The following is a 142,769-nucleotide window of genomic DNA, read 5'->3' on the forward strand; positions in this document are numbered from 1 at the left end:
ATCCATCACACACTAAAAAAACAAACAAACACTGTAATCAGAATGCCATGGTCATTCATTAACCTTCATTTCTCCAGGAAAAAACAAAAACGAGCAAAAAGGTCACACTACTACGCCATCCAGCACTTTTGCTGTTTCATTTTCATTTTGCACCGCACTGCTTCTCTCCCGCATCGCTCTCTCTCTCCACTTCACTGCCTCCCAGCCCCGTCTGTCTTCCTCCAGAGCATTTCTCATCACACAAACGGAGCTCGTCTTGCTTTCCAAAGCAGCCACAGCGAGCAGCTATCAGCCTGTCACATCTTATCTGAGTTTTCGCCTTCTTTCCTGGGAGAAGAGACAGAGCTCCAGAGGAATCATTGGCCCTGTGGATTCTCAACCATGAAATAATAATAATAAACACGAGTCTGGCAAGTTCTCTTGCCGACCTGTTTACACCGTTTCTAAGTATTTGGGGAGTATTTTGGTCCCTGTTGGAGCCCACAAATTTGTCTCAGGGCCGTAGAGTATTTCTGGGTCACATAAGGAGAGAAAGTTGAATCTGGCTGAGTTCAGATACAGAAAACACATATTTCTTCACATGGCAGCCTTCATTCCGTCATCTCTTATTGAACTGCCAGTTGTAATTGTTTGTTTGACAAAAGCAGCAGCTGAAAACACTGACGGCGATCACAAAAATCCGCTTGAATTTATTTTTCCATGTTGCATATTTTGCTGGAGATTGTTTGTCAGACATTGGAGCATTCTCAGTTGGCATATTTAACACAAAATACATATTTTAAACTGGATGCTGGACAAAAAAACATCAGATTTTCTTATTTTTTTTAATGACTTTCTTCAGTGGTGCAGCATCTAGTAGCAGCAGCAGTGTCTTTTAATACATGACGTGAGGGTAGGGTCATACGTTTCTGTAAAACTACTAGAATCTGTTTGGAATCATGGACCGATAATGACATCAACACATTTCTTATTTTTTGATGCACTGGATGTTCTGCTTGTGCAAGGTTTTCTAAAACTTTATCTCAAGTGTTTGAGAATACACTGAAAGACAGATGTCTGTGGCAATCAATTCACACTGTTTTATCTCGTTAACCCTCAACATGTGATGTGATGGCTTTGCACCACGGTATAATTACTGAGCACATTCTGCTTTTAAAAGGAGGAGACACGTCAAGATTACAGCGCTACCTTGACATTCAGGAATGGGAACAGACATCCTTGCCAAATTCTGAAGCAAGGTGGATATTAAGAACAGAGAACGGGAGGGAATGGCTGTGTGAAGAGTGGCAGATAACCTTGAGCAAGTCATTTCATGTTTGTATTGCTTTGAGCTCTTGTGGAAGATGAAGTCCAAATTTACATCGAATCTTTTAGCATTCAGCTGATACACCTACAGCACTCTTGGTGACTTATTATGCGTTCAACAACAGAAAATAAGACATTTTCAAAGCCAATTTGTGCCAAGGCCACCCAGGAAAAAGAACAAATCAATATTCACTTATTATCCCTGAAATGTGTATGTAATGAATTCAATTATCCAAAACCTTGGTGCTAAAAAGGGGACTGAACTAACTTTTTTTCAAACCAAGAGAGAGCTTGAAAAAGTCTGCCCTTTGCTCTCCAGAAGGTTCATGGAAGAGCAACTTATTTAAAGTCTCCCATCAGATACTGTACATCTTTGATATCAGTGAGTGCTCATTTATTATTCATGTGTTATGTTGTTGTTTTATTTGGGGGGGGGGGGGGTCTTCTGTGTAATCACCGGCCTGACATGTTTTCGACTTTACGAGACCGTTTACTCAAATCCTCACAAGAACATCGCTTCTCTGTGAGCTCAAACCGTTGAGTCGGCGTCAGATGGAGAGAGGAAGAGACTGATTAAATGTTTACAGCCATCCTGCATTCAACTGGTCTCATCTATGGTAAGAGTGTGATTATCCATTAACGGGGGCCGGGGTGATTAAAAGGTGTCGCACTCGGGGGAGCATTTACCTGCAGATTTTACCTTTCTATTTTTTGTTTGCTGGATAATTTACTCTGCAATTTCGTGATTTATTTCTGAGCAGGTTTTTTTGAGGGAGCACTTTTCAATAAACAGTATCAAAAGGCACATTACTGTGTGAATATACTTTTTTTAATATCTGTCTGGTTATTGTGCTTCATGTTGAAGAATCAACACGTATTTCAAAGGGGAAACAAGAAAGAAAATGGGTCCATGGATACACAACACGTTGAAGTGATACATGATACTTTGTTTTTATCTTTCAGTCATCTTGTTCTGTGTTTTCTTTTTTTCCCTCCTTTTAAAACTACTCCCTTACGTCTCGTTTGAAAAGTGCGATATTAATGGAGTTCATTTCATGAGCTCTTCTGTGGAGGACAAAGCTCCCAGGATCGGGTTTGATCGAATTGGGTACAAAATATTTGAGTAACTTGCATTCAAGGGCATTATTAAGTTTTATGGGGATGGTTTCGAAATATATATATTTTTCAAGTATTTCTTGATCAGACGCGTGAAAATAAAACCCAAAGAAACCCCGATACAGATTTGTCTTCGTCAACCAAATCCCGTGGGTGGAGGTCATGGATATGTGTCTTTCTTCTCTTCAAAGTGAACTCCTGGTGACTGCTCTGTTAATATGTGCTCGGAGTCTCTCTTCTAACCCATGAATTAATCAAATCTTTAGGGAAGGGCAACACAGAGTATATCGGGGTGAAAGGAGGAGGGGCAGTGAACAGCAAATGGTGCCTAAAGAGAAAGAAACGATGTGTGTCTGTCTATAATAATATCAATTATTAATCAATCCACAGCTTTACGAAAATACTTTTTATTTATTTAATTTATGGCATATTTGACTCATATTTTAACTGAGTTAGTACTCCCAATAACATTAAAATAATATTTAATTTATTGATCTGTTGGGAAAATTGGGAAACGCAGTATAAGTAATTTGATTAAAGTGCATCATTTAACAAACAGATCAAAGATTATGTTTCCATATTAATGGAAGCGTTTTGGTACCGAGTGAAGTAATTTAAAGATTATACATTTCAACATTGTATAAAATATTACCACATTTTTCATAGAGACATTGCTATAGTGACCATTCTAGGAGGCAGTCACTCCGCAGTGGGATGCACCTGCTGTAGGAAACATTTTAGAGAAAATATACCTTTTATCATTATCTTTTCCTAAAACAACAATAATGAAAGGATCAACCACACTGGACATAAATGATGTGCAACAAATTGTGTCATATAGCTCAATACTCTCTCTGGCATGAGAATAATAATTAAAAAACATGAAGTCATTGAGTGTGTACAACAAACAAGTCAACGTGTTCTGCGCCAATGTAGTCAAGAGCACATTAAACCAAGACCAAGTCATGACCAAGACCAGAGAAGGGTGACTCGAAGCAATTTGTGTACTGTATGTGTAGGTGAATGACATGTAGTTTTAAAGCGCTTTAAATGGTCGGAATACTAGAAAAGCGCTGTACAAGTACAAGTCTGTGTACCAGAGTGTATTGAGACCCAGACAAGACCAAGTAAAAATGTCTTCGTTTCCGAGAGGAGACCAAGACATTCAAAGAGTGGTCTCGTGGCCAAGACCAATCTCGAGTACTACAACACACTCTGCGCTGCACGAGAGATTTAGCGTTCCCACGTTTCGTAAAAGGTATTCAAAGACTTTTTACTGTACTGTAATGTACTCTGAGCTGACGCAATATGTTTGTGCTTTACTATTTAAAGTCCATTGTTAACCGAACACTGCATTTTAGCATATAACACTTTCGTCGTGCAGACAATAACAGCAGGGCCAGGAACTTATTATACAACGATCCAGACTTTGATATTTACTGTGTATTTATGGAACAGTGTATTACCATATGAGGAGTTCACAAAAAGAATGAATATATTACACTCTAGGGGTGGTGGAGTAATGATTCATACACGCAAATAAAAATAAATGAAATCACTAATGAGTAGTTTATCTTCACTTTGTTGTGACTTTTTACATAATTACATAATAATGAGTGCCATATTCTTCACAGCTGTATGTTGTCACACATTCAAATCAAACCGCTGCTCTTCCAGCTAACTTCATGTGTTGTGCTCTACATTTGTTTCCCAGCTCTGGTTGAATTGTCAGCTTGTTCAGGTTGATTTCCTGCCTTTCGACAAAGATTCTACAATTGTGACTTGAATGAATGAAATAGAAGATAAACTGACAGAATATCCTAATATCTTCCACCATCACCAAATGCCTCTTCACTTCACTGTGATGTCCAATAAAAGACATGGCTCCTCAGAACAAGTCAGACTAAATTAAGAGTCACACACCAGGAGAGAGACCACAACAGCATTTCTTCATCTCGCTGCCTTTCTGTCTGTCATCTCTTTCTCATTCCCAGTTCAAATGTGAGGCCAATGTCACTGATTCAAAGAAGGAATACTTTCGTTTCTCTTCTCTCAACAGCAAGTTAGAGCCTTTTGTTCTATTGTGTATCTTTCGTTTCATTTCATTTCAACGTTGACTGAGTCTGAAGGGTGGTGTTACGTGCTTTGGCTTAACGTTTGCCATGCTGTCAGAGTGGGTAAGCAGCTTTCTAAATGTGAGAGAAACCCACGGGAGTATGGCCACACACAAAATGTCTCTACCATGCAGAATAATCCCGGTGCTGAACGGCTTAGTGAGTGTAGTTTAATTGAGGATAGCATCCTCCGCGAACAAGGACACGGAAGCTCTCTTCGAAAAAACAACAAAAAGTTGAAATGAGGACTCACAGTGCTGGTGCTGAACGGAGGAAACGAACCACAGACTGCCTGGTGTGTGTCAACGATGTGAAAACAATGCTCGAAACGTAGTAGACTCGCACAAACTACCCACACTCATGAAGCTGACGTGGTTTTCTGCCACTGAGAAGGAGTCAACATACGATTGTCACGGTGGTGAACTCAGCCTTTAGCTAGGGGTGGGAATGTTGTTGCGATTTGTTTCCGATTTCCTTTCAAAATGGATTCTTTATTCAGCAAATGGAAAAGGGGTTCCTCATTCCACTCTCTTACTCTAATGCACTGTGAGCCAGAACATTCTCTGGTTTTATTCACTGAATTGAGTTAAAAAACATAACTGACAGTTAAGATGACTGATCTTGATGAAGGTCAATACTGATCAAACAAAAAGAGAAAAGTCTGTGAGTTTGCAGCTTTTTGGTGATATAGGACATAATGACTAAAAGTCTTTTGTGGAAACACAAGTGTCTGAACACGTTAAAAAGTAGGGGGGGGGGAGCTGCTGTTACTAACGTTATGTCACACACTAGCACTGCGGTATGCAGGTCTTTTGATAGGAACAGGCTACGGAAAAAGGTAGTGCTGGAGTTTGGTGCTCCACCTCTCTGATGTTAGTGCTTTGGGTGTTATTTTGTTCTTTAGGGTGAGGGTTCATAGAAAGGGCGTTGTATTATTTGATTTTATTTATGGACTTGCAAGGTGTTTTGAGCAATAGGTAATTTTACATTGCAAATCCAGGTAAATATCGAGTTATATAATAAGAGACAACGTTGAAAAAGTCAACTATGTGAATCCATCGTCCTCTCTGAAGATGCATCAACAAGAAAAAATATTTGCGACTTGGAGGACACGATATGCCCTTTAGAGGGCACATTTATGCCTTCGTTACAATTCAATTCCCAAGGTGAAGCGCAAATCAGTAAAATATTACACCGGCTACAGGCTCGAGGCTGGTTTGTGCCTTTAAATTCTCTCGTTTTGATTTGTGGATCCTTAGAGAAGCCCAGAGGGGACTTGCATTCATTTACGCATGGTTCTGTTGTGATGTATTTTGTCTTTTATCCACGCATGAAACGTCCAATATGCTTGGTTCCCTGGGAAGAATGATGGATAGTGGTTGCCAGCCCGGGATGACGCATGGGGCCTGCGGTGAACGCTGTCACTAGCCTGTATCTTCCCGAGCTCTCCAAGGTGGCTGCCGCAGATCCACATCACTCACTAATGTTGAGTTAAAAATGACAGGACTGGCATTAAAACCCTCCCGGCTAAGTTCACTGGATATCGGCTGTCTGTACTCTAATAATCAACGATTTACTCGAGGCCTTAATACATGAAAGTTGGCTCTAACGTTCTCCCCGCAGTTCCTCACAGTAATCCAAACCCCTCGAGATGTTTCAGACCTGCTATTCCTCACCTGTCCACCTGCCGTCATAAGCGAGTTATTTTTCTGCTAGTTACCACTCCTAGTCACAGGAGATAACTTACAGTTGTTGCCTTAGTGCTACAGCCGTCATTGTGTCTGTTTTTATGACCATATTGCTTTTTGACGACTACTTCTTGCCTGCCTTTGCCCTCTAAAATTGCCTGATTCAAGGTCTTATTCTTAAAATTAGTTGGAAGTTAAATTGTTGTTGCGTTTGCAAAGAATTAAAGAAAGGACTTGAGCAGGAGACTTCTAGAACTGATGCAGGATCCATAGTGGGTTGTAAAAGTATTCAACCCAATTCACGTTTTTGTCGCATTACAACCTGGAAAAAAAAAATTGGGATTTGGATTTTATGTAGTGGACCAACACAAAATAGTCAAAATTGGTGAAGAGCAAAGAAAAAACTTATTTTCAAATAAAAAAATGAAATAGTGAAAACAATTAAAATGTGGTGTGTGCATAGTATTTCCCCCCTTTGTTATAAAACCCCAAAATAAGATCTGATGCGACCAATTACCTTCCGAAGTCACATAGTTAAATGAAGTCCACCTGTGTGCAGTTTCACATGATCCATCACATGATGTAACGGCGTACCATTAAATCCATTCTCACAAAATGGAAAGAATATGGCACCACAACAAACCTGCTAAAGAGGGGACCAATACTCACGGACCAGGCAACGAGGACATTAATCAGAGAGACAACAGAGAGACCAAAGACAACCATGAAGGAGCTGAAAGCTCCAGGGGAGATTGGAGTATCTGTCCATTGGACCGCTTTAAGACGTACACTCCACAGAGCTGGGCTTTCAACTCCTTCAGGGTTCTCTTCGGTTTCTTTGCTGCTCCTCTGATTGATGTCCTCCTTGCCTGGTTTGGCAGTTTTGGTGTTGGCAGGTTTGTGGTGGTGCCATATTCTTTCCATTTGACAATAATGGATGTAATGGTGCGCCGTTAGATCATGTGGCAAATGATGAGATAGGTTGTTAAACCTTTAAATGGTTCCATAACAACAGAGATAAATATATGAATGCACGCACCACTTTTCAAAAAAAATATATATTTTTTTTTTTATTTCACCTGACCTATTTTTCCTATTTTGTCGAGGTCCATTACATGAAATCGAAATAAAAACAATATTAATTTTAATTCCCATTCCTCTGTTGCACACTCCTGCACTTCTAATAGTCTTGCCACTGGGCTCCTCCACGTTCTGTGAGCTGCTGTTTTCATCACTGTCAGATTGTTACAACAAATATTTAGTTGCTTTAGCAAGCCAAGCACAGGCAGGCAAGATCCTGTTCAGATATGATTTACTTTTGGTCGCGGCATGCTCTCGTGACAGGGACTTGTCAATGCTCTGACCTCAGCGCTCCGAGACCAGTTTAACGACATTTTGCAAACGTGAAATGTTGCTGAAGATAAACATCTGTGTTTTATTATTTTACCTCCATGTTAAGAATCTAGTCTGGTTTAAGTAGGAGTGGTTCCCGCCCTGTCTGCTTTCAGATCGCAGGTTAAACTTCAGGCGTTTCAAAATGATGTTGAAAAATGTATGAAAAACACATCAACAGTCCCACGTTGGAGTCACAGCCTTGGCCTTTCATCGATGCATTCCCTCCTCATCAGACTATTAATGCTGTTCCAGTTTACCCTTTTGACTCGCTGCCCTCACAAACACCCCCGCCCCCTGCTGAAACTATAATGATCTTGCGTTAGTTGATGGGTTTGGATAATGCCATGGCATGAGGCCAGGCATGCACAACACAAATCACATCACTGATCAGACCACGGGTCTAAGCCTCAAGGCACATCGTAGACGAGTTTAACGTAGAAAAACAAATCCATCATCCATCATTCATTTATGAAAAGGGCACATCTCACAACACAATTATGTTGCTATTAGCGAGCGTGTCGTTCAGAAGAATCTATTTTGTACCATACTTGTTCAGAACTTTCACATTCTTGCCTCATTATACACACCTCCTCGTCGCTCTGTTTAGTTAAAATGTTTGGATTCTATGTAATATGTCTCCAATGAGCCATAAATACTGTCGGTGCTTTGTGTATTTAAAAGGTTATTAATGCAGACGCAATAACAATGCAATCTTATTTCATTTTGTTTCAGGATAAGCTGGTTGTGCAGTCTCCGATGTGCTTTTAAATGGAGCATATTAATGTTAATACGTTGTCAAGGATTATCCCCTTGATTTAAATTCACTGGCTTGTCTTTAAGGGAGTGATCTGTTTACCCATCTCGTGTGTTTTCAGCCTATCTTTAGAACTGTATTTTTATCTTGTTCTCGTTCTGCCTGTCTGTGAACTTGGCAGCTCGTCTGTTTGCCCGTCTCTCTGTCAGCCGCTCAGTGATAACCTACGCTAAACACTGCATGGAACAGACCTTTTCTTTATTGCTCATCTGTCGGGGATTTCATGAACTTTTATCAATTTCTCTTGGGGGACAGTTGAGGACAGATGATATTTGTGATGATATGAGCAGGCACCAGTCTCAAAATCACACAAAGGGTTGTGTGCTCAATGCCTCCATTGTTACATGTGTTACTCGGTATGTCACAAAATACACAAAGGAAACTACTGATGCTCAATGCATCATCATTTTCTACTCATTTTAATCTTTTTCCTCCTTAAAAGTTTGTATTTGGCTGTTATAGAGTAGATGACATTGAGAAGAATTATGTGTTCCACAACAGTTTGAACTGCTCCAAAATGAAACATCAATTGTAAAAATGGGAAAGATGGATTCTTCAAAACGTTTTTGCTGAAAAAGAAAACTGGTCTCTCCAGATCCAGGGTCTGCCCAGTCCAACCCGTGTTTACTGAATCAGATCAAAGGTGCCGCTCAGTCTTTGTGACTCAAAGAAGCTGGTGAGGTGAGACACGCAAGATGCATTCGATTTGCTGCAACAGTGCAAAGGATGAGTCATCGATCATGTCCTTGAGCCCACATCACATCTCCTCAGTTTGGTGTCCAGCAACATCAAAGCCTTTCTTCCTCTCGGGAATGCCACCGCTGTAAATTAATTTGGTGAGAAGGGGAAGAGGAAAGGCTCTCTCGCAATAAAATCCACTGAAGTGTAGAGTGAAAACAAGGTGCCACCGGAGACGGTGTCAAACTGTGCAGCAACTGAAAGGATGGATTTAATTGATTGTTGTGTTTCACTTGCAACCAAAGTGAACTGATAAGGTTTTCATTTGCTGGTTTTAAAAAGACTGATGTTGCCTTCAAACGGTGTCATGATTACAGTGTTAATGAGCCCTAAAATAATACTGAAATTGGGTATTTGTGAATTTGAAATGAGCCAAACCATACATTTTCTCAAAATGCGGAAAACCCCAATTCATTCCCTCGCTTTCAAAAGACAATAAAGGAAACTATTACAGTGTCCATTTTGGTATGTATAAACTGTGTTCTCACAAGTTTAGCCAACTGAAGGCCGAGCACATCACATACTCAGCTTCCCATGTGTAAAACAGGTCAACAGGTACTATTTAAAGCCAACGTGATATCAATGGTTCACAAGTGAGGCGGGGCCTTCATTATTTAGCAGCCAGGTGGCATATTGTGATGACGGCTGTTACAGGAGAGTAGTCAAACATCAGCCTAATTAAAATCAACCATCGGAGCAAATCACTGCAGGATGTTATTGGCTATAATAAGGTGTCACTGACCATAACCAACTGAAAATAGCTGATGATAAGACATATTGCGTACACAAAGAAGTACATGCAATATAAGGAAAAGACTGAAATCAATAAGGATTTAAACAAGCTTAGTAAAGTAGATTGTCTCCGCTTTGGTGTAATAAATCAATCTGTGCTTTACATGTCATTATTGGAAATCCAATTTGAGTAAAGCCTGCCGTTATGTGACATATTTAACAAGAACTTCCTCCATTTAAAGTCTGTCAGTCTGTTCGAGATTAGATTGGTCGCTTCTTTTGGTTTGACTTGGAGAATTCTTTAAAAATCTCACTGTAGAGGGGGAATTATGGACACACTGTTCATCAACACTGGAATAACAGCACCCTAATTATGACCCACGTTTCTTTAGCACGAGACGTTTCAACGCTGAATTTAAAGTCGGCTAAATCAACTTCTACTGTGGAACATTTCAGCCAACACTTTGGCTGAACTGCTAACAACTCATAGAAATATGAGAGACAAAGAGTCGCACATGCAGGGAAATGAGCCAGTGGGGAAAATCCCAGTTTAGGAAAATTAAGGAAACGTGAAAGCTAAAGAAACATAAATGCAAAGTTGCCTTTGGGCCAATATCATCTCACAGAGTCGAATTTCAAATAAAAATTGAAGCCAACTTTAATGCAGAAACTGTTTTGTGAATACTAGTTCTGTTGCAGACTTCTACAGAAAAACATGTAATAGGATATGCTTGAATTCATCAGGCATAGGTTATTAACAAAGAAAAGAACATTTCGGACAACATTTTCCAATCCGTCTGAACAGATTCAAAGGGCATGCATAAACTCTGAGCAACCCTAATAAAATATAATATATACTATATAAATGTAGCTAAAGTGTCATAGTTACAGAAAAAAGGTGTCAAAAAAGAACCAGACAATTTAAGGGCAAACAGGGGGTTTAAATCAGCCTTTTGTTGTATTTCCATGTCAGGAGTTGCACACAGTGGGTGAACCTGTTTGCAAGAAGTAATGCTTTTCATTACAATTTACTTGACAGCTTCATGATATATACGTATCACAAACATTTCTGTCATCATTTCTGTGTAATGTTGGGTGTCCACATACATACACCAAGTAGAATTTCAGTAAAACGTTCTCAAATGTGTCACTTCATCAAGACGTAAATCCACTCTTTAAACGGTGCATCTGTTCACGCGATACTCTTCTCTCACGACTGTGTGAGGCGTCGACACCTGACACAGGTGTATCTAATAACACTGATAATAGCTGCATTCCATTCACAGTCGGTGTTCCAGTGCTCTAAGTGTATGCCAGCCGATTGAGAAAATTTGCTGTGTATTTTCTGACACGCCAAGTCAAAATGTCTGACAAGAGAATCATCTATAAGCTCCTGATTTGACATCCACTTTGATTATGACTACACCTGACACACCTGACAGCCATTAGACAGGCCTTTGATTTTGTTTGTGTGTACACCAGCAACTAAATAATTCGAGTGAAAACTGGTATTTAGTCTGCATATGAGGTTTACACCGGGACACAACAAGGGCACGTCTCCATGGGCATTACAACTCTTTACTCCAACACTATAATTACTACAACACAGGAACATCAATGACTCATTTTCTAATGAACAAAACTATGTAATAATATTGTCGATGCGCAAACATCAGGTTCTATGTACACAATGGCCTTAGAACCAGATATACACACCTTAGTTACCATGCGTGCGTTGGTAAATCCAATCTGACGCCCAACACTAAAATTAGCGCAATGATGTTCAAAGAAACTGAGTGTTCGATTTCTATAGAAATAACCAAACGGGTACTAAAAACGTTCCGACTGTACGCTTTTTCTATCGTTAAAATAGATGGGAAAATAGAAAATATACAAAATAAGTCAGAAAACATTGGCTATTGCTAATGCAGTGAAAATGCAACATGAACCCAGTCAGTTTAGCTAAACGTTTTATTAAATACCCGATTACGCTCCGCCTCTCCGAGAGTGTAGTTCTCTGATTCACCGAACGGAAAATAAAACGTGCGTATAAGCATGTTCTTTCACTTTCAGTCTTTTGCAGTTGAAAGTCTTGTTCATTTCTCGTAACCTCTACAAACCAGAAATAACCTGAAAAACGAGCAGAGAGAGAGAGAGAGAGAGAGAGAGAGAGAGAGAGAGAGAGAGAGAGAGAGAGAGAGAGAGAGAGAGAGAGAGAGAGAGAGAGAGAGATACTCAAGGTGGAGAAGAAAGGAGGAGGTACAGGGAGGAAAAGGGAAGTCGAGTATCTGGAGATAGAATGCAAGTGGGCGGAACATACAGTAAGCTGAAAAACAGGAACAGGAGTGATAACATGTGCCAAAGTACACCTGCACACCTGAGTAAAGCCACTCCTTTCCCAGGACGCATTAGAGATGGTTGAGAGGCAGAGGCCAGAAAAACGCACTAAAACCCTATCCAGCTTTTGTATTTTACAGACCTTTTGACACTGACTCTGCTTTTGTTTTGAGGATTTTTGGCGATAAGAGGGTTTTTGTTTAGATTTAGTTCAGATCTTTTTTTGTGGCGTGTATTATGTGTTGCTTTTGTTTAGAAGCTACGACTTAGCGGCGGCAGCTTCAGGGTTTCAGACTTTGTTCTTCTGTTTTTGATCCACATACCGAATGAAGATGTGGTCTATGAAGGTCATCACCCTCCTCCTCTTCTGCTATGGTGAGTACAGAGGAGCTAATATGGATTTATGTTTAAAACTACAGATGTTGGTAACAGGCAGTCAAACATTTAATGGGCCATTTTTTTTTTTTGACAAAGCAGTCCTAATAGGAGAAATAAATAATAACGCCAACGTAATAAAGCCAAGCAATGTTTTTGACAGAGAGTGATTCCCTCTCATTTGAAATGAAGGCGAGTCCCAGAACACAATGAGGACTCGGGTCCTTTTAAATGATAGTGATCGATGGAAAATGCAATTTCATTTTAGAGTCTAGCAGATGTAATGCTGTCTATAACGTTGCACAGCCTATACGAATGCTAATTTTAGATGAACTACTCTGTGTGTAATTTTCACATCGTCAATACACAGCATGGGCAATAACATTAAAATTGTAATATGCAGTGATTTGGTAAATCACACAGCTATGATCTACATATGAATAACTCAAGCTATTAAATACAGGACGACGTTCTGCATCCCTTTTCCTCTATGCCAGCACGAGAAGGGGGGCAATTATTGTCTTGTATCAAAGAACAAAACGCATGTTCCATAATGTCTTTGTGGTTCCAGTGTATGTGTGCTGTGTCGCCCAGGCCCTTAGCAGCTAAACTAACACTTCATGTATTGGGGAGCTGCATTGCCTGAGGATGCCTTGGCATGAACATTGTTTTTACAGTATGCGCTGTAAAATTCCGGTTGCAACATACAGTCGATGAACGCGAGAGTGCAGAAGGCTGTTTACGGCTCTTGTTACAGTCGAGAATAGGATTCTTACTTACTTGTAATTTAGCACAAAGTACAAAAACTAAATCTGTACGATGTTATCGTTTTGGATTTATGAATTTTACAGATATTGTGAAAATGAAACCAGGCTCATGAGAACATGGACACCACATGAGCATTCGACATGAAATGATTTACAGACTTTGCTCTTCTGCCCATTTTTCCGACAGCTCGTCTTTCGACTGGCGATGACAAAGTGTATTTTGTCTCAAGGAACTTTTTCAATGTACTCGACTGGCACCTCGTGGAGCCGACCGTCCCTGGGGAAAAGGTCCTCTATAGCGTCCAGTACTGGAGGTAAGAGCTGAGATGACGGATGAGTGAATATAATTACAACTTTACTCCCATTACCCTCTTGCAGCTTGAGATATGGAGAGGTGGGTCAAAGCAGGACGAATGTGTTTGCAGGGTAAACACCCGGTTTGCTCATTGTGTCAGTGTCCATGTCAAAGCGCCAGAGTGTAAAACGAGCATTTTGTAGACTGGTAACAACACATTGTATCAAACTCGAATCACACATTGCATTTTACAATTTTTTTCATGATACGGTCGTAACATCTCAAGCTGATTAAGATTTTTATTTTAGTTAAAAGATGTCTGGTGCTATTCAAAGACAACAACGTTTGTTTGTTTGTTTAGATTGCCGTCGACACTAGGAACAATTAGATTTGGGGTTGAGAGCCACAGACAAATTGAAAATAACAACAATAGCCAGCCTTATCCTTTGAGATCTAGGATTTGTATCTTGTGGGGAGGTAACTCTACCAGGTGCATTTCTGGCTTTCATTCCCTCGCTCTCTTATAGAAATGGCTAGTGGCTGTATAAATGTTTTACTCAAAAACTATCACGCAGCTAAGCGTACCATGCTGCTGCTTGGATTCAACGAAACCACCAACTGCTTTGACGATAAAGAAGAGCGATAGGGTCCGTTCTCAGTCATAAGGCCTGCACTGATGCTCAAAGAGCGCTTTCATGGCTTCGGAATTATTATTTTTTTTTTTATATTTCTAATTAATCATGACACAGTCTCCAAGACAAATGTCAAGTGACACCCCTGTGCTATTGACTTTTCTCCCGTCCACTGTCACCTGGAAATGCTGGAGTGACTTCCAGCATCAAATCAGCTGCAGAGGAAGACTGGTTAAACTATACTCCCTAAATATTGGTTCCTGGTTACAACAAAGTACTGTCATTTGTCTCCGGCAAAAAGGAACTGTGTGTTCCAGTGATGAATGGCTGATTTGGCATGGTCAGGATGATCTTTGTGTGTTTGTTTCACTGTAGCCATGTACTGCACAGAAAATGTCCACAAAGTACAATAAAAAATACATAATAATATTTATCTTTTGGAAGTCTGTGACTTCCGTAAACTAGTGAATAAAAACTGTATCAAAAGGGTTAATTTAACTGCACACAGCACATGTTGGGTTTTTGTTTTGGTACCAGCCATGATCAAGTGGTTCCAGTATCACAGTTTGATCTCACTGTACTGCACTTCTTATAGTGACGCTACGGAGAAATACCAGATGAAAGAGGAGTGTCAGAACATTACTGCTCTGTCCTGTGACCTGACTGCAGAAACCCCATCAGTTCATGATGTTCATTACCGGGCTCAGGTGTACTGTAACGGTCTCTTATGTGGCAGCACCAACAGGTTAAAACCTATAGCAGACAGTAAGAATCTCCACGCTCATCCATGCAGTTCTTTACTTCATGCTCAGGCAGATGTATTATATTGCAAGATTGATTCATTCAACTTTCTTTGCCTCCATAGCTACTTTTGGTCCACCCGTTTTGTCTACATCCTCAACAGCGTCGTCCTTGCATGTTAATGTGACGCTGCCCTTGGGGCCATACGGAGTCTCCGTTGCTGACATCATCACCAGGAGCAAAAATGGGCCTCACAAAACTGTAACCATTAAATATACCTTAAAAATCACCCACCCAACGTGGGCTGCACAGGTGAGTCTCCATTTAAACAATAGAATGTACTGAACAAACATTATATCATCATACAAGCCATCCCATATCATATGATACACCAAAAACATTCATCTTTTCAGATGCTGTCGACTGTGTTTACATAGCAGTGAGAACAGGCCTATTTCTTTCAATTAACATGACAATTATGAGTTTTTAAAAACGAAATAATCGATGGAACTTAAGTTCAATAAGATAAAAGGATTTGGTCTTGAAACTGCGATGTTGTTGAGTTGCTCCCGTTATCATTCTGGCCTCAGGTTTGTCCGTCTCATGAAAGTGTTTTGTTTCTTCTTATTGCGATGATATGTTTCTGGATTTTCCAGAGTATTCTTGTTTATCTGAGCCATAAAACCAGCAATGGACTAAATCAGTTACCATCCAAATGTCGCTTTCTGTCTTCAGGTTAATGAAGCCACAACAGGCCAGTTCAACATCAGCGTTAACAACCACCAAACTGAGTACTGCGGCTACGTGTCGTACAAGCCCGCAGTTGAACACGGTCGCAATGAGAGTGAGCGTGCCTCCTTCTGTGTCACACTGCCAGGTGAGGACAATGCTGAATATAATCATCTTCTCACACACTCTTCTAAAAGTGCTCAATACACTTACCAGCACATTAATATTGGGCATTAATTGCTAAGATATGCATTTGGCAAATTATATTCGCAATATTTGACAGAAAGTTGAGGTGTGGGTGATTTAATTGTTAATAAATGTGTGTTGTCTTACATTTTATCCACAATAGTCTCTTTCTATATAATGTGAAAATCACTTGACGATTTTGACTGGATGAAGTCAATAATAGACTTTATTTACATTACTTAAACTTGACTGAAGGGAGCAGATTTACGCTCATCATATTTACTGAAGCTTAATTTGTACTTGAGGCAACAGTGTGGCACTCAGCATGTTACTGGGAAGCTTTCAAGGACCCACCTGCTGTGGAGAAAATGCAAAACGCAAGACTGATCCTTGAAAATGTTGCGTTTTCTATGTTTGACTCTATAGTTTGTGCTCATCTCCTCAAGTGATTGCAGCCACTTGGAAACTAGTGTTTGGAAATATGTCAAGACAGTTTCGTATAAATGAGTCTCAGTTTTAAAAGCCTGCATCTGCACAAATCCTCACTGTCACAGTATAAAAGGTAAATGTACTGGTCAAAACCAGGCAGACTGTTTTTTTGATTGTTGATATTGGCCACAATGGCGATGTCGAATGTACTGTGAATCCAAGCCTGTAGAAATGATCTTGTTTCCTCTTAAATGATAGTAAAAACGAATGGAGCGCTTTAAAAGCCATAGCTCTCATATTGCTGAAGAGGGGAAATCCACATCTATAGGTTGCTGTGTTTGCTTCTGTTTAGAAGTTCCTGTTACCCAATATTTGCGTATTTCTGGAAAGTACTTCCATATACCGGTAAATCAACAGCCCTACGTCACAAAGGCATGCCACAGTGACGCGCTGACAACATGCTGAAACTTGTGTGTCACAATGGGAATTTTTCTCGCCGTTTTAAGGTGCTTGAGGGCATCTGATGTTAGAGATTTGTTGTGTTTTCCCGAATTGGTATGTGACACCAACTCTTTTGTCCCTCAGGTGATCCTGTCAGGCTTTTGACATGGCTTCTTGTGAGTGCTGCTCTTCTGACGGCCATAATCATAGCATTAGTCGTGTGGATGTGCAACTACGTGAAGGGTGGAAAGGAAAAGAGCATTCCACAGCCATTGGTAAGACTATTCTTTCTGTGGTGTCCTTTGGTGTGTCTCCAAGGAAATGTTGACTGACTGGAAAATGAGGTTCTCTGGCACTTTAATAACTGTACACATGTACAAGGTACAGATGTGTCACAGCAACCTAAAAGTAATTATAACATTGCAATACTCTGGAAGTTGTTTCAGTGACTCATGTTTGCTTTCAGGGATGACAAATGCAATATGGTGCTGACGGCAACTTTTCCATGTATCTGACATGTGTATTATTGGTTTTGCCCTTTTTATCAAAACAAATGTAAAATGTGTGTAAATGTTTAACCCATCATCAAATGTTTTACCTGATGTAGATCAGCAGGACACTAAGCATATATATATATATATATATATATATATATATATATATATATATATATATATATATATATATATATATATATATATATATATATATATATATATATATATATATATATATAGCCAATATGTACTAATAAGTCTGTATTCCTTCTCTTCAAAACAGGTAATCACCTCCAGCACCCCAACCAACCTACTGCAGTCTCTAGACAGGAATCTCATGATTTCCAGAGTGGAGGTCTGCATTGAAAGTGACCAAACCGTTTATGCAACGATCCGGACAAAACCTAATATGCCCTCAGCTAGGCCTGGAGGTTATTCTCCCCAAGACATCCTCTGCCAAGGCGGCACTGGCTCCTCTGTTGGCACAGGTGAAAACAGCCTGACCCCAAATCCAGAGAACACAAGTGCCCAGTCCTCCGAAATCTACAGTGTGGTAGCTGTCCATGAACATAATGAAGGCATTCAGCAGGCTACCAATGACAACAGAGAAACCAATAACCTACCAATGTTTCCCAGTGGAGAAAGCTGGGATAATGGAGTACGACCGTTACCTCATCTGGACCCTTGTGTGAGCCATCCAGGCAGGTCACTGGTTTTGCAAACAGTGCGGGATGCCAATGGACAACTTGTGTTGCCTTCACTCATCTTTCAGTTACAGAACAGCACAGATGACACAGTGCCACCCTTTAACCCAGAGAGGAAACCCCTTTTATCTGACCTCATAGACTCCAAGACGGAGGGGCCATCATTGGCATCCTTGAAGAGCTTCGATGGCTCAGAGTTGTCAGACTCAGGGTGTGACGATAGCAGTGCAACCACACCAACCCAGGCCTACTGCAACACCCATTATTTTCCATCGCAACCAGTTGCTCCTTATTTCCCCCAGGGATGGAAGAACACACCATCTAGTGATGCCACACTTGCATCGGGTTACAAAGGAAACTGGTTGCCTGCGATCCTTCTTGAGACTGCATCCAAAGACAGTTGTGAATACAGAAAGACAGACTATCCACGGATCTGGACGGGTCCCAAAGAGGAGGAGGAAGGTGAGGAAGATGAAGACAGAGGAGAAGAGGAGACAAGGCAAATTCTTCTCGGAGGTGGTACGAATTCAAGAATAATTTGCAATGCAGGAAGTTAATGGGACCACTGACGGGTGCTTTAGTAACAATGCAGAACTGAATGGTTTTGCTGTCTGCTGTGTGATGCAGAGACAGATGTTTTAAACATAAATTTACTCTGAACTAAGACATTTAACAACCACACCTGGAACTTTAAATACAAATCGAAGTGATACATTATGGTTTGTTGTTAATCTGTTTTTTATTTATTCATTAATTCACATTTGAAAAATATTAGTGTGGATAGTCGTAAATTGTGTGTTTACATTTTAAGACATCAGTGAATATAATTTGTTCAGTCATTGTTTTTTGTTACAGGGCTGCAGCTAACAATCTTTTTCATCATTGAGTAATTTGCGGATTATTTTATTACGTTTTGATTCATCGTTTGGTCTATAAAATTGTCTGAGGAACTGGTTTTCTGACATTTTTGCAATATATGTACTTTAACTCCTAAAATAGTTGATTATTTTTCAATCGGCTAATTGTTGCTGCTCTATTTTATATTTTAAAAGATGTTGAATTGTTAAAAGAGGAACCCAAAGTTAACTTCATAACTGATAGAATCTACTCCTCTTGTCATGTGTTCATTGTGTATATGAGAAGGAAATATAACAACAATGTAAAGTATGAAGTGTCCCTTACTCTGAACCTTTCTGTATATATATATATATATATATATATATATATATATATATATATATATATATATATATATATATATATATATATATATATATATATATATATATATATATATATATATATATATCACATCAACATTTACATTATCATGGCAGTATAAAGCTGTGTTCAGACAGCTAATGTCTGTTTTGTTGCATAATGAAGGAAACCTTTTGTATTGTTAGATCACTTTCCTACAATTCAACTCAGTGTGACCATTCAAATCAGTTTTTTAAATGTTTTCTTTTTCAACAGAGCTGCAATCACACATAGTCAGCATGTGCATTTGTGTGCCATCACTATGGTGACACATTATTGCAACTTATTACACTCTAAATACACAAACCCAATCTGGTCACTTTCAAATTGCAATGTGAACAGTCAGCCTTAAAGATAAGATATGAAATCAAATCTGATTGCTTTGTGGCTGAACAAAGCATTAGACACAGTCTGACGTCTATACCGTCATCTTTTGAGCTTTTTAAAATGGGACTGAATGACTGAATCTCGACTGGAAACTGAAATATTCCTATTTTTAAACTCCGTGGTATCAGTGTTTGCATCTGTGGCCTACATAACAATATATATTTTGTATTTTTCTGACTCACAAAGTACATGAACTCATTTTGTAATCATTGTTTGCCGTGTAAGAACGCATTCGAAGGTGTGGTCACGGTGCTACGTAGGCCACTCTGATAACAGCTCGGTTTTTATTAGCCTAGCAGCCGAGTTAGCAATCATTTACACACAGTTGTACAGTAATGACAGATTGCATTGTCGACAAAAGTGTCCCGAATGAATGTAAATGAATGAATGTAATATACCGTTAAACTTTTTTTTTATTCTGTATTTACAGATGGTGAATTTCTACTCAATGTATGTTGGAAAGTCTCCTTTGTTTTATTGAAATTCTGAAAAATGTATATTAAAGAACCTTTTCTTCAAAACAGAAATTCTGTAACTATATGTGCTAGTTTGGTTTGGGGAAGTTTGTAAAAGTATTTTGAACTCGAGTATTTCATCATATTACTGACACTGGATCTCGCATGCACACATTAATAGTCTTCGTCACTACTTCAGTCTCTGTGAGGTGAATAAAATATGCCAGAAAAATAAACGTGTGTACCATATTAAAAATACAAAGTGATGTATTTAAAAAAGGCAAAGATCATTGCCAATACCCCCAAGAAAATTTGAAGGTTCTTGCTTTAAAAGTATTCAATCATACAAATTTTCTTCATTTGCATTTCTGCCTGGACGTCCACACTGTGAACTGAAACCAATAAGCTGTTCACGTGTTAAAAGCCACAATGCACAACTGGTCAAATAGGAAATAGTAATTTAACAGCACACTGTTTACCAAGTGTAACTGTCTTTCTCATGTGGAAAACTGGATAGATGGATTCATGGTTAGAAAGAACATTAAAAAACTGTTTTAGCATATCTCAAGGAAATAAATTGTATCTGGTTTCAAATGATCTGAAAAAAAGAGCAGCTTTTGTAACCTTGAGGGGGATTTACCTGCAATTTAAAATTGAGGTCCTTCTTTCTTTTCCGAACAGCGAGAAGAGGAAGTGATCCTCCCATTTAACTGTCCAACACAGAGAGAGAAACGGTGCATCTATCGGCACCTATGGGACTTGTTCCAAGGGATTACATCAGCCTTGGGTGGATCTCTGGTTTAACACCCATTGTGTGCTTGTGCAACTGCTACCAGATACCCAAATGGAATATTTTACAGAAAAAAGCCTGACCTACTGCACACACACACACACACACACACATACATGAAGAAGTAACAGATATATCTAACTATATATATATATATATATATATATATATATATATATATATATATATATATATATATATATATATATATATATATATATATATTACTATAAATGTCCCAAGATGATCCTAAGAATTGAACTTGGTATCGGTAGACACAGTACGAGGTAGTCTAAGACTCATCCTAAGGCTAAAAAAACCTAAAACGTTTATTTTATGTTTTCAAGGCCAAATGTATGTACCAATGTACCAAAACTCACCTGACTCCGTCAGAAGAACAAAAAAATGATTTGATGTGACAAAAGGAACAGTTTCATACATCACTGATTGCACAGACAGCACAGTTTGCAGGACATTAGCTAAATGCTAACAAACCCACACAATGAAAAATGATGGCAAAATTGAATCAATACATCCTGTGACACAGTTTACATTATGCACATTGTCCAGAGCTCAGATGTATGAGCAGGTTGCCTCATAGAAATCCATCGCATAATTGCATTAACACAGCATAACTTTGACTCCTGCATGAATGCAAAGAAGTAATATTGTCTGATGAGTCATTTATTTTCATTCCTCCATAGCTTAATGATTCGATGAAAAGAAATGCAACCATTTATCGATGCAATCTGCTGCCATGGCAAAGATAAAGCCCAGTCTCTACCAGGTTCAGAAAGCCAGTTTACGAGGCCTTCTGTGTTCCTGATCCTGTGTCTTTTACAGGATCAGGAACACAGCAGAGAAGGTTTTGCTTAATTGTGGGGAAATAGCTACAGTAGTGGATGCTGTTAGGGGCTGCTAATACATTTTGCTATCTTAGTATAAACCAGTGCTGTGCACATTATATTTCATAGCCCTTAGGCATGCTGTAACCCTCTCTCCATCAAAGCACACCAGTGAAGTTCAATGTTGCAACTGACACAAAAAAGCACGGTGATGAAATGAAGATGTGAAATGGCTACTGTGAGTGGGAGTAAGTGGGAGGTAGCTAGACAAAGAAATTGGGTTTGATCCAGTCAAGAACATGTTTGGGACAACTACCTCCAAGAGAATCAAACAGGATGCGAAAGGGCGAAAAGGAGTGAACCAGGGAAACACAGGAGGATTCCAACTGCTGACAACACACTGCAGAGAGAAAGACAGGGTGTTTTCATTGTGAGAGGGATTTTAGGTCTCTCGCGTGTTTGGAAAATATATGGCACAGCGCATGTTGTCCAGCTTTTCATCTTGTTCTTTTCTTCTGTCTTGGTCTTCTTCAATGTCAAAAAAAAAATTCCTTCTTTACTTGGCTGACAGCTCTGACAGGTTCTTCTCTCTCGTCTTTCAACTCTCCAAGCCCCAAGAAGATCGAATAGGAGATTTCAGGGCCCTCTTGAGTAGCACAGGCATGATGAAACTTTGAATGGGGAATAGTAGTTCAGATGAACCCAATGCTTCCGCACAAATAGAATTTCGATCACAGCCGAGGGTGTGTGTGCCTGGCCTGGATCAATTGATATCATGATGGCCTCTTCAGTCACTTCTCGTACGGAGAGCACGTAGGGAGGCAAGCAGGTTGTACCCCCTCAGAAAATGTTTGAAGATGCTCAGTGAATTCTAAGTAAGTCTTTATCATAAAACTATCATCCAAAACTCAATATCTTCGTGGTAGCCATTTTGTTTCTTAATATTTCTATCTTTTCCAGTGAAATGTGTTCATGCCTCACTGCTGATGACTTTGTACTCTGATCTCTATCCGTTTTCGCTGCTCTAAAACTCCGGCCTCGTGTGGACGCTCAGTGTAAACGTAGCAAAACATATACCTTTCAAAATGGAAACGCAGTAATGTGGACATGGCCTAAGTTTGATTTGGCACCATGAAGTTGCTTTATGACTGTTAATCATTTAATGGAAAGAAAAAAGTGTGACCATTGAAAGACTGCCAAAGAGTAGTCTGTTCCTGTGTTTCCACATGAGAGGGCTTTCATGATTTGCTAGTTAAGACTGTGTTGCAGACACATAAAGCAATGTCACTAGCAAGAGTGTGAACAATCACTTGGTTCACGGGGCTCAGTGTTTCCCCTATATTCAATCTGCAGCGGTGCACTGCCACTGTTGATATCCTCTCGACACAGAGCAGAGGAGAGACAACGTGAAGTGACCGGTTACACACAGGCTCGAAAGTGACCGAACCGCTGACATACTGTCAGATTCCGTGGTTTTGTGTTTTTAGCTGATCGGGACAAGAGAATATTCACTTAAAACCGCTCATTGTTGGCAAAAGGGCTTTACAATCTGTACAGCAGCTAATAGCACTTCAATCAGGAGAGACTTGTTTTATAATTTAACAATGATTTATTATACAAGCGTCAAATATGAAAAGTGCAAAGTCTTTGGCGATTGGACTCCATCCTGAAGTACTATCAGCGAGGGTAGGGATACAGAGGTCCAACAGGCCTAATCCCCCCTGGAGTCCAGACACTGGCGGTGGTCGCATCTGCTTAACGCTGAAATATAAGATAATATATATATATATATATATATATATATATATATATATATATATATATATATATATATATATATATATAAACCTCATTGTACTTTACCATTTTAATTTGACATCAGTGAATCACATCAAGCAGCCCTTTTCCTGCCATCCCCATTAAAAAGGCACCTACCTCTCTCCAGACCAAATCACTTCATGAATTGAAGTCTGCATATAATTGGATGCAATCACGTCATCCCCTCCGTCTACTCGCTTGCATTCTAATGAGCTCTTAATGGGTCATTGATTAGAAAAAGGCACGAAAACAGCTGTCAAGGCTGGCCAGGAAATGATGGATCATCCAGGAGACGTTGGTGTCCATTAAGGTCTATTCTGGGCACGATCGCGGTAAGGGGAGAAGATGAAAAGAAAGTTTTGTAATATCTAGTTTCCACCGCGACAATTCCCCATCGAACAATGGCCGTTTCAGATTTGAAATTGACAGATGGCTGTTGGAAACTGAGAAGTTGCAATACGTCACTTTTTCAACATACAAACTGCCAAAAGAAGTAAGAGCTGCTGAGAGTAACTCGCGGACGATGTGCTGAATAAAAATAGCAGATTAATTCTGTTAAAAAAATAGTGATATTATTATATTCCTGCTTGTCAAAACACGAAGAAGAAAAAAAACACCCCACATCAAAAACAGTCATGCCATGTCTTCTATATTCAATAGATGACATCCAAATTCAATGCTGCTACAGTTCTTGTGTGGTCGATTTTTTAAATAAAATCCATATATAAAATATTTTAGATGTGAGCTCTCCAACATGACATGTCAATGTGAAAGTGGACTCAAATGCAGTCGGCTTATCACAGGTCGGCTCCCTCCACAGTGACCCATACATTAACGGTGTCCTTGGCATCTGTGAGGTGCAAATAAAATGCAAGAACACACATCAGGGAATCACTGTTTGCCAGACAGTCACTCTGACTCTGGCTTTCATGCATAATTAATGCACGTAAAAGCACACAGCGCTCATGAATTGTGAATAAGAATTAATGATTGATAAAACACTGCAAGACGTTCTCAGTGTGCGGCAAATATTTATTCCCCGTTGGTTTGCTATACGTTTCACCTTGTTCATGTACAAATTCATGACATATTTTTGTGCTTCAGGTGCTGTGGGAAATTGCAACCAAATGTATTTGCCTAAGTGGTCGAAATAGATCAGCCACTAAACAGACAGAGGCTGCACTGGTTGAGTTTTTAAATCATGGCGGTTCTTCAGAAACATCTTAGTAAGTGTGAAAAAATCAGCACTTTCAATAAAACCCACCAGCGCCCCCACTTTCTACTATTCTATTTCCAGCACTGTAAGACATAGAAGATGGTACTGACATGAGATGTTCATGGATCAAAGTTATAAAATATATATATCTATATATCTACAATCAGGTTTTCAACCCAAGGCTGCAAAGATGAAACAACTAGGAAGAAACCGAACTGGTCCTGATCCTGTGACTATTACGGCTTTCTCTCCAGCAACGAACGCACCATGTGACTGGAGGCAGGAGGCAGAGTGTGAGAGTGGAAGTCACAACAGCCAATCAGGGACCTGTCCCTGACACTTCAAGAAGCAAATTAGAGATGGCAGGTCCAGAACTAACGTTAGCACCGCCGCTGTAGAATTATGAGCACCGCTGCTAAGATTTCACACATCATTAATGTCCTCTGCTCTGCATTTTCACCGAGTGTGGGTGGGGCTGCCACACACACACACACACACACACACACACACACAGATTAGAGTAAAAATATGACACGAGTGGTACATGCTAACGTGCTGACAGATGCTGGTGCTGTTTTGCCCTCGCTGTTCTCTGAGGTACAGAGTATGTTTTGTAATACTAGTATTTAAATCCCGGGATCGTGATAACCTGACCCTGTAGTTATTCTTAGTCTGACAGTCACTGCTGAGGTATGATGAGAAGAGAAGGCCTGGCTAACGCAGCTTGTATTGTGTGCTGATATTCCTGGGGCAGGTGTAGCCGCTACAGGCTTATAAATAACCTCCCATCCAATGCTGCATGCCTTGAGTGATGCCTTCTTTCCTCGAAGCCCTGTGTGCGCTTTTAGTCCCCGTCAGCTCCACTGGACACACAAGTACATACACACTAAACCGTACAACCATGACAACACAGATCATTGGAATGTCTGTCTTTAGAGTCAACGGATCTGAGTTTGCGCTAACCAGCTTTCAATACAACATAACATTTGTAATCCTTCCAGCACGCACAATGATATCACTAAACTGGAAGCAAGAAAAGGTTCCAGCCCACTCTGCCGTTATGAATAATCTCATACAGTACCTGCATTTGTAAATAATAGTAATTCTCAATGAGAGGGAGTGAGGACCAATTCCACCAGATCTAGCAACCCTTTCTATATCACTTCAATAACTTCTCAACTGCCCACAAACTAACCTGGATTAAACTTGATTCACATTTTTGTAATGGAATTTGTTTTAATACATTTTCCTGTCGTCTATATTTGAACTGAACTAAACAAATTTCTAATACTTTGCCTTATACATGTATGCTAATGGGATATACGTTATAACTGTTGTGTTGATTGTGGTTTTGTCTGTTTTTATCTGTTGATTTTGATTTTTTTTAACATCTTCTAACACCTGCACGTAAAATACTTCCGTACTGTTTCAATCTGAAAAGCCTGTAAAAAGAGGTAGAAGAAGAAAATGTCGGCTTCCTTCAAATTATTTGTAGAAAAAGAAAGAATAAAAATTAGCATTTCAGCACACACACACACACACACACACACACAAAATCATACAGCAAGAACAAAACAGATCATTTCAAGTAAAACAACTGGGCTTTCTTCAAGTTTTTGAAAACATTCCAGAGGCACTAGATATCATCCAAACACACGTAGCCATAATAAACCCAAATTATCTCTGCCAGACAGAGTACCCTGTTTAATGAGACAGAACCGTGGACAAGTTCCAGGAACTAATCAAAGACCACTGCAAAAGAAGACGAGAGGCAAGAACAAGGAGAACTAATGACACCAGTACTGGTCACTGAGAATCACCTTGCGTCAATGTACAGTAAAGCAGTAATGTATCGCACACTATAGATCATAATGGTGTACTTTATGCAGTATTTTAGCTTGAATGCTTGCATTTGTTACTCAGAACTACAAAGTAGAGATGAGGCTGATGTGAATGTCATCAGTTTGGTCAGGAAATATTGGACAAATTCAAATGTTGACCCAATGATGGGGAGCAATACAGGAAATACAGAAGTGACAGAGTGAAAGGAAGAGATAAGTGAATAAAAGAAATAGAAGTAGAATAAAAGATGGAGTACAACAGCAGAATCAGGTGGGACATCTCAGGTGTTTCCTCCATCATTGTTAACCTCTTGCTTCTTCAAGTTCAAGGGCAGATTGTTGGTGCTCGGAGTTCCCCTCTCTCAGACGCATCTCCTAATTATCAGCTGACCTGTTCTGTTTCCATTCAGACTCTCACTCTCTCTTTCCCTCGTTTGTCTTCCCCGTCTCTCCACAGCCCTCCGTCTCCTCTCTCGCCCCGCTTGGCATTTCCCAGCCTTTGATTTCGCATTCTTTATACCCAGGTGGGATGGTGCTGAGAGGGCTGAAATGAATATATATTTATTTTAGTGACATTTATGGAACAGGCATTCGTAGTTCCACCGCAGCCAGTTCCCCTGAGGCCGTTCCGGCTGTTCCTTTCAGCTGCTCAGGTCATTTGGTCCGGCCTCTCTAATTGCACAGGGAGCTATTGTGTCATCACTTAGCCGCTTGTCCTCAGAGCTGCCTGTAAATCGATCATACTGTGTGTGTGCGTGTGTGTGTGTGTGCGTGTGTGTGTGTGTGTGTGTGTGTAGGGGAGGCGTCACTGGTCTATATTTACCAACTTAAGAATGAGAGAGCATTGTGTTGTCCACATTCTTGGCACTGAAGGACACTTTGTGCTTCATCAGGAGAGCATAGAGACGGGAGACAGCGAGGTAGACGAGCACAGACAGACAGAGGGAATACTGAGTGGTGAGACAGCAGGACTAGACAACATCTTCAAGGAGAGAGACAGACAGGCAGACGGAAAAGGAAGCGGGATATAGCCGTCCTACAGATATTTGGCACTTCACCCGTTTCTTCAAAGAAAGCGTGAGTGGGATTTCCTTTACTCAGTCTTCATCTACATCTAGCAAAAATGGCATCCAGCTTTTTTTGCCTTTCATCAGTTAAGACGGGTTACTGGCGCATTAGAGTACATGATAACCCTCAAGGAATTATAAAACCACAACACTAATTCTGAGTAAAATGCCCACACCGAGCCTCTACAGTACATCTGTATGATGCTGTGAATTATTCCTCTTTCTTTGTATCGTCAGAAAGGATTCTATTCTCTGGCTGTTTCTCTTGAGTCTTTGCTTGCTTCTTCTCCAGCTAGTTTAACTTCTTATTGGTCTCGTCTTTTGATGGCCTCAGCGGATGTCACTTTTATTCTCTCTGGGGATGGCAAACAGCAAGCTCCTGTCGTGTTCAGACAACGCCATCCACCTTCAACGAGTAGAATAGTAAATCATTTGTCTTCTTGTTCAGCTGTTGATACAGCTTTGCTTTTTTTTCCCCTCTCTCATTATCAGAGACCTGGAAACCGAGCTTTCAATTCACTCCAGAGACCGAAAACTGCACTGAGTGTAGAAAAGAGCACTGCTTTGCGTTTGGCTTTTGCTCCCTCCAGGGGTCCAGGATTCAGGATTACCCATGGAGACGGATCAATTTTAATGTGCCAGAGTTCGACCTTCCATTAACACTGTTCAAACAAACAAACCTCCCTCCTTGCGCTACAGCGAACAACAAAAAAAAGCAACATGGGAATCAGCAGCCCCGTTCGTCTATTAGCCGGTTAGCTAGCTCGCTGCAGTTTTCCATGATGTAATTGAGGGAAATGAGAATAAATAACACATTACGCTTGTTTATGGCGCCAACACTGGGGGTTGCAATTGGGAGTGGGTGAATGAAGCTATCACTCAGGCACGACCTGATTCTGTTTGTTGGGTGCGTTCTGCATTCACTTCCCCAGAGCAGCCGCATGATTAATGATGGGAAGGGTGAGGGCAGCAGCATGGCGGACCTCAGCTGATGGATTATCAGTGGCTCAGCGGCCCACAAAGGGGTGATTCATGTAACGTGGGACTAAAAGACACCTTTTCTCCACACCTACCTAATACCACACTGGAGTCCAATGAAAAAACTAAATATGACATGCATATGTTTCATTTTAAAACAGCTACAACACAGGCCATTTTTAAATGTAAAAACTTCTGTGCATAAAATATGTCTGCTTGCATAAAAGCAAATCACATTATGTGCTCTTTTGAAAATGGAAGTCAGGAAGGGTGGCATGCGTTTGATGCATGATCCAGGTTGTAATTGCAGCAGATATTAATTCATACACGTAATGTTATTAGTAGCACTCCGTTCCGTCTGGTCTTTGCTGGTCCCAAGACACTTCAAGATATCAGAAGACTTGTGCCTCTTGATAGCGCGAACCCATTCAAGAGATAAATGGCGCAGTGAATATTTAGCATACACTTAGTCCACCCTTTGGGCTCAATTATAATTCTCATGAGGCGGTAGACCGAATCACAATCCTGCACCACCACGATGTGGAACAGTCATTAATCTACCACCTCAACTCAGCAAATTACTGGAAATGTATCATTTGCCAACTCATCTGCACCCATGAAACTTATAGCTTTGAGTTGGCTACAGCGCCTATAGTGTCTGACTGACTCCCATTGGCTCTTATCCCACTGCCTCCTCTGCATCCTCACTTCTAGCCCCCCCCCCACCTCTCTCCACAGGTGCCAGTTGGTTACCATGGAAACCAGGATGGTGATGCAGCGAGAGCAGGAGGAGCAGTCGTCCCAGATGTCTCACAGCATGCAGCTGTCGTCCCAGATGAAGAAGAGGACCTTCACTTCCAGGTGCAGACATGCTCTCCTGACTTCAGTAGCGGCAGAGGTTTTCAAATCATTTATTGAAGTGAAAGTAACTCAACAAAAACTACTCCATCACAAGTAAAAGTCTTGCATTAAAAGGAAAAGTACAGAAGTATTATCAGCAAATGTATTTAAAGAATAAAAGTAATAATAAATAGTAATAATAAGCCAACGGCTTGTAGCTAACGGTGCTAACAGTGCAAACTACGGCAAAAGTGCTGAAAAGTGCTCACTTTACATGTTAACAATAGAAATATACAATATTGCCTGCTTTATCTTTTAAGCAACACTCTGAATAACTTTAATAAAGTAATACAAAATCAAAACTCTGGGCTTTCAATTACAACCAAAGTTTAGTGGTTTTACTGGAGATGGATTTGCAGCGACCAAGTGCACATTGCACAAGAGGACATTGGCTTATCTCTTTTTACCATCGATATCATTGTTTGTTTAGGAATCTGAACTACGAGCCTACTGAACTCAAACACACTCCCCTCACATTTGGGACAGCACTGCTTCTGTATTCCCTGCCTAAAAAGAAACTGTATGATTAGTATTAGCTGTAAATAGCTTGAGAGGTTCCACCTGAAACATTACGAGACTGAAATGTCATCAAGTCTCATTTTCAGCCCGTAATTCTTAAAATGCTGCTAATGAGTGGAAATAATTCAGTTTTCCCGTTCAGCATCTCTTATTTCATGCATTTTTCAGAAATTAAACAACATAATGATAAATAAGTGGACTTATATCAGAAAAAAATGGCACCTAAGGCTACAGTATACTATTCATGAAAAAGGTATAACTTTTATTATTATTATTGTTATTATTGTTATTCCACCCTGCATAGACAGATGTATACATTTTTTTCAACAAACTATGATTTACAGATAAATGACTTGTTAAGACTGAGATTGTCTTACAATAAACCTACAAATAGCAAAGAACATATCAATTGTATTCTCCTGTGGGGTTTACCGTTTCTGCCTTACATGTATACTTTTATAAATGTTAAAGTCGGTACATTTGATTTGTATTATGTTGCTCAAAGTTCTCCCAATTGATCGCAGCAGATCTGTTTTTTTCAGTTGAAGGACGACAGAGTATTCATGACAAAGAAACATTCAGGAAAGCATACCCCGCTGGTGGTAGCTGCTAGAACAACACATCCACATACTGTGTTCATACCTCAAGCTCACACTTCTACACACGGTTTCCCAACATGTCAATCATGTTATATTTCAGTGTTTCTCTGCAGTTAATCTGACATGTTATTCTCCAGAGTATTCAACATGTTTACACGACTAAGTGGAGCTGGCCATTGAATAAATGAAGACAACTCTGTGTACAGTTGCAGTTCAGTGACTTTGTGGATAGTAGTGTTACTGTACCATGGATGTTAGCCGAGGTGTCTGTTCCAGTAAATGGGAGGTGTTTCAGTCAACCAGTGCGGCTTGCAAGACAAATATGAAAAGCAGCAACTGGGACTGCAACAGTGCAAACATTTAAGACACAACAACTCTTAAATAAAGGATGTAACAATGGCTTGACTGATTCAAATAAGAAACAGGCAGCAGCATTAGCTTACTTTTATGTGACATGAACTGGCTCCACTTTGTCCTGGAGTGATAGTGAGGTGTACCGGTGATAGGAACCACTTCTGAACCGGCCCAATAGACTCAAGTCAAATTTGCCTTCATTTTCAAAGGCCCCACTGCTGCAGTGAGTTATCAAATTTGGCTAATCTGTGGGTCTGCAATCTCCATTGCAGAATAAAAAGGAATTGGACCCATTTTAGGGGTGATGAACAAAAAGCAATTATTCCACGCAGGCTTAGATCAGCCGAACTTAAAGTTCATCTCTCTATTTAAACCAGAACATCCTCAGTGGGAGGACACTCAAATGTATCTTCATGTTGGACTGAACAAAGTGGCCTCTGGGTTAGTCTAACAAACAAAACGACCAAAGAAGACCACAGTTGTTCCCAAAGAGTGTAGTGATTGTTTGTACAATAGGTACAAGACCATTGTTAGTACAGGTTGTTGACGTGCATACAACAATGAGGGCAGATCATCCAGTGCCTCTCAGAGCTTTTCCTCTTTTTTTTTAAATTCCTAGTTACACTAAGTTAATATTTTGAGGAAGCCTGTTGTTTATATGAAACACATAAATGCACAACTTCCATTCTCCTGCACACAGCAACAGTATCAGCTCTACCATGAAGCGTGGGTGCACATGTGTGTGCATGTTCCTGTTTATATCCATGCCGTGGGTGTTTGTGTGCCTGTGTGTATATATCTGCGAGCTGTACATGAGCGATACTGCCCAGCCGTAGGCTTTGCACTACATTATTCAACAGCTCTTGCCGCTCAGAAACACTCAAAGGGAACCTAAACAAAAGGCAAAGAGAAAAATAAGACGGCAAAAGCAGAAGTTGTCCTCTGGGTGTCGTGAAATGGGGAAATTTCCCAGCTTGCAAAGAACAGAAAACGAGAAGTCACGTCAATTTGCATTGCCATTTGTAAGGTGGCTGGTTGAAAGTAATGCCTGAGGCTGGAGGTTAACAGCAACAGTAGTTGGGGTTTGTGTAATAGTACACACCTCGGTATATAAATACAGCTCTGGCACGCACTCTTTGAGATTTTTATTTTGGTATTTATCCTTTTCAATGGAGCTGTGTTGCACTGCAATGTACTTTGCCTCAACACTAGGCCGTTAAGCATGCTGTAAATATAGATCTACTAATAACACTTGAAAGGAAAGCATGCGAAGTTAAAATATCCTCTCACTGTGGTTGTAGTAACTCTTGTTGAAATAGCAACAGTCATCTGTGGATTAAGGGAGGGCAGAAATGAATGCCTCTCTTGTTACAAAAATGCCTTTCATTGCCTCAAGTGACCTTGTCGCAAATAACAAGTTCCCTTCTCCTGTTTATGGGGGTGCACAGAGATAAGGTCAGCTCAGTTTATTGTTGCTGCACTAAATGGAGAGCGCATGCTTTAGTCTCACGTGTGTCTGTGAGAGTGTGTGTGTCTGCATGACTATGATGAAGAGACTAATTTAAAGGTCCTACAGAACGAGGCAGCAGCTGTCAGCGCTTTAGATTCAGAACCCCTTTACTGTGTGTGTCCAGTGACTGCTCCGCGTGGTTTGGTTCATCATGTTCGGTTTGTGCTCCAGTTCATCAACTGGAATACACCCGGCTCTACCACCAGTTGACACGGACACATTGTGGGTTTAAAAACTGAACATTGCTGATAATTGCATGATGCCGCTGAACAGTTACAATTGCCATTGTGTACCGTGAGCGACCTATTGGCTCAGATCCAAACACCCTTTGGCTCATAAACACCACATTGTCATCGTTTGCCTGTGTGTGCACATCAGTGGCTCCTGTTCCTCCTCATTATATAAGCTCCCTGTAGACAATAGCGTGTGTGTTTGTCCACCAGTGAGTAAAAGAGGAACACAGAGCGTGGCAGAAGCAGCTGATGGCGGCCACAACGTTTCTCGCTTGAGAGAAAACAGGTCATACGCTGCTCTGCTTGGGTGGCTGGATTCGACTTCCCACCGCCACCCACGGGAAGCAACTAGTAGATCAATCAGATAAAATACTTTAAAAGCGTTGAAAACATTGCAGGACGCGCTCCCGATAGAAAATGAGCTGAAGAGACTACGCACAGTTAATGCCCAGCAGCTGTGCAAGCACGGCCATTGTAACTGATGTCTTCTTAGTGCTCTCGGTTGAAATTACAATACATTCACATCTGAATCTTCAAATTCCATTGTAATATTTTTGGAAACACTGTAGAGTCGTATACCGAGCAGTGACAACTCTGCTGTGCCACACAATGGTCCACAGTTGGTGGCTTACCCCCGAGTTGCACAGACTGACGAGGGTATTCGTGCGGAACACTATATTGACATTGTATTTAAAAAATGGGTGTCTTGATGTCTTTCATGGATTCCCGCTCCTTTACAGTTTAGTTTTGCTCTGTTTGAGTTCGGTTTGTCAACGTTTACCTTCTTCACAACAGAAAGAGAGCAGATTAAAAAAAAAACGATATGAGATAAGAGTTGCCAGTTTTAAACAGAATCCCTGGAGTGCTCGATTAAATGAAAGCTGATGTATATAATGTTTGCCTACATCAACCGGAGCGCTCTCTTGATGTTTGGCCACATCTGCTGTTCAGACAGAGAAAAGGAGAACCACTGCTGCTTTCTAGTGGCAGAGGAGAATAATGGTCTGATGAACTTGAGATTGGATAATGTGCCGTAAACCATGACAAAATGAATATGCATGCTAATGTGAACACTCAATCCTTCCGTCAACAGAATAAATAACTGTGAATGATGACAAGAGAAACTATCTTCTTTTTGTTACTTCTTCTTTCACCTGTGCCATTTGATGATGTGCAAGATATATCGTGTTAATCAGGCTCTGCTTTATTTTCCATTATCCAACCGTCTCTGAATGCGACAGTGATGAGGAACCCTCCTACTCTGATTTATATCCCATCATCCCCGCTGACCTGATGTCCGTCAAGGAGATCCTGGACATGGACAACTTTCCGCGCCACAGGACATGGTGAGATTTAAGATCCGGCTCAACATATGGCAGACGTTTTTTGTTGATTATCAACAAGACTTGAGGGGTAGTTGATGTGGATAAAAGCCTCCACTATAGAGCGTGTAATTACGCTGGAGCATCAATTAAGAAATTGTTCAAGTGTACAATAAACAGGCACGGGTGTCTGTTTCACATCACACTGATGCATAAATCATAAAAATGTTTATGTTGCCATAAAGCAGACCTGCTCACTGACTTGCAACATTGCCGACAGTGGAGCGATACACGATGAGAAGTTAAAGGGGTAGATGCCACAGTATAAGCAGTATGGAAAAATCGTGTTGACAAATGTACAGTATATAATGTCTCACGGTATCGGGCTCCCTTAAAAAGGTGGAAGATCCGAGATTGGGAACATTTTTAGATTGCCTCTCAGCGGTTTTCAACACGTCGACAGTGGCTTACAGCTAACGGTGCTCATTACGCTAACAGTACAAACACGGCAAAAGTGCTGACAGAGTTAACAGTGTTCACCTTTATTACATCTTTACATACAAACTGGTCGTTTAATATTGTATTAATGTGCAGAGTGTTAAACGCAGATCCTTTAACAAGACTAATATGATGGTAATCGGGCTGTCCCAACAAAGATTCTTTGGTTGCGTCCTTTAATGTAGGGTATCTGGCGATACTGGGCCTGATCCGATACTTATATTTACAATGCAGCAGATGTTTTTCAGTTAGCTGAGGCGGACAAAAACAAAAGAGCCATTTGTATCTAATAAATACAAATTATAATCTGTGCATCTCTGCTAGAACTGTATAATAATGCAATAACATTTTCTAAAAAAATCGTATATATCCAATGTTTACAACAAACATGATCGTTAGTTGCAGTCCTATTCTAATAGCCTTCATCTGCAGCTCTAAGCTTGGGCACATTATTTCCAATCCTCACAGGGATTGGAGTACAAAATGGGCAACAACTGTAATGAGTGTCTTCCTCTCATGCTGATCCAAAGAATTGTAAGCAAGCCTCCACGTTCCTCCAGCAGACTTCCTTCCTGAACGATGTGATGCGCTTGTCATAAAATCCTGCCTCTCCATCAGTAGTCACCACCACATCCTCTCTCTCTCCACTTTATTCGAGAAAATTGACTGCACATGAGCTCGTATTCCAACAGAGGGTCTCGATAAACATTGGATATCCGGGCTTTTTCTTCACTTGAATCCGTCAGTAAAAGGCCAGCTGTGGACTTCTCCAATCATTTGCTGTCTCACAGATCTCAATAAGCCTCGACAATTCAGTCACACAGTGGGAACCTTTGTTTTTTTGCATCGCCAGGGAAGAAGAAGGAGCTTCACATCCTATTGGAGGAAAGCCGATTAGCCTAATGGTTGAGCAGATAATCAATCTGCAACTATTTTGATAATCTACTAATTGTTAAGTCATTCTTTGAGCAAAAATGCCAAATATTTTCTGGTTCTAGTTTCTCAAACGTGTGAATTTGCTGCTCATCACAGGGAACTGAATATCAGTCGGTCAGATAAAAAACACGTCATTTGAAGACATCACTTTGGGCAGTAGTTTGGGCACATTTTTTTACTCTTTCATATTTCTGAAATTGTACAGACCAATTGCATAAATAGATAAATCCTAATAAATAAATAAATAAATAGCAGATTGATGGGTAATTAAATCATTATTAGTTGTAGCCCTTAAAGAAAATTGTAAAGATGATCAACTCACAAATCACAAACATCAAACTCTAAAAACAATTTGATAATCCAGGATATATAAATGATGTGAAATGTACCAGACAGAAGAAGTCAGCACGTGGCTGGAAGGTGGACCTAATTTCCTGCCAGTACAGAAAGTCATTAACTTATTCGTGAATCAGAATCTGAGAGGATTTTGTTGATGACGTGTATGAGCCATCTTTTACTTTTCAAGTGTGTTATGATCATGTTGCGAGGACAGGATTACTGCTCAGCTGCTATGAAGAGGATGTCATATATCTAAAAATAGGTCCCAGAATAAGGAGGTTTAGGTCACCGAGAACATGAAGCGAAGGGATGGTCGCCTCTTTACTCTTCTCTAATCCGTCCAGAAATTAAATTGGACTTGCTGTGTCAAAAACAATGTATGAAGACTTCTGTATCAATGCTAAACATACATAACTAATACAAATCCAGCCATGTAAGGACGCTTTGACTGGCAACAGTAATTAGATGGATGGACAAAGGTGCCAATGGAAAAAATGTGTGTGTGTGGGGGGGGGGGGGAGTCATTGAGGGTGCAATCTTATCACACCCTCTTGAAAGACAAAACACATCTGACAGTGATGAGCCTCAGCTGCAGCGATGTGGCCCTGCCAACTTGGCATCTCCTTAGGTGCCCTCTCCCATGCCACCACCACGACCCTCCATCTCATCATCAATCTTTTCCCCCCTCAGAAGCGCTAAGACTAATAAGGATGGATATTTTAGGATGGAGGCCGGAAATCTAGTAATGCCGGAGATGATTGACTCCTCCCAGGATGAGAGAGGAAGGATGGAAGGATGAAGTTGAAAGCTTTCGGGGATTGGCAGACAATTTCTGAAAGGGGCCTGAGTGTTTTTAAAGATGCTGGAGCATGACATTTGTTTTGATTTGTGTGGAAATGAATGCGCTAGATCGTTGTGTGTTGGCAAGTGTGGCTCCAATTGTACATTTCCATGTGACTCACATAATGGTTTCTCCACTATCATCTCCCCGTGGTAACGGGGTAACATGTAAATTATGCAGCTGACTCATACATGCCTGGTTTGTCTTGGCAGGAGGGGTTTGCTCTTGTTCGCACCAATAAGCAATATTGAAATTCCCCTTTTGAGCAATAATCAAGCCATAAAACCTCTCATACCCACTGACTTTGTGTGTTGCAGTGGTTCATTCCCTCAAGGCTTAAAATCTCTGAGCCCACAGAGATTATAAATACCGTCAAGCACACACTAAACGTCCAAAAGTCAAAACCATCTTTCTAAACGCCTTGGAGGATCGAACCGTTGACCTTCTGGTTTTGTTTGACAGGCTTTACAATGAGCTCAGAGTGCAGGTTCAACAGCCATGGTTCACTGTGCTGCATAACGACCCCAATATAATGAACACGTAAATCAAAAGCAAGACTTGAACCACAGTCCTGTTACCACAGTTGCCCTACTTACTATGCCACTTAGCTGCCCGTACAAAGAAAGATAAAGAAAAAAGAAAATGTGTTTCCTGAGTGAATAGATCACAACCACCCGCCATCTCCTGACAACCAACCTGATGAAAGGCACGTAAAGGATGCCACACAGGCGGCGACACAGCAACCATTTCAACTATGCCCAACTGAAGGAGTCCTGGAGAGGCACACGTACTCATGTGAGAGATTTTTAGAGTACCAGCAACGCATCTCTTCACAGTGATGTGAATCCGCAGTGGCAGCAGGGCTCATAAAAGACCAACTTCTAAAAAAAAAAAATAACTTTAAACATGTGCAAGAATGGTGCTCATGTGAAATGACACGTAGGTTTAAATGCAGCAGCAAACCACCGGCCTCATCCCTCAGCCGTTTAAGCGGCAAACTGCCAAATATCATAAAACTAGCATTTGTGTGCAAATGGACTGGGACAAAAAGAAACGTTTACGTGCCAAAAGAAATCAATGTGAAATAGCTGTTTTGTTTCTCTCAGCGGTCGATCCATGTCGTTTCAAACCGTGTTCAAGCCTTTGTCTGAATTGCTGTTTCTACTCTTGTCACCTCCTCTGATGGAGGTCTGAATTGCTTTGACAACCTACACTCAAAATATTCAGACGAGGCAAATTACTTCCCGTCTAGTCTCGGTTGAAAATATGTCGTGCAGCTGAAAATAAAACTTCAAATGTGCGTATTTACATACTTATTGCGATTGTTCACCAGTATTATGGATGAATTGGTCTTTTGAATATTGCTTTTCAACAAGTCTGCAGCAATCTATGTTTTTTTGCATCGGCTTTCTGTATTCACCACCCGTATTAGAAGAAGAAGAAACATTCCTTTATTCGTCCCACAGTGGGGAAATTATTCTCTGCATTTGACCCATCCCTGTGTATATAGGGAGCAGTTGGCTGCCAATGACAGGCGCCCGGAGAGCAGTTAGGGGTACAGTGTCTTGCTCAGGGACACTTCAACAAAGGACACGGTGCAGCCGAGGATCAAACCGGTGACCTTTCGGTTGGCGGACAACCCTCTCTACCCAGTCGTCCCTAATCAGTCCTGAATATATTTTAAAAACTGTGTTCCACTGTGCTGTGCTCCACCAGGGAAATCCTGACGGAAACTCTGGCTGAAGAGCATCACAGAGACAAGTGGACCATGTTTGGGAACGAGGCTGAGAAGGTGGAGCTAGACGTGATCAGGAACCAGCGTGTGCTACGCACACGCGTCGACACGATGGCCATTCGCAAGCAGGTGAAACTCCAGTTTTGGTCTACGGAATAACAAGGACTGCCTTGTACTTTGTCAACACAATACTATTCATATTATTCATCATGTTCTCAACCATGCAACATCAAAGTTTAATCGTTAGCTGTATTTTCTATTAGGTCTCAGTGATATGTAGTTGAGAACAATTGATTTAAAATGGAATATAACTTGCACTTTGCAGGATTGGTGCATTCACTTTCAGGATGGAAACTTAACCACAAAATCATCATTGTCATGATGTCTTTGCAATTTTATCAGCTTCTGTTCTGCCGGACTAATGGAGCGGCGAACGCTTGCAGTAAAAAAAAGTCTAGTTAAGGAATACATAATATAGTTATCAGTACATTACAGTGCTTTTCCTCCATCTGTGCTGCAGGCAGAAAAGAAGGCATCCGCCCACATGGAGTACCTGGAGCGTCTGAGTCAGAAGGCCCCGGACTTTCCAATCCCCTTAAGGGCTCACACTGTCTGGGAGGGTATGACGGTCACACTCTCCTGTACCGTCCAGGGCTGTCCACCCCCGAAGGTCACATGGTAAGAACTTCTGTCTTTGCTGCACTCCATTCTTTTGGCCTCCGGTAATTATTTTTCCAGCAGTTTCTGTTGAAGTCTATTGCTTGGGTCGTACTGCAAACCGGTGTCATTTCAATTTCGTTTCTCGCTTGGTTGGAAGGGCTGAGAGGAGAAAAGGTATCACGGCCCAAAGTTACAGTTTTCAGTGGACCACTACATAAAATGTATGATGCTGTGCAGTCCTGATACGTATATCTTCCTTTGACATTGTATTTGAGCTGACTAAATCAGTCGATTAATCGCTCGGTCAACCTGCAAAAATCTAACTGACAACTAATTTGATGAATGACCATTTAAGTCATTTTATAACTTCTTGATTGTGAAATGCTGCTGTTTTTATATAATTTAAATAATTTAAATATAATTCCTTTTTGAACTGGCAAGACAAATTTAAACAAACAACTGGAAGATGCCCCTTTTGATTGTAAGAAATTCAGATTTACACTCCAACACCATTTTCTGACCTTTTATAGACTTCATCGGAAAAATATAAATAAATAAAACGAAATAGTTTTTAGTTGCTGTCCTGCATCGTGTCATCAATTCATGGCTCATCCATGATATCACAGATAAATACTGGTGAGTGTGTCATGTGACCATGAGAGGAATAGTGTTAGATGTAAGGAGGTATAGGTTAGGTTATACGCCTGTACATGCAAATGATTGAATGGAAAATAAGACTCAGTCATGAAAACAAGTCCTAACACTACATACCTGATCCCTGACTTGAATATGGCCCTCTGTATAAATATGAAATGATCTGTGTTAATTCAGGCAACGTTCCTAACTGTCGACCTTGATACTTGAGCTGCTGTGAGACTAGCTGATGAATAGACTGCGTGTGCTCAGTATTCATGAACTGGCTGAGATCCAAGATGACTTGAAGCTTGTGGGTTACACCATCCCATATGGGACCCATCAGGCCCAATCAGCTGCCCGAAAAAACCCCGAAACTTTTAACACACTCACATCGATTTCTAACTTCCTGCCTCAGGTTTAAGGATGGTGTGCCACTGAGAATGTCTGACCAGCCATGGAATTACAGTCTTCAACAAAGATTTGGTCTCAACTCACTGGAGATCAGAAGGTAGGTCACTAGCTCAAATCCCTAATTAAGGAGGCAAAGCTCTACGCAGGAAGATAATGAGGCAGAGGCGAGTAAGATGGGGCATGTGTGGATAGCACAACCTTGCTTTTGATTTATTTAGAATATAATTGACAATTAAAAAAGGTGCAAGATCTGCAAGGCTCTTAACATGTCGACGGGTCATAGATAACGGTGCTAACAGCATCATACTCTGCTCAGGTAGACATTACTCCACCATGTCTGTTGGTTGCTGCTATATTATGTTCAGAGTGTTCAATGCAGCTCCTTTAAGAAACGCAGGTTAGGAAAGGTTGACGTCATGAGACATAATGTGACTGTCAAACTGAGAAATTAACGATGGGGCTAAATTGCGAGTCTGCTCCATTCACTAACTTCAAAGAACGAAGAGAGCCAATTAAGTTTAGTAAGGCACCACATGTGGTATTTGGGATTAATATAACGGCAATCAAAATACTGCTAAAAGATGTGCAACGAAAGCACAGAGCTGTAATCCGACAGACACATTTTCATCTCAGCTCTGGGTACATTGTATATCCTCAGGTGCTCTCCTGCTGATGCTGGCGAGTATAAAGTGATAGCCAAGAGTCCCCTGGGCGAAGCTATGACATTTGGAACACTTCTGGTGAACTGTGAGTAGTTTTCTGTCTCATATCAGCTCCACCCTGCTGTAAATCCATTATATATATATAATACAAAGATGGGTTACAATACGATGACTGAAACACAAGAGCTCTGTCGCAGGCTCTAACCCGGTTATGGGTCACTGATAGTGATATTAGTGATATTAAAGGCCCTATAACCAGTCCAAATAGCATGAGTGCAGGGATATGAAGGTTTTTCCAAAGTGGTGAACACACAACTTTAAAAACATACACTGGTCAGTAACTGCATTTGGCTCAACTTTCCATTAAAACTCCACACACAACTACTGAAAAACTATAAATATTGATGATACTGCCCCCTCGTGTCTTTGTTGACAAATCTTGACATATTTTCAAGTGTAAACAGAAAACAAAGCCTTTTTTTTTACATAAACAGTAATATGTTGCATTTGAGGCCATTATGAATATATCTTCCTATTCGTAAAATCATTACTAGATGATTAAATGGTCTGTTTGTGATTAATATATATATTTTATGAAAAACACCTGGATAACATTGATAGTGTGGGTACAATTATGTATTATTCCAGAATATCAACACGAGTTGATATTTGTAAATCTATGTAACAGAATCAAGAAATACTCAACAAAACATTTTTAACAAGGGTCGATTTGATGTCACTTACTTCATTTCATATAAAAATGTGATTTGCACACCTAAACATTGCATTATAGCCGTTTTGAACATCATTTTTCCAACTCGGTGCGAAGACAGTAAAATCTCTGTGAAACGATTAAGCTTCGCCAGACAAGCTTTACAGAAAAGCTTTACAGAAAAGCTTCAGAAAAGCTTTACAGACTGGGTTCACGAAGGAAGAACTGAACAGCAAGACGATCAAGAGCCCTCACTGAATAATATACAACAAGCCCAAAGGAGCAACACAGCACAGAGAGCAAAACAAAACACGCGTGTGTACTAGTACTCACCGGCATTCACAATTCAACAACAATGTTGACGAAAGTTCAACATTTGAGAGACGCAGCTGCGTGCAATCTTGTGAAAATCGAATGCCAGTATTAAAAAACATGAATTAATGAAGCTTACGCTCAAGTTGACGTCAGCCCGTGTTGGAGTTGAACCTTGCCAGGATATCCGCCCTTGCAGGTAATCAGGTCTCTCGTCGAGGCCCTTCGGTGAGAGGATGTAGAAACAATTGAAGAAATGAATATTTCTCGACAGTACATTCCCACCAGTCTTTGTCCCAGTGCCATCACACGTCAGCGCTTTTAACTTGTGAAGTAAGGATGTGAGAGACGATGTATCGAAACAATATGTCAAAGCCTCCGAGCGGCCTGTGGTTGACGGGAAACACCTGCCGAACGTCAGCCACAGGTAGCCGCTGATGAGTCAGTCAGCTCCGGTGGGCAGCAACTAACTCCACCTCTTTTTGCACACCGCTCGAGCCGAATTGTTCCCAAATTGTTGCTTCCACATCCGGTCTCCCAACTGCTAGTGAAGACCTTTAGCAATGACAAGAAGGTCAATTAAATTAGAAGTTAGTTAGTTGGCCAGATGCCTTATATTCAATGTGTGGCAATTGTTCAGGCTGTCAAAACAAACTGAATTAATTATGAGTGGTGTGTCACAATCTGCACGGTTTTGGTAAACAATTTCCAAATATTGTACTAGGGAATAAAATGTGAGTATTACTTTATTGTAACATCGATTATGTGTCAGCCTTCAACAAGGCCAATACGCATGACAGATCACAAATTGATTAATTGACCAAATATATTGATATTATATATGCTGGCCAATGAATAACCAGAAATTGCAGTAAAGGAATGTCAAAACTATCGGTGATTGAGGTAATTTAGAAATTGTTTGCCCACCAAATGGACAGTTTTTTCAATTTTAAAATGTCCTGCTTATGAGGCTACATATCTAAGTCGCAGTTGTAAAATCTCATAATCATATTTAAGTATCAGGAATGTTTGATGTAATGACTTTAAGTTTGAAACATAGTTATATGAATCGGTAGGCTGTTATCAGATTTTGAAACTTTCAAATATTAATATTTTAACAACCTCAGAAATCACCATCTTTGCCCATTTTGACCACATATCCCCATCTTCCTAATACCTCCAAACTTGTCCTTGCCCGAGTCAGATACATGTTCTTTCTTTCTAAGAACAGTGTCGTTTTATATCCCCGTTATTAGAGTTTCTATATACATTTGATATTTGAATGACAATCCGCACCAGAAAATGATGAGAAGAACAGATCTCATTGCAAAACTCATGCATTATGAATTATAAAGAGGACAGCGCGTGTGGTGACTGATGCCTTACAGCATCGTGGCAGAAAGATTTACATTGGTGATTTCTCTTTACGTCTTTTGAATGACCTGCTCGGTGCCTGGCAGTAAAGCGCCCTAATGTTGAAGATCGTTTATGGTCAGGGCTTTAACGATGCACTTCAAGGCCTCTATATTTCACCCGCTTTCTTCGGTTGTTAAAAATAGGTTAAAGGGAATATTAGATGTGACTTGCATAAATGTGGCGTTGCCAGGTTTGATAAATCTGCCGTGTCTCGTTTCACAACATCTGTCTCTGTTTCTGTCTCCATCTCTGACCCTCGCTGGCGCTCTCCAATCTGTCCCGCTCTGCCGCTCCGCTGCCGCCCTGTGCGATGCAGCATATCTTGGAGCATTGGCTGGTTCAGAGCGCTCGAAGACCTCCGGTAAGTTTCACGCCAGGGCCTAATGAAAAGTGTCCCCTTTCATTTTCTCCACCACCCTTTGAAGTTCTTCCGCCCTCCACCAGTGAACGGGGGGGAGGGAGGGCTGGGTGAGCTTTGAAGACTGTGACGCAACCCTCTGCTCCGCTGTGCATACTGCACCTCACGATAAAGATATGGACGCATTGAAAGGGAGCAGTGCGTTGACGCTGTTTGTTTGTCATGGGAGTTTATGTTTCTGTGTGGGTGTGCGGGCCATGTCAGACTACAGTTGCTGCAGGGATAGAAAGGCATGCTTCCAAATGAGCAAAAGCGACAGTACCGTATATTTAATTTCAGGGACAGCATGTGATTTATTCCGTTTTGCTCCAAGCTGCATCTTATATTGGCTTGTTGCACTCTTTGGCCTAGATTACTCTCCACCATGCTTGGGGGATCGTGACATTTTTAACCTGTACCTGCACATATGCTCAGTATCTGATCAGGGTAGCTGTTCATAAGAGCAAGATGATCCGATTTTCTGTGGAATTTAAGTTCGTATGTTTTTTGTTATTATCAATTCAGACAATTTTGTATCACGATACCTCGATATATGATTTCATCCCCGTATGATTCCACTCCATTGCCCAGCCCTGCACTTTTAAAATGAAGCTTGCTTAGCCATAATAGACCCTCTCATCCAAGAGTGCAAAGAGACAAAGGACAGTGAGGCGAGGCATCCATGGAGGAAAAAAAAAAGACGACGGCAGAAAAGGCTGAAGATGTGACGTTTTTGTTCAGTGAACAATTCCTGACACGTTATTCCTCCAGCTGCCATTCTCTCGCTTGTCAAAGCACTGAAGTACAATACAATCTGGAAGTGAGAGAGAGTGTCTGTGACATGTTTCTTATAACGATATAGTTCTGCTTAGTCGTCCAGAATGCAGGTATGTGCGTAGCTTCATCAGAAGAAAAACCACCGCTTGGATCTTTATATGGTTGACTTTACTTTGGCAGTTGTGCCTCCCTAATTTCAAAGTAATATGCCTCCCAAACTGTAGGTCATTCTCTTATCTCTTAAGAGCATAGACCGGATATAAAACCTTCACCCATTGGTTTGTGCGCAGCAGTTTTGAAGCCTCAAGTTTGACATTTTGGCCATCGCCATCTTGTTTTTTTTTTACAACCATTTAACGGAATTAACCATATTTGTGGAGTGTTGATGGCGTGGTAGAGATTCTGTATATGGCTCGAGCCTCGCCCTAAAGCACACCCTGCTTTATCGTCTATTTTCCTCTAAATAGGACCATCATTTACGAAATGAACATCGTGCTATTATAGAAGACTAAAAACTAGCGATTGAGACCATAAACGCATGTTCACAATGTTTACTGAGGTAATAAATCAATTGAGAACTTTCTCATAGACTTCCATACAATCTGACTTCTTTTTCCAGCCAAAGTTTGGCACTCTGATGATCATTAGAGAGAATGCAAGTTTAGGGCACTTTTCGCATGGGCCTCACTTTTCAGAAGCAGAGGTAGCCGCCTGCTTAAGACCCTCTTGGTTGCTTTGTTTGGTTTCATTCTCTGCCACTAGTGAGAGAAACTGAGGAAGATAGAGTGTGTTAATGTTAGCTTGCAGAGAACAATGAAAAACTGAGCACAAACCATGGTACAGAGACATTTTTTGACCCGGTTTGGTAAAAACAGTCGAGATGATGGAGTGTGCTTTTATTTGTTATCTTCAGGAATAAGCATCTGTATTCCTGCTCACAACTCCTGAACATCCTCGGCTCCCTGATCCCTCTCCTCCTTACCTGTCATGGTTCTTTCCTTTGTAGCGGTCCAAAGGAGGTCTTTGCACTTTTAATATATGTGGTGTTTTTTCAGCAATAAGTCTGTATCTGGAGTGGACCTACATTTCAATATTCATGTTATCTTTGCCCAAGTCCAGTGAGAAAGCAAATGCATATTGATGAAAAGTTCTTCCCTCTGCTTCCTTTTTCTTCCACAACCCTTCTCTTTACTTTTCTTCTTACTGACTCTTTCCCTTTATCTTTTACCGTGTCACCCCCCCCCCCCCCCCCCTTCCCCTAGCCTTCAAGCATGAGCAAGAAGCCCAGTTTGGCAACATCTTCCTCCCGACATGGGTGACAGAGGGTGACAGCCTCACCCTGCAATGTACCTTCACCTCTGATCTGCTGCCCTTCCAGCAGGACGTCACCTGGTTCAGAGATGGTATGAACCGTTAAAGACGTCAGATGTTTGACAACTTAGATGCGTGCTCGAGGTTTGTCAGTTATTTTTCAGATTCATTCTCTAGGCATCCAGCTGCATCCGTCGAGCAATGTGGACATCAAGACAGTGGAAGACAAGGCCTCCATCACTTTAAAGGCCGCACACAAGGAACATGAAGGTGTTTACACTGCCCGACTGAGGACCTGGGATGAAACGCAGGATCACAGTGCTTTCGTTTATGTCGAAGGTGAGGAACAAACAAGAAAGTGTAAATGCTGTTCCTGTTTCTTTGATCCTTTATCATGTCATTTGTTTTGAAATGAGTAATTATTATGTTGTTTGTCAAACATCAGGTTCTTTTTATTAATATCAAAATATGTTGGTATTCGTTGCGTTTCACAATGAAATGTTGAAGATGTTGAGGGTAAAGTTTGAATCTTTAACCGATATATAATAGTTTGGCAGAATAATCGTAACATAAGGTATGCTCACAAGCTTTGTCCATGCATGGCTATCATGAAGACAATGCGATGGTTGAAAGTCCTGGAGGAGGCTAGAAGTGGATCTTATTTTGCTGAGATTGTTTTGAGGAAATGTTCAAAAATAAGGTTTAAAAATGAATCAAAGCAGGAACTGTAGAACGAGCTGATCTACCAACAGATGCCTGTCTAATTTCAATACCTCTCATCATTTTTTTATTTTTTTTGGTGCGAAAAAAAGCTGTGTAGTGTAGTGTGATCACAGACATCCTGAAACAACTCCTTTAAAGATGTTCTGTATGAAGATTGCATCTGTCCCGGGCAGCCCTTTACATAGCTGTCACATCAGAAACCCCTCTAATAATGATGTCTCTAAACAGCCTGCCATCCTACGACTCAAATGAAATATATTTGCTGTTTGAGAAACCTGACAAATGCTTTCGGAGTGACCTCGAGACCCTTGCATACCAAAATGCCTGTGTGTTTTTTAGAGGGTGGAGTCATCATTTGTTGTCCCAAACTGGATAAATGGTGTTTTGATTGAAACCGTCACTCAAAAACACTATTTGCATTCACCAGATTTTGTGTCTACTTTCATTTCCTGTCAGCAAACTTCCCTGATTCATACAGGGGAATTGCACCATCAATCAAGCTGTTCTGCTGCAGAGGGCTTGTTAACTTTGTTCGGTGAAACTATATTTTCTTCACAGGCTGCTATTTTCTCTCGTACATTGTTTGCCGCATGGAAAAATCCCAGAGAAACACCCCCACTTGACTCATCAAACATTTGAAATGTATCCGGGCAGCTCTGCGAAGAGGCTTGGCATCTTTCGATATAATACAAGTGCTTACTCATGTATGCATTGCACCTTAACAGCCGCAATCACAGTAGAATGTGCACTGAATCATTCATGAACTTGGTGTGCGCGTACACACAAATCTTACTCGTCCAAACACACACATGTACGCCGACACTTTTATGTAAAAATGAATCTTCATGCAAAGCTCCCTTAGAATCTTGGCTCAGGTCTCTCTCTCTCTCTCTCTCTCGCTCTCTCTCTCTCTCTCCTCTCTCTCTCGCTCTCTCGTATTAAGGAGCTTCTTTAGAGCTGCAAGTACTAATTAGTGAATCAGCAAACTGTCCTGCTTGTGGCTTTTCTCCTTCATTCATCCATCATATCTGCATTACAAATAGGCAGCACAGGCGAGCAAAAACAAATGAGAGAGGAGGAAAAGGGAGGGTGAGGATGCTAATTAAAAACAGGAAAGAGGTGAGCTTGATGTTGGCTTGAGTCTTTTGTTGAAAAAGGCATCTATCCCAGCCTCAAGAAAAGGTTTGGGAACACATCGAGTCGCTTCAATCCGCTGAGCATAGTTTCCTCATTAAATGTTTCTGCCTTCTCTCGATGGCCTCACATCCACTGGTTGTAATTCTATAGAATATGTTGAGTAACATATGTTAACATGTTACTTCCTTCAAGCCTTAGCCATCACTTTTTAAATAATACATAGCCATAAGCTACAACTCCTTAACACCAAAATGGCATTTTCCTCTCTTGCATGTTTCACATCACTTTTCTCTCTGCCACTCGCTTCTTTTTGCCGATTTACAATTTCAGACTCGTATCCATCTCCTATTTGTGTAATTCCTCACTTTGCTTTTATTCCGTGCAACGTCATTTTTTCTTTTTGCTCCAGTCTCTCCATCTGCTTTCTTGGTTGTTTTCTGCTCTGACTGACTCTCTCTCCCCCTCATGCTGCAGATGCCTCAGCTGCAGTGCTGGGAGGCCCCGCTTCTCCTCTGGCTGTCCAGGTATCTGATGTCAACAAGGACTACGTCTTCCTCACCTGGCAGCCACCCAGTGCTGATGGAGCCTCACCTGTGGAGGGTTATCATGTGGAAAGGTGAGTGAGCCTGAATTTCTGAATTCTTTTCACCTCTTTTCTTCACTTCTCTGGCAACTACGTTTGATTGTCGAGCTAGTTTTGAAGCTTTCAAATAGTCGTGTGATTGCGAACTTTCGATAACACAAACCATCTATTAACCAGCGTCGGCTTCTAGAAAATGAATGACAATACTTCATAATCATAATGATCATCATTAGCAACGACTGAAGAGATTCATTGTCAAGTAATTCGACGAGTATTTTCTCCACTACCCAATTAAACATTTGGTGTATAAAATGAACAAACATTGTGCCCAATGAATGCCCAAGCTGACATAGAAAGAATATAAAATTCAGTTAGCCAAAGATGTTTACTTTGCTGTCACATTAGACAAAGAAAAGCTACAAACGGTCGCCTTGCTCTGCATGCTGCTGTGGAGGAAATTAGATGAGGGCAGATAAAGATGGCCAGTGTTGTATCCATTTGGCAGCGTTCACGTGAGATGGATGGTATACATGGTAATTATCAGCCCTCAACACCATGTTAACAGCAGAGTCAAAGACTCCCGCAGGAGAACAGGTGCTGCACCTATCACTAACACCAATCAATCAATCAGGATTGATCCTGTACGTGTGTGTACGTGTGTGTACGTGTGTGTGTGTGTGTGAAAATCTCTTCATTTGTGCATTTGTATGTGCGACTTTGCCAAATGAAAGTCAAGCTTGTATGTTTGCAGATGTGTTTTTGTGTTCCTGCATACCTTCTTTCTTCAGTGTAGAAGACTTCTGAATGTTTTGGGGGTTTTGGGCGAGGAGAGGATAGCGTAACATACCTAGTTCCCTAGCAACCTCCTTATGGTTAGAAAACTGAACTCTTTCCTGTCTTTGTTTTTTTTGCACGTTGCAACAGTTTGTTATGGATGTTATATAATCTGAGCTCGCATTCTGCTTCAAAAGGCAGTTTGTTTCTGTGTTTGGAGGCCCATTATTCTTCCAGTGTCGGTTTCTGGTCACAATTATGGGTCTAGGATATTTACTGACTTAGATGTGTGTTTAAATGCTTTAAAATAGTTTCCATAATGTTACACCCTGCATACTGAACGTAACATTATGTGTTTTGTTCTTTGTTTACCTCTTATTTAAATGTCTTTCTTACTCTCTCTTTCTCTCTCTCTCAGATATGACCTCCGTCAGGGTGAGTGGGTGCGCTGCAATGTGCATATTCAGAAAAGTTGCCACTACCCGATGTTTGGGCTGAAAGAAGGGACTCTGTACCAGTTCAGAGTTCGTGCTGTTAACCAGGCTGGAGTAGGACGCCCCTCCAAGGCTACCGAGCCCGTCCTCACTGCAGACCCCCTGGAACACACCAGGATCATGGGTACCACATTACACACTCTGACCGTCTGAATGTGGCATGTCACAACACCACAAGTAGATGAACACAAATTGGTGACAAATTTAAAGGAAAAAAGCATGAATTAATAGCATGAATCATTATTAAATCAATATGCTGGTCATGACATTTCCTCTCAAGAAGTTGAGAGTCATCATCTAGTAGCCACGTAGGCTTTTCAATCAGACAAGCTATTAAAAACAGAGGCGTGCTGAGCTTATGTCCCACACCGTGTACCAGATTCCTTATCAAATGTGAGTGAAATAAGTAGCGGTCACACAACTCCCCCCCCCCCCCCCCCCCCCTGTTATGTTACATTACAAGATGCAGTTTCTATTTTGAATGCTTGTACCCAATTATTTATTCATGAGCTCAATTGAGAGGATAAATAAACACATGGTGCAGTAAAAGTGCAGCATGGCCTGCTGGTAATCCCAAAATTCTGATTACGCGATCGCCTCAGCTGACGATGCCTATTGCAATCTTATTATCAGCGACGCCTTATTTATTCACGTTTTTCCCTTTAATTTGTCACCCATTTGCATCTGCTACCACAAAGAGCTTCAGCCATGTGTCAACCACTCGATCCAGCTGTTAAATCGCCTCATCTGCCTCAGTTGCTGTGTTTACGCCTGCAAACTATCAGCACCGCCAGAGAAAACAGATGTGTGCAGATGCGGATCTCATTTTATAAAGCTTCAAGGTTCTTGCAGATGTCACAGCGACAGCTTCTTCGCGTCCTTTTATCCTGAAAAAAAGCGAAATGTGTTTAAGGTTGTGTTAAATACTTCACACAGTGGAGGGGTGATGGAGAGAGATGTCTTGTGGATCACTGAGCGTGTGCGGCTGTGAGTGTGTGTCTGTTAGAGGCAGGACAGATGGGCTCTGGTCCGGCGCTGTGGATCGTTAACCACAGATGAAGGACAGGCAGAAGGTTGACTTGCCTCCAGCCTGCTGCCCATCCTTCCGTGTCCCCCTCCCTCTCATCTCTTTGTGTCCGTCTCTGGCTCTCTCACCGGTGGCTGCTCCTCTAACATTAGCACTAATAGTGTTATCACGGCCTCTCGTATAACTTCATTACACTGATACGAGGTCCCTCGTGATTCCCTCTGCCCTCAACCGATCTCCCTTTCTGTCTCCCCCCCGTTTCTCAGTGGTCAAAGTAGACAGAGGGAGGACGGTCACCATTACCAAAGATGAACTCGAAGGTGAGAATGCCGTATTTTTATTTCACCCCGTATAATTTACTCATAAAAAGAACATTTTCACTGAACATTTGCGCCTGTGATTTGAGATATCATCTATATTTTACTGGCACACAGGGTGCTGCCTCCTCGCCTTCAGGCTGCCTCGGGCTCATGGCTAAATGCATCTTCATATTATATTTAACAACGAGCTGCAGTAATTGTATGGCTGAGGCAATGAGCGTTCCCCCCCATTTGCAGAAGTGAAAAGAATGAACAATCCCTGGTGGTATGCACATGATGGCCCGAGGAAGTGTGAATGCCTGTGAAGAGGACTGCTAACCTTGGCAATATAACTCAAAGACAGAGATGAAGGGAGAGGAGGAGGAGGAATATGTTTTCGACGAGGCAACAAGAAAATAAATGTAGCAAAGACAGTGCATTCATGCTTTCTTTATCCTGTTCTTTAATGGAGCAGAAAGTATGTATGTGTGTGTGTGAAACAAAGAGAGAAAGCATGCATGCGTGTGTGTTTGTGTGCAGCTTTAAATCCAAGTTATCAGATGACAGAGAGAGAAATTTACATTCAAGCAAATACACATTTTAAATACTTTTTTAAAATCGACCAAATACCAGGGGTGTCGACTCGAGTCACGTGACTTGGACTCGAGGCAGGTACGAGTCACAAATGTTATGAATTTAGACTTGACTGAATGAAAAATGACTCAAAACTCGACTTGGATTCTAACGCCAATGACTCACGACTTCGCTTGAGCTTCAGCCTATTGACTTGCAAATACTTGATACCTTTCCCCAAAAGCCCAAATATTAAAAAGTGAACGCGATTTAATCCCATGGAAACAGTGAGGTTGACTCCGTCCAAAGCTGAAAATTGAGCCTATACCTGAAGCTAAAACGTTTATTCCTTGTTTATCTTGTTAAATCAGTACAGGAACCTAAGAATGACAAGATGTGGATTTATGGGGAGCTGTTTGCTGGACCTATTTATTCATGCAAAGCTACGCTAATCGTATCCTGGCTCCATCTTTATACTTAACATACAGACACAAGAGTGGTATCGATCTTTTCATCTGACACCCAACAAGAAATACCCAAACTTTCAAACTATTCCTAAATAATTAAATATTATGTAAAATACTAAATACAACTTTAACGTGTCAAAAAGAAAGATTATTTCAGAACAATTACTACTTGCATGTTTCAAAGACTTTGTTTGTGTTATTTCAGGCTTCATTCCAGTTACATTTTGGCCCTAAATATCTCTTTATATATATATTTCTTTAGCTACATGTTTAGAATCATTGTCCTGCTGTGTGTCCTAAAATAAAAATGTGCTATGAGTCGTACACTGTTCACCCAACTTGGATGTGAACATCCACCTCACCCTAAAAACATCAGCACTTTAACCTCATAGTCGTGGTTTCATTTCAAAGGTGCTTGAGTGCAGAGCTACTACACAGAACAATATTACTGCACACACACACACACACACACACACACACACACACACACAGGCTTGCTACTTCTACCCCTTCTGATACACAATCTATATTTCTACCAGATCAGCTTCTTTCATTTTACTGCACTCTCTTTGCTCTGGAGTTCCTCTCTGATCCAGCCTGCAGCTCTGTAACTCAGGGGATACAAACAAAGACTTACAAAAAGACAGATGGGCACAAAAACGCAAGACTTTTGATGAAATCTGAACGCCTCCATTTTCCCTGAATCACTTGGAGAGTCATTGAAAGTGTGCTGACTCAACCCATTTGACTGTATGTTATCCGATATATTTGGAATGGAGGGGAAATTTGGTGCAGGAAGATAAATCTCACCCATTGTGTGCCTGCCTGACTCAAATCCAAAAGAGAAAGCATTACATTTCCTGAATATTTTTGATTAAAAACAGTATAAAAAAAAAACAGCCAGCACTTTGTGGACTCTCACTGAATTTGTTCTAACTTTTTTTTCTTTGTCCACCTCCTCCTCCTCTTCCTGTCTTTGCTCTGCAGGTCAGGTCAAAGCTCCTTTCCCTCCCACCAATGTCCACGCCTGTGAGGTGAGCGACACCTACGTGGTGCTGAGCTGGACCGAGCCTGAACCCAGAGGCAGGGAGCCACTCACCTTCTTCGTGGAGCGGGTCAGTCTATACACACACACACACACACACACACACACACATGTTCATATTACAGTAACTCTGGAGATCTTGGTTGATGACAGTTGTCCCCTTACCCTTCACCTAAACATAACCCCTGTCCTCCGAATGCACAACTTGCTGAAACTGGCTTAAAATAGGTCATAGGTCATTTTTCTGACAGAAGTTGATCATAATATTGTTGTTTTATTGTACTTACGTTTGGGAGAGCAGTGAAGGTTTTGAAAGCTGGTGCATTCAAGGAAGCAAAGAAATCTGATATTTGGAAGTAATGTTTTATCTTTGAACTGTGTTGTAATGGAGAACTTTGGTGATTTGTCATTAAAAAAAAGGTTTCTTCCGAAGCTCAGATCCTGCTGCCTAATAGGGCAAAGTTGATTTTTATTTTTAAAGATTCACATAAAAGTTTAAGGCTCTCTTTGCCAAACTATGCAGCAATATGTCTGTGAAGGTTCAGTCATTGAGGTAATGCAATGTCTGGAGAAAGGGATGATGAAAATCACTGGTCTGGAGTGTTGATTGAAGACGTTTTATTATTCATCGAAAATGCTTCTTCAGTTTCTCTTCAGGTCTGAAAAAGCCATTAAAGGTCAAACTTCATAAAATCCACTGAAGTATTTTTTGACTGCAAAACATCACACCATTGACTATGGCGGTTTTCCCTCTCAAAATCGTTTTTGCGTCTCAGCAAGTTCATCTTCATACCATAATTAAATAAACAGAAACCAATGGCTGCCTTGAAGGTGGGAAATTATTCTAATAGAATGTATTATAACTGTGAAAATTGGGCAACAGTTGTGTAATATATACAGGATTTTTGAATTGAAAGCAGGTCAGATGGTTTTATGTGATGTTGGGTTGCTTGTAGTGACAAACCAACAGATTTTTCACCGAAATCTGTAGTTTCTCTCATCTTTAGGAGGTGTTTTAGTATCTTTCAACTCATTGTTTTGGCTTACGTCAAATTTTTAATGTCAGTCTCACCGTTCTCATTGTCACCTTTTCCAGCAGCAACAGCAGACAGCTGTTACCTGCCCAACAGGTGTTCACTCGTGAACATAATGAAGCATTTGACCTCTAAAAAGCCGTATATTTCCCTCAGGAGTTGGTGGAGAGTAAAACAGAGCTAAAAGGAGAGTGAATATTGGACATTTGTCAGGTTCCCAGACACACGACTTAAAATTAATGCTAGTATTGCTCCATATTTGCTGGACTGTTTGCTAGCAATTTGCCCCGAGTAGCCCCTTAAAGGTACAGTGTGTAGCATTTATGGGAATCTGTTGGCAGAAATGTAATATAATAATATTATGTCTGTTTTATTACCTGAAAATAAGAATCTTTGTGTTTTCCTTAGCTTAGAATGAGCCTATCTTCAAAACAACAAAACCCTGGCTCAAGGGCCTTTCTTGTTTTTATGTCAGCCCTCGAAGTTCAACCTCAGCGCTAGCTGCTGCCAGATACACTGGACCTTTAAAGAAGTGATGAGCAGGAAAATGGAGCTTGTTTGTCTTCATTAGTACAGAAAACAAGAAAGCACACACACAAAGAGTATGAATATATTCAAACTCTAACCACCTTTGTAATTAGTAATATACGTCCACTGAGCACAAGGACCAATTTTCTTGCATCATCAGTTCCTCCATTCACTTGCTGGGTTTTGGCCGTCTGTTGCTGGAGCGTGAGCCAAATTAACAGCAGGCTCCTGACCGCAGCACTAATTAAAGAGACACGAGGAGGAAACACGCACACTTCTTCCACTGTGTCAGTTTAAGTGGGAATTTGTGGACTCATTAAAAGTGAGCAGACCTTGATGTTGCTTGCCTTTTGTTTGGTTTCCTGGCTTTCATACTTTCTAACTCGTGATTTAAAACTATCTGGGATCTAAAGTTTTGGTTTCAAATAAGTCAAAAGTGAATTATATGTTTAATGTATGGAGCACTGTTTTACTCTTGATGATGCATGTCTATAAAAGAAACAGCTTAAATAAGATTTTTCTAAATTCTGTGTTTTAAAAAATGCTAAAATAACATTTTCATCCAACATATGAAAGTGTCGGGGCTGACCTGTTGATTACAACAATAAAGGGCTTCAGCTTTCCAATACCAACCCATACACCCAGCAGCTTCTACAGCTCAAATAATCAGAAAACTCCCACAGGAAATAGATTTTTATTGGACTTTTGCAAGTTGCAGTGGTAATAAAACTGTCAAATCTGTCAAAGACACCTGAAATTACTAAATTCTGCTGCTTCACTGCTTATATAATGAGGTTAACATTCAAATATCCCCTTCGCCGGCCCCTTGAGCAAACACTGTATAATCCCTGATCTCTTTAATGTACCCTTTTGTTCGGTTTTCTTCTTCAAACAGGGAGCTAGAGAAGGAAATAATGGTAACTCTGAGGAGGATAACAGAAACGTAAACGCAGACTAAGTAGAGAAGGTTAGTGTCAACTAGCATCATTAGCTGAAACGATTAATTGACAAAGAAGAAGAAAGATGTCAATATGAGCCAGTGGTCCACAATTTACCTATGTCCATCTGTCTTTTTGTCTACATCTTGGCATAATATCTCTTTTTTTTTCTCCATCTGGGGGATTTGTTAACATCTTGTAAGATCATCTGTTGTTTGCCTTTCTGAAACTGAAGATGCCTTTCTCTGCCAATTACACCAGACTGCTGATCTTTATTTCTCTTTGCTCTTGTCTGCAATATGAGTGATTTACTACAAAACGAAAATAATCGCCAGTTAAAGGCGGAGGCATTTCCGTTGCCTCTAAACGGCTCTCAAACATGGCGTCGGCTGAGCCGGCTAAAGGTGCTAACAGCGCTAACAGCGCTAAAAAGTGCTGACGGCGCTATAACAGTGTTTATCTGAAGGGGAACCGGAGGATGGGCGCTACACTACACTTCCGCTGCGACGTTATCAGTCTGTATGAGAGCAGTGCACAGCTGTGAGCTAAAGGTAGCTAGCCGGGCATGCTCACGTGCACGGACATGCACTAAAAGCATGTGTGGCCCGTCCCGCTATGTCAAAAAAAGCAATGAGAAGCTCATATATTTACAGAGCAAATAGTATTTTTTTGCTGCTATATTAATGCTTTGAATATAGATTTTTGCTGATGATGCAAAATCAGAATGAGTATTTGGCAGTCCTAGCAGGTCGAATCCTCCGACATCTCTGAAGGAGACTGAATAATGAACATGTCCTTGAGATAGATGTAGATAGTGCTTTGAAATTATCTTTGTGTCTTTTTTTGATCAGTCCCTGGCAGGGAAGAGCAGCTGGGAGCTGGCCAGTCTGGACATGGAGGTGAACTCTCCCAGGTTCTCAGTGTTTGACCTGTCCAAGGGCCAGCAGTACTGCTTCAGAGTGCGCTCCATCAACAAGTATGGAGTCAGCGACCCCTCTGAGCCGAGTGCACCGATCTCCTTGGGAAAGCCACAAGGTGAGAAATGTGCTATGTACGATATTGTAACCATCAATTACTCTGCCCGTGAAGGTCAATTGGATTTTGTAGTAGTGGGCTACTGTAGTTGTGCGAACATAGATCATCATAACAGATATAAAGTTCACCGATATTCTCTGGGGATTTGTGAACGTCCTGTAAGACCATCTGTCTGCTTGTGTAGCTGCACACTCAGGATCACAATTTGCACAGTTAAACATTGGGTGTATTTCTTAACATATAAGCAGTAATGTTGTTTCATTGGAGCTCATTTTAACTACTCTATATACTGATGGCAAGTTTTATTTTTAACAATGGCTCATATTGTGTTTGATGATCATAATCTATGTAATAATCAGAAAAGCAGCTGATAACTAGTTGTCAAATAGGGTGGTTAAAGAGCAATATTTATCTGTAAAATGACGAGGAATAGAAGTACCGGTATCATCAAATGGAAATACTTAAGTACAAGTACCTCAAAGTTGTAATTTCTGTGCATCTCTATGTAAGACTTAAAGTTATGTGGGAATTTTCCGAAATCAAAGGAAGAGTTGATTGAATTCTCTTTTATTGAACTTCCATTTGATGATTTAAGTTTCTGATATCCATCAGCGGTGCCAGCTCCACCTCACTCCGTCATGGCCATCAGAGACACGGACACCTCGGTGCTGCTCGTGTGGCAGGAGCCCAAAGAAAAGGACGACATCCTGGGCTACTACTTGTACTGCAGTGAAATTGGCGAACAAGACTGGAAGACTGTCAACAACAAGCCTGTTACCAAAACCAGGTAGTAGGGACAGATACGTTTAAACATTGTCTCATGTTTTATTGTCATGTCTCTGTCTAAACAGAAAAGATAAAGAATAGTTCCAGCAAAAAAAACAACAGTATAAATAAAGCTCGGTAATTACATGGAGCTAAAGGTGCAGTGGTTGATTCATCCTGCCTGAACTTCGTCCGTCTCATCTTCTCAGATTTACAGTTCATGGCCTCAAGAACCGAAAGGAATACGTGTTCAGGGTGAAGTCGGTGAGCGGAGCGGGAAACAGCAGCTATTCAGATGAGTCTCAGCCCATCCTCGTCAAAGCAGCCATTTGTAAGTGCACCCTCGAGGTCCCAAAATAGTGGACGTGAAATTTCTTTCAGGACACAACTAAAGGACATCCTCAAGTATTTTCTAACTTCTTAACTGATCAAGCAACACTTGCACAGGTTTATTTCACAGCAGGTAAGATTGAAATGTAGCATTTAAATGTATTTCTCTTCAAGGTTTTGTGCAGATTTGTTGTTCTTAGAGCTACACAACACTAACACGGCAGGTAGATACATGTTTTATTTCACATTAGAGACATTTCCTGTGTAATTGTGAGGTTCGATTTTACACCAAAACACATCTTTTCTTGGCATGTGGGATCACATTTTTTGACTTTTGCACACTGAATGCCTCAGCCTACTTCTGAGCTATCGGATTATTGACTCGATCTTAAAAATATATTCACAAGAGCTTTCCAAACAGACTTACTCATGCTTTGTAGTTCTCTTTCACAGCCTCAGGAGCCTTGCATGTATTTTCTCCAATACTGAAAAATGTGTACGCGTTACAGAATGATTTTTGCATTCACCTTTCACAATAGCTTTTTAGTTAAGACTTTAGTTAGTTTAGTTTTTCAAATCTTTTATTCAAGTTATACAGCTTATAATGTTGTCGAACAACACTGTTGAATGCTACTGTATCCCAGTTAACTTAGATTGTGCTCCTTCCACACGTCATGCTTGCTCTTATTGTGGTTGGTTTGTACTGTAGCTGTGTGGAGCCGTATCTGCTGAAGAGCTGCTGACCCTTCGTACTTCCTGTGTTGCAGTCTCAGATAATGTGCTCTCTGCAAGGGAAAGTGCAACGATGACTCATTCTGCTTGCCACTCACTCACCAGAATATCCTCACATCTACTCTGCCACTCAGCCATCACCTGAGGATAAATGGCCTCAGTCCAATTCTTGGAATTCATTTTTATCAAATAGAGTTTGAGATGAATATTTCTCTCCTTCTCATCGAGAAACTCTCAATATGGGCCTTTAGTTATGAATTTGCAACTCTAGGCTGGAGTAGTAGTCGGCCAGGGAGTTATTGGCATTTCTCGGTCCATTTAGCAAGAATACTGAATTCTGAGATTCTCTCTTCTATCACTTATGTTTCCATCTGTTGTAATCCCCTCTGCTCGATCCAGCCGTTCCCTCTGCTCCCTCTGCCATCGCCCTGCTGCTGTGCACTGGATCAGAGATGGTGTTGGGCTGGAGGGCCCCCGCCCGTAACGGGGGAGACCCTGTGCGTGGATACTACCTGGACCAGATGGAAGGGGGCATGAAAACGTGGAGAGAGGTCAACGTCAAGCCTGCCAAGGAGAGGCAGTTTAAGGTCAGTAATGCTCCAGCACGGTGCGAAGGTGTATTGTGATGTTTGCAGCATGTCGGTGAGTCGTTGCTCCAGACTGACTCTCAACAGCTGTTGGACAGATTGCCATGAAAGTTTGCACAAACATTCGTGGTGCCCAGAGGATCAATCCTACTGACGTTGATGATCCTCTCACTTTTCCTGTAGCGCCACCAACAGGTTGACATTTTTGGGCTTTTTAAAAAATATCTTGACAGCTATTTGATGTTTTTCCTCCTTATACATACATTTCTGTTTAAGGTCACAGACTGCCCCCTTATCTGTGTTCTTCGCTGACGTCAACAGTGATTAGTTGTCTGCATATTAGTGTTTTTATGTCGTGAAACATTTGCACTGCCATCTTGGCCAGGACCCCCTTGTAAAAGACATTCAAAATCTCAATGGGAGTATCCTTGCTAAATTAAATAAATTGAAATAGAAAAGCTAATGACATTCCCATCATCCTCAGCTGTACTTTGTTTGTTCTAATTAGCCATCCCAACACGCTAAACATAAGATTGTGAGCATGAAAAGGATTATACCTGCTAAACATCAGCATGACATTGTGAGCATGTAAGCATGCCGACTTCAGCATTTAGGTGACAGTGTGTAAAGTACAGTCTCACAGAGCTGCTACCGAGGCTGGACACTCTTGTTTCTAAGTGTATACTTCTTTCCTTTCACATCATATGCATGAAGCCATCTAGAAGGATGTTTTACATCATGCACATGTGAACTTGCAGTATCCATAATGCACAACAATGTCCTTTCTGTTCACTGAGAGTACGACAACAAATAATTCATTTTTCCACATTTAATGAAGGAGAAACAATCATTAAAAATCCCTCCAAGGAAGAAAGATATTTCTTGTCACTACTACCAATAAGGGCTTACTTTAATATAATTATACAAATACAAGTTGCCTCTGCATTTAGCAGTGGCCTCAAAGGGATGGAAATATTTGGCAAAGCTCCCACATCCACATTGGCTGTGTCACTAGGCAACAAGCAGTGTCCATGGAGACCTGGAGCAAAGTTAAATCTTTAACCTGTCGCAGGGAGATTACAGGTGCTCCGTAATTAGACATTGTTCAAATGTGTTGAATGTGAGTGGTTGGTTTTAGCTCCTGGGGAAAAACAAAGACAAAGCCAATTAGAAAGAAAATGGCTGTATCGGAAGATTAGCCCTGCGTGTTGTGGAGTGCAGGGCCTTGAGGATTGGAGATCGTTTTCCCATCAGGAACCCTCTGCTGAGAACACGCAGCTCCCCCTTTTGGGGTAAATTAGCAACTTCAACACCCTCGCGATGTGCAGTCTCCACTTCCCACTGTGCTATGTTGCTATTTTAATCAGGCTGCTGACCTTTTAGATGCAATTTAGATAATCATTTGAATGTTGATTCTTTTCCAGGTTGAAGGTGTGCATACAATTGAAATGACTTTGCCATGAACGATTCCATATCTGGATGTCAGGATGTCACTGATCCTGCTTCATTGGAACAAAAACAAGACTTTATTTGTTTTTTGAGGTATAAGGATTGCTGTATTGTGAGTGAGTTTGTCATGATGAAGCACATGCTCATGGTTTCAGTCTCCCAACACCCAAAACCTGCTGCAATGTTTCCATGAGGAGAGAAGATATATGTCAAATGAATCAAGTGGAGCCTGTTCGCCATCTAGTGGGTGAAGGCTCAACTCTCCCCCGCTTATTTTGTCAGACAACCTCTGTATTCCTCGGGGTGAACTGTAGATCGATCTGATAAGAAGGTTGCCGTTCTATCTAAATGTGGTCAGAGAAGGATCTATCGATAACGAAGGGACTGCTATAGGTGGTGGTGGTGGTGGGGGGGGGTTGTTTTTTAGATTGCCATTGCTATTACTGTGAAATAAGCTCCCCCTGGTTGTGTCAATTAGTTGCCGGGAGCAGCAGCAACTTCACAACCGTTCACTGAGGCGATAAGGGCCTTAAAGTCTAAGTGGCTGTGAATAGGAAGATCAATGAACGGATCAATAGGACTGAATCCCTTCTCTTCCCAAAGCCAAAGTGCCCCGGGGGCTCAGCAAAAAAATGCTGTGGCAGCAGCAGCAGCAGCAGAGCTAATACCTTGTAACATGCCTGCTTGATTCTGGAGGGGTGTGACTGTACAACCAGGGAACTTTGGTCCTGTGTGATGTGCAGGGGCGTTTCTAGGATTCAAAGAAAGGGGGGGCTTAGCCCCAAGGGGAGTGGCGTGTTTGCTCGTGGCAATTTGTTTTGGGGCGGATATCCATTGTTTCAGACAGTTCATAGATTGGTTCAATCAGAAAGAGTGTGATTTTGCTCTGTAGTTTTGCTTGCATTCAGTGTATGATAACACAAGAGACAGAATTTGAGGGTCATTGTGAAATTTGGCAACACAAATATGAACTTTTCTCAAATAAAGAGAGAGAAATAATTTTCCTACTCGTAAAGGAAAGACCGATAAACTAGCTTTCATATCCGCGTCACTCCCAAATCCTAATTCTTAAAAGGGACCACACACAATGGATGGAGAATGGACCTGACAGTGTCAACTTTATATCGTGATGTATGATGATCGGCTGTTGGAGTGTAATTTGAAGGGGGATAAAACATAACCAGAACGCACGCACATATGTAGCATGTTAGAGTTATAAATAACTTGTCCATGTGAGAAACAATAGTTCAATTTAATGACATCACCAATGACATTTTAAAGACAATAATGCCAAATTATTTGGGGGGGCTAAAGAACATTTTAAGGGGGCTTTTACATTTTACACTAAAATAGGCCTAACGACGTCCCTGGTGATGTGCCAATTGATCCGTGTTTTCCACGAAAAACAATGTTAGCTGATTTTTATTGATATGTAAGAATTAAGTTTTTATGCATATACATCTTTATACAATGCTACAAAAAAAACAATGTAACCAATTCAAGCAAGATGTCTATTATCTACAACAAAATCCATCCATCTCTGATAAAACAAGCTCTGTATTATACCGAAGAAAATCTGAATAGTTCGTTCATTTAGTTGTCTCTTCCAGGCTTTTGAGTTTAAAAACTTAAAAACATCCAAATGAAATGGCCATTCCTTGTGTGATCATAAGTGCAACAGAATGTTTCATTTTTTTTGTCAAATCATTGAATATAAATGTGACATTCTTCAACTGTACACAATCTGTTTTCCTCCTGAATACTTTTGAATCTTCTAACTTCAGAGGTCAGAGAAAGAAAACCAGCTCTCAACTAAATGAGATGAGAGATGTATCATATGTGGTTTAAACGTATTTTCAAACCATTTGCTTTGTTTCAATGTAATTAAAAGTAAGCTTGACTGATGGAGACTACCATCATTCAGAGTTGATCAGTTGTTCTGTGCCTGATGTAAATCTATAGGTTTGCAACCTGACAAGTGGACACTTCTACCAATTCCGTGTGTTTGCTGCCAACATGGCCGGCGTGGGGAAGCCATCTGAGGCCAGTGAAGCTTTCCTGTGTGAGAAGTGGACCATGCCAGAGCCAGGTGAGGAGAAAATGTCTTCAATGTCGCATCACTGCTGAGAAGATATCTCCGTGTCAATGTGTGACGGGTTGCATTGGGGTGCTTACATGTGAAAACCTTCCTACACGGTATCTTGGTGCTTCTAGGATTATTTAAATATCTCCATCAAACATGTTTTAAGACACATAAAATACTCTTCAATTCCCATGTTAGAAAACAACATGTATCCCTAGCTCATTAAGAAGTCTAGAATATCTGAACATGCAAATCTTTTTCGACTCAAGTTGTTCTCCTCTGACATTCTCAGTGTAGGTGCACTGAAGGTTTCAGTTTTCCACATCACACTTGTGTAGCTTGCATCTTTGAGCAGGATTAGCTTCCACACTTGCTTCTGCATGCACGCGTTGAACTGGGATTTGAAGATAGCAGTGAGAAACTTTTCTCCTTGTCGAATGTGAGATGCATACGTCTTTTAGTTGAAGGGGACTTGAACATGAAATGAATGGTTTTCCAAATCATCCAAGCATTGAGTATTTGAGCCTTTGCTATTAACATCCTGACCTGCAGTTTCTGCTAAAGGCTGTTCGTTCACGAGACTGAGCGTTTATTGACCCCGGCTTGGAAAGGGAGATTAGATAGATACAAAGGCCATCCATCAACTGGAGGACCCATTACCACTCTCTAACATTTTCTTTTTATTTAATTACACCATTAAAAGTACAAACAGTCTTCTCACAGCGAAATAGATTAAACAAACGTCTATTTGCATGCTATTAAAGTGCAAAATGCAATAACAAAAAGCCAAAGTGATAGCCAAGAGTTAGAGGCAGATATTGGAAGTTATTATGTGTTGCGTATGTAAGGCTTGTCCTTTAATATTGCAGATGTCTGAGACTGCGCTGCTTCAGGGCCTTTAAGCAAGACCCTGACTCCACCATCAGCTGCTCTGAAAAGTGGCGAATAAAAACAGATTCATATATTTTTTGTTACTTTTCATTAATAATATAAATGTACTTTTTAAGTTACAGTCACACTTAAATCAATCTAGCGCTTAAGAGACAACGATGAGTCATTTTTTTCTGAATAAATGGTAGCATAGCATTCTATATTAACCTCTGTATTGTTGATGCAGTAACAATACTCAAAATAGTTTCCTTGAAATGAAAGATTTATTTGCACCTTTGCAACAAGCAACTCTATCGCTTCCTGCCTCATCTTTGCTAGTTGTTGTATTCATGTATCTTTACAGAGAAGGTTCATTGTAATTAAAATATAGATTACATGAAAAAACATTTATATCAACGCCTTTCTTCTCTCCTTTGGACTGTGGACAGTAAGAAAACAATCTTTAGATTTGAACCTGAAACAATAATCGGTAGGTAGATAGGATTTTAAAAGGTGAAATCATGCCCATACACACACACACACACTCAAAGTCACTCCAGTATTGTTCAGCAGTTATGGCCATGCTGCAATCAGCTTTTTGTGACATTAATATTGAAAATGGAGAGAGGCTCTCTCACACATGCCACTTTTAAATTGCAGCTCATTAATCTTGGCAAATGGGCTTTCCCTTTGTGTCGTTAATAATTTAAAAGTGACTGAAAATCATTAAGCAAATTACAAGTGCCTGCATGCAGTCAGTGGGGGTAGAATAAGTAAAGTCACTGTACTTATTTTGACTTCAGTGTTTCTTTCTGATTTGTTTTGTTATGACTTTCCAAGAAGTCCTGTGTGGTTGCTTTTTATATGGTCACTGAGAGAATATATTTCCTTGTTTTTTTTACTTCAGTGTGGAAATGTTATCACAGTTTTTTGGCCGCACGCACTGCTTTCCTTTTGCACTTGAAGCTCCCATTCACCAAAGCATGGACCCTGATACACAGCATCTCTCCTCTCCTCTCAGGTTGTCCCTATGACGTGGAGTTCAGGGAGGTGAGAGACGGCTCCCTGGTGCTGCTGTGGGCGGCTCCATTGTACGAGGGACGGAGCCCCGTCACTGGCTATTTCCTGGAAATCAGCCAGGGTGACCAATCAGACAACTGGACTGCTTTGAATGAAAAGCCGATCTGTGACACACATTACAAGGTGAGTGAAGCTGTAAAAATGTTTACGACCTTCAGTTCACGATAACAGAAATGTATATTTGGGATCCATCCATTATCTGATCGGGCTAACTGTTGCCGTGTTGCATGAAGTATGATTGTATTTAATAACTGTAAGCGCCAGTAAATTATTAAACTGTTATTACTCCAAAAATCCAACCCCATATTTCATTCCTCCTGTGTTTCTGCGGGTCTAAATGTTTAAATAGTCATGATATATTATGAGAATCAGCTGTAAATAGTTGATGTGTTTCTTATGACATCCAGGTGTCTGGCCTTCAGGCGGGTCAGACCTACCGTCTCCGTGTGTCGGCTGTCAATGAGGCTGGAGTGGGCTGTGCCTCCCTGCCCACTGAGCCGGTCACAGCTGAGTCCCGACCAGGTCAGCCAGCTCTGCTCCAGAAATACAAATATTGCAATAAAAAAAGAAGAATCACCTCCAAGGCTTGTTGGAGGCTTCTCGACCTAAGATATATGATAATAGGGAAAGCCTCACACTCCAGACTGTGGAATCGTTATTTGTTGAGTCAAGCTTTCAGGGACCTTCAAGGGTATAAGAATAAAACATGACAAATGCCTTTCAAAGGATTAGTTAACACTTATTAACTTATTTATAAGTATCAAGCTTGAGCCAGTTAATTAGCTTAGCATAAAGACTGGAAATGGGGGGAAACAGCTAGCCTGGCTTTGTCCAAGGGCGTCTGGCTCCAACGTCATATTCATCAGACAGACATCAGAGCGATATCAATCTTTTCATCTTTTCATCTTGAACCATTCCTTTAAAATGCATCTTTTCATGCCCAAACAGACATTGACAACATCGGTTCTCTTTAGTGGCGATATCGCAAAAATACATTGACGTCATACAGGGTTTAAACCAATTTATTATGTGACTTTCAAGCATTTGCAGGGAAAGAAATGAAGTGGGGAAAAATGCTACAACATCTATTAGAAATAAAAATAAGCACATACTTTTCTTGCAGCATTTTTTTACACTGTGTGTTATCTATCTCCTTTATAATGCTATGAATTGTCGGAGAGGGTCTGCAGCACGTTGCAGCCGCACTAACCGACTCTTTCACCTTCAGGTGCCAAAGACATTGAGATCGGAGTGGACAACGATGGGTTCATATTTATGGGCTACGAGGCCGACGAGACGGACGACGACAGCAAGTTTCTGTGGAATAAGAACTACACGGAGCCCATCGATGCCGGGAGGGCGCGGGCAGAAAGCAACAAGGACGGGTACGGCTTGTTTATGTGCAACAGCCTCTGCACATCTGCACTTCTTCAGAAACACAAAGTCTGTGTCAGTCTGCTGGAACGAGATGTGATATTTAGACAGGCTTATTCAATTTGTGAGAAATGCTGTTTACCCGGCAACTTTAGGGAGACAATATAATATAACAATGACAGAATTTAAATACAGAGAGATAGATTACATTAACATTAGGTTTGGTCCAGGCCAATTCAATTTGCTGTGTGAAGCAAATTGTTTTAAAGCTTTTCTCACTGGGATTCCCACTGAAGGCCAGTTATCTCTTCTTTAATTGTCTCTTCTCTTAGCTTACGGGAAGCCTGTCTGCCTTCTGTTCTGCTCATTGATATCATGTCAAACAATAGCTGAAAGACATTGGGATTACACCATAAGCACTGTGAAGTCTGACGGCTGACAGCACAAAACACAGCACCATCATCGCCCGTGGGCGCGGCAGGGTGGACGGATAAACAAGATGGTGCCGGTCTGTCTGTTATTTTTCAATTTCAGGTCGGTCCTCACCTTCACAGACCCCTGTGAGGAGGATCTGGGTCTCTACACAGTTGAGATGAGCGACAACCCAGACCAGTCGTCCAGCTACGACTTCACTGCTGAAGGTAACCTGAGAGCGAGTAGACGGTTAAGAAACTGTCTTGTTCAATTCACAACTTCGCCTCAGGCGCAGCCACACCGTTAATTCAACATCAGCTGTCTCCTGTGTTTATTGAGCTGACGGCGGCATGAATAGCAGGATTTTCAATTTGAATAAGGGTTGTCAAGCTTTTCTCTCAAGCGAATGATTATGCGCCTCACAACCGGTTCCACGAGGGCACCCGTCCATCCAAGCACATGTTCTCAATCAGCTTTCAGCTTGAAAATAGAGCCGTGTGACCCTTTGTTTGGCAATAAGTAGGAGCTAAGAAATGCTAGTCCTGTTCAAATTTGAATTAACCTCCAGCTTTTGTGTTGCTTTTTTTGCAGACCTTGAAAGACTCAAAGAACTCAGCTGGCAAGTCAGAAATCCACGTATGTACCAAAGACATTGCACCGTTTGGCTGACATATAATAGAAATCATACTTAAAAAAAAAAGTTATTCTCGTCATTAAATGTGCTAAACTTTGGTATTGGTGCACTGCTATTTTGACTTGAAAATACAATACACTCAAGCACATGGTGAAAAGACAAAACAAAACGCACACATTTCAAGTATTCTACGTTGATTAAATGATCATCTAAACTCAGCCGGCGTGTCCTGACTGCTCTGTGTTTGTTTCTCTTTGTTTCTGCAGTGATCGCTCTGAAGTCGGGCTGGCAGGTGGAGGTTTCTGAGCAAGGTGACGTACGTCTTTGGCTTCAGACCGAGAGTCTGAGCGACGCCGCCGAGCTCCGTCTCATCTTCAATGAGCGGGAAATCACCAGCACGCCGGTAAGAAGCGCTGTGATACTGCAGCTGAGGAGAAGATTTGATATCCGTCCATCCGTTATCTGTCACCGCGTATCCGGGGAATCCGCGTATTCAGGGTCGCAGAGATTTGATATCCACCGTTCCTAAAAGGTTTTGGATAAAATGATTTACCCGGCATGTGTTCGGCTTTTATATTCTGGAAGGAGACGAATTGATACTTTTTTGAGCGCATGGCAGAGCACTTTAGTTGTCAGCCTGCTGCTCATGAAGTTGACAAATTCATGGTTGCCAGGTTTGTATTTCATGGATATTTAAAAAGATTGTTCAAGGAGAAATCTGGGGCCCATTTAGACTCACCAAACCGTAATTTCTGCAAATCATTTCACCAGTGCATGAGGGTGAAGTGTGAGCAAAATCTATAATCTATACTACAATTGTAACAATCACTAATCACACTATGTTGTATTTGGTCAGTGATTTTAGTGTTAGGTTCAGTTCATCTAAAGGGAGTTTGGTGAGACTAACCATATCAACTGTGACTCATAACTCTCTTAGCCTCGTCCCAGTCCTCTGAATCGGATTTGTTCAGCAATTCTGAAATGTTGAGCGTATTTTCTCGGTGAAAGAAACAGTTCATCAATGTCACATTGCAGATGTCTAGGAGTTTGTAGCAGTTCCACCAAAAGAGACAATCCCTGTAAACTTCTCAGATGGTTTCATTTACTGTAAATAATAAATATGTAAAAAGTAAAATAAAAAATAAAAAATGTAGACACAGATTTGTCTCACAGATTACACATGATTAACCTCTAGTCTACATGATCATCTCACAACCCTCAGGTTTACCTTGTGACCCTCTTGAGTGCCCCTGACCCCCAGGTTGGGAACCATTCCTGGACTAAACTACCTAACCGTGTATAAAGTACTTCATTCATGAGTCAGTGCTTCTTCTGAAAAGAAAAGAAAATTCAGTCTGATTCAGTCTGAAGAGAGCTGCAGGAGGAGGGTTGTGATTTCAAACTTGTTTTGTCTTTTCCATAAAACTGCCGATACCCTGGCAGTATACCCTGGGGTACTACTTGAATTACAATATGCTAAAAGGATATTATGGATTTGTTTTGCCAAATGATGCCACAACAATATACTGCCTACTCCATCTTTAATATGTGTTTCACACATATCTCAGAAATGTCCTCCAGATTGATTTACTGTTATAAAACGGCTCAGTGAAAGCCAAAGCTATTTGCAACAAAAAACATCAACATTCTCAACTTGTTATTGACAAGATCATGTAACGCTAGAGCAAGCACGAATGTGGAAAACAGCGACTGAGTGATTTCACTTTAAAGTACAATTGGAGTGCGATCATATGACCTAAAATGAAAACAGTATAATCATCAAGGAGCAATAACTGAATGTGAACAAACCTCCTCAGCACTCACATGTGTTGTGACACCAAGTTAAAAATAATCAGCGCTGCCGTCGTCCGGGTTATTGAACCTTCCACTGATGTGTCCACGGAGCGAAAAGCAAATACAACACAGCGTATTTATCGTGCTTTCACAACTCTGTCAGATACATTTTGTGTGACTGTGTTCGTGCGAGTCGGGGCGACTGCTTCGTATTCAGCAGCATGCATTCATCGCTTCGCTTGCATTTTCATTTCTACCATTATTTCTCAATATCAGAGCTCCATCTGAAGAGTACTGGTCACACGTTGTTTCGAAATGATCACAGCCGAGGTTTGCGAATTCAAAAGCCATTTGGCTGATTCGGGCCCTCAGGCTTGCCGTACATCACAAATCACATCCACCACCGAGGCCTATCAACGTGCAAGGCATACACTTATCTCGATCAACATAAAAGCCATGAAAACGAGGCTGCCTCCTGTTTGTTTGTCTTTGTGTGTGCGTGTGTGTGTGTGTGTGTGTGTGCGTGCATTCGAATAAATATTTCATCTACGCTGCCCATTTTGTCGTTTCAGTCCCTTTTCAGGCACCGATTCACACTATATTGTCTCTGCATGACTAACCATCTACAATAGATTGCAAGAGGCGTGTCTAGCTGCCATCGCGGATCATCTGTCCGCACATGAGCTGACGTGTACTGCGTGTGTGGCAACGCTTGTTTGCTCTTTTGCAGCACCGTAAGATCAAGTTCGACAAGGCCAAAGGTCTGGTGGAGATCCTGTTTGACCAGCTCTCTCAGGAGGACGAGGGCTCGTACACGGCTCAGCTGAAGGACGGCCGCGCCAAGAACCAATCCACTTTGGTCTTTGTGGATCAGAGTGAGTCTTTTACTCATGGTGCCACTGAGCTGTCATTGAGGGGTTTTTTTTAACATACCCTGATAAAGAGACAAGGACAATTAGGGACAATAGAACAGAACAGGCTTTCATGTAAATGAGACATCACATGAGCTAGATTTTACACAATGATGAAATGTTTCTTCCTGAAAGTGACATAGACTATAGAGACCAAACCCGTTTTTTGTACCAGGCTGTTAATTTGGGCATTTTAACATTGTGATCTGTGGGGATTGCTTGCGTTTGGAGCCCTCCTCAAGTGGTCATTTGAGGAATTGCAGCCTTTGGCACTTCCGCGTTGGCCTCCCCCTAAGACACATCTTAGTTTTGCTCAATTCAATGGGATCATAATTATCTTATTGAATCCCACATACGCTCAATAATTGAGTCAAGATAATCTTATATTGCTGTTTTACATAACTTCATACTACACCAAATACTAAGGCATTTATTTATTAAGAACAGTAAAGATTCCCCAAAACCACTTTATCTTTAAACTATCTCGTCAACCAAATCTCACATCACACATTTAGTCTTTTTTATGTGATCTTCTTTGACTGTAATATTTTCCACTTCTATTCACTGAGCCTCCCTTGAAACAGTTTGGAGCCCCGCTGAGGCCCTCTGAACCCCTCTGCTTTAGGACAGCAATAAATAATTCAGAATTTCCCCAGCACATATTTATTCCTGGCAGACAAGAGAAGTGTTTTGAATGTTTAGGTCCGAAATAAATATCACATTCAAAAACAATTGAAGGAAGGATGAAAAACCACAATATTCAAGACTTTGTTGTGTCTACTTTTAAAAGTCCAAGTTCCAAGCCCCAGGAGAGACATGTAGGGCTCAATTGTTTTCGTAGAATGTGGAAAAGACATTGTTTATCAGCATTTATTTCTGATTGGAAAATATCTTTTTAATTACCTGCTTCTTTCAACAACAATTACAGGACCTGATTTGTGTCCCAATGTCTTCAGGGAAGAATGGATGAATAAATGATCCTATACTTACCTTCCCTTGTGTTGCTTTGTACGTGTTGTTGAACGACCTGATTCATAAGATTATTTTGTGTCTGTTTTTATTCTGATTTATTTCCACCATCCATTTTTGGGAACTTTCACTCAAAAGTCCACTGCCTCGCCCCACACATAAACCCCTTCTACGATTGTCCGAATCAAAATGAAGTTGAGATTATTTTGGAAGTAAAACAACCTTTTGGCGCAACAGATCGTCATCACTTCTCCCCATGTGACCTCCATGATTCTACTGTTTTGTACTCTGATATTGTTTGTGTCTCTGTCAGAGTTTCGTCAGACGCTGGCCCTGGCTCATAAAAACCGGCGTGACCATCAGAGGAAATCTGGTGAGAAGTCTCCAAACATCACCAACATATTTTATAATAAATATAATTAGATCTAACAGTTGCAATAGCTTTTTGATGGTGTTTTTGTGTCCTGACACGGCTGCTTCATCTTGTCCAAACCTCTTGAGACGAAAGGAAAGAAAGGAAGCCTCCTTTGCTACTGAACTCTGTGTTTTTATCAGCTGGGCTCTCAGATGTGATAAGGAGAAGCTATACAACTCTTTTGTGTCTGGAGGCCAATGCCCCCAATGCCCGCTTGTGCAAACAGACTGCCTTACAAACTGTCTGCTGTTCAAAGTACTCGTGACACTCAGAGTCCACACAGCACATTTAGTCTATTGCGTTCAGAATAGCATGATGCAAGCAGATATTAAAGTGGGACGTGTTTATTGCTGCATGCTGTTCTGAATTATCCCACCACTCTTATTTCAGGCAGCTGTCACTGTCAGAAATTGCCATAGATTGCCATATAACGATGCATTTGTGTTTGAGTGGTTGCTCGGGATAAATGATTGTCTGGTGGTCCCTGCTTCCAGCGGGATAATCGTGTGTTCTGTTCTCTCTGTTCCCAAGGACCGTATTTCCAGGAAGACTTGTCGTGGCGTGTAAATGAGGATTGTGAACTGATGATAAAGTGCAAGGTACATTTTTCACATCATGGATTTGATAATGGCAATAAGAGAATTAGCCTAACTTTATATTGAGAGTCCAGAAATCTTTCATCTTTCACTATACTTATAAAATCATTTATATTGGATATTTTGCTGAGTTTGTTGCTAAGTTCCCACATCATTCAGAGCAAAGACAATGTTCTACTTTCATTATTACTTATCAAAGTAATATTTTGACATTTTGGGTCATATTTTGACTTCCTGGTGCTTTTTGCACTTTTCCGGTGCGGGAGAATCATGTCAATCTTCTCGTTTACTTTCCCCAAAATGACAAACCTTAAGTTTACAGGGTTGCATTTATTACAAAGATTTCACTGTTTCATTCGTAAAACAATCAATTTTTGAGGACTTTTATTTCTCCATACTTAGGTGACAAACACAAACAAGGACACGTCACTCAAGTGGTTTAAAGAAGGTGCGGCGGTGACCCGAGTTGTGTATGACCAGTCATCAGGGGTCAGCACACTCACCATCCCGCAGGTATTTCAAACAATTCTGCTCTATTTTCAGACTACTAGAGGTGGGGAGGAGAGTTAAAGAGCTCAGGCAAGTGTGAACCAGCATTTATAAATGGTAGCTGTGTAGTGAGACAAAACAAGACAAGCAGTCAGTTAATGTTTATATGATTTCTCTTATTCTGTATTATTGTGAAATAATACCCCACGGTTCACCTTGGGGTGTATTTTAAGTTTAAATAAAAGATGAATGAAAGTGTTTGGTTGGTCTCCAGAGTCATCAATATTTCATCAGAGAACCTATGAATAAGGATTGGATGCTTTTTCCCCCCTCAGGTTACCAAGAAAGAAGCGGGTTCGTTCAGAGCTGTGGTGTCAGACGGGAGAGGAGAGGACGTCAGCGCTTTAGAGTTACTGGATGACGGTGAGACGGTGTGACGTCATTATGCATCCTCGGTATTCAGCTACCTACCACTCATCTTGCGTTTAGTGTTTATTGAGCTTCGTTGTTCTTTTTATTGACAGAGTACGACAAGCTTCTCCAGCAGCTGAGTAAACAGTGCGGTGAGTTATTCACAGCTGGAAGCTCTACGTTTGTGAAATGTGCCAATGAATTCACAGCAGATTTGCTGTGTTTGGGATGAGGATGATACAACTGAAAGCCATGTTCATTATTTCTTGGGTGTTGTTTTGGAATATGAATGCGTTTAATATGAAACTGTGGCATTAAATAACCAGGAGCTCTGCCGTGTCTCTCTCTCTCCGTCTCTGCAGCATTGTCTGCCAGCCCACTGAAGGTTCAGAGCACCGCTGTGGGTTTCGTGCTCTACTGCTCACTCAAATACTATATAACCTACCTGAAGACCAGCTGGCTCTTCAAGTGAGTCCACATGCAGAGCTCCTCTCTGACCGAAGACCCTAAGTGCATCTTCTTCCAAAAGCAAATGAAAAGGAGCTTAAAGTTCATTTTGTGTTCAGAACATCTAGCAGTGTGGTCACATTGTTTAACGCAAGCCACAGAAGTGGACTATTGCTGGAGGTAATCATCACAGCCACAGTAGCAGACTATAGAGCATAAAAAGAAGACACACATACTGACTTGACTGCTTCACATGCACACACACACACACACACAAACCCATTAAAGTTCAGAACTATTTTAATGTACTGTGACATTTCTCTTCAACGTCTAGGGCTCCTTTACTGAAGATCAGCCTCTAAAATGAGCATCAAAGTTCAACTACTGACAGCTTAAAGAGTTCAGGATTTAGAGGTGAAAGTAGAGCTGGCTCTTGATGTCTTGTCTTCATGCAAACGTTCTCATGTGGCAGCTTTATGCACATCTGGACACCGAAACACCTGGTTTATCCTACTTATCATTTTTGAAAACCCCAGAACTTCTAGAGGAGGCATAAAGTTTTTAAACATGCCAACTATATCAGTTTGAGTTTTGCATAGATGAATAAAATGATGAACAGTCCATGAAATAAGAAATATGAAAGAGAGAAAGCTGTTCCACTGGATTGATTCAGCTGGTCTGTCGTGCATGTGCATTTTATCTAATTGAAAGACTCTGTGACATTAGATTTAATACATTTTAAATTATTTAAAGGGAGAACTGAAAGATGATTATGACATGATTGAGGGTGAAATCGGTTTCCATAGTAAGGCTACTAGCACCACCTGCTGGGGGCTCTGAGGATAGCCTTTACAAAAGAGAACAAACAGCTGAAGGAAATCTGACTCGTGTGATCCAGACTGACAAGTGTTTTTTAGTCCTGAATAAAATGAGTTTTGTGTGATTCCAGTCTGAATTGTAACATGTCACTACAGCTGAATTTTCAGAGTTTATATTACTTTCCTCTGACTCATAAAGATGTGATAAGAAAGAAAAGGATGCACTTCGTTTTTTAGATCCAAGACCAGTGCTTTGGTCCAGGGGGAAAGCAGGATCGTGTCCATGCCATGTTTTGTGAGTCTCGGTGTCAAGCTGACGTACAAAGGAATGTGTTTGCTTCCTTCCGTGCAGGGAGAAGAGGATTGACCAGGAGACCAGGACAAAGCCTGGCAGCAATACGGAGAGAGTCTGGATTGAGATCTGTAACCCAACAGAGAAGGATAAAGGCAAATACACATTGGAGATGTTTGACGGCAAAGAGACACACAAACGGTATCTCGACCTGTCTGGACAAGGTGGGTGGAAGGTTTGCTCTAAAGGATCTAAAAGACAATTTCAGATTAAGAAAAGAATTCCATAGCAGATAAATAATAATCTTGATTGTTTTCCTTTTCGACAGTGTTTGATGATGCCTTGCTGGAGCACCAGAGGTTGAAGTAAGTGCTGCGCTACATGCAGTAGATGATGCGTCTAGCATGGCTTGCAGTGGCACTAACAGAAAACACTGAGCAGTCAGAGGTCACAAACTATGAGCTGAAAACATCTCAGGACAGACTGTTGTCGCCTGACGCCGTGCGATGTCATATTGATTTGCCCCTTTGTGTTCGGCCCTCAGGCAAGGGGCCATTGCTGAGAAAAGTGAGTCACGGCTTGTGTGTGAATCCTGAGATATTTCTGCCCACAACAAAGGTTAAAAGAGTCCACAGTGCGTGTCAGCAGGGAGTTATTGTCGCTTGTTTTGTTTCAGATCGGGCCAAAGTGACAAAGGGTCTTCCTGATGTGGTAGCCATCATGGAAGGCAAGGTACGACATTGTCAGGGAAGCAGTACTACTTCGAGACACATTCATACTCAATTATTCATACTTTCCTGACTGCTCCTCGTCCTCTCGTCAGTCTCTGTGTCTGACGTGCTTCATCGACGGCGAACCAGCCCCGGAGGTCACCTGGCTTCGTAACGACAAGGAGATCGCGAACCAGACCCAGTTTACCTTCACGAGGGAGCCCAAGTGCAGCACCATCACCATCAACGACGTCAACATGGCGGATTCTGGAAAATACAGCATCTTCGTGCGCAACCAGTACGGCTCCGAGAAGGTTGACGTGACCGTGAGCGTTTACAAGCACGGGGATAAGCTGCCAGCGCACGCTGTGGAGATGGGTTTTGACGCTTGAGATGGAGATTGTTCTGTCTGAATCAGGAGAGAAAGAAGAAATTGAAGGTGGATGGATTGATAGATGATGAGATGGAACGAGGCTGGGTTGTTCATGTGTTCGGAAACTTTATTGGGATTTGAAAAATGTCCATTACGGTTTGATCAATTATGTAATTGCCTGTATTGCAAACTGTCTATGTCATTTACATTCTGAACAGTGTATGCCATAGAAAATGTCAGGCTTTTCCTGCAATGGATGCAAAGTTTTGTTTATCAAAATGATTGAGCAGATTATTTTGAAAGAGGATATTGCACCAATTCCCCCAAATAACAAGTTGAATTCATAAGCAGTAAAATGCACCATTAATCAATTCAAATATATTCAATAAAAAATACACTCGGATGATTCGTTGCTATACAGACTTACTTGGTCTGCTATGTCCGCTAATTCATATTATAAGCACCTGGATGTCAGCTCACAGTAGCATAAATTAGCTAACATTAGCTTGCTGATTGAGAGAACCAGTTTGCTGACTTTTGACTCTTCTCTTCTTGTGCTACTGTCTCATTACATTTTATTGTTGAACCTTTATGATATAAGTGTCTTGTTTTAAGTGTTCACTAAGAATCTATCATAAGGAAAAGTGCAAAACCCTACCGGTCTGTAGAGCGGTTGGTAAACCAGGTTATTTGTTTCTGTGTGTTGTGAATAAAGCAACTTTAATCTTTTATTTTATTGTATTCATTCATTTTCAACAGCACTCACATATACTATATTACATCTTCAGATTCCTAATTAGTAAACTACCTCATTTGGTTAAGTATGAAATAAAATGTGGTCTGCAGCTTTCTTGCTGTATGATTTTGCAGGCAGAGATCATGTCTTGTCAAAAGCAAACAGTCCGTAGTGTCATTAACCTCCTGGGCCTCAGTCAGGAGACTCACGTTAGAGGTTAAACGACACACCGAGGAAAGGTTTCAGCCATGCATGTGGTTCATCTAATCTTCAATGAATGAGTCCTGAAATAAAATGCATGTAAATATGTCTGATAGTGCATTAAATAAATCATTTTCTCTTTTTTGATCCAGCGGGTTAAAATCCTCAAACTCCACTCGGGGCTCTGTGAACTTCCCAGTAAATGAAGATCATGTAAATAAATGTAATTTTAATTCTGAAATACAAAACAAAAAGTCCGTACATATTTCTTATCAGTTAAACTTTTGATCACACGTGACAGGAATGGCCATCTAAATTCCTCTTTGGTGGAAGCCAAGGTTTTGTCCCAACAGGAGTACGTGAACTCCAGGTTGTTCAAACAGCAGTGATTACTCCAGAGGGGGGTTGTTACTCATTAGACACTTGCTTTCCTGTATAAGAAGGTGCAGCACAACAGTCACGTCCTCCACATTGTGTTGAGCTTCAGCTGTCTCAGCCTCCAGCCCACCTTGGTGAAAGACAACCCAGATCTTCTCGAGAACATGGACTTCAATGGAACATGGCAGGTCTACTCCCAGGAGAACTACGAGGCGTTCCTCAAGGCCATGGGTGAGAAAACAAACTGGTGACTCTGGTTGGCATTTCAGAATGTAAATACATTTATATATCTTTGGAAGCTAAAGACAAAGTGGCTATTTTTATGCGGCGACATCCTATACTGTTAAATGTAACCACACAGGCGAGACTTGTAAGTGCAGGAATTAATAAAAACACATGTGCTTTGCTTACCAGAACTCTCAGAGGAGGTCATCAAGATGGCCAAGGACATCAAGCCCATTACTGAGATCAAGCAGAAAGGTAATGACTTTGTTATCACCTCCAAGACACCTGGAAAGACTGTGACCAACAACTTTACCATCGGAAAGGAGGCTGACATCACCACCATGGACGGCAAGAAGCTCAAGGTTTGTACTTGTAGTTTACCGTCGATTTTTATGTCCCATCACTGTTTTTTTCTATATGATTTCTTATCTGATTCATAGTATAATCTGTGTGTAACCTCCCCCCCCCCCCCCCCTCGAAAAATGTTATAGAGTACTGCCTACGAGTGAACCGTGTCTCATGAAGTCCTGCCTGTTCAGGTTTTTGTGATATAAATTGTCTCCTCCTCTGACCTGCAGTGCATTGTCAATCTGGAGGGTGGCAAACTGGTCTGCAACACCGGCAAAACCTGCCACATCCAAGAGATCAAGGGAGGAGAGATGGTTGAGGTGCGGTAGATACAAGAACTCACTCGTTCTGTTTCACCTTGATGTATAATGTAATGTCTCCTGGCCACAAATGAAATGTGTTTTATTTTCCTGTGGCCCCTTTCAGACCTTGACCATGGGCTCAACAACTCTCATCAGGAGGAGCAAAAAGATGTAAACTTGGCAGTGAAGAAACCAATTTCTATTTAAATAAAAATGTTACTTAATAATTGTGTTGTCTTTTTTGAGCAAATGGCACTCTTTTCCTGTACTTCCAACATCATTATTGGCTTACGTCTGACACACAACTAGTGAACATAGATGCCTGCTATGCAAAAAAGCAATGGAATCATGTAAAATGAAATAATAGAATCATTGGATCGATTAAGTTGTGTGTGTGTGTGCGCGCGCGCCCATTTACCTTCGTGACTGTACATATGTGCGCATGCGCACTGCGAAGGGACCACTTGGACCACGCAGTCCCTGTCTTGTTACCGTAACGTTAAAGCCGTTAGGGTTTGTGGAAAAGAAAATTGCTGTCGTAAACAAATTCACGGCCACATAATTACAACAACGGGCCGTTAAAAACATGGCGAGGTACCTGAGGCCGCCTAATACATCTCTCTTCGTCAGAAACATCGCAGACGACTCCAGGTATGTTGTCGTTTTAACGCTTCTGGCGTGTGCTAAGCTAACAGAATGCTAGGTAGTTAGCAAACATCACCAAAATGGCTAACTGAACGGAAGCGTTACGAGTGAATCCCAAATTAGGGATGGACGCAAAAAAAGGTGTTTGTTACGTTTTACCGAATATTGTTCCATATAAGTGCTTACGTCACATAACGTTAGTTTTAACACGTGTCCCTGCATACGGATTGCTAATACCTAAGCTAGCAAACACGAAGCTGGGAGAAGCTAACGTCACTCACTGCCTCTATATTATAAATGAGTAATGTAGCGTGACTACAATACTAGTCGGTGGTGTTTGTGTGGATCACGTTGCGTAACGTGAACATTAACGAGCGTGTCTATTTTTCAGTAGTCTATTTTTAGTTTTGCCACCAGCGTCTTCCTCTCTTCAGACGGAAAGACATTATCGTAACGTTAGCCGAACACGGACACAACACTAATGGCATGTCAAGCTAATGTTACGGTCCATTTAAATGTGGAAAACGAAATAAAGAGAAGGCAAAATGCTTCATTCAACTTTTGATATTTATTGTTATCCGATCTCAGAACGTATTAATTAAAAAACGACCAAATGATTGTCCATTAACACAGTTAAATAATAAACGTGTAATCAGACAGACTTAAAAACCTAACCTAAATATGTTCCTTGAAGGTAACCTGCAATTTGTGACTACAATTACATTATTTACTTATTAATGACTTGTTGTTGTTTAAATTTCAAACAATAACAAGTCTCTCAAAAGATACATGTTTTGTTTGCCGTTATTAATGAAACGAAAATTATACAATGTTAGTAAAGTTCACCCAGATCACATAATATATATATATATATATATATATATATATATATTTATATTATATTTATATATTTATATTATATTTATATATTTATTTATTTAAAAAACATGCAGATAGTTTGATCATTTATGGTCCAGTTGGTTTTCATGTGTGCTCGTGGAAAGAACACACGTGGAATAATCAGAAGCTACATTGCAAACCATGCTTTGCTCAAATTCGTTTGGAATCCATATACAAAATACTTGAATTGCTGATGATGAGATATAGTAGGCAGGAAACACTGTCACTCTTCAATACGTATTTCTGTTACATTATCAGTGATTTTGAGATGTTTCTGTAATAAAATCTGACACGTTGTGGTCATGTTCTAACTCCTGTGACTTTGCCACATTGTTAATAGATAATTCATGCAATTTCGATCTTTTATGTCTGCTGTGGATGTGTGAATTTGACTTTTTTTTGTACTATTACACATTTTAAACGAGAAACCGTCCTTGTGAAGTGGGAGAGTAATTTAGATTTGTCTGCCAATGCGTTTTGTCGTATGCTATGCTGGCACCGGCTCTTGTGTACATCTTACTCACTGAGCTCCGGCTAACTTCATATGACAGCCAGTGGAATAAATGTGCTTATTTCATGACACTTTAGGCCAGAGGATATACGGCGTGAGTTTGGTCGTTATGGGCCTGTAGTAGACGTCTACATTCCACTTGACTTCTATACGCGGCGGGGAAGAGGATTTGCTTACATTCAATATCCTTTATTCTTTTCATTTGGAAATGCTGTTTTAACAGAGCGATTGTGAAGCATTACATCTGACTTTTTGGTTGCTGTTGTGATTCAGCGACACTTGATAATGACACTGTGTGTGTGTTTTTTTTTTTTATGTTTTAATAATTTTATTTTCTGAGAAGTATTTGTTTCTAATAATTCATGTATTCAGATTTTAACTTATTCCTAACCAATATTTCTTCTGTTGTTGCCTTAGAATGGTAAAGATACAGTTCTGGAGGTCCCACACCAAAGAAAGTTGAAAGGCGGTTATAGAGTAGATTCAAGCACAAGACACACCCAGGCGACAAGCAATAGTGGAATTAAAGAGTGGAAAATAAAGAGAGCAAAAGCATGAAGATACAAAGAGGAGAGGCTTCCATTTGTCTACCAAAGGGAGGAAAAGCAAAGTGTTTATTGGGCAAAGACAAGCAGGAAACCTCAAGTTCTTCTGCCAAGACAATAAAGATCAAGCTGAAGGTTAAAGGTAACAAGCCAAACGTTTTGTATCCTACCGAATCTGATCATCAATATTTGTCTTGTCTTCACAATTTGAGATCACAAATGGGGCCAATGATTCAGTTTTAATGTTTTAATGATCAGGAGCTGTGTTTCATAGACTGGAGCTGTCAACCTGTGTTGCAGCCTCTTTATTTATTTTTTAAAATTGTTGTGCATGTGTGCAGCCTTCTCTGTCCCTACTTTCCAAATCTCAAAATAAAAAGCCTTAACAACACAGCACGTTTGAAGATGTCCGGGATGCAGAGGACGCTCTTCACAACCTGGACCATAAATGGGTCTGTGGGCGTCAGATCGAGATCCAGTTCGCCCAGGGGGACAGAAAGAGTATGGAAAAAGAAAAACAATCATCACTACATTTAACTTCTGTAAAGCCTCATTTGGCATTGTATGGAAACTATTGAGCTTATAAACAATTGTTCTGGTGTGTATTTTTCCATCCAGCTCCTAACCAGATGAAGACCAAGGAGCGTCACTCCCCTCGCAGTTCCTCCCGAAACGACGACGATCGGGACGGCCGCCGAAGACGATCCAGGAGCCGCAGCTACGAGCGGCGCAGGTCCCGGAGCCCCTCGTATGAGCGCCGGCCACGGAGGTCGGAAAGCCCCAGAGAGTGAGTCCTGGCAGCGTTTGCTTTATTGTACTTGGAGTAACTTTAATCGTTCAAATGTTTACTCACTTTATCTACAAATTCGTCGCAGAGTGACAGTCCTGTCCTACAATGTGTGTGGTAATTAGAGCTGGCTCAAAAATTTACTTTGCTACAACTGTGGCATCAAAATATACAGATCTAAATCAGGAAACTTTCCCAACGTTATACTATATTTAATGATTTAAAAGTTTGATATTTATCTGGATTAATTTAGCCTCTCTGGAGATGGTGTAAACCAGTTGGGTCAGTAAAAGCAGGAAGCCACACTAATTGCCTAGTTATTATAACTCATTTTTCTCTTGCACAGAATCCAAGTTACGCCCTGATGAACTGGTTTATGTTTTGTTCTCTCTACAGGTCTCAGTCCTTCAGTCGACGCAGACGGAGCAGAAGCTATGAAAATGACAAGTAGTCTAATTTCTCATCTTGTAGTATGTAAAATAAACGAGGGCCATTGTACTGCAACTTTCCAACCCACAGTTATCATTAAGTGATGTTCATCCCACCAGGTCCAGAGGGCCTCCTCGTGACCACCACAGGACACACCGTGAACACTCTGCATCCCGCTCCCCTTCAGCCTCCAGACCCGTGCCCAAAGGTAAAAAGAGCCAGTCCCGGTCCCACACCCCGGGTGAAGACTACCACCCCACCTCCAGTTCCCAGAAACCACCTGTGGGACGATCTCCATCCCGCTCCTACTCTAGATCCGTGTCCCGCTCACGGTCTCGCTCCAGGTCCTGGGCTGGACGCAAGTCTGGAGGCCACTGACTGTCTCCCCCCCCAGGCCCCGTTAATCTGTCTCAGAGGATGTTTCCGTTCAGTTATAACTAGAGTATTAGGCTCAGTTTGCTTTTCTTTATCATCACATAATGGAGTCTGTTGCCAAAAGGGGGGATGAGAGCAGCAGAGCTGATGCATTTCTTTTAGTGATTCATAAAAGCACGGCTGATAGCAGATACGTTGTTTTTGGACTTGTGTAACATCGGTTGCTGCAGGAGGAAAAATGTTAGTTTAGTTTTGGTGTTGCCAATATTTTTTGTACTTTTGATTTAGTCACATTTATGTTTATTGATGCCTCAGTTTGGTTCTATTTGTGTGTAATCTAAAAATGAATAAAAGTTATTTTACTTCAGGCCCGGACGTCAGTATTTACTAACTATGCTGTCTCAGCTATTATCCAGCAGGCAAACTGTAAACTGCAGTGATAGTATTGCAAATGGCTGTTGTATTGGATGCAGTTAGTTGCTACCTAATATGTTGTCCAGTATGCTATGTGACAATATGTTTAAGATGAACTGCATTAATGTATCATGTACTTTGTTCAGTGAGTAATGCAGTTGAATATTTCAAGTGTACCTTAGTACGGTTGTCCTAGTTTTACTTGGTATGCTTTGAAAATAAACTTTCTAAACAAATATTCTGTGACTAAGCTTGCAAGGAATGCTGTAATAGAATAATAAACAAGTGTTTGCACCAGACAAAGACTCAAGCAGACAGAAGAATAGGGGGGAGGGAAAGGGATTTATTTCTTTTTTTTGGTAAAATTTTGTAATTGTTTCACAGAGTGCTTTCTTTAACAATTGCTTCTTTTTAACTAATTGATACTAATTGTAAACGGGGCATTTTCTTTCCATTGTCAGTGACATTTCAGAGGGGACAAATTAACAGCCAATTCACTTTACACTGTTTCAAATTTAGAGTAAGGAGACTGCCATGCACAACTCGATCAGGACAAGAAAGAAAAAATGTTTACATGAACAACCAATAGTAAGTAGAATTTAAAACATTAGGCCAAGTTCAGTCGTCAGCTGGCGGAAGAACAGCTGACGACTGAAGATGGGTCTGATGAAAAAAAAAAAAAAAAGTCAACGTGTGGCATTGCCATCAAAGGAAAAATAGTTTCAGCATGGATTTCAACTTAGGCACAAACAGGTCGACTCGAGATTAAAAACTTCCATAACATAAGCACATTCAGAACTCAAATTGATACATAGGCATGTCTCCTCTAGGATCCAATCGATGTTTTGCAGTTTCACTTAATTTGCACTAAGCATGTCACCCTACACTGCAGAATACAAAACAATAAAAAACATGTGCAAGACCTCTGGAAAGATAACAGTGCAGGGGTACTGAGAAATGCTATCTGCAGCTTTGTTTTTTAACAAAAATATTCTTCAGTATTGAAGTCAAGACATTGAAGTAAAGACACATCCTTAGCATGTCTCATACATTCAGTGTTATTACTAAAAATACTTTTGTCAGACAGGCCTCAAACTCTGCCTGCAAATGTACATATGCTACAAGTACTTTATACATTTCATTATTTACATGGCTCTTGAACACTGAACAAGCTCTCATACTTTGTTTTGTCATCTTTAGGCTGGCAATAAAACGGCTCCAATTCTGCAAGGGGAAAGCAAAAAGAGCCTCAATAGAGAATTCAGTGAAAAGAAAAAATAAGAGTATCTAGAGGGAGATAGTCAAATAAACCTCCATTTCAATAGCATCATGGCCTGTAACTTATTAAAAACTAGTCTGATTGCAGTGCAAGAGGGTAAACAAGAGGCAAATGTGTGTTGATTATGGGATGGTCAACTACTGAAACCTATTTTGTAAACAAACAACCTCATGTTGAGGCCACTTCAGAAACCCTCCTCCGCTCTGCTTTACGAATGCATGCAGCCAACAGGACCATGTCACATGACTCAAGAGAGTGAAACTCAAACTTAAGCCTGGCCCTCTTCCGCATGTTGGAGCTGCAGCACCGTCTTGGAAAAAAAAAGGCAGAGACCGAGGAGCAATGACAGTGCTGATTGAAACCAGGTGAACGGTTAGAAGAGACTCTTTCACCACACGGGCTCGTAAGGTTTAAGCGGCAACAATGCCAACCGCATTGAAGATGTCCAAAAGAAGAAAATTAAAAAAGAGAAACTAAATACAGCAAAAACATTGCTTTGGTTACACAGCACTTTCTTATATCTTTCAACCACAACAATCAAGGGCTTGTACAAAATAATGCTATGATAGAGTGTTATGGGCCTCGGACAAGCTCAACTCCTATAGTGCACGTGCGCACAGCGCAATAAAAAAAAAAAAAAAAGTACAGGAATAGACAGTCCGAGGCCTGTGTGCCATGGTCTCTTATTACCCTTCAGTTCGAGGTTATACTTTTGACCTGGACAGCTCCAGTAAGAAAGCTTTTTTCCCTGCAGAATTGCAGTTTGAGTGTCCTTTCCATCCCAAACAAGGGTTGTTACACATTAAAGAAAAGAGGGTGGGCCCTAGTCAAAAAAACCAAAAACGCTACAAATGTGAGTTTGCTTTAGCACCTGAAGCTTTACAATTGACCAAAAAGGCTAATCATAAAACGTATGTAAATGAAAATGCATTATCTGTCCACAGAAATAGACCGTAAAAGTGATGGGAGTTTACCTGACCTATACTATAACCGTTGTTTGGGGGGGAAAACAGCACACTCAAAATCTGCTTTTGATAGCCAACATTAAAAAGAACAAAACAAAGAGAAGTAGAAGGGATATCCAGTTTGTCATTAGTCACAGAAAACTGACTCCACTAACAGGCATTACCGACCAGCAAGGCTCCAAGGCTGTAATATCTAGAAACATTAGCTTAAAAATTTTGTGTTGAATGACCATTTCACAGCAAACGTTGCCGCAAATGCCACCGAACACAGAGGTCAATCTAAAAAACCGCTAAAAGTATTACAGCACTGAGGTGTTCCTGGTGGGTAGGTTGTCCTCAAGAGAGTCCCAGTTCATTTGTGGGCTTTTTCAATCAAGTGTGGGTATCCCTCTCAGGCCTGCACTTTGAGCAGGCTCTTGAGCTGGAAGGCCATCATCTCCCGGTGGTCACAGGAGCCCATTGGGAAGGACACCCAGTGGCTGGGGGGCTTAGGCAACACGCTCGGCAAGGGCGGCTCGCTGAACTTGGGCCCGGCATAGCTCGGACTTCCCGGTGTGGCCAGGAGCGTGTTGAGGTGAGACACCGCACCCTCCCAGTTCTGACCATAGCTGGTGGAAAAGCGGACAGAAGCACTCTTCTCTGCAGACGCGGCCTGCCGCGCCTCAGGCGACCTGTGGTAGGCTGCGACTTTGTCGCTCCGGCGGTGGCCGTGGTGGTGAAGGCCACCAGCCCCTCCTGCAGACACTGCTGCTCCTACGTTCGGGTCACGGCTCCTCTGCTTAGCCCGGCCCACTTGGTGGTTCTTCTTGGGCAAAGGGCGCTCGGGGTGGGAAACTGGAATGTTGTATCTCTCTCCACCTCCCATACTGCTTCTGCACTATGTGTCACCTGCGTTGATATGAAATATACATTGTTACTGAAAGTGCTCGGAAACATTAAATCGTGATCAGAGCTCGGTATCATTGTTATTGACAAGGGTAAAACCCGGTAATGCGTAATCAGTCAATGAAAACAAGTACAGAGGGTTACGTGCGGAGACACCAGGCAGCTTGAGTCACTCCTCCTCCTCCCTCCCCCACACACACACAACCCGAGATCAAAACAGCCCCAGCTCACCTCTTTGTTGTCAGAAAGTCGATGCACCAGAGATCTCTCTTCAATCGTTCACCTCCAATCGGGCCCCAGGTCCTCGAAGTAGTTATCTGTCTACTTCTCGCTGTACTTCTTCTGTGTCCAGCGAGGTCTAAAGTTCTCATGTGCCAAAGAGCGTTGTTTTCCCGTAGAGCCGAGCTGAACATCAATTCACACTCGGCACACGATGCTCCAAGAAGGCCTTTTTTTGGGGGGGGGAAGAAAATGTCAGTTAGAGATGCTAAATTGACTTTCCCGGTTCTCTTCCATCGTTTAGTGCACGGAGGACGTGTATTTCAGAGTGCGTATTTCAGAGTGCGTCATTGCGGCGAATACTGCTAAAAAAGAAAGCAGGTAGCCATCCGTTCTTAAAACATTACAAGTGTACAAAACTGTTAATGTCGGCCATTATCACAACAAAGTATTTTCTTAAGCAAACTGCGAAATGTTATTCTACTTCTCAAGCTTTGTTCCTGCCAAGTCGCTTTATGGAAAGATAATTTCCGGGTTTAAAAAACAAACAATAAAATACCATGATAATCCCGACGGACGTGTTTTTAATTAATAACCTAAACTATAGGTTTATTAAATTACATGTTTACAGTCTCAGTTACACTAGTTTTGGAAGCGAACCATAACAAAGGAACTGTGAGCTCAATATGGCGACGAGGCACAAAAACACCTTCTCTTACCGACTTCCTCGAGCTTGGTTGTCGAAGAGCCCTTCGTCCAAGAAAATATGCGATAAGCCTTTATATGTGATCCCTCGGCGGACTATGTGAGGAAGCACAGCAAAGCTATATTTCCTACAAAAATCCCCGTCACCCTCGAAAGCTTAATGTGGTGTTTTAACAGTAGCCGCGCGCGACGCCGTTGACACTCTCCCCCGACTCCGTCTGAATTGCAACAAAATGGAAGCCACAGCGGAGATATGTAGCTCGCTCAAGCCCGGATCCGACCAATCACGTTCCAAGTTCGAAACCGCGCAGCCAATCAGCGAAGAGACAGCCAGACCGCATTCACGCCTGTTGCCAGACCGGTGACGTCAATCGCTGACACTCTTCTCCATTCCTTTGTTGGACCTCGGGTATTTCCTGAGAGAAGTGAGGAAAACAACGACGAGAAAAACACTTTAACCATAACTGTTCCGCTTTCACGCTATCTTACGTAACAAAAACTTCACGGTTACATGCAACGTAATGATGAGGTTTGGGGGAACAATATGTACATATATATTTGTATTATGTATTGTCAATCCCTCGTTCAAATAAGGTAAACACGTCGAGAGTTTAGATTTATTGATGAAGCCTACTTCATAGCTTTTCTGTTGTATGAAAACGGAGTTGTTCCACAGTTCCTGTTTGTGTGGGTTAACTGGTGTGCTGCGAAACAGCTGCAACAGGCTGTAATGAGAGCCTACGCAACAGCTCTTCTGTGAGCTGCTGCCCATCCCCCACGTCTCAGACCTCTGGTTCAGACAAAATCCTTGACCATTTTATTGAAACAAATTCATGAACCCTCATATCAATGTCCACCTGCTGCGAGAGTATATGACAACGGGAAAGAACAAGTGAGATTTTCCTGTTTTGATCCCTGTCTATGTTAAGATATTAGGCTTTTAATTGAATAGATAAGGTGCATTGTGTTGTTACAACTTTTGTGCCACAATCCAGTGTCTAACTCAAGAGTTATTAAACTACTACGATGCAAAATGAGTATCATGTAAACGTCACGCTGTCATAAATCTGTAGTGACATGTGAGCCACAACACCTCAAATGGTGAATGGACTCCAGATGTGTGTGGGGGTTGCTAAAAAAAGACTAGCGTTTAGCCGAACTAACTGACTGAGAACACACAAAGCGATACCCGTTTACCCCCTGAATCATTTTTGTGTTATTGGTTTCATTGTTAAAGCCTATTATATGGCCTGGAGTTTTCTGGTATTACTTGTATTGCTATTCAGCTTTAAGGCTTCATATATATATCACTTTTATATATTCTTATAACACTAAATTAATGTTGAAAAATGCAGTCCTTACACTGGAAGATGCTGGTTTTATGGGAGTCTACAGGTCCAAGTCGGAAGAATACAAAACAACTAGCGTGATAGATGAACTCGTAAATCCACGGTTAAAGTGACTTTCCCCTCTACCTTGTGTAAAGCGTCATCAAAGTTGCACAACACATTTGGTTTCAGCCAGTGTTTACAGCTGCAGGCCATGGAAGGACACTCCCCAAAGCAAAGCAACCTTTGTAAGGGGGCAGTTCCCATCAAGAGTCAACTATGTATGGAAAGTAGGTCATGGAGAGGCTTCTGCGGGTGGTACAGATTATGTAAGGTGGACGTATCTCCACATTTAACCGGTTGTAAAGGCTTCTTTACAAACGCCCCTGGTCGCGTGATCTCGTCATATATAGTGACTGTACGGTAGGCCATCCTCGGAAGTGGAATGGAAGATATATTCAAAACAACAGTGGTGTACAAAGGCTGTTGTTTCCTTCTCACACACCATAGATAGGCTGCATATACAGACGTATCACTGTCTCATAGGCCATTTATAGTTATTTGGTGTCACGGGCTCACATGAATCTGAAGAGTGTGAGAAGAGTTGTGAAACCCACCCACACACAGTGACGTGCAAGAACAGAAGCAGAACCAGTTTCACACCCGTCAGCAGTACGTTTGTACCATATCCAAGATCGTATGTACGGTAACACCAGAAGCAAATATGTTCAAACGAAATCTCTTTTCTTGGTTGCCAATTTTTTTTCAATGTATTTTTCCAGTCTAGTTCAGCGAACGGATAGAGACACAAAGGAGCCTGAATGCACTCCTTTAAAGAACCTACACCAATTATTGAATATCTGCGGTCTAGTCAAAGACACTCACAACTTGTATTTACATCTCTGTCGTCTACAGCAGCGGTTCCCAAACTTTTTAGGCCGCGCACCCCCTTCTACATCCCGACCGGGTTCGCGCACCCCCCCCCCCCCTTAAAAAAAAAAAAAAAAAAAAGCAACAGAGCCTTTTAAGCCTTCATAGCCGCATAAGAATCGGACCAATGAGAGAACAGTTTGCTCGCGCGTGGCATTTGTTTACAAGATTTAGTCCGCTGTTAAATGTTGCAGTGTGAACACAAACCGAACAAAGGAGCAACTGCAACAAAGCAAACAAACTGAAGGTGTGAAAACGCCCTGAAACACTGCAACAAAGTTTCAATAACTTTCAGTGACACAAGGCGTCACTTTTAAAGAGCAATACGGATGCGAGCACACACGCACAGGCTCAGAGGCAGATTATCACATTTAATTTACAATTAATGAGCGACTAATGTAGCCAGGATGTCTTCGGACAAAGCATCGATGCGGCGCGACACATTGTTGTTGGACACCGGGATCATGTCCAACTTTTTTGCTTCTTTCCCCCCAATCATACATTCCACCATCTCTCTGGCAGCTGGCGAGCTCACGTCTTCGGCGATTGTGTGCGGTAGCCCCTTTCTCGCTATTCTGTAACCAGATATGAAGCCCGTAGTGCGTCATTTATAGACCAACACATGAATGAGACTCCAGTTGTTTTTGGCTGTTTTGTAACTCCTCCAATTTCGATATAAACAATGTAAGGGGCTTTTGACTTGCACTGGCATGCTTGGTGTTCAGGTGGCGACGTAAATAAGAGCTTCAGACTGTTAGCCAGAACCTCACTGCACACCACGCACTGTGGCTTTGGGGAATCTGCGTTGCCAATCCAAGTGAAGCCCAGACACACATACTTTTCATCATATTTCCTCTTTTTTCCCAGTCTGATGCTCACTCTCGTTTCCTCTTTTTTCACCTTGACTCCGCGATGGGCCGATGTGCTCCCGACTTGTCTGTGCTATCCCTTCCTCCTTTTCGGTCTCCTCTGTCTCATCTTCCTCTGACTCTGGCTCGATTTCTTCTCCCAACGCACCTCTCCGTTCCCCTCGCCTCCGATTCCTCTCTCTCTCTCTGTCCCTCTCCTCTTTTACGACTGATAGCTTCAGATGTCCCACCTGACAGTTTTTAAATTAAAATTACATTTTTTTTTATATTTAATATTATTACACCATCAGACCGCCATTACACTTTTCCTCTCGCGCACCCCCTAGAGGCAGCTCGCGCACCCCCAGGGGTGCACGCACCCCACTTTGGGAATCCCTGGTCTACAGCATAGAAATAAAAAAGAACACTTTAGATTAGATAAGCAACACAAATACCAGTGCCAATACCTAAACCGTATCCCCTACTGATATGACCCCATGGCTGTTGAAAAAACAAATAATTAAATGAAAAAAATACATATAAACAATACAATTGAGAGCATTGGGGGGTTATTATCATGTGTCTGTTTTCCGTTACACCCTCCTTCAAGCAGGCCATCCAGCTATGGAGAATCAAGTGTTTGGCCCACATCACATTGATGGAAGTTTGTTGGATGCTCTCGCTCAACATTTAGTTTTTTAGGTGCTGAGATGTCCTTCAGATGCATTTCAAATCTTAAATGTCTTCTGCCATTGCCATTGTTCACTGCCATGTTTAAACAACCCAACACACTTCTTTTTCTAACTGCTCTGTGAAGGAAGAGGGTAAAACACAGCCCCAGGAGAACAAAGTGCTTTCTAAAAATGAGATTGTGTCACCGGATGATGTAATCCAATAATTAAACATTTCAGGCTTTCTTCTGTCCTGTGGTCTGTGCTCGTGAGCTGCACCTGGCCGGACAGTGACTGAGAAGAAATCTCATTGAAGCTGTGCTGTCTGCTCCTAATCACATTTCCTGCCTTCTGGCCTGCTGAATGCATCAGCAGAGGACACAGTGCACCAGATATCGCCGCCTGATTATTAGATAGAATATAAACATGACATCAAAAACATATCTCTTTCTGACCTATTCCCTGGTCTTTTGTGAGTTCCAGTTTCTATTTCATTTAGCATACTTTTCTCTAAAATAGGATGCTAACTCATTTCAGAATGCCTCAGGTTTGTGATCTGATTGAATTGTTATTGAGCTACAAATGCACTTAACTTTCACCACTGGGCTTTAAGCCAAATTAAACAGCCTTCATTTGTGAAGGAAGTGCTTGTTGAGTTCAGATTTTGTATCGATGCAGAATGATAAAGATTCAAAACTGAGCAACCTTTCATTATGTCCACCAGTTCATGGCTGCTTAGCATTGACCCCTGTTGTACTGCAAGCAGTATTACACCCTGACCCACACTGACGTCACTGAGCATTAGTCAGTAATGAAATGTAAAAGAACAATTTAAATCCTCGCGAATTTGCAGCGAAGGCTGGTTTTCACACCTCAGCACTCACTGCAGGCAGATTGGATGTAAACAACAATCAAACAACTGAAGCAGTCAAATGTTTGTTATCTTGTATGTGCTTTCTGTCCACATGACGACAAGCAACATATAAAATGTAAAAATATCATAAACCATCATGTGATGAAGTGTGTGACTGCATTTGTGATGCTAGATGCTGTCTGTCAAATGCAGATGAGTGGAAAGTATTCGAAAGAGGTGGAAGGAAAAACAGTTTCTGCATGAATGGAAATGATTCAACAGTCTTTTATAGCCATCTTGGTTATGAATTTGAGTAGTTTGCGACAATAATCTTAACTCATGGTCCACTTATCAGGTTATTAATGACTCCCAGGTCAGGAGTAAATATTTTTGAGGTCACTTCATTCATGTTTTTTTTAATAAAGGGTGATGTGTTTTCTTCTTTCTTTCACACCTGCTTAAGTGCTCTCCTCCCCTGTGTCCATCATGACCCTAAATGTATTCATGTTTTATCTTCTCCATTTCACCTCTATTACCTATAATCAGACATATAAAATTGGACTTTACTGCCATTCTCAGTTTCATCACAGACTCCAGCTGTCCTTCTAATACATTTGGGCTCTTTCATCTCTTTCCATCTGGTTCTATCTCTCTCTCTCTCTCTCTCGCTCACTCTCCCTCCCTCTCTCCCTCATGTCATCACAGCCTCCCTCCTTATCGTCTCCCCTCAGTCATGCACTTTGCCATCAGTCAGGTTTGTAGGTCTGTGCGATCATGCTGGGGTTGTTGTGCTGCTGAGGGACCTAATTCAAATCCCCTAAATTAAGAAGAAAAGCATAAAACTCCACACAAGGTAAGCTCTTCAAAGGTTATTACAGGTTTAAAATCCAGTGACATTGAGTAATAATTTCCTAATTTGCTGTTAAATTGTCATTGTGATATCTCTGTGAAATGAAATTTATGTTCAAAAATATGTTTTTATTGTCCGTCATTCATTAAGTGTATTTGTGCAGCAAATCTGCTACTTTAGTCCAGTTTTATAATGCTTCTTTTTTTGCTGCTCCTACAAACACCAGACATTTCTTTTTTGTTCTTCTCGTGCCAGAAGGGCTTGCTATATTTTGAAACAATGTGGCACGCCGAAACAGTGACTCAAGGGGTTATTGCCACATTATTGCAGTTTGAATGTTGCCAGTGAAGCGACTAAAATGGACGCCTGCATGTTTTTCTTATTATAAATGAAGTTTTATGTACACGGCTGTTGGTGCTTTTTTTGAAGAGGCAATCAGCTTTATAAGAATGATGGTTCTTAACAGTCAAAACACAGCACTCTGTCAATGAAAATTCACCACAAGGGAGGAAAGAGCCTGACGTGGTGAAATATCCACAAGTGCTTGCACCCATATGGCCCAGTGGAATTGTGAAATACTGTCCCTCATGTCAATAACATGAGGGCCTTTCTGGAAAGTAATTTACTTCCACCACTTCTGCTCATATATGCTTTTAAAATGAAGTTTCAAATGTGTGATGAAAAACAGAAATAATGGTCACTGGAAACAGAATAAAGGGGAAACATTGGATTGAAGGCCACGGTGACCTGATTGGCTCTTTCGACATGAACTGCGCCTCGCCTGGAGAGTGGACGAGAGCTGGAGGAAGCTTTGGCAAAAAACTGCGTTCAATTCAGACTGTCCTCAGCTGCCTTTAAAATAAACAGGAAGCCATAGAAATAATTGTATCCGATTAGATCCGATCTGTACTTGTACTTGCTGCTTGTAGTTAACAGACCTCAAGCGGATGTATTCATGTGTATCTGCACGGTATGCCATCCTTTGCTATTGTTATGTCTATCTGTGAAACACTTTGATGCTTGTTTTGTGTTGTATAAAACAGCTTTATTATTATTATCAATCAGACAGCATGAGTTTTTAGATTAAACCTTCATTGCACACCATGAGACTAATAGCAAACAATCGAGCGTTAAATATTATAATTACACAGAAAAAATAGGGGTTTTGGGGTCTTTGGGATGCTTTGGGTCATGCAACTGGCTCTCGTGAGGTCATCGTTGACAACGTGTGGATGACGCCAGAGCAAGTCAGGCTCATGTCGGACACAAATCTAACCAGCATGCATTGTGCGCCGATCGTCGGTGATCGAGTCTGCGCAGTAGCCTACTGACTCATCTGGAACGAGCCTATTGTGTTCCCTTTAGTTTGTAATCACTTATGCATCATATACAACTACTCTCCTTGATCACCTTTAATGATTCTTTTTGTGTTATTTTCTCACTGTTTCCCAGCTTTTTTTCTTTCAAACTTAGTCATTTCCATTCATGTGATTGTATCATGTTTTTGCTTATAATATATAATCTCTATAATTTAAGCCTCACTGGGTAAGCAGTTATAGGTGGCCGGCCACTCTCTGTTTATCACAGCATTATTTATTTTGATCAAATCCTTTCACATCGGCTTCCCACACTTAGTTTCATCTGTTGATTGCACAAAGGTGATGCACTTCACAGGAGATTGTTCATCTCTGCGGTGACTTCAGCCACCGATGTACATTTGTTCGTTCCAATATAATCCCCTCTCATACCAAAAGGGGGCAGTCTTCATCCTGTTGGTTATGATAATAGGCCAACAACATGAGTTTGCTATTATGTTCATCTCTGCAGACAACTGAACGCACTCAGTAAAATCCCTGCAAAAGTGATTGTGGAAATATGGATTCATTATTAATTCTCTGGTCCAGCTCAGTTCATAAAAAATCACTGAAAGGGATAGTTCAAATCAAAAAAAATAATCACAAAATACATATCTTCCTCTTGCTTGAAGTGCTGTTGATCAATCTGGATTGTTTTGGTGTGAGCTGCCTGGTTTTGGAGATAACATCCGTAGAGATGTCTGTTTTTTTTCTCAACTATTATGACAGTATGTGAGCCAAAAATAATTAATTTGAAAAACTCAACAGCATTGTTTGTCAGAGTTTCATTGGACACACTTGGTCAAATGAAGGTGCAGGCTATCACTCGACCATTTGTGAGCTGCGTGCATAAAAGCTCTTAAAACAAGTTGCCATGCTTTAGGTGCAGCTAAAGCTACTGAGTGATACCATCCCACTCAACGCACCATGAGCACGCTGGTTGTATTAAATGTCTCTACATATTATGGATAAAGGTGCAACCATTTTGCTTTTTGGGATTTTCAAACAAAATCCGTTCATTATTCCTTCAGCAAGAAGTGGTTTATGGCGTGGTATTTAAACCGTGGCTCCTTGCAACTATCTCTTCAACATCAGCACCAGCGGGTACAGTAATGGTCATTCTCTGTTTACCCTAACCTCTAAGTGACTGTCTGTTCTGACTCAGATGTTCATGTTCCCTTTAACCACCAAGTTCAATATTGACAAGGAGAGAAAAATACATCACATTTTCCACTTTATTTGTTTCTCCACAGGAAGTTGCCTGCTTCAATCACTTCATCTAAAAAAGGTTTGTTATCAATAAAATAATATATATATTTTATAATTTTTGCTGTAGATGGTGTGGATATTGCTATGTGTGTTTGGTCTTGTCTTACACATTTATTATTTAAGTTCAATGATCAATACAGTTGTTTTTATGTTCTTTAGAAATTAACATAATACTGGAAAAAGTGTAAGAAATGCAGTGCCTTTTACTTCTTAAAGGATCTCCTGCTAGTTGTTCTTACATACCTACAGATATGTTAATTATGTGTATTAATCCATAAAGAATAACACATTTAAATTACTTACTTTATTTTCTAAATACAGTCTAGTACTGGCCCTCCGGGAACAGTTGAAATGGAGCAATGCGACACCCCCTCACAGATAGGTATGTGGCCTCAATAAAGAAACAATGCATTGCTTCATTAGAATCTAAAATGGTTCAAGATAATGTTTTTTTAGCAAATGTAATTTAAGGGTGCATTTATAATGACAGCTAGTTTCAGTACACTTGCCCGATAAAATCTGTCCTGCTATAAACCTGTGATCTTCTCACAGGTAACAGGTCTTGTGAGAATCTGGAATGCTACATGGTTCTCTCCGCGGCCGAGAAGACAGCCATCAGCTCGATCTGTTTCCTGGCAGGTCCTCTCACTCTGCTGGAAAACGCTCTCGTGTTGGGAGTGATCGCTGCAACAGCCTCCCTCCGGCAGCGGCCTTCATATCTGTTCATTGCCAGCCTTGCGTTAGCGGATGTCTTCGCCAGCTGCTTTTTCACCACCAGCTTCCTGTTCTTTCACCTCTTTTGCGGCAGAGACGGCCCCACTGCCTACCTCTTCAAGTTAGGTGGTGTCACCATGTCCTTCACCAGCTCGGTGGGGAGTTTGCTGCTGACCGCTCTGGACCGCTACCTTTGCATCCAGCAGGCCTCCAGCTACAAGGTGCTGCTGACCCGCCGGCGAGCCGTGCTGAGCCTGCTGATCCTCTGGAGCGCCACCATTTTCATCTCCTTCTTGCCGCTGATGGGTTGGAGGTGTCCCACAGGGCTTACTCCGCCCTGCTCACGCCTGTTTCCCTACATCAACCAGGTCTATCTGGCTTGCTGGACCAGCTTCACACTGGTGCTTCTGGCTCTCATTCTGTGTGCTTATGCTCTCATCCTGTGGAAGGCCCACCGCCATGAGTCCTCTATGACCAGCCTCCAGGGAGCAGCGGGGACAGGACAGGCCCGCATGAGGATGGATATCCGGCTGGCGCGTACCTTTGGCCTGATCCTACTGATACTGGTGAGCTGCTGGCTGCCCACACTCTCCTTCATGTTAGCTGATGTCTCCGTGGTCCTGACTCGTCCCCTACAGAGAGCGTTCGCCTTTTGCAGCACCCTCTGCCTGGTCAACTCTGCAGTCAACCCACTGCTATATGCACTGCGCTGTCGAGAGCTAAGAGTCGCTCTGCTGCAGTTGCTACGAAGGCTGTGTGAGATTGGAAGGTGTAGAAAATGTACAGAGGCTTTAACCCCAGGATTACCCTACATAGAAGACAAGAACTGTACTGCCATCACTGAGGATGAGATGCCCAGGGACAGAACCACACGGCTTAACTCAATCTCAGAGATGGTGAACAATCAGCAGTCGAACATCAGACAATGATTGAAATTAAAGAGTAGTTGTACAGATAGATATGTGTTTGACATCGAATGAAGAATCAAATATGAGCAGGATTCATTCCCATCAAATTATTAGTGCTGGTATGTACTTCAAGGCTATTGTGTTCAAGGCTATTCAACAATAACTCTTGAATATTGTTAGTAGCCCCATAAGTGATCCGACAGATCAGAAAGCCTATCAAATGTCGGAAACATGTTACATAATGTGTTTTACTTGTAGTTATGAGATACAATATGAAGACAGCTTGTAAAGAGAAACCATTAACCTTTAAAAATAAACAATTAGAACCATTCTAGTATCAGATTCCAGTGGAAATAAAGCTTATCATCTCTGGGCATTGGTTCAGGTCAGACAAAAGGTTTATTGTTATGTTGGACTGGGAGCGAGATGATGTCATGTGGCCAGCTAACCTTTAACCTTTGACTTACCCATCTCCAATGTCAGTGCTTTAACGCTCTCACCCCTGTGACATACTGTGAACTCAAGTGCTGACTTAACTTTTGGGTTCACCACGTGGTGGAAAGGTGCATTTCTTGTGCACCTTTCCAATCTGATCTGCACATGAATGCCAGGACTCCACAAAAGCCCCATGCACGGGAGGATTTCACACAATGTCCGCACACGTGAATCCAAGCAGTGTGCCGAGGTAAATGGAGCACAAGCACCAGAACACTCTTTGCAATTGTGACAACTGGCAGCTGCAGCAGAGCGCACACTATGACATTTCGCTTAAACTCACAGGTGCACATACTAGACCGAACACGTGTTTCAACCATCAACTGATTAAAGATGATACTTGACCATACTCTATTTTGAAACCTTATATGTCTTACTTAATCATTGTCAAGTGGCAAAAAGTCAGCAGTCTTGTGTTTGCAATGATTTATAAATGTCCCTGTCGCTGTATCAATCTCCTGGGTCTTTGCTGCCAGAGGTGACATGCTGAATACTGTGAGTCTGCCATGCCAGAAAATCCATTTGGGGGGGGGGGGGGAGAATGAGTACAAAGCATACATGCTGTTCCCAAAAACCAACAGTGGGGATGATCACAGGTCATATACATTTCATTACAATCATTTAGCAGATGCTTCTATCCAAAGCAATTTACAATTCAGATTGTATTCATCCACCGTAGGCACAGGGGAGCAATTTTTTGGGGGGGTTAAGTGTCTTGCTCAAGGACACATCATCATGCGACTAGCGGAGTCGGACCCGGGGATCGAACCTCCAATCCTCTGATTGAAGGACGGCCCTGCTCTCCACTTAGTCACAGTTTATAGTTTGTCATTGGGTCTACAAACACAGCCCTGTAATAAATTCTACCTTCATAAAAGTAATACTGTCTTTTAAAAAAAACATTTTTAGAGATGCGTGAAAGGATATGTTGTAGGCTACTTTGAGGTGGCATTTGTATTATTTTGAATAAGCTTCCCCATGTATACGAATGAAGTTATAGACCAAATATTAGAAACCCCTCTAAGTATAAAATTCAAGAGCATTTTTTAAACTACAGCCTCTAAAATTATCATGAATTTGGCAATGGGCGGATGTTATTATTTTAAACCCCACACATAATAACAAGACATAACTAAAGAACACAGTATATACATTTGTCCTCTGTCATATTTGATGGAACAACCAATAATATGATTGCTCATTGTCTTTACGAGGAGATGCTAAAATGCTACTTTAAATGATATTGCTGAATACTTCCTAGCAGTTCTGTTTGAGATACTCAAGATGCAAGCTGAAATAAATACTGCATAAGATTGGCTGATGTTTCGTTCTTTGCACAGGTTATGTGATAACAATAAGGACTGCATAAGACTTTGTTTTGTTTGTATTAACCTACATGTTTTATGCATTTAAAAAGTCAGGATGCTCCTGTAAAAGGGATGTTTAATCCCAGTGAGACCGTTATCGTCACATGGGAAATGTATTGCACATAAAACAAACTGTCACATCAAGATGCACACCCAGTGGTGGAGACTGCAGCAAATATAAATTGATGGGTGATTCAGTTCTGGACATTGCTTGTTTCAATGAGTTACTCAAAACAAGAGACTGTGGTGAATGTGTGACTGGTTGTTGATGCATGTGATACAACAGGTGTGAAATGGAGCAATGGAGCTGATAAAACAAAGCAAGACAAGAACAGAAAATAATCTCTAGCGTACATACTATAACAAATGCTTTGTACATACAAGTACAGTTCCTGTTGTCAGTCACATTGTATAGTGTGGTCGAGAACTTTGCTGCTCAGGAACTCTATTCTAAGTCATTATTACCATGCAGCCATTGTGTTAAGTTTGCAAACACAATGGGAAATATACAATGGGAAGCCGGTTACTAGTTGACAGACAGTGAATATATAAAATCTCCCGCTTTCTGAAGGAGATTAAAGAGTAAAATCACCCTGGAGTTAATTTTTAATCGACTTGATTTACCTGACCTCCACCACCAGACGTCTCGTGAACCTTAAATTTGAGTTCAACGGAAACCAAAGCCCTCAACAACAACAATAGGGTTGGGTGGCAAGAAATTGTAGCGTAAAGACTGTTAAAGAGAAAGAAAATTGCCAATTGAGTCAATAATATATTACTAGCAACGTTAAGAAATACGTTTGGGTAAGAATGACAATTCAAATTGGTGAAGTATACAACAAAATATGTTGTAAATATTAACGCTCCCCCTCTTTTCCTCAATGGTACGGTCTGCCATTGTGACGTTTTAAAAATTCAGCAGGCACGGTCGGCAGTTGGTTTACTACTCAGAGAAGAAAATCCGTTGTTGTGGAGAGGAAGAAAGGCTCAAGAAAAATCGAGCAACGTTTAACGTACAAAACCACGAGCGACAAAAAAAACTCAGTTTTACGGGTCGTTTTTCCTCCAACTTACTTTTCCAATTTTCTTTAGCTAACAACATGGCTTGTGGGGCAACATTAAAGCGGTCGATGGAGTTTGAGGCCCTCCTCAGTCCCCAGTCTCCCAAGCGGAGAAGGTGCAACCCTCTACCGGGGACTCCTGGCACTCCGTCGCCGCAAAGATGCAACCTCCGTCCTCCAGTCGACAGCGCAACGCACTCAATGTCTCCTCCGGCCATAGGAGGAGGCGAACACAGGCTCACTCCAGGTATGACATTTAAACCGATTTTGACGTTTTTTTCCTGGGTGGGTGTCATGGGGGAGGGGGTTTGGGTGGAGTGGACTGGAAGGGATAGCTAGCTAACGTCAATTGAGAGACTCTGAATGGGGGTTGGAGGCTAAACGTTAGCTTCGCTAAGCTAAGCTAACGCCAGGAAGGGGAAACGTCGGCGCCAAGTTACCGACACAGATCATTTTTGCAAATCATAATAAATCAGTAGATTCACAAAAATAGAGGTGGCTCTATAGGTATTTGTCGGTGGCACCTTGTCAGCTCTTTGTATTGTTGTATAGTTGAGTGAATTAGCTTAAAGCTAATGCTGAATGCTGGCCATGAAATTATTAGCTTCAAAGTTGTCTGCATAGCTAACGTTGAATCAAATAACGTTACTATTTCTAGCATGGGACAAATTGAATATAGTTAGTTTGTATGACTGACTCAGATTTGCCTGTACAATCTGCAGCTATAGTATAGACTATCGTGGCCATTAAATCAGTTCATATATTCATTTAAACCATGTATTTGAAAACTGGAAGGACTTTAAACAAAAGACCCTGCTCGTACTTTACACATGGGTGACAATCTAGCCTGTTGGGCTCGCCTAAGAAGACAAATGGCATCACAGCAGCGGGCACATCATGGCAGGCTGTTAAGTAGGAGCTGCCTGGCTAATGTGCCTTGGCTTTAGTGCCACAATTGTCTTGCATTGTGGTGGGGGTTTATACCATTATGCACCACAGCCATTTCGGGGCCTGCAGGACATTGTTCATTTCCTTTTTATGTCTGTCATCTACACTCCCTTTTGACTTGAAAAGCTCCGCTGTGAGCATTGGACGGGTGTGGGGCACACTAGTAGACACAAGATAATTACCTAGATGTCTGCACTGCGATCCAGTGAGGCTTATTGCATGTGCCAGGCACTCAGATATGGGCAGCGTGATACCAGTGAGGCCTAATCCTTACGCTTTTTGAATGTTAATTAAAAAAAGAAAAGCTTGATGTCATTGAATTTATTTTTATCACATCACTGCTGGGAAATGAGAGAGTATTACAAGATGGAGACCGCTGTACTACCTGTGCTAAGCCGTGCTGTTAACGCGTAGATTGTCATCATGTGCTCTCCAGTGGTTATAAATCCATTTCCTATAGTTCAGCCTATTATAAAGCACAGGGTTACTTATGGTGCTATTCAGCCCTCCTGTTGCGATGAAGTGTACTGCCTTCCATCTTGCCACGAAGTATTGAAAGTGAAGAAATCTGAGCATTCCTCATAACCAGTTTTTATTGGCACTGCTTGGAGAAGAAGCTTTTTGATAGAGAGTGATCCAGGGGTTTATGTTTCCTTAGTGGCTGTCGCTGGGGGTTAAATGTCCTTATTTCTTTCACATAACATAATTATCTAAGGCTCGGCAAATGATATGTTATTCCTCTATAGTTCTGTGCATCTTGACTTCGGTCTCAGGTGACGTTATTCATGGGCCATTTACCTGTGGGGGAGGTGATTATTAACTTGCTACCTGAGAAATGAAAGTGAAATGAGAGGCTTTATTAGCCCTCTATGCGTTTGTATACAAATAAACAAGGACATTAAAGACAACAAATTAGAACATAGAAACTAAGCATTGACAATGAACTACTATGTACAATATAAATATATACATATATCGAATAATATATATGAACATCAACAATGACAATGGATTTGGGATATTAGTGAAATGTGAGCTGTTAGTGATGATTTCTTTTTTTTAAATTGAAACAATTTTGCACAATGTGCCAGCTGCGTCACTTATTAAGACAAAGGCCAAATTGTCTCACTCTCTGTTGTTCCTGTTTTTTTTGCACTATAAGAAAAAACGTGCTTCGTGGTGCATATCATTGTAAGATGATGCTGGTGTGCGGTTTGCTGAGGGCATTGACTCACAGATGTATGTGATGATGGAGACTGCTTCACAGCTGGCTTCCTGTGAAATGCAAGCATTTTGGCTTCTGGTGAATTGTGTAATTGTCATGCTGGGAAGCAACAGATTTATAGTGATGAAGAGGTGTTTTGTTTCTGAGAAGAGAGGGCTGTTCCTTCCAGTTGCAGATACCTGGAGGTGAAGACGCATTTTCATGCCCCTGTTATTGCTCACATCATTTACACAGCCTGGCTTGCTTATTATGGTTGCCTCACAGAGTAGTATTCATAGTGGCGCTATGTTTATGTTAATCCAAAAAAAATGAATCATATCAGTATTTTCCAGGTTGTCTGTTCTGACGTTGCTTATTTAGCCTGAACCTTATGTTAAGAATCCGACAGGCCTCTTGGGTGTTCCAGTTCTTTCCGAGTTTGTCTGCTTAGCATGAGCTCCAGATAGCAGGTATTCTACTCACCTTCACCCAGAAGAAGGCCCCCTTATGGGACTGGTGTCGCAAGCTTGCCTCTCTGCTGCTGCGTTTTGCCAAGTGAAAGCAGTTTTGTATTTGGCTAAAGGTCAGCTGTCATCCCTCCCACCCGCCTCTACCCACACATGCTTTCCAGCTATTCGGGTTTGCTTGTGGTGTGCAAGGCTGTGTGTGTGTGTGTGTGTGTGTGTGTGCGCAGGGATCCAACCCTGTCACGGTATCTTTGGGTAATAATGTCACAATGTAGATAGGATCACTCACTCCGTTCCCCTGTCTCATTCTTGTGCTGCTAGTCTAGTCTGGTGCTTTGCTAAAATCCTCCCCAGATGACAGATGAGGCTGGACTGGTACTACCCAACTGCATTTTGGGTAGAAAAGCAGGCAGGTCATAGTTCAGGCCTGACACCTTGGTCAGACTACAAGACTGCTCGTATATTCAGGGCTAAAGATGGCCTGCTGTCTGCTCAGGAAGCTCTTAGTTCAGAAGATTTCATTTTTTAAACGGTTAGGTGCAAATGCATTGAGGAGTTGTGACCTCGCTGATCTGTCCAGACTTTGGAAACGATCTACTGCACATCGGGCTTGCTATCATTTTATGAATGTCAGATTTCTTCCTTGAAAAACAATTCAGTGATTTGCGGTTTCTCATGTCTGCTTATTTTCCCAAAAGATTAGTTGTCACTTTAGTGGTTCTTTGCTGCAGGAGGGCAACTTCTACTGACCCGCAATACATCACAAGCTACTACCCCCCCCCCCCCCCCACACACACACACACACACACACACACACACACAATTCGTTAGCAGTGGAGGGTGAAAGGAAATGAGTCAGCTTTGTTTTCTCTCCACCACCATGGCCAATTTATCTGTCCGATCTCATGTGGTATTCACTGTTTGGTCTGTGCCTAAGCCTTTTTGCCGAGGCTTTCTCCTCTGTGTTCCTCCGTCTCTCCCGGAAGTCTCTGTGATTGATTGCTTGGCCTGGTTGTGGCAGGGTCATTGTTGCCAAGCAACGCCCACATTTGAGCTACTAGTAGTTGGCAGAGCTAGAAGTGAGGAGAGGGTTTCTCACTCGTGAGGCCGCTGTACCGAGGAAGAGTGTTATCTAACATTGAACCCATGCATTTTTTTATCGGTTTATTATTTTTTCAAGTCATTGGTTGGTCTCTATGATGTCAGAATCAAAATTCATGTCTTCACACGTTTGCTTCTCCAGACCTACATTTAGAAACCCAATGTCATGTACGATGATATACAATGGAGTGAATCCTCACTTGTGAAACTGGGTTCTGTGAATATTTGGCACTTGTCCTCAAGAAATGACATACATTTTAAATTGATTATCTTAATGACCTAAATCAGTTTTCTGTCTACTAATTGTTTAAGTCATTGTTACAGCCCCGTGGGTTAACAACATGTCTTTATTACAAGTGAAAGGCCCCGTGGTGTTTCAATAAGCAGCCTGTCAGATTAGGGTCCAGTATTGTTGATTCTGGAAGGTTTCAGAGGCCACGTACAGCCAGAGGAGGGGTTCAAAAGTGACCACATATTTTATTTTTAATTTATTGGGTTATTTGATAAGTGAGAGTGCACATTAATAACATTTCTGTAAATGCGCCAGAGTTAGCCAAAAGGCTATTTTTCATCTGTAGTCCCAAGAGACAGATGTTACAAAATAAACTTAAAAACAGAATTCAAGATTGAATTGAAAAGGTTATACAATATTGACGCTTTACAATGCGTGCACAAACAATGGAAAAAGAGCGAATATTAATATACGTAGTATCATCATCAGGATACTCTTATACATTGTCAAGTACTAATAAGACATTCAACACAGAGGCTCTCACAGTCAACACACACAAATAAAATAAAATATGACGTGGCTTTCCTCACCATCCATCCAAGCTCACTGATGAGCAGGCTGAAGTGGCAGCATGGCTTCTAGCCCCCTCCACCCAAGATAAATGAGGCACGGTGCTCCAGATAGAGGCGCAGCATGTATAACGACTTCACCTCCTGTGTGGACTGAGTGAGATAAAGTCCCCCCTAAACATTTGCTTATCAGCACTATTTGAGGCCATGGTGTTTGTCTCATTTTTTCCACATGCCTTTTTTGAACTTTAACCTCTATAATTAGATACGTGTGTGTGTGTGCTGGCTGTGACCCATGTTAAGCTGTTACAGCAGCTGCAGCGTGGGCTTTATCCGAAGGAGGACATATTTGAGATGATAAAGAGACAGCCACTTTCTCGACACGTCAATGTATACCTACAGTACCTGTATTACCTTTACTTTATTTAAGTCTGTACCTGTGATACATGTTGTACTATAAAGTATAAATTCTAAGGCTAATGATCGTTTTGGCTTTTTCATGACACGCATACTGTCTGCTTGATGTTGATCTGGTTTGATTCTGTCAACACAACATAAACTGTGAACTGCAGGCCCTAGTCAACACGCACATCTTTGATGTTTTGAGCTTCCTTGAAAGCACCAGCAGCACACTTGAAGTGAAATTGAGATTAGTGTCATCACAGGCAATATGGCAGCTTAACTAATAAAACAAGCGGTTGTTGCAGTGTGCAAACCCAATTCTCAGAGAGCCTCTACGCTGCCCTCGCCATACTGCGACCTGATATTGGTTAATAACTGTGTCATGTTGTTGCTGTTGTGCTTTTTAGATGTGGGCTCAGGTGCCATTTTCCAGTTGGCTTACTGTCCGTAGATTAAATGATTGAGACAACGCAGGCACTTTGGAAAGACAACCATCCTACACGATCATTGGAAAACTCCAGTTTCAGTCAGAAACATAAAAAAATAAAGGATATGGTATTTTAAGTTTTCTCTGCATACTACTTGTAATGCAGATCATCTTGAGTACTGATTTAATCTGTAATTAATTAGCATGATTTATCAGGGCTCGTGCTTAAACAGTGCGTAGCTGGCCAGTAAGGCTAGAAGCTCTGGTTGATCTTATAGTGAGACACGTAATGATTGACATTGTTTGCATTGCAGTCTTTTATCACACAGATCAGTTTATTTTCTTCCATCCACCAAAACCTCAAGCATCCACACAACCACTGAACCAGCCTCAGAAGAACAAGAGGCTTCTACTTTGTTACAGCTCAGTGAAGAATGCTGATTTGTGTTGAAGCCTTAATGCGAGCCTTCTCACCAGCTGTGGTGATGCCGACGTCATAAATAACTTTTGGAAGAGAAGTGAAAGTAATAAAGTCACAAGACAAAAAAAGTTTGTCTTTAAGAAAGCGGTCTGTTTGTTACAGCTGTAGTAGGTATGTCACTCATGTCAGTCTGTCACGCCTTTACTTCCTGTTGATGATTGTATTTTGGAACCCGTGTTGGGTGAGAAACGACAGAGGAAGTGAGCATAGCTTTAGTTTATCTTCAGTGTGGATGATTACGCCTTCCTGTAATAGTCCCAATTAATGCTGGATAATGCATTCAGCATTGTTTTGAATGTGGTTGTGGTGGGCGCAGTATCGAAAAGAACATGCATTAAAGACCAAACTAATGAAAATACTGATAAATTCCTGTAATGAATCACTGTTGAGCAATCGGGACAATTACTGCGACTGGATAGATTCATAATTCCTTTTCACGTTCAAAATAGAGACTTAAACGGCACATTGTACATTTAAAAACCTGTACATTTGTAGTTTGTGGCCATTTCATCACAAAAAGCTAAAGTTTCAGTTAGGGCTGGGCGATATGGCCTAAAAAAAAAATCTCCGATTTTTTTACAAAAAATCCGATTCACGATTTAAATCGATTTTTTTCCCCCAAAATTTTTTGCAGATGACAGAAGCTGTTGAAAACAATTTTTTCTTTTATTTTGTGATGATTTTCCCAAGTAGGTTGATAAAAATAAAGTGCAAACAAAACCTGAACATTGTAGAAAGGTGCCTGTAGTATACAAAAAGTATTTGGTCACTCTTTTGTTTGCCTGAATCATTTAAATATAAAATTAAATTAAACATAACATTAAATGGCATTAAATAGTAGCCTTCCATTGTAAACAACTGTGCAAATGTAACTTTTTACAGTAAGCTTTTCTAACTGAATACACTGATACAAACACAGCATGAAATAAAATGTATATGACCCTTTAACATTCACATTTTCAAAAGTGCAACATCTGATCTAACATCAACATAACATATTTTGCACAGTAAATAAGTGCATGTAAACAAAATCAAGTGCATTCACAACATAACCAACAGTATTAAACAGTAGTGCATGTTTTTTCTAAATATTTTTTGCCAGGAAGACAAGCCTGTCTACTACCTCTGGCTTCAGGCATGCACGGTGGCATGTAACAATGCCCCCCCCCACACACTGAAAAGCCTCTCAGAGGGGGCACTTGTAGCTGGCACAGAGAGGTATTTCTTTGCTAAAGTACTTAGCCTTGGAAAGTTAAGTTGGTGACGCTTCCACCAGTCAAGTGGATCGGTGTCTGGGTCAACCTGCTGGACCACAGGTCAGTTGTTGCGGAGTAGAATGACATCCCCTCCAGCTCCGCAGAGATCCTTTGGCGTGTACTATTGTACAGCCGAGGCAAGGCAACGTCAGAAAAATGTTTACGGCTTGGTAGCACGTACCTGGGGTCCAAAGCTTTGAGACGGTGAATAAACCCCGGCTTTTCCACGGTGTATATGGGCACCATATCTTTTGCGATATACATCGCGACTGCATCCGTGATGGCTTTCCACCGGGCACTCTTCTTCTCATGCGGAGTACAGTTGGTGAATGTCTCCAAAATGCTGGGTTGTTGTTGTGAGGTGGCGGCGGCGGCGGCCAGCAGTGAAGCTGCTGGCCGCCATTGTTTTAGTTTGTAAACAATGCGCGCGCACTCTACTACGGGAAAAAGGGGTGGGGGCGATTTTCTCGATTTTCAATAAAACACATCGCCTTAAAGCACACATTCGAATTAATCGATTAAATCGATTTATCGCCCAGCCCTAGTTTCAGTAATAACACTGGTGCTGACATCTAAGCAACAAAGTGAGAAAGTCTGGATTGCCTTTGCTTTGGAAGCCCATTGGGAGCACCGCCTCACAACCGCCAAAAGGGTTGATGAAATGTGTGCTGCCTTCATTTCTTTTGGGGCGTCCTCTGTCCTGTTTTAAACAGTTTGTGTCCTTGTTTCCGTTTTGCTCCCTACAGAGCAGATCTTCCAGAACCTCCGTCAGGAGTACAGCCGGATCCAGAGGCGGCGGCAGCTGGAAGGGGCCTTCAACCAGACCGAGGCCTGTAGCTCCAGTTCCTCCCTCAACGCTCCCAGCTCCCCACCAGGTAAGAGCATTTAGGGTTGACCGTGCACACACACACGAGCTTTATGGTTTTACTCCAAAGGCCATGGTCATGTACATGGGTACAGCATGGCACTATTAGTGCCAGTTTATGGATGTTCTCCAGACTAACATGCGTGTGTTTTTGTGATGGCAGTTATCTAGGTCTGACTGCCCAATTATATTACATTTTCATCAATGTTTAGATTATTTTAGATTTGTTCACAGCTGTAGGAGGGTATTGTACTTTTGCTACACGGGTGATTTAAATAACATGTCTGCTTTGTTTTGTTCTGGTTAGCAAGTCCTTGAAGTGACAGCAGAAAACCATCCAAAAAAAACCCTTTTTAAGCCTAATGTTTGTAACGGTTAGGAATGATAAGGTCATTCGTTCTGCAAGGCCTGCCAAAAGACCCTTGGCTGGACCTGCATGACCAACTCGAGTCTAAAGAGGCAGGCTACTGCTGCTCATCAAAAGCAATCACAAGGGCAGAGGAATTGTGATTCCAGATGTGAGTTTATGAAGGATTTATCGTTGTTTGTGCCAAATCCAGCCCACTCCTGAAATGGAGATGTCTCTCTCCTCCGAGTTCAGTCATATCCTGTTGAGATTCCTGAAAAGTCGGCTTTCGTTCCCTCAGAATAGTTATGTTTTCAGATGGAACTACGAAGACATTGTACTTTCATATCTACAAAGATGTGATACAATTTTTTCTTTGTGAACACATTAATAAATCCAGATGTCTTTTAAGTAAACGTCCAAAATCACCTATTTTCTTCAAAACGTCCGTCCATATAGGCATAACTTTATGATCTACTCAAGTTATTTACTGAAAAAAACATTTATTTTTGCTACCCTGGCACCGGAAATGCGTGTCGATTGTGATGGATTCAGTTTGTTTCAGCCCATCATAGAATAAAAAAATTAACATAATTGATCATTTATATTGCCAAACATGGTGCTTTTGCTTTTTGCTCCTCTTCGGGAACAAACTTGTGCTGCAGCAGTGGTGTTGCAGTTTGGGTGTGGGATGTAATCCCCGCCCCGGGCCTTCAGGCTCCAGCGGTTTCTTCCTAATCACTCTGCAGGATGGTCTCGTAGATCACACCGACTGCACCGTTACCAACACGGCCTCTTTCTGCCTCTGAGACACGGCCATTAAACCTTCATCCGTGCTCTGCCATCCTCTCCTGTGATTTACAAACGTTTTAGTCTAAACGGCTTACAGCAGAACCTCAAAGACCGCTGGGTAAAGGATCGCCTCGCTAAAGCTGGCTCCAGTTGCACTGTGACAGAGTCATTGTGGGAGGGGAGAGAGAGGGCTCACATTAGTGCTGCATGACCCTGTGGGCTGACGGAGGTGAGGGACGACAAAGAGCAAAGCTGTAAATTTGCACCTGGCCGAGCACCTATTTCTGGAGAGAGGACATTTCTGTCTGCGTGACTCATCGCTGTGCCACAGATGTGACTGAATCAGCCTTTCTTTGTGTTTCTCAGGTGCCTCAAGGAAGGACCAGCCCTCGTTTACACTGAAGCAGGTGAGCTACCTGTGTGAGCGGCTGCTTAAAGACCACGAGGAGAAGATCCGGGAGGAGTACGAACAGATTCTTAACACAAAACTCGCAGGTAATAAACAAAAATATATATAAAACCGCAGCACTCACTGTTCATCGGGACAGCCCGTTTTACAGTCTATCAGTGAAGTACAGTAAAAGTGTCACTGTAATGAGAAGCATCCTGCCCCCTCCCTTATGCGTATGTTTTCTTTTCATAACTGATAACATCTGCAGCGCTGGCATCCAAACAAAGTTTAGTTATACTTCTAGATGCCACGGTCTGTAAACAGGGAAACAAGTGGAATAAAGATGGTAGAAGTTTGGCAGCTGGAGCCAAACTGTATTGACCCAGATTACATCCACAATAAGTCTTTGACACACGCGAGAATCGGCAGTCTTACTATGCGTCTGTGCGATGCACAGCTGTGTAGTTTGCTCCCTGAAAAGAGGACAAAGAAGAAGCGATTTAGCAGTTTTTCCTGTTCTGTGTCGGCAGAGATGTTCACAAAAAGACTTTGAATCTACAGCACGCTTCCTCACCGTTTTAAAATCTTCTCTTTCCAGAACAATATGAATCTTTTGTGAAATTCACACAAGACCAGATCATGCGAAGATACGGAGCCCGGCCTGCTAGTTGTAAGTATCCTAAACCACCGTTTCCAGTTCTTTCTTTGATCTGTGTGTGTTGTGAGTGAAAAGGGTTGAACTGACTATCGTCTGTGTTTCAGATGTCTCTTGAACTCACCGTGATGAGATCCAACCTCCCTCTCACTAGACGGCTGCTCTTCTACTGCTCCTCCCCCCCCCCCCCCCTCCAGTTGATTTTCATTTTATTTCCCTATCCCAACCCCCCATTTTAAACTGTTTGGGTGCCATGGTTTATCCATCTTACTTCCAAATTATTGCTGCTGGCCAAAAGTTAGAAGAATCTGAAAGAAACTATGTATGAAGCAAACACCCCCCACCCCTTTTTTTTTTTTTTGTTCTTGTTCATATGCGCTTTCTCAAAATCCTGACTAAAGCAGATCTGTGTCAAATCTCTTGCCGGCGCTGTAGAAAAATGCTTTTTGGCTCATGTGATCATTCTGTATAATCTTCCAGCAGCTGTATTTAATGGCTCCTGCTTCTCACATTGCCCCCCCCCCCCTCCTCACAACTCTTTACCTGAGAATGTGGATTTTTCTCCCTTTTGAAAAAAATAAAAGTTCTGTGATTCAAATCTGTTGTCTGAGATGTGTTTTTAGTGATACGTTCTGTAGTCCTCTCACATGGTTGTCTCAGCAGGTAAAGATGGCCAGCTTGAGTTGTGGATGTTTACATTTCCATTTTTCCCTGAGTACCTAAACGACGTCTCATCCGTGTCACCGTAAAAATTTTATTGAATCCACACAATCTCAGCTGGAGCTGAAGCCGGTGCTTTTGTGAGACACTTTTCTAGAAAAAATGCCAAACTTTATTAATTTTCTTCCTGTTTAAATCATTCCACGAAGTAGCTATTCGTGACTGTTAATGATCATAAGCAACTTATTTTAATGAAAAGTGTTGTTCTCTCAAAGGGATTATATAATATAATTAATTTGATTCAAATATTAGTAAAGTTGTGTATTGAAGAAATGACAATACCATGATTAATTAGCACTCTCAGGGTGATTAATAAATGCTGTTAAATCACCTGCTGATGACATCGGAGAGAGAAAACATTTTATTCATGAATAAATGGGAGGCTGCATTTTAAAAGTGCAGCATTTAACTCTAGCAACCTCCAATGTAAACATTGAACACCGTTCCTTTGTTCTTGATTGTGGACTCTACCGCCACCGTGTGGTTCATGTAAGTCAATGCAACATTGATATCAAACGTTCACCTCCATGCACTTTACTGAATTAGGCGCTGTATACTATTTGAATATAACACAACACCGTGGATCAAAGACGGTTTCATTTATTTTTTTTGCGGGCTGTGTGAGTGGAGAGGTGGTGGGGGGGAGGAGGAGAGTTGATCTCGAGATAATGGGTCGGTGACGTCACCGATCCCCAGGTGTGGCACGGGGAAGCAGGTAGACTGTTTGTTGTCGCGCGCGCAGTTTGCAGCCAACAGGATTCGCGGTGTTTTCTGTGAAACTCACCTGTAAGTTGAGCTGAAGAGGGAATCACGAGTGGGCCGTCTGGATGGAGGAAGGAAGCTTGTTGCAGGAAAAAGCAATGAAAGGTCTATAATTATCTCCAAGTGGCTTTTTCTTCTTATTGTTCTTCTTCTACGGATCCCTCTGCGACGGTCGGCCTGAAGGAGAAGCGACTCCGCGGCTTGTCTAAGAACATGGCGAAATGGTGTTGAACACGTTATCGTTGCGTATTTTGAACTCTAGCACTGTATATGAATTTATGCTCGCTTCAGCTCACAAATTGAGCTGTTTGAGTTAGATTAGTGGAATCGATACTTGCGTGGAGCCATCTGCACTCTTCCTGTGGAATATTTAGGTGAGTAAAGGCCAACGTTAAGGCTAATTCATTCAAAACTAATAATAGGAAACGTAACAATGTGGGATCCCTAACTACTATTTACATTAAGTTGTCAGGAATAGTTTTTTGTAACCCACAAAATCTGAATATTTTCATGAGCAACGCCCAGTAAACAGGAAACGCTAATTATCATGCTGCTGTAACTGAATGCAGCTTACTATAAAAGGCTTTTTATACAGTACAGTTACTGCATTATCGACCAGCAATCGCATTTCTGTGAATGTTATTTAAAAATATATATAATCTCAGCCCATGTGTTAAAAGAAGAAGTAATACTTCTTCAGGTTTAGTGTAGTGTTGCAAAACATCTGCTTCTGTCAGTTGTATTTGAGCAAGGTCTTACTAAAGGAGTGTATTTAATTACACGAGTAATGCATCTATTTGATAGTGAGCTTTCAGAGATCATGTAAACCTTGTACTACACTGTTTATATTGTAGTACTCTTTAACTCTGGGCCAGTGTAGAGAATTGTACATGTTTTTAAAATACATGTGTGGATGCAATTTAGTTTATAATCAGTAGAGCTGCAATAATCGTCAAGTAGTAGTATTTTCATAATAGAATAATAATATTAGGATGCCAAATATTTGCCGTTCACTTTTTTAAAACTGAATATGTTTTTGGTTTTGGACAAAATAAGACTCCTGAAGACAACACTGGGATTTATAAATGGTATTTTTCATTATTTTTTTATTCATACACAGAATGATTCATCCTCCTGAAAATAAGCTGTTAGTTGCAGCTCTAGTTATCTAGTTATGTCTATTTCTAGGACAGAAATACTCGAGAGATTAGCCTGTGATAGATTTTAATTTATTTATGGTGATTGACTTCTAGGCACTTTAAATGATGAGAGAAGTCATCGGTGTGTTTGAATATCAAAGATCAAAAATCATCCATCACAGTAAATGCCATTTTATATCTCAATAGTTGCCAGTTTATTAGGTACACCAAGCTAAAACTGATGCACTTGAACACAACTGGCCTTGCGATAAATCCTTCCTTCATGAAGGCCATAATGAGTTTTTATTGAAGCTGTATGAGAGAGGTGTTGATTCATCTTTGTGGTTAAAGTGCAACCCAGCCATTGCTGTTTAATCTTCTGTGTAAGCTCTGGAGCAGTGATGGAGGACATCGACCTCGAGCAGCAGGAGCCGTTCCCGGTGGACCGAGACGGGCGACCGTTCGCGAGTGCAGCCGACCAGCCCGACGGTGCCAGACGGATGGGATGCTGCGAGAAGTTCCAGCGGTCTGTATCCAAATGGATGCTTCCAGAAGACTCCCGCAGCAAGTACCTGGAACGGGCCAACTGCTGCCCGCCCCCCATCTTCATCATCCTCATCAGTATGGCAGAGGTAGCTGTTTGCCCTGAATGTACACGACACACATATTGCAGGAGCACTGGGACGATCAGTATGGATTCTGTGATCTAGTTATACATGCGGCCTACATTTGTGTTATATGCTGCCAGGGTGCTAATTACTGTATAGATTTGCTGCGATTGTATGTAGTGGAGCAGATATTGAGGTGAAGTCGTAGAAGCTTAGGTGGGATACATATTTACACAATGAGATTTTTGACAAATGATAATCAGTAATGTGGATCTAATGACTACGTGGATAAAAGCTAATAATAAAACTGTAATGCAACTCTTAAAACCAGCGAAAGACGACACCTATGCCATATTACGATATCCTAAATAGGAGACAATATCTCTTCTCATATCACAATATCCATACAATACCTAAATACTGCCCATAAAGTGCGGGGGCTCACTAGCAGGCTGTGGACATGGTGTCAATGAAAAGAGCAGTTTTGATGAGTCGTCGCTTTAGGTAAGACCCGGTGCAGTTGATCCTCACTGGTGGGATTCAGAGACGCTGTCCCTGAATGTGCGAACAGAAAGCCGCTGTGTCTTTGTGACCTTTTAGATTCAGGTAAATAAAGTGTGGAATGTGGAGGATCAGTGGGTGATTTGTTGAAATAGCATGAGGGGGGGGGGGGGGGGGGGGCTGTGACCATCTTTATTTCCTCAGCTGTTTGGGATTTAGATTTGACCCACATCCTGCTGCTGCCAACTTTAAAGTTAGACTTTTTTATTTTTTGAATCTCGTTCTTCAAGACTAACCTGTGTGTACATCCTCTGCTCTTCGTCAGCTGGCAGTGTTCATCTACTACGCCGTGTGGAAGCCTCAGAAGCAGTGGGTGACCCTGGATGAAGGCATCTGGAAAAGCCCCCTGACATACAAGCCTGAGGAGCGGCAGGAAGCGTGGCGCTTTATCTCCTACATGTTTGTCCACGCCGGGTAAGCACGGCCGGCCCCTTTTTTTTTTTTTTTTAGATACCTTAATTACACCACGAAAGCTTGAGTCACATTGAGGTGTGGACGAAAACCCACAGTATCATGGCCATGAAGCTCATAATCTCTGCTGGGTTCTTTTTCTACGCTGTCAGCCGTTACGCCTCTTCATTTCTCACGGCATTGCTGTGTTTTTGTATATATGTCGTCATGATTTTGACACTGTTTCTGCATTACCTCATAGTCACAGTTACAACGGCGAGAAGCTGAGTGCTCGTAGCTTTTTATAGAGGTGCATGGAGGTCAGGCGATCGTTGCCCCCCCCACCACCCCCAGTTTTGCCGGCACATCTGTCAAAACACAGCCAAAGTTACGTGACGTGGCAAGCATACAGTCTGAAAATAAGATCATGTGTACATAAGCCACAGCAAAAACTCATGACTACACAGAAGCACACAGGAAAGCTAGATGTGCAAAGCGGAACAGCGGTCACAGTCACTCACCCAACAGGATATTTGCTTTGAGGATACGAACGGTGATATTCTGTATTTTCCCCCCAACAAATCCCATAAAAAGACCAAAATCAACAATAATTGGAGATTCACGTGTGCTGTGGATTCTCTCTGTTGTCCAAAAACGATTAAAAACACGACAATGAGCCGCACTGTTGCACAAGATGACATGTTCCTTTATTACAATGAACACTGTCAGTCAGAATGTGTTTTTGGGACCTGTGGGATTTGTTTACAATATCCAAACTACAGAAAAACAGTCTTACCCGTTTAAAAGCCCTACATTGTATTGAAAGTTATCAGCTTTACTTCTGGGCTACGGTGTTTGTGATATCCTGTCCGTCCCCTGTGGGACATTTCTCCTCCGCCGTGAAGTAAATCCTTCTCTTCTCCGCCTGTCTCTAGAATCGAGCACATCGTGGGAAACCTGGTGATGCAGCTGCTGCTGGGCATCCCGCTGGAACTGGTCCACAAAGGATTTGAAGTGGGGATGGTTTACATGGCAGGCGTCCTTGCAGGTCACCTCTTCTTTTCTTATTTTGTTTCTTTCTTTAAATGTGGCCTCTGTTGGTTACACAAGCAGCTCAAGTTAGCAGGTCTTCATCTGTGTCTGTGCATGCCGTCTTAACACCAACTCGTCTTGAAGTGGGGTTTTTCCTGTTTGTGTCGGAGTACTTGCCGTCAGAGCTGCCACTGATTTTTATCACTGATACTTCCTGTTTCCCCTCAGGCTCGTTGGCCAGCTCCATCTTTGATCCCCTCAGTGCTTTGGTGGGAGCTTCTGGGGGTGTTTATGCCCTCATAGGAGGCTACTTTATGAACGCAGTGGTGGTGAGTTCAGAGTTGAACTTCAGCATTTCAGTCTCAAGTGTTTACTTTTATTGTTTATGTGTGAGCAGAGTGTTTTAGATCGTATACAATTTGACATATTAAGAGAATTGGATCATTTTAATGTTTATTTTGAACCTAAACTTTTGCAAAGAAAAGACAAGACTTTGTCTGATGTACAGAATTAAAAACATTGAACACTATTATTTCCTGTGCTGGTCCAGTTCACTGTCTGAAGGTTAGCTGACAGCACAACGTGTGAACCAGCTCACGAACATTTTTTGAAATACACGTCGTATTCATTTCACAGAATTTCCGAGAGATGATTCCTGTTCTTGGAATATTTCGTATCCTCGCCATAGTGATATTTGGTATGTTGTTATTTTTTCTCGAATTGCTGAGATCGCACTTTTTAACAATCTTACATTTAATTTAAACTGGTTTCTTTCTCCAGTCGGCACAGATTTTGGATTTGCCTTCTACAGAAGATTCGCCACAGACGGGGCTGATATGAAGGTATGCTCTCCCTTCCCCTGTGAGGACTTGAGCAGAATAAAAAAAAAACTTGCTCGACCTTTTCAGATCAGCTAACCTCCCCCAAGGTGACAGTGTGTGGTGATGGATGTAGTGTGCTTGTGGCTACAGGCAACATTAGCAGCTCTTGCTGGGACTTGATTATCCTTCCAGATAAAGCCGTCTCTGTGTGGGCACGAACTAATGAACAAAGACTGAATACCAACACACATTTCACACAAACCAGTTCTTTTTTTAAATCGGTAATCCACATTGAGAAATAGTGAGCCTTGTCCTTTGACTCCATAGTTTCAGTTTTGAGTATCTTCTTCCTGTTTGATGAGCCTGATTCCTTCTTCCCTCCTGGATGTTGTTATCTCCTCTCCCCTCCCCGACTCTTTGTTTTGGCTGTTAAACTGGTTCTGCAAGTATTTTGGATATGAGGTCGGATGACGGCAGTCTGTGGTCCATTTAATTTGGGTAATTCGTTCCTTCAGGCTAACTCTGGAAGCTCATTCATCTTCTCCCCTCCCAGGTGTCTTTTGTGGCCCATTTTGGAGGAATCGCGGCCGGGATGACCATCGGCTACGTCTTCTTCAGCGCCTACAATAAGAAGCTAATCAAAGACCCCCGGTTCTGGCTGTGTATAGTTGGATATGTATTGTTCTTGGTCTTTGCTGTGTGCTTTAACATCTTCCTGAGCCCAGCAGCGTAGGACCACAACGCTGCACTCACCTTTTGTTTTGAAAAGGTAACACTAAACACCTTCATGTCACTCTCTCAGGAAGCTGTATTTTACTGATGTGCTGAAGTGAAAAGTTGCTTTTCAGTGACAGGGTATTTTTTTTACTGTCTGATTGTCTTCTTTTTAGAGCTGAATTAGTGAGTTTGAGGGGGAAGAGTGCCTCCTGCTGTTCATGTGTAACATTGCAGAAGGCATATTTTACATCTTCAGATGACGAGGCGCAAAACGTGCATTAAATGAGCGATTTAATTTAGAAGGGAATTAAATGTTATCTGTGCATTTGAATGAGTTTTTAGACCTCTTTGGCCTTTTTGGTTATCAGGAAATAAATGAACACACTGGTCCCATTTCATGTCATTTTAGAAATAAATGTTCAAACTGTTCAATTTAATTCATTTTATGCATATTTTCTGTTGAATCATCAAGGATTGTTGTGGAAATATTCATGAAATGTGAAACAGAAGACAGAGTTTATAAGGAAGTCTCAGGCTATGGCGTAATGCCATGTTATTGTTTCAGCCACATCCTGTTGACAAGACGGGACTAATTACATGTCATTTTGTAAAACTGTTGATTCATTTTCCCGTCATGCTGATTGTTTTTCAACCTTGGAAGTACTTAACTTTGGCTTTTGTTTTACTGCAGTCTACTGTATGCTTTCTGTTTCTTAAGTCTATGAATGAAAACTTTAATATTACTGGTCTGAGGAGGGCATCGTGTGCAGTTTGTAATTCAGAAATGGAGCTCATGTTAGAAAATGTACTTCATTGATTTAAAGCCACAGGTGAACTATGACCAGCGACCAATCAGAAACCTCCTACACTTGGTTATGCATTTCCACAGCTCAATGTCCTTTGAAATAAAATGTTTTTCAAATAAATTTTCAAATTGAATCTGAACTTTGGCAGAAACTGATGATTGCGTTTTTCTGATTCGTATATACATAATGAACTGAAGACCACATTTCCAGTGGTCGTCCAATTCACACGTGTGTGTGCAGCGGCCTGCTGTTTGATGCTGCAGGGACTCCCTTACATGTTGTAATTGTACCTGAATGTTGCCGCGTGCTTTCTACAGTATGTGGAAAGTTCTATCGTTTCCAAACATAGCCCATCAATATGACTTCGTGCATCAATGTTCAATTGTCGTGTGCATGTTTGCCGTGACCCCGAAACAGTGTGAAAGTGTATGTTGTCCTATGTCGTCCAGCAATCGACAGATCTGTTGTCACTGGACAACACTGCTGAAACAGCAGGATTTCAGCTCTTCTCTGAGACGTAATATTTGCTGGTAAGCTACCATTGCTGTAGTGTTTTTGTATTTCTTATTGAAAATGTGTAGCTTCATATTAAAGAGTTAATAAGCATCTTTCTTTAAAGTCCTGAAAGTAACTCTGTTTCTTAATTTGGTTTGGTAAGCCCAACGGTCCTTCAACTTGTGAACGTCTCGTCACGAAGTGACAATCTTATAAAATGCATTGTTGTATGATAATTATTTAAAACTGAAATACTGGACTTTTGCTAAATTGTAACGTGATGTTTTAAGACAAAAACAGTAATTTGTCTGATATGGTTTCTCGACAACTATCGTTCAATAAACTACTTTACAATTCATAAAACCACACTTGCTCCTTCTCCATCATGGAATATGTGGAATCTATGAATATATATACTATAATGAATATATATATATATACACATAGGGTCAAACGTTTAACATATATATATATATATATCATTCATATATATCAGTGTGTTTACAGCCTGGGGTTGAAGTACAAGAAAGAAAATAGATTTTCCTGATTGAAAAAGGGAAAATAACATTGTGATTCTCCCAACATGTCCTCCCAGTATGACCTCCTGCACCCTTAATGTGTTTGTACCAGACGGGTTTGAATCAATCCTGATGTGGTGGACAGAGAGAGAGAGAGAGGTTTGAGGTCAGACGTGAAAAGTTCAGCTTCCTGAATCGTGTCAATCAAATATTCCCACTCTGTAAATCTACAGAACAATGAACAAACATTTCACATCGCGGGTTGCGAAGCTGCAATATCACGACTGGCCTCAGACAACAAGCATATTCGTCACACACAGAGGCATTTAAAGGTATTTAGAATTTGGACGGTGTGTGCAGTTGGCAAGTACTCTAATCCATTGTGATAGATTTCTTGTAAATGGGATAAAATAATGTGTCAAGTGCATGAGAACGTAATTACATCCAGAGAGGAGCAGCAAAAATCAAACACGATGTCGAATTGATTACTTTATAGAAAACTGTTGATCGTACAAGGCCTGGTTGGATAACTGACTGGTATATTGATAATGTGGGGATCCCAACCATGGGGACTGTTCCTTTTTCTTTGTTTGCACACATGTAGCAATCAGACTCCAACAAATCCCAAGCATGTAGTCTGGACTTGCAAAGCATCTATTTGGCAACAGCTTAGTTATCTACACACCGGCATGAACCACAATAACATATGTTCAGTGAGTTATGTCTGCTGTTGAATGCACGAACAAAAAGACAAAAACAACATCCCTGACCTGCAAATATTGAGGTCATATCAGTGTTTCAACCGGTTACAGCCCGTCATTGTGAGGCCATGATCGAAATGCATCCGCGAAGCTGTTGGTATTGACTTTCTCTGGTCAGAGTCGTGTTGGCAACCTTCCCTCAACAGCTCAGTTGTTCCCTCTTTTTTTTTTTTTCCGGTAACACTGAGGGAGAGGCGGGTCACTTGGGTTTGGGTGATGCACAGGCACTCATGTGGAGGGTGGTAACAATTTAAAGAAACTTTTTGGTGACCGTGCCAGGGCTGCATGACCCCGAGGAGATTTGAGTCACCACCGGCAGTCTGTCCACGCCGCTGCAAGCTAAACGGCAAGTGCACAGAACTCTGCCCTGGTTTATATGATGCCACAGCTGGAATGGTTTGATTGAGACACAACTGGATATAGCTGACCAGCCAAGGGAACATATCACTGGATGAAGAACTCTACTTTAAATATATATGTTTACATATCTTTGCAAATATGTGACATTGTGCACGTTTGCTTCACAAGCTTCCTCCCAGCTGATGTTTCCCTTTTCCAATTGAGAGGTCATTTGTTGATACTTCCTTTGTTTGGGAATTCATATTTTCATTCGTTTTTCTGTTTTTGTTGTTGTTTTACTGCAAATGTTCTTTCATATTGTGTCATATTATATCTGAAAAGTTTGCTTAAATTGTCACCATGCCTTATTTGCTGTCTGTCTTAAAATCGAATTGATCTATACTGTAGGCTACAAATCGCAGATCTGCAAATCGAAACTTTCACGGCTTCCTTACAGCAACCCATGTCACAGGTGTGTTGACTGGACCGTCATATCTACGTTACGGATTTCACACTAAGCTGCCTCCAATCTGGTGAGTTTGCTCACATTCTGTCAGTGTAAATAACGTGAAAAGCCTAAACACCCCATTGTAGTTCAACTAATGGAACTGACATTTAGAATTGCTTTTGGTTACATCCTACAATAGCAAACATAATACTTTGTATGGTGTTTTATATTGTTATATATTATATATATAAAACTGTTTTTGGAATAAACCTGTATTTTATTGCGACTGACTCCATGTACTGCTACTCAATTAGCATGAAAACTAGATTCAACCAAACAAGACCAGGAAGAAGTGCACGGGGTCAAATATAGATGAGGGATCAGAAGTGGTGTTTTTCATTGTAGTGTGACAAATAAACATTGAATATCATTTCACGATAAGAGTGCATTTTGGCTACAGCACATTCTGTTTTCTCCATTCATATTTAATTCTGTTATTTTGACAAGTCACATGGTTAATACTTTTTAAAATGTTGAACGGCCGACTTGTGACGGGCAAACTGTCTGGCCCGTAGCAATGTGTACATTTGAACCATGAAGTCAAACTAAACAAAAACATCCAGATATTTTTGGAGAAAATAATATTTAGTCTGAAGTAAAATTTCATCTTTGCATGTTTTGGGGGAGATTTAGTCTTCACGAGTCCAGTTTCCCGAGCATATCAATAACCAGATAACATTCACAGCAACAAGAAAGCTATTGGATTACTGTTGATAGTGTTGAATCTAAAATGATTAAATCTGATTAAACCAGATGTGTTCTGGTCCCCAATGTCTCCAAAATATTATCATTCACATACTTGTTTTTGTTCATTTTGCATCAGAGTAGAAAGTAATGAACGTTATAATAAACGTACAAAACCCCATCATATACTAATAAAAGGCCTGACTGATGCATTAGAAATGAGCTCAATCAGTGATACAACAACAGTTACAAGACGAGAAGTGCTTTATTTTATTTTGGGAAATAAAGTACGAGTGTGTCTTTGTCACACACGGTCATGTGGCTCTGGACAGAGGTATGTTTGTTGATAACTATGCCATGAAAAATAAAACATTTTTTTTAAATAGACCCTTCAAAAAATGACATGCCCTATGTCTTAAAATTTAAATTTTTTAAGATCTGACTTTTTCAGCCATATAGACGGGCGATTCCTCAGTAAAGCTAAAGATTAAATAAACAAGGAACAAACTTACATACATACATGTACAGAATAAACCGTAGAAAAGAAGACTTGCAAAAACAGGTGCATAGAAAGTTCTCTGCCTTCACGTAATAGTGTTGCCGTGTCCTGAATGCAAAATAAATCGACATCGATGAAGCCAGAGTGCCGCTGCGGTCTAGTCAGCTGTGGCTCCATCTTCAGGTTCATAGTGCTGCAGCTGCAGAGATGGAGGAGAAAGAGCATCTACGTTTAGGTGTGTTGCCTGAAATGACACATAGCTCACGGTGAGAACCGGACGAAACGTACCCTTGATTTTAGGTCTTTGTTTTCCTCTGCCAGACGTGCACACCTCTGTCTCAAGTCAATCACCTCCTGCTGTAGAGCATCCGCGTCTGCTGAAGTCTGACCACCGGAATTGAGATGCTCCATCACAAATCTGGGAGAGAGTTTGTTAAAGAAGCCACAGCAAGCAGTGGCCTCCATTATTAACTTCTGAACATTTCTCTTTATAGTTTGTTGGGTGCAGGAATGAGTTCAGTCCCGAGAGGCTCAACTCACTACCTACGAGACAAAAGAGACAATTTCTGCAACCACCGGATGGTTCAGCTCATGTGTGTAGAAGGATACTCCAGAGCGTTGTTGGGCTTTTCGGGCTGCTCATACAAAGACACTAGAACTGAAATAAAATAAAAAAAATTGTTGCATAAATAGGGCTGAATATCAAATGTCAAGTGGGTCAAGTATTTGAATCTTTCAAACAATACTTCACCCTTATTAGTAAGACCAACAATGCCTTACCACTGGTCAGACTGTCAACAACACCAGCCTTCTCCAAGTATCTCCTAAACTGTTCCCTTTTGGGGTCTGGAGCCTGCAGGAAGAAAAAAAACATCCATTTTATTACCAACAAAACTGTACTTTAATGTCCTTTAATGTCCTGCTTGTTAGTCCTTTTCAAAGTCAAGAGTAAACGTTATTAACGTCAGACATAAAAACAAAATTGTCAAATTATGACCTCCAGGAGAAAATGTTACACAAAAAGCAGTTTGTAGTTGGTTTATTGACATTATCTTTACTTAAGTGCATCAACAAACATTTACAACACGAGTTGTCACACGTGGTACATCGACTCCCTGATGAGCACCGTGTCACCTGCCGTTAGCTTAGCCACTCTTAGTTTAGCTAAAGGCTAGTTACTAACTAGTAGTTAGTAACGTTAAATAAGAAACTGTTTCGGCTAAACATTAATGTCAGACAAAGCGGACAGTAGCAAACACACTTACTCTATAATGTGCCATAGTGACGGTTGACTTTCCTCTTGTAGTCACTGCTTTTGGGTCCAGCTTAATTCCGCAAAAACCTACTTTTGAAATGCAGGTAAACTCGTTAAGTTTCGTTTATGCAACGGGTCTGATGAGCTAGATGCTGCCTTCAGGTGTGCCTCGTAAAAAAACAGTATCTCACGTAATGATTGACTAGAGTCACTAGAGCAAAAAACCCTCATTGGCAGTTGGTTGGGCGCTGGACTCATTACCTCAGTATTTCTACATATCTCAAAGTCCTGGCTATACTCCTTGAGAGAATAAGCACAGCTCTAACTCAAGTGTGTCCTAATAAATGACATGCTACTGAATCGATAAAACATGATCCCTGAACCTTGAACGTATTATGGCCCTGATTAATTCCGACATTGTAGAAAGACATTGAATGTCTTCCGTTTAGTTGATTTCTGGCGCCATCTGCTGGTCATATGGCAGAACACCAGCGCTGCCCACTTTCTAATCGGCTCATTTTTAGCAACCTTCTTCAAATGCTTACCTTTTTTTTACCACAAATAAAAAATGTTACAATTAAGTGTTAATTTAGCTTCACACCATTTCGTTAAAAGCGTGCATTTGCGTATTAATCGGGTGATAGGTCACAAAACAGGTCTGAGTACTAGTCAGGTGACAGCGACAAACCTCAGTAGAGTGACAGGAGCTTCCGATCAATCATTTGTCGTCTATGAATTCAGTCAGCGAATCACAATCAAGGGGGCGGGAACAAAAGGCTAGTTTTTTTGTTCAAAGGGAGAGGAAATCCGAAATGTGTGGGATCACGCTCGGTGGTTCCAAGTAGCCTTGGCTTTATTGACAAACTCTATTCATTGTGTGACGATAGTTTGTGGCGCACACCGACCGACCGTCCAGTACAAATACGGGTGCGGTGACCGACAAGTAAAGGAGGAGGAGGAGGAGGGAAGAGGAGGAAAAGCGAGAAAATGTCGATCCAGTACGAGGTGGAACAGCTGGCCGACAGCTACGGGGCTGCGGACTCGTTCCCCAAAGACTTCGGTTATGGTGAAGAGGAGGAGGCCGACATCGAGGACAGCCCGGCGCTGTCCGACAGCAAGCCGAGAATCCTGCTCATGGGTCTGAGGAGAAGCGGCAAATCATCCATACAGAAGGTAAACTGGGGGAAGATGTTAAAACTACGACGTTAGCCAAAATAGCTGACGAGTCAGTCTAGCATGTCGTAAGTGACATGTGATAGCTATGAACCAGCGGATAACACATCTAGCTGCACGAGAGAGAGAACTGAAATTCAAAAAAACCTCTAACAACAGCTAATGAGCAGTTAGCCTCCAGTGTTAGCTTCGTGTTGCTACAAGCGGTGAATCATTAACCAGGTGGACAGGTGACGCTGTGGTGCATCTTTCCTGACATATGGACGTCAAAGCACGTGACTGTTTGCTTAACAACTCGTCCAACGTGCCAAATATATCTTAGTCGTGTAGCTCTCACGTGACTGCAACCCGACCACACCTACGCTTCTGCAAGTCACTACACTTTGTTTTAAAATCAGTGCACCAGTAATGGCACCTGCAGGGTGGCCAACATGGTCTTTCAGAGTGTCTTTTTCTCACTGTTTTTAAATCAAAGCTGGATACATGAGTTTAAGGGGCCCCTAAAGACCCACCACCAACCACCCCATGTGCAATGTAGCCCCCATGGGCCTCCAAGTCGAGAGCAACCAGTCATCTCGCTTGGAAAATGTTTTAGCCACCCAGACCCTGATGCAGCTTGTCATGTGATCAATTTACATATTAGATGGAGGCCTAAATATTCGTCGCTCTTATTTCATATAAGGTATATCAGCACCTCTGTTTTTTTCCCCCTATAGCTTCATATATTGGCCTAATATTGTATATGATATGAGCAGCCATGATCGTTTGTTTCAGGTGAGCTGGTCCACCTGAGATGATCCACCTCTGCTATAAATATCTATCTATATCTATAAAAATTCAGAAAATTAGACAAGCAGTCAGTGCCTCCACATCAACCACAGGATATGTGTTGTCCCGATCTCTTAATAACATCCATTCAAATATCATGACACAATTTTATTCAATCGACCGTAGAAGCTTAGAAGACATTATACAACATCTGAAGTCATCCTCCTGCTGCTTGGATATTCTACCAACACACTTTTTCAAAAATATTTCAAACTGCATGACCACTGATCTCTTACATATTGTAAACACATCCCTTCTCTCAGGTGTCTTCCCACAAGCCCTAAAAACTGCAGTTATTAAACCGCTCCTAAAGAAGGTTAGTTTAGACTCCGCAACGATGAAAAATGATAGGCCAATATCAAACCTCCCATTTTTAAGTAAAATAATTGAAAAAGCGGTTTTCCAACAGCTGACCAACTTCTTGACCGTAAATAACTGCTTTGATGTTTTCCAGTCAGGCTTTCGACAGCACCACATCACTGAAACTGCTCTTAAGGTTTTCAACGACATCCACTTAAACATAGACAATGGCAGAAGTTCAGTCTTAGTGTTACTAGATCTCAGTGCTGCATTCGACACGGTCGACCATGCCATACTCCTAGAAAGACTAAAAATCTGGGTGGGACTCTCTGGCACAGCACTTAACTGGTTTGAATCCTACTTGAAGGGCAGAGAATACTTTGTGTCTGTAGCTGATTACACATCAGAGCTGACTAAAATGACATGTGGTGTTCCCCAAGGTTCAATACTGGGGCCTCTTATGTTCAACATCTACATGCTTCCACTTGCTCAGATTATGGAAAACAACAAAGTGTGTTATCATAATTATGCAGACGACACACAAATGTACATAACTATGTCACCAGGGGACTATAATCCCATACAAGGGCTGGGTAACTGCATTGAACAAATCAACAACTGGATGTGCCAGAATTTTCTTCAATTAAACAAAGATAAAACAGAAGTAATTGTTTTTGGTACCAAGGACGAACAATTGAAAATCACCGCTCAGCTTCAGTCACTGATGTTAAAACCCACAAACCAAGCCAGAAATCTAGGTGTAGTTATGGATTCAGACCTCAACCTGAACAGCCATATCAAGACAATTACAAAATCAGCCTACTATCACCTGAAGAATATATCAAGGATTAGAGGATTTATGTCTCAACAGGATTTGGAAAAACTTGTCCATGCATTTATCTTCAGCAGACTGGACTACTGTAACGGTGTGTTTACAGGTCTCTGTAAAAAGTCTGTCAGAAAGCTGCAGCTGATTCAGAACGCTGCAGCTCGAGTCCTCACTAAGACCAGGAGGGTGGATCACATCACTCCAGTTCTAGTGTCTTTGCACTGGCTTCCTGTCCAACAAAGACTTGACTTTAAAATCCTGCTGTTGGTTTACAAAGCACTGAATGGTTTAGGGTTAAAATACATCTCTGATCTGCTGCTACCTTATGAACCATCCCGACCCCTCAGGTCGTCTGGGACCGGTCTACTTTCTGTTCCCAGAGTCAGAACTAAACATGGAGAAGCAGCGTTCAGTTTTTCTGCTCCACATATCTGGAACAAAGTCCCAGAAAGCTGGAGGTCTGCTGAGACCCTCAGCTCATTTAAATCAAGATTGAAGACCTTTCTGTTTGCTGCTGCCTTTAATTGAACCACATTCAATTCATATATTAATCAATTTCCTGCATTTCTGCATTTCACTACTGCATTTTATTTCTTACACTGTTCTTAATTGCTGTTAAATCTCCTTTTCTTTTGCCTTATGTTTTGATGCTTTTAATGGTTTTAAAAGGACTGTACAATATATCGCCTATCAGTCTATCAGCGTTGAGTTGCTCCCCCTGTCATCACTGACTTCCTGCCGTGGTTGAATCAGGAAATAAATACTGCGTTGGATGCGATTTTGCAGTGCGTCAAAAAATCAACTCGACCGGTGTGAACGTAGCATGAGTCTGCAGCGGTGTGCCCTTTCCCCCTCTCGCCCTGCATGTGACGTCCAGATGATGTCTTATTGCCTGAATCATTGTGTAAGACGGGATTCAATACTGTCTGGATGTTCTCTGTAACTTTCTAGGCAAATGAGATGAAAGAATGTCGTCTCAGCCATTTAACACACGTGTTTAACAGTAATTTAACAAACATTGAAAGGAAGCAAAAATATACTGATGGTGAGGAGGTCTATTAAAATGTCTTGGCTGTGATTCATTTGAGCACCGGGGGGTTGTTGTCTTTGCATAGATGACAAGTACATTTTGAAAACAAATTTCACAAGTGTCAAATTCTGAAAACAAAAATGTAAATTCTCTACAAAATCACCAAGAAAAGTCCTCTGTATTTATACTATTTAAACATTGTTGTTTCTGATTCCAGGTGGTGTTCCACAAAATGTCTCCCAATGAGACGTTGTTCCTGGAGAGCACCAACAAGATCTACAAGGACGACATCTCCAGCAGCTCCTTTGTCAACTTCCAGATCTGGGACTTCCCGGGTCAGGTGGACTTCTTCGACCCCACCTTCGACTACGAGATGATCTTCAGAGGAACCGGGGCTCTGATATTTGTCATCGACGCTCAGGTGAGGAACGGGGAAAAAGCAAACATGGTGTTTTTACCTGCTTTTTCAATTAGTTTCGTTAGTCTGTCACACGGTGATATCTGAGGAGACTTGCAGCAGTACGTGTCCTCATACCTGGTCTAAAGCTGCTCACAGTGTACACCTGATGATAAGTGCACGAGTCATCCCTGTAACACTGTTCTAGACTGCGTGTGTTGCTTCTCCCGCTCATATTTACTCACTGAAAAGATGTGCATGTTGCATATTGTGTAATAGTACATCACCGTCTGCCTCACAGGACGATTACGTGGAGGCCCTGGGCAGGCTTCACCTCACCGTGTCTCGGGCCTACCGGGTCAACCCAGAGATCAACTTCGAGGTGTTCATCCACAAAGTGGACGGCCTCTCGGACGATCACAAGATCGAAACCCAGAGGGACATCCACCAGAGAGCCAACGACGACCTGGCCGACGCCAGCTTGGAGAAGCTGCATCTCAGGTGACATTTTTGTTATTTTACTTCCACACCCTGTACGAGGCTGAAGGAGGCGCCGTGTATCCCTGCTGTCTATGCAATCGCATGTCGGTACGGAGTCATTTCAATTCATGGTGCCTCGCACACACTAATACACGCCGTCTCACCTGTTGCCTGTGCATGTTTAGTTTAGCTATCGGTTCTTATTACTGCGTCGCTATAAAGAGCATGCACACAGGCCCTTGTCTCTCTCCTAGTAACACCCGAGTCCCATCAATATAAAACTATGATAAGAACACCTGTACTAGACGATGGCTTAGTCCAATATGAAAATACACCAAAGCTTATCGGCACGTTTGTCACCAGGTTGTCCTATCTGTGTGTTACTGTTCATTTTAAAATAGTGCCTTTTAAAACCACACAGACGCACTGCAACAAAGAGGTACATCTAATAAACACTGTCAGAGTGAAAGGGTTACTCTACTATTTCAACGCATGGATCAACACTGCAGCGTTGTCCTGTGAACGCCACGCATCTCTCCAAAATTTCAAGTTTCAACGCATTTCCATAACTACACACTCATAACGGCCAAATGTGAACACATGCGAGAGCATGAAGGTCTCTTCATGCTTGCAGACTGTTAATTTGTGTCTGCATGTTACAACAGTGCCTATTTAGAACTTCTTCAATACCATTTCTTAAAAGTAATTTCTCTAATGTAGCGCATCCTGTGATGTTTGGTTACGTGTAACTTTAGTTGTTATATTAAACATGTTAATTCAGTATCTGTTTTAAAACACCCCGTTCGTGCTACCACAACACACGTCGGTGTTAACAGCCAGTCAGTCATACCTCCCACTGCATTCAGTTAGTGTGAAGTTTGAAAGTGGAAATAACAGTTTTTAATTAATTTTTTTTTCCACCTCAGTCTCATACAACGTCTCATCGTTATCGGAGGCATAAGACCTGTAGTGTGACCCTGGAGTAGAGTCTTTAATCAAGATGCTTCGGACATTATGTGGAACTAAGTGAAAGGTTATTTTGTGACACACTAGTTGAGGGGAGAAGCTGATTGGCTGGATGGTTCTGTGACTTCAGTAGTGTTACTGTGAGATTCCTCTTTGACCTCCTAATGAAGAAACAACGCTTCACATGCCAGAGCTGTTACGATTCAAGTTACTCAGATCGTGTGTGTGTGTGTGTGTGTGGCTGAAATGATTAACTGATTTAATACTTCATGGCAGTATTGTTCATTGACTGAAGAAGTCATTTAAGTCCTTTTTCATAAACACTGGTAATTATTTAGCTTGTTGAATTTGAGGGATTGTTGAGCATGAACTATGGAACAAAACCAACTCACTGTTTTTATGACAATTTAAAGACAACGATTCAGCCATGAATAGACTGTTGGATGAATCAATAGATTTCTGAATATAATGAGAATAAGTCATTTAAACAAAGCCTAAAAGCCCTCATTAACTGCAGCCTGTGGCCTGACATGCTGTGTAGAAACTGTACGAGCTGGGACGTCCCGGCTGATCTGTCATCTCTGCTCTGCTGTTGTTGTCCGGTCCGTGTTGGCTCACGCTGCACTGTGTTTTTATGTGCGGTGAGATTCGTCGTCCCGGATATAGAGCGACGCTGAGAAGGCTTTCTTAATTTATATTTTTGGCTCTGCGTTGTGGCTCTCCGGTGCTTTCTTCGCTGTAATGCATTGTGAAGTTTAGCTTCTGCCAAATGTATGCAGACCGTTTGGCTGAAGTCGCTGGCTTCCTCAGTCTGACGTCTTTAATTATATCTCGGTAACAAAACTCTGCAAGTCATGTGTCCAGTTTTGCGAACATTTCGACGATCTGTATTTGTACCTGCTATCGTATGTGTTTTTAAGGAAGTGTTCCCTACTAGTAACCACTTATTCACTTCCCTCTTCTTGTTTTTTTTTTTTTTGTCCTTCAGCTTTTACTTGACGAGTATTTACGACCACTCCATCTTTGAGGCCTTCAGCAAAGTGGTGCAGAAGCTCATCCCTCAGCTTCCCACCCTGGAGAACCTCCTCAACATCTTCATCTCGGTAAGTGAACTCGGAGCGGCCAAACACTTTTGTAAATCAGGCTTCTCGTGAAGTTTGTCACCGAGCAGCGTGATTTATGCGCGGCGGCCGGCGTTACCTGAGTCACTGCCAGCTCTGATGCCACTTTATGGGGAGCAGTTCCTCCAAAAGCCCTCGTAGTGGTTTATTGTGATGCTGCACACATTCTCAATGATGCATTTAGAATTGTATTGCAACAAGCACTCCTGCCTCACATGATACAAAATGAGCTGTTCTGGTATCCAGACAAAAATATCTGCTCCAAAAGGGTTAAGTGTGAAGCTCCGTTTAGATGTTACATTTCATAAGTACTGAGAAACACTTCAAAGAGCATTTAATTGAACCCTGCTTTTGGAATGACTTGCAAGATTTAGCTTGATTTTTGTTTGTGCGTTTGTCGTCTGTTCTACTCAGATCCCGTCACGACTGAATGATTAACGTGACATTTAAAACATAAAGTGAAACCCTGTATTTTGAAGATTCACTATCGTGGTATCTGGAATTTAAACGATTGTGCCGGTGTATTTACATTTAAATGTGTGTTGATTAACTCTGGAAAATCATTAATCGATAAAATATGCACCAGACGGGTCCGTTTGTGCCTAATTGAGCAAATAAAATATCAAATGATGGTACTTCATCAAGTTGAGGCAAAATCAATAATAAAATTGTAACCTGAATACTGTACACCCAGAAATATTACAGGCGACCTGCCGCAGTACAACGGAATGAAAGTCTAGAGCGGAAACAATTCATCGATAAGCCGTTAGTCAGAATATTAATCTGCAAAGATTTTTGTTTGTATTGTTCTACTAATTTATTTTTTAATATTCTCTTCAGAAATGCAGAATATTCACCAGATTCTGAGATGTTAATGTTTTCCTCTGTGATTGGAAACGGAGTGTCTTTTAGGTTTTGGATTGACTTGACGAAACTAACTTTATTACGTGAACGTTTGCTTCAGAAAAATGTAATTTTACTATGACCTCACATTTTAATACCAAATAATATTATAATAGTTGTTGCTGTTGTAAGATCTCTTGCCAAATTAGAAAAGTATCAAAGAATTATGTCATCATATCGCCCTCCCCCTCTGTCTAAATACCAAATGTCCAATGTCTTAACCGTATATAATCATTTCCTAACGCCCCTTTCTGGCCTCCTTTTGTCTCCTCCTCCATTTCTCGTCCTCTCTCTCATCTTCATCAATGGCAGAACTCGGGGATAGAGAAGGCCTTTCTGTTTGACGTGGTCAGTAAGATCTACATCGCCACAGACAGCTCTCCCGTAGACATGCAGTCCTACGAACTGTGCTGTGACATGATCGACGTGGTCATTGACGTCTCCTGCATCTACGGGTGAGTGTGATCCAAACTTTAAATGACGTATTAAACACAGAAAAAAGCATTCGCTGCGGATACTTTGATTGTAGCACGATGTCATTTCTGCATTTATTTGCTAAATTAATCCACATTTTCCCCTGAACGTTGTGGCGCTGTTCCCACAATCAGTCTGAAGGAGGACGGCAGCGGTAGTGCCTACGACAAGGAGTCCATGGCCATCATTAAGCTCAACAACACGACTGTGCTGTACCTGAAAGAGGTCACCAAGTTCCTGGCCCTCGTCTGCATCCTGCGAGAAGAAAGCTTCGAGCGCAAAGGTAACACACCTGTGATCAGCTGCTGCTCGTTTGGCTTAATTAGGCTAATGGTGACGTGACTTTGAGTCGAGTTTGTTTGATATTTTCTTCCACGTTAGTCTTTGCAGCGAGAGAGTGTGTGTGTGTGTGTGTGTGTGTGTGTGTGTGTGTGTGTGTGTGTGTGTGTGTCTGCATGTATACATAGGGTATGAAGTACAAACAAGGTCAGACCAGACTACAAACTATTGCTCAACATCTCAAAAGTAACAAAGTTAAATCAAACACCAGTCAGCCTCCACATAGAGTACAAATTGTCAGCCTGAAAACAAAATTTGTGTAATATTTTTGGATGTAACAGAATAACAAATTTATGGGAATTTCTTTTTTAAATAATCAATTGTGCATGTTTTTTTTGTAATAGTCAGCATATAACTTCACATATGACCCCATTCAAAGATTGCAAAACACAAGAACATCAAGACTTCTGACTGACAATGAAAGTCCCAATGCAAGACGTGTGTGTGTGTGTCCTAACAAAGGCTGTGTCTCTGTTGCCGCCTTAGGATTAATAGACTACAATTTCCACTGTTTCCGGAAGGCCATCCATGAAGTATTTGAGGTGGGCGTCTCCACCCAGCGTCCCCAGACGGTGGGCTCGCCCTGCACCAAGGCCGTCGCACTGAACGGCACGCCGCGCAACACCGTGTAAACACTGATGCTAAATTTAAAAAACAAAAAAGAGAGCGAAGGAAAGCTGGAGAAGGGCCAGAGAGCCTGTAGAGGAGAGACTACTAAACCGGGGCTCACGCCAATCCAAATCCCTTCGCCCCAGAGTACTGTGAGACGCTGAGACGGCACTGGAGCACAGCGGGGTCAGTGCTTCTCGAGCTGAGATGGGAGGGAAATTCAAGCATTCGTTTCAGGTGAATGCAAGGGCACCGCGTTGGCTGTGAGGAAGACGAAGAGAGTAAAACTGCACCTGGACAGGAAAAAGGTTTGGGATCTTTCTTTTCGGATTTCCTAAAGCGGTCAAAGGCCGCGATAATAAGCTGCTGGCCCCTCTTAACGAACAATGTGAGGAGGGGAAAACAAACCCTTGTTGGCACCGCTTGCTCATGGACAAACGGTGACGTCAGTTTGCAGGAATCTGTCCCGCGATGAACCCACCCCCGACCACTTCTGTGCTAAAAAAAAGAAAAAAAAAGATGGTGGATGTGAACTGCTGGTCCAGAAATGGCCTTATGTCGATGAAGCTTGTCTGCAGTGCAAGCATTCTCTCAGCACCTCTCGCCTCACACTACCTGAATGCTGCCCAAAACGCGCTTTTTGGTTTCACTCGTGACGGGAAAACAAGGTTTTGTGAGCAGACTGAAAAGGGATTGTGTTGTCCATCTAATGTCTTGTGTGAATGCAGGTATATGTGTGTGTCAATGACAGGTTTAAATTAGATCCCAGGACCTTTACAGAAAGTTTGTCCTCCTTCTCAAGAACAGCAGATTAGCATAATTAAACTTTTCAATCGGTGAATAACTTTTCTGTGTTGTGCTCCACTGAAAATCTAACTTTTGAAATTTGGTAATAGTCTTTAAAAGAAACTGCCAAAATGATTTAATGTCTCAGTCAACAGTGAAACAATGAGAACATGTTGTGATGAAAGCCTCATTTGTTGCCATCTCAGAAAGTATTGGGTTGAGACGCAGGGGTTCACGCTCCACATAGTCTGCCTGAAACATTTTATGATGATGATGATGATTATATGAACCGGTTGAAACATGCATGTCTCTCCCCCCCCCCCCCCCCCCCCCCCGCATTAACCCATGTTGTGTATTTAGTTTGGCTCTGTTCAGCCGGGTCCACCGTAACAAAATGAACCCATTCCAAGCATGCGGCCGTCGGTGTGTTGTCAACCATAACACTGCTCATCGCATTCAAAGGGGAGGAAGTGGCGATGAAGCTAACCAAAACAATTGCGCTCTTAAACGAGGAGGGATAAAGACCAAATTCCATTACTTTAGCCATTTACAGCGACACACAATATGTTCGTGTTTATTTCAGGGGTGAGATGTGGGAACTCTGGCTGCTCATAAAGAACCTGACTCACGAAGCAGCAGTGACGAGTCGTCTTGATCCATTTGTTGAGTAAAATGCCTTTTTTTGGGGGGGGGGGATTTTACTTGTCAAAGTTATTTTGATAAGTCTGACTTTGCTTCTTGAAACAGGCTCGAGATGTTCAACCTAGTCACCATCAGTCAGCAGAAGATAAACTGTGATGGATGATTGATTTCATGTATTGTGATGCTGTAGGCCAATGTGAAATAAATGAAAAATTTAATTTCAGTTTTGTTATTATTGGCACAGTAGTACACAAATTCGCTAACTCTCTTTTAAAAACCTCAAGTAATAAACTGTTGTACTGTTTTATATTACGAGGCAACAGATTCGTTCTCCTTAACGGCCTTTAATCTCATGCAAACACAAGATGGCGCTGTAGGATTACTCTACTGTTCCCCCAAAATGAATTGTTAAACGTTATGGTCCCTTCCACACGCCCACCAACTGTTTTCATGCGTGTTATATTTACAGTTAGCATGCATGCACCGCTGTCATTATACAGCCGTCCGTCAACGCACGACTATAAATGTCAGCAGCTTCTAACGCCACAGGGAGCGGTATACGGAGAGCCCTGCAGTACGACCGGAGCTATAGTCAATTGGTTTATTCAGTAGTGATGTAATATCGGCTGTAGCTCACATACAATTGGTTAAGAAGAGAAGGCCGTGTTTTCTGCATCTGTTCTGTACATTAACAGTCAAACACCTTTTTAACTTTTGCTGAAATGCTTAAAATAGTAAATACAATACCTAATTGTCAAGTTTTCTTGAGTTGGCACTATGAGGAGGGGGGGTAGTGCACATAAAAACAACTCGCTGAATAGCTTCAGCATGCAAGTTATTCACCAGTTAAGTTAAATAAGCCTCACAGCTACTGTCACGAGCCATTATGTGGGGAGTAGGCGAGACAGCTAAACACCACTTCCACACAATTTAGATGCAATAAAACACTGACAGCTTTTTTTATCCACTTCATTAAGCCAGTAATTTCTGATAAAAATCTCCCGCATTAATCCTGGCCATGGTTTCCCCGCGGTTCCTTAAGCTCTCCTCCAACCTTAGCCGCCGTGCTTTGATGCTTACTCAAATGGGCGCTAATTTGAGATAAATTATGCATCCACATGTAGACTTCCCATGCCAAGGAATATAAAGTGCGACACTCTGAAAGATGGTGAATTAAAGCAAAGTGTGATATCTTGACGGCCTAATGGCAGATAGGTTAGACCTGTCAGCCTGATGGTTTAGTTGATCTGTGAGTCGCTTCGTGTTTCGGGGAAAGGGGAGCGGTCGTGTTTATGATGTTCTGAAGGTTATTTGGGCGACTCATCGGCTGTAGAGCCGGTGCACCGGCCCTTTAATGGAGTTACTCTACTGAAATCTTAATTGTGCTTTTAAGGGTAATGAAATAAGACAAAAGTTGTTTCCACTCAGGGAAATTCAGCTGTTACAGCAGCAGAAGTAAAAGAACGGATGCATTTAGTTTAAAATATATATAAATATATATATATAAATATAAAGAATACTAGATGTTCATAATTACAGAGTATTCTGTTTGCAGTAGCAGTAGATTCTACTACATAAAAAGGAAAAAAAATGTCAAATATATACTGCAATATAAAAAGTTACTTAAGTGTATTGCGACAAAAAAAAGTCACTGAAGTTTCAATAAAAAGTGGATCATAATTTCCACTGTGTTTTAAGCGTTACCGGCTTAACAAAACAGTTATTGAACGAGTACCAGTCAAATCTAAATGTGTCTTATAATGCAGATTACAGATGGCAATGTATTTGTAATCCAGACAAACTAATGATAGATTCAAAATATAATTTGCTGGACGCCTGTATCCTGAGCATCTTTTGCCAGAGTGTGCAAGTGTGTTCAATGAAAGCTTTTACTTAATGGCCATGGATGAAATAACATCAGCAACCCTGACTGAATTTAAAGTGATTTAAATAACAAGAACAAATACAACTTCCAACGTGAGTTTGAGTCGAATTCAAATGAGGAAATTGGTGAAAATCATAACAAACTACATGAGCACCTGGATCATCTGATGCCCACTGAATAATTCAGTGACTTAATACTCTCTCTAGGTGGGGCTGTTGTCTGCTGTTTCAGCGGGTTTGTCCCTCACGCTTCCCTCAGCCTTTCTGCTCCACAGTGCAGGCAACATGGAGATCAACACCACACAGAGGGAGGGAGGGAGGGAGGGAGAGAGAGGCTGAGGAAGCAGTGGTGAGAGAGAGAGAGAGAGGGCCGCATGATGTACAACTGTAATTTGGCAACGTAGCAGCTGCTGAAATTGCTTTGCTTTATCAAAGGCAACACTGCTTCACCCCCCCCCCCCCCCCCCCCTGTCCCTAATAAGAAAGCTTAACCAATCATGAAATAAAGCCAGCAGAACATACTCTTGCCTGTGATGTCACGCTCACTTCCGCTCGCCGGGCCCGCCCTTCATCTTAGACGTCTTAGTATCATTACGACAATGATATTGCCATTAGGTTCTTAATAAAATGCAGTCGGCCGCGTGTTATCTCCCATCTTTACATTTTATTAGCCATGCTTATGAGAGACGAGGAGGGAAAATGATGAGACTAAGTGAGACGTCTCAGATAGGTGACGGATGTAATACAGGCTTCATTTGTTACATTGTGAGGTACTGCAGCTTCAGTGAGTGTAATTATGTGGCATGGACATGGCTCTCAGCAGCACGTCTGACAAGTACATGCTGTGGTTTTTTAGCTTCTTCTGCTACTTCTGGACAAAATGAGAAAGTATGAAGTTTCCAGTTGTTAATGCAGGGACATGATGCAACGACAACATACTTTGATTGTAAGTCTGTTGCTGTGATATTTACAACGTAACTTTTTCATATCTAATATGCCCAAGGGTCAAGATATGGGTTGTGAAACTTACAAAATAGTAGATATAACAGTTTCAGCTGTTTTCTTTAAAAGCAGAAGCGTAAATAATGGGACATTATGTGCCACACCTCTTCCAGTTTCTGATTTGATGTTCTTCTGTTTCCATCGGGAATAAGAGGAATTTCCGTGACACATTTATTTTTACTACCCTTCTACTGTTTAAACTTTTTTGTTGCAGATTCATGAAAGTCTGTTAGAGTTGATGGGATTAGTTGATTGGTGGAAAAGTAACCGTAAACTACCAATGAATCATTTAAGTACATTATCAAGGATAAAAGCCACACATTCCTTTGTTCCAGGCCAAACGATTCATCGATTAATTGAGAAAATAATTGTCAGGTTATCGACAATGCAACTGGTAGTTGCAGCTGCAGAGTCTATTTGGTTGATTCATTTGCAGCGTTTAAATAGCTGTGTTGCAAAAAGTTTAAAAGTAGTGGGTTTCAAGGGATATTGAGGTATCAGAAAAATGATTCAATCCCATTATTCAAACAATCTTTCCACATATTGCTGTCCAACTGACACACAAACAAAAAAGCCTTCTGTTGCAATTGAGTCTTATAAGAAACTGAAACACACCCTTTAGATATCCTCCTTTTTATTCACACCTTTCCAGTTTACCAAACTACCCTGACTGCTCTTAATCTGCAGCAGAGGGAGGAGCCGGAGAGGGACAGGAGAGGGGAAGGATAACGAAAGTGGGAGTTAGAGGAAGGGACAGGCGTCTCCTGCGTTTTTTCTCGGTCAGGCAGCAGAGCGTGGAGCGGAGAGGCCAGCGGGCCAGCAGCCAGCTAATGGGGACCAGCAGTGAGCAGGGGCCGGGGCCGGGGCCGGGGCTGACAAAAGGAGCAGCGACAGATGCCATTATCTCAGCCTCATGCAGATACAATGGAGCTGGACGGCACAGGCCCCCGACACTGACAGACGTGCACGATCGTGTGTGTGTGTGTGTGTGTGTGTGTGTGGAGGGCCTGTGTGGGCTAAGAGCGGGAACATGTGTGTGTACACTGTGAGGTTAATGGAACACGATAGAGGAGAAGTGGATTGTCGTGGCGACTACAATTCCTTGGTAACACTTGTCTGAGCCCCTCTGCGCCCCATGCATGCATGCGTGCGTGCGTGTGTGTGTGTGTGTGCGCTGTATGCAATTGGAGTGTGTATTTGAGTACAGCCTACATGACCCTGTCTTGTTACAGTCAGACAGCCAGATCAGTCACCCATCACGTGCTTAGAATTCAGGGGGCGTCGTGAAAAGCGCATCACATTTGGTAGCAAATTTCACCGGGTGCTTCTTTTTGACCTTAAAATATGCAGCGTTCACTCCACTCAAGGATGTTCTGGCCATTTGCAGAACCAAAAAAAAAAAAACGTGTCAGGGTGGGGTTTTGGATGGGGGAGGGGGGGAGTGTGTGAGGGGGATATGGCGATGCGTTGAGCAGGATTGGCAAAGGCAGAGAAGGGCTGTTAAGCAGCAGTTTTTTTTTGGGAAAGGGATAAGAAATGTGAGCTTTAGCCAGTGTGGTGCGGTGACATGGGACAGCGTTATTGACTGTGGCGGCGCACGCTGACAGTGGATTGTCAGCCCCTGCAGTCATTTGCCAGACTGAGCGAATGCAGGGATCAGAGTTTTTGGAGCTTAAGAGAACGAGAAAGACGAAAGAAAGTGAGACAGAGGGGAATGGCAAAGTGTGTGTGTAGGGGGGGGGGACTGGCAGTCATACAAATGCTTGAGTATACACATAACACACACATAACACACGCACACACACGCACACACTGTGCTGTGGACGCCGCCCCGCTGAGTGTCTGACACTGATGCTGCCAGACTAATCAGGGTTCTCTCTCTCTCTCTCTCTCTCTTGCTCATTAGTGTTCGAGAACAAACCAGACAGTCGTGATGACGTCGTGTCTTGCTGTTGTACCCGCGTTTGTGTGAGAGCCTCTAGTTTTGAGTTTAGTGTTAAGTCCTAGTTTTTATGGCGCTCCAAACAAGTCAATGTCCTACTTCTAATGGCACCCCGCGTGACACAAGTAGCAATCTTTTAGTTCGTGGTGGTATAAATTCTGCTTTCTTTCTTAGATCAAGCCTAATGAGCTTACTTTTACAAAAACACACACACATAAAGTGCTTCAATGAGGATTTTAAAGATTGACAAAAATAAAAAAAGTAGGCTAATGTAATCCTCACTTTCACAGAACGGTTGCCCGTCACAGAGAACAAGTGCAATGGTCTTAATTGGACATGTGCAGATTTAAATAAAACTTTCCTTAATTACTCCATGCCAGTTTGGAGGCAGGCCTGTAGTTTGCTGTCAACACCACTTAAAGAAAAGATTGAGGAAGAACATTTTTAAAACCGGAAGGAAAACGAATGATGATTCGAGAATTACAGGTAAACGCTTGCAGCGATTGCAGATTCAGAAGTCTCGGGAACTCTACTGGAGAGATGAACGCCGTTCTTCTCAAAGGTATTTCCTCACTTGGTGTTTTGACGAGTTGAGCGCTGAAGGGTTGGGTTGAGATCTGGTGACTTCAAAGGCCAGAGCAGATTCACATCATGTCCATTCTCATGAAACCATTGAGTGACCCATTGCTGTATGGAAGCGTTTGCATGTGTTGGTTCTTTACTTCTCATCTGTCTGTGCTGTATGTCCCTGTCAGAAACAGAGATCTTTAGTCGTAATTGTTTGGGTCAAATGACATTCACACTCTTTCCAAGGGACGCTTTAATTCCATGAGTAGAGGAGGGGTCAACAACTGAGTCAATAACACTGAAAAGGAGACGGTTCTTCAAAATGAAATCTGAGGAAAAAAAACCTCTCCGTAACCAGTGTGTGATATCTCACAACACTGTAGGTCACGCAGGCTTTATTAGCCTTTCTATTGATGTTTGGCTTTTTTATGTGTTCTCTTTACAGCCCAGGCGTGTCCTTTAGCCATCCGAGTTTTATTTTTCTTGATTTGTTGTTCCTAAAGGGAGCAACTGCAGCACGAAGAACACTGAAGGTGCTGCTATTAAAACAATAAACAGGCTCCTTGGTGTTGAACGGCTCCAGGCGGGAGAATGGTGTTGTAATGGCCGTCTAAAAGGCCTCTGAGAATATTTGGACACAAGTGGACTTAAAGATGATGGAGTGTATTCGTTTGTAGGGACTGAGGGGGATTGTAATGCAACAGAACATTAGAGACAATGATCCCCAGGTCCCTTAAACATAAAAGATTTGTGTTTTAGATGTGATGCACTCAATAAAACTGATACAATTAGGTGTGATACCGCTGGCCGGCTGTGGTAGAATAAGTACTCAGATCCTTTAAGTAACAGCAGAAAAACAAAACGTCAAACGTCAAAAGTCAAAGTACTCATTGTACAGAACAGTGGCTTCTGTGACTGATATGTTATTAATGAACACATTAATAAGCATGTAGCAATTTACTGTTGTATTTGGCTGAAGTGGAGCTACTTTTAACTGCTTCATACTGTTCATAACTAAGGGTAATTAAGTCAAGTGGTTCCCAAACTAGGGGGCAGGTCCCTTCAAAGGGTCACAAGATAAATCTGAGGGACGAAAAAAGTTCTGCGACACAAATATGTATTCTTTTTTTAAATTTTGTATGGCATGGTAAATGGTTTGGGTAACAATAAGCACTTTGGTAAGGGTAGGTCGTGGTCATGGTTTAAACCAACTTAGACTGTCGGTTGCAAACGGGAAACTTAATAATTGAATTAGTTAGAAATGTGGAGTACAATAGTTGCTGGAAGGAGATGGAAATACTCAAGTAAAGTACCTCAAAATTGTAGTACCACTGCTGGACAGGCAAGTGACACGGATACTAAAAAGAAAAGAGAGTTTACCTCTTATGAACATCAAGGAATCAGTGGACCTGCGGTGACAGATGATGGACATAGTTTGACTGAAGAGGTCATCAAGGGAGGAAGTGGCTTAAAAAAGGAAGTGAAAGGTCGGAGGATGGTGTTTGTCTTCGGATGATCTGTGCACTTACGCCACGATACTTTTCTTGTTTCCCTGGAAAACTTTGGAAACTTTGTCATTTCTCTCTTTCTCTCCATCCCTCCCTTCCTTCTTTCCTCCCTTCGACACCTCCTTCTTCTCTACCTCTCAATCTGGCAGTCATGCTAACGACGCTGCCGTCTGCCCCGGCAGTTTCCCATAACACAACTTATCAGCACCGAACAGGAGTATGGGCATTTTTTAACTCTGCCACAGCCCCCCCCCCCCCCTCTCTCCGTCTTGCACACACACACACACACACACACACACTCACACACAGACCCTGTTACTATTCAGTCGACTTGCTGGGAACCTGTGCTGAGGTCCAGATTGAAAATGTGATGCGTGCTAATGCATTCAGAACAGAGGTGAGGCCGGTCCTCTCCTTTTCTGTAAGCCAACAGTGGGAACACCAGCCCCAATATGGTAAGCTAGAAAGGCGAACACATTACAGTGGCTGAGTAATGAGAACCATGGAGCACCAAGTCATTGCCACATTCATGCACACACACACACACACACACATGCTCGCACACAGGCTGGTCTGTGGGAGTGTGTGAAGCATCGTAAGACTCCAGCAGAGTACTACCAGCGCTATTGCTCTCCTGATGCTGATGCTGTGTGAAGTGCAGAGCTGTTCGACACAGACTCCAGCTGCTGCTGCCCTGTATTCAAATGGCACCACAAGACATCAGCACGCCGTCTCTTGGTTCTTATTAGACTCAGCCTCTCACTCTTTTTGTCTCCGTCTTTTTTTTTTTTTTCTTCCCAAAAGTCTCTCACAACTCTCTACCCCCGCGGCATCCCACTTATACTTCGCTTCCCTCCTCTCTTTACGTCTCTCCTCTGCTTGTCTCGTGTGCCGTGTGCTCTTGTGACTGTTGGGCATCAATTTGTGGCACATCACAAGAGGAATAAAAGACGATGCATGTGGAGATACGTTTATAAGTATTCTAGATTTATTTGCTGACAGCCTTCAAAGGGACATCTGAGAATTTGAGTGCTTTATCTGTGTATCTTGTATTTCACAGTGACTTCTACTCGAAGCAATCTGAAAGGGATCAGTCGGTGTGTGTGTGTGCATGTGCTCATAAAGGCACAGCTTGAGTATTTCTGTGTGCGTAATGCCAGTGATTAGGTGTTCTGTGACAGAGTGTAACAGAGAGGTGAGACGAGTGTATCGTATGTTTGTGTGTGCTTGCGAGCCAGGGATGTGTAAGATGGATGGGGGAAGATTAAAAAGGGGATGGAAAGATGCTGATGCAGAATGGTTCCTCTGATTATTGAGAGAGAAAGCAGTTAAAGTATAACGTGAGGGAGTTGAGTGTCAGAGCATTTTAGATTTTAGGATACGCATTGCATTGAATACCGGATGCATTGGCACGTTCTTGACAGAGATTAAAAATGTAAAGTGTAGGCCTACATCTCTTGCATGTGCAGTGTCGATTTTAATGGATGTACGTTCCTTCCGGTCCACAGCAATGACAAACAATGACTGGGCGACATATGAAGCGTGATGGTGCAGTTGCTGTTCCTAATCTAAAAGGTCAGAAAGAACAAGGTTCCTGATTTAGATGTTATGGAAATGTAATGATACGGTAGACTCCACTTTATGGTCACACACCTGAAAGAAAACAAATATGAGGGTGTTTACAATCAGTTTTAAATGTAAAACTAAAGTAAATCAGCTGACTGGAAGTAAGCGTGAAACCCAAGCTGTTGCCATGCAATGCAATTCCGAAAAGGTCTCCACAGACCTTCTAGTATCAGACACAATAATTGTTGACGATGCAATAGCTGTCACTTGAGTCCTTAATTCTGCACTAAATGAACAAAACACTTGCAATCATTGAATCTCTGCCCACATTATGTTTTGACAGTGTCAGTGGTTAAGAGTTGTGTGTCTTGTTGAATGCGAACTTAACGAGTATTTATGTCGGTTAAGTGCTGTTTTTAATATGAATTAAAAATGTTCCACATTTTATGAAGCAGGCCTACAATGGTAGATCTATTCATGTGAATTAGAATGTCAACAGGAAATCACCAGCAGGAGAATGTTTGAACATTTCAGAAAAGACGATATATATATATATATATATATATATATATATAAACAACCATTTTTCAGCCACCAGTTGTTGCACTGCAGCACAAACAGGGAGTACAATCCCGCACCATAGACAGTGTCACGTTATTGACTATAACCCTGAAACTTTCATTAATCTGCATCCCACCTGTTTGAAGTGTGTTTTTCACTTCACATTACGGACGTAATGTCCGTGAACTCTCCCGAACGGTTGCCGTGGAGCTAATCAGCGTCACATTACACACAGGTGAGTTTGTATGAGCAACTTCTGTCGGAGACAGCGTTCAGGGCGGGTATTTCCGCACCTGCGCGAACGTCGGCAATTAGCGCAGTAAATTGCTTTGCGTGCAAGGAAGACGTTTTTACCGAACGCTAATGCTATCCATCAACACCACTGCCACTTTATGAAGAGATGGGGCCCAAATTCATCTTCTAAGAGGCGACATGATGCATTTTGGTGAGTACCCTCAAATAAGTTGACAGTGTCTTGGTGTAGGATGGAGCCAGCCTGCTAATACCGCCATTTAAATGAGGCGTCAGTGAAGTCCACTGTGTTTTTGACATGTCACAGTAGGAGAAGCACAGTTGGAAGTAATGATTAATGCTGCTTTATTGTCAGGGTCCTGGTATTGTGCTAGAGATAGTCAGTGTCGTTAGGAAACCTGTTGTTTTCAGACTGTTGAGTCAAACTGTCTGCTGTGAGAAAGTCCTTTTAGCAAATGCTAAATTGGTGCTTATGGATGTGCACCAGCTACCTGAATATTGGGTTATCATAGGTCTGTTTTTATGAATATATTGAAATTGATAAAAGTTCAGTCATAATATATGTTATTTTCACCAGCTGACTGAGCCTTGCTGAGGCTTTTTGTATGGAGTTGTAGGTGTAGTTGAAAATAGATAAATGGATGCATGGATTTGTTTACTGTGGTGAACTTATAAGCTGGGCTGCTTGTTTAAAGTGTTTAGTTGGAACTAAAATAACTGTCATCCTATAGATTGAAAGCAGTGTGATATTCCCCTTCCTTGACATCGTCTCTGATATCGCATTTCTGTGAGCCCACTGCATGCATGTTGGTGATGCTCGTGATGTGCCGTCCAAATGATTTTATAATGACAGAAATGCTGAGTGAAAGTTCTGCTGTCACTTGCTGTGCCTGTAATAGTGCCACTGCAATGGCTTTAATGAAGCAACAATAAGAGGGAAAACTTGAAATGTCTATTATTTCCGAGGTGAAAAATAAGACTGAAACCTTTCCAGTCAGTATTCTGCCCATCTCTGGCCCAGTGCCATATTCAATTTAAAAGACGGGTAGCTCAACCACTGAGGGATCCAGGGTTCACCAGTGCATGCTAATGGGGCAGCTCCATGGACCTGCAGTTTCTCATCACACACGCTATCTGCACAACACAGTGACGATGTGTATTTTAGACACTGCTGCAGCCTGCTTTCCTCTCTTGCTGTCTTCCTTGCTCTCCTTCCTGTCTCGCCGACTATCTTTTCTCAGACTCCTGTGTGGCTGTTTGTGCACATGCACACCTCAACTCGCACGTACACAAACTCGCACGTACACGCACGCACAGCAGGAGTGGGGCCTGCAGCTCCTGGGTGTTTTGCGGGTTGGATTCACACCGATGCTTTCTCTGACTGCACTA

The 142,769-nt window shown here is 41.5% G+C and overlaps 10 protein-coding genes across 13 annotated transcripts; 8 read left to right on the plus strand and 2 right to left on the minus strand.

Annotated features, from left to right (window-relative positions):
- Positions 1-12,379: 12,379 nt before the first annotated feature.
- ifnlr1 (interferon lambda receptor 1) lies at positions 12,380-19,218 on the plus strand. Its single transcript, XM_079275045.1, has 7 exons — positions 12,380-12,614; positions 13,569-13,695; positions 14,904-15,073; positions 15,174-15,361; positions 15,785-15,926; positions 16,979-17,109; positions 17,615-19,218. The coding sequence occupies exons 1-7, from the start codon at positions 12,566-12,568 to the stop codon at positions 18,590-18,592; spliced, it is 1,785 nt and encodes a 594-aa protein (XP_079131171.1). The 5' UTR covers positions 12,380-12,565; the 3' UTR covers positions 18,593-19,218.
- Positions 19,219-27,568: 8,350 nt separating this feature from the next.
- Positions 27,569-75,701, plus strand: myom3 (myomesin 3). Its single transcript, XM_079274761.1, has 37 exons — positions 27,569-27,724; positions 29,431-29,553; positions 34,049-34,153; positions 38,460-38,607; positions 38,999-39,156; positions 40,190-40,282; positions 40,844-40,932; positions 43,604-43,648; positions 45,724-45,864; positions 45,950-46,111; positions 48,107-48,248; positions 49,408-49,607; positions 50,777-50,830; positions 52,837-52,964; positions 56,246-56,429; positions 57,042-57,216; positions 57,404-57,525; positions 58,656-58,843; positions 62,255-62,381; positions 64,267-64,448; positions 64,733-64,847; positions 65,554-65,710; positions 66,234-66,340; positions 66,705-66,749; positions 67,014-67,150; positions 69,272-69,416; positions 70,735-70,794; positions 71,368-71,435; positions 71,835-71,945; positions 72,257-72,344; positions 72,446-72,484; positions 72,695-72,800; positions 73,950-74,113; positions 74,218-74,254; positions 74,434-74,456; positions 74,566-74,621; positions 74,713-75,701. The coding sequence occupies exons 2-37, from the start codon at positions 29,447-29,449 to the stop codon at positions 74,989-74,991; spliced, it is 4,287 nt and encodes a 1,428-aa protein (XP_079130887.1). The 5' UTR covers positions 27,569-27,724; positions 29,431-29,446; the 3' UTR covers positions 74,992-75,701.
- A 696-nt stretch (positions 75,702-76,397) lies between these two features.
- fabp10a (fatty acid binding protein 10a, liver basic) lies at positions 76,398-77,337 on the plus strand (the record flags this gene model as incomplete). The annotated part of the gene is made up of 4 exons (XM_079274792.1): positions 76,398-76,518; positions 76,702-76,874; positions 77,091-77,180; positions 77,287-77,337. Exons 1-4 carry the CDS (start codon positions 76,452-76,454, stop codon positions 77,335-77,337), a joined length of 381 nt encoding a protein of 126 aa, XP_079130918.1. The 5' UTR covers positions 76,398-76,451.
- A 296-nt stretch (positions 77,338-77,633) lies between these two features.
- On the plus strand, positions 77,634-81,722 carry srsf10a (serine and arginine rich splicing factor 10a). 3 transcript variants are annotated; one of them, XM_079274615.1, is made up of 6 exons: positions 77,634-77,813; positions 79,296-79,400; positions 80,161-80,264; positions 80,382-80,550; positions 80,947-80,997; positions 81,081-81,722. In XM_079274615.1, the coding sequence occupies exons 1-6, from the start codon at positions 77,749-77,751 to the stop codon at positions 81,355-81,357; spliced, it is 771 nt and encodes a 256-aa protein (XP_079130741.1). In that variant the 5' UTR covers positions 77,634-77,748; the 3' UTR covers positions 81,358-81,722. The 3 variants fall into 3 exon arrangements, with proteins under 3 accessions (XP_079130741.1, XP_079130743.1, XP_079130742.1); XM_079274617.1 differs by having other exon boundaries at positions 81,099-81,722; XM_079274616.1 differs by lacking the exon at positions 79,296-79,400 and adding an exon at positions 79,636-79,924 and having other exon boundaries at positions 77,676-77,813; positions 80,158-80,264.
- Positions 81,723-82,091: 369 nt separating this feature from the next.
- pnrc2 (proline-rich nuclear receptor coactivator 2) lies at positions 82,092-86,034 on the minus strand. The gene is made up of 3 exons (XM_079275146.1): positions 85,836-86,034; positions 85,129-85,345; positions 82,092-84,900 (listed from the first exon to the last, which is right to left on the minus strand). The coding sequence occupies exon 3, from the start codon at positions 84,875-84,877 to the stop codon at positions 84,404-84,406; it is 474 nt and encodes a 157-aa protein (XP_079131272.1). The 5' UTR covers positions 84,878-84,900; positions 85,129-85,345; positions 85,836-86,034; the 3' UTR covers positions 82,092-84,403.
- An 8,242-nt stretch (positions 86,035-94,276) lies between these two features.
- Positions 94,277-95,568, plus strand: cnr2 (cannabinoid receptor 2; the record flags this gene model as incomplete). The annotated part of the gene is made up of 2 exons (XM_079276135.1): positions 94,277-94,307; positions 94,478-95,568. 2 exons carry the CDS (start codon positions 94,277-94,279, stop codon positions 95,566-95,568), a joined length of 1,122 nt encoding a protein of 373 aa, XP_079132261.1.
- Positions 95,569-98,361: 2,793 nt separating this feature from the next.
- On the plus strand, positions 98,362-109,198 carry akirin1 (akirin 1). The gene is made up of 5 exons (XM_079276314.1): positions 98,362-98,717; positions 106,304-106,432; positions 107,927-108,055; positions 108,550-108,621; positions 108,714-109,198. The coding sequence occupies exons 1-5, from the start codon at positions 98,510-98,512 to the stop codon at positions 108,722-108,724; spliced, it is 549 nt and encodes a 182-aa protein (XP_079132440.1). The 5' UTR covers positions 98,362-98,509; the 3' UTR covers positions 108,725-109,198.
- Positions 109,199-110,082: 884 nt separating this feature from the next.
- Positions 110,083-116,289, plus strand: rhbdl2 (rhomboid, veinlet-like 2). The gene is made up of 8 exons (XM_079276233.1): positions 110,083-110,462; positions 111,616-111,859; positions 112,662-112,810; positions 113,722-113,834; positions 114,047-114,147; positions 114,455-114,515; positions 114,599-114,660; positions 115,193-116,289. Exons 2-8 carry the CDS (start codon positions 111,629-111,631, stop codon positions 115,370-115,372), a joined length of 897 nt encoding a protein of 298 aa, XP_079132359.1. The 5' UTR covers positions 110,083-110,462; positions 111,616-111,628; the 3' UTR covers positions 115,373-116,289.
- A 3,444-nt stretch (positions 116,290-119,733) lies between these two features.
- Positions 119,734-121,362, minus strand: LOC306781970 (c-Myc-binding protein-like). 2 transcript variants are annotated; one of them, XM_079275102.1, is made up of 5 exons: positions 121,232-121,362; positions 120,747-120,819; positions 120,576-120,618; positions 120,255-120,384; positions 119,734-120,165 (listed from the first exon to the last, which is right to left on the minus strand). In XM_079275102.1, exons 1-5 carry the CDS (start codon positions 121,244-121,246, stop codon positions 120,124-120,126), a joined length of 303 nt encoding a protein of 100 aa, XP_079131228.1. In that variant the 5' UTR covers positions 121,247-121,362; the 3' UTR covers positions 119,734-120,123. The 2 variants fall into 2 exon arrangements, with proteins under 2 accessions (XP_079131228.1, XP_079131227.1); XM_079275101.1 differs by having other exon boundaries at positions 120,576-120,624.
- A 662-nt stretch (positions 121,363-122,024) lies between these two features.
- On the plus strand, positions 122,025-132,297 carry rragca (Ras-related GTP binding Ca). The gene is made up of 7 exons (XM_079275407.1): positions 122,025-122,394; positions 125,599-125,802; positions 126,080-126,279; positions 128,213-128,327; positions 129,561-129,703; positions 129,857-130,005; positions 130,548-132,297. Exons 1-7 carry the CDS (start codon positions 122,209-122,211, stop codon positions 130,691-130,693), a joined length of 1,143 nt encoding a protein of 380 aa, XP_079131533.1. The 5' UTR covers positions 122,025-122,208; the 3' UTR covers positions 130,694-132,297.
- Positions 132,298-142,769: the final 10,472 nt, after the last annotated feature.

Source organism: Melanostigma gelatinosum, assembly GCF_949748355.1.
Source record: "Melanostigma gelatinosum genome assembly, chromosome: 9".
Lineage (NCBI taxonomy): Eukaryota > Metazoa > Chordata > Actinopteri > Perciformes > Zoarcidae > Melanostigma > Melanostigma gelatinosum.

Excerpts from the sequence above, each read along its gene's own strand:
- ifnlr1 (XM_079275045.1), top strand. The coding sequence starts at position 12,566 with ATGAAGATGTGGTCTATGAAGGTCATCACCCTCCTCCTCTTCTGCTAT. Across the intron at positions 13,696-14,903 it reads TATAGCGTCCAGTACTGGAG|TGACGCTACGGAGAAATACC; the intron begins GTAAGAGCTGAG and ends CACTTCTTATAG. Across the intron at positions 15,927-16,978 it reads CTTCTGTGTCACACTGCCAG|GTGATCCTGTCAGGCTTTTG; the intron begins GTGAGGACAATG and ends TTTGTCCCTCAG.
- myom3 (XM_079274761.1), top strand. The coding sequence starts at position 29,447 with ATGGAAACCAGGATGGTGATGCAGCGAGAGCAGGAGGAGCAGTCGTCC. Across the intron at positions 38,608-38,998 it reads CGATGGCCATTCGCAAGCAG|GCAGAAAAGAAGGCATCCGC; the intron begins GTGAAACTCCAG and ends TCTGTGCTGCAG. Across the intron at positions 64,848-65,553 it reads CACAGCTGAGTCCCGACCAG|GTGCCAAAGACATTGAGATC; the intron begins GTCAGCCAGCTC and ends TTTCACCTTCAG.
- srsf10a (XM_079274615.1), top strand. The coding sequence starts at position 77,749 with ATGGCGAGGTACCTGAGGCCGCCTAATACATCTCTCTTCGTCAGAAAC. Across the intron at positions 79,401-80,160 it reads AGAGGATTTGCTTACATTCA|GTTTGAAGATGTCCGGGATG; the intron begins ATATCCTTTATT and ends ACAACACAGCAC. Across the intron at positions 80,551-80,946 it reads AGGTCGGAAAGCCCCAGAGA|GTCTCAGTCCTTCAGTCGAC; the intron begins GTGAGTCCTGGC and ends TTCTCTCTACAG.
- pnrc2 (XM_079275146.1), bottom strand. The coding sequence starts at position 84,877 with ATGGGAGGTGGAGAGAGATACAACATTCCAGTTTCCCACCCCGAGCGC.
- akirin1 (XM_079276314.1), top strand. The coding sequence starts at position 98,510 with ATGGCTTGTGGGGCAACATTAAAGCGGTCGATGGAGTTTGAGGCCCTC. Across the intron at positions 106,433-107,926 it reads CGCTCCCAGCTCCCCACCAG|GTGCCTCAAGGAAGGACCAG; the intron begins GTAAGAGCATTT and ends TGTGTTTCTCAG. Across the intron at positions 108,056-108,549 it reads TCTTAACACAAAACTCGCAG|AACAATATGAATCTTTTGTG; the intron begins GTAATAAACAAA and ends TTCTCTTTCCAG.
- rhbdl2 (XM_079276233.1), top strand. The coding sequence starts at position 111,629 with ATGGAGGACATCGACCTCGAGCAGCAGGAGCCGTTCCCGGTGGACCGA. Across the intron at positions 111,860-112,661 it reads TCCTCATCAGTATGGCAGAG|CTGGCAGTGTTCATCTACTA; the intron begins GTAGCTGTTTGC and ends GCTCTTCGTCAG. Across the intron at positions 113,835-114,046 it reads CATGGCAGGCGTCCTTGCAG|GCTCGTTGGCCAGCTCCATC; the intron begins GTCACCTCTTCT and ends GTTTCCCCTCAG.
- LOC306781970 (XM_079275101.1), bottom strand. Across the intron at positions 120,625-120,746 it reads TGTTGACAGTCTGACCAGTG|TTCTAGTGTCTTTGTATGAG; the intron begins GTAAGGCATTGT and ends ATTTTATTTCAG. Across the intron at positions 120,166-120,254 it reads ACAAAGACCTAAAATCAAGG|CTGCAGCACTATGAACCTGA; the intron begins GTACGTTTCGTC and ends CCATCTCTGCAG.
- rragca (XM_079275407.1), top strand. The coding sequence starts at position 122,209 with ATGTCGATCCAGTACGAGGTGGAACAGCTGGCCGACAGCTACGGGGCT. Across the intron at positions 128,328-129,560 it reads TCCTCAACATCTTCATCTCG|AACTCGGGGATAGAGAAGGC; the intron begins GTAAGTGAACTC and ends CATCAATGGCAG. Across the intron at positions 129,704-129,856 it reads GACGTCTCCTGCATCTACGG|TCTGAAGGAGGACGGCAGCG; the intron begins GTGAGTGTGATC and ends TCCCACAATCAG.